This window comes from Leuciscus leuciscus (assembly GCF_965113295.1).
Source record: "Leuciscus leuciscus genome assembly, chromosome: 7".
Classification (NCBI taxonomy): Eukaryota; Metazoa; Chordata; class Actinopteri; order Cypriniformes; family Leuciscidae; genus Leuciscus; species Leuciscus leuciscus.
In genome coordinates, this window is record NC_138731.1 from 3,371,277 (window position 1) to 3,515,455 (window position 144,179).

General features: G+C 40.8%; 2 protein-coding genes and 2 long non-coding RNA genes across 10 annotated transcripts in view; 1 reads left to right on the forward strand and 3 right to left on the reverse strand.

Moving 5' to 3' along the window:
- LOC309503419 (uncharacterized protein) overlaps positions 1-30,206 on the reverse strand; it is an 82,953-nt gene extending 52,747 nt beyond the window's left edge. The window contains exons 1-3 of one of the 6 annotated variants that reach the window (XM_082176240.1): positions 30,134-30,206; positions 29,079-29,234; positions 26,792-26,976 (exon numbers count right to left, since the gene is read on the reverse strand). In XM_082176240.1, the coding sequence (XP_082032366.1) occupies positions 26,792-26,930 (139 nt within the window). In that variant the 5' untranslated portion in view covers positions 26,931-26,976; positions 29,079-29,234; positions 30,134-30,206. Of the gene's footprint in view, positions 1-5,667; positions 6,990-26,195; positions 26,641-26,791; positions 26,977-29,078; positions 29,692-30,133 lie in introns of those variants that run through there. The other 5 variants (XR_014207636.1, XR_014207637.1, XR_014207638.1 and 2 more) reach the window with 5 other exon arrangements.
- A 1,585-nt stretch (positions 30,207-31,791) lies between these two features.
- Positions 31,792-46,418, forward strand: LOC309503532. The gene is made up of 3 exons (XR_014207699.1): positions 31,792-31,844; positions 32,738-32,863; positions 44,741-46,418. It is a non-coding gene; the product is annotated as an uncharacterized lncRNA (long non-coding RNA).
- Positions 46,419-54,348: 7,930 nt separating this feature from the next.
- LOC309503305 (NACHT, LRR and PYD domains-containing protein 3-like) lies at positions 54,349-103,593 on the reverse strand. 2 transcript variants are annotated; one of them, XM_082176054.1, is made up of 8 exons: positions 103,496-103,593; positions 82,586-82,781; positions 81,112-81,306; positions 68,378-70,456; positions 67,948-68,121; positions 65,514-65,687; positions 58,400-58,446; positions 54,349-57,285 (listed from the first exon to the last, which is right to left on the reverse strand). In XM_082176054.1, the coding sequence occupies exons 2-8, from the start codon at positions 82,741-82,743 to the stop codon at positions 56,723-56,725; spliced, it is 3,390 nt and encodes a 1,129-aa protein (XP_082032180.1). In that variant the 5' UTR covers positions 82,744-82,781; positions 103,496-103,593; the 3' UTR covers positions 54,349-56,722. The 2 variants fall into 2 exon arrangements, with proteins under 2 accessions (XP_082032180.1, XP_082032181.1); XM_082176055.1 differs by lacking the exon at positions 103,496-103,593 and adding an exon at positions 87,677-88,063.
- A 4,726-nt stretch (positions 103,594-108,319) lies between these two features.
- LOC309503522 lies at positions 108,320-114,566 on the reverse strand. Its single transcript, XR_014207688.1, has 3 exons — positions 114,452-114,566; positions 113,791-113,923; positions 108,320-109,621 (listed from the first exon to the last, which is right to left on the reverse strand). It is a non-coding gene; the product is annotated as an uncharacterized lncRNA (long non-coding RNA).
- Between the last annotated feature and the right edge of the window lie 29,613 nt (positions 114,567-144,179).

The window sequence follows — 144,179 nt, forward strand, 5'->3', positions numbered from 1 at the left end:
CATCCTGTTAAGCATTTACAATGATTTCATAAAGTCAGCAATAAAATGTTCAATGTCAATGAAAATGTATTGAAGTGTCAATACTTTTTAAAAAAAGAAAGAAGTGTTTCTTTAAAAACAGTAAGTAGAATTCATACATTTTGAGTGGTCTTTTTCCTGAATAAAGGTTTACCGGTAATTTGATTGATAAACATTGTTTATTGTATAATAATAAAATGTTAGTTTATGATAAAGTTTATTATACTTCGTTTTGTCTTTTGTTTAGACATAATCTCACATATTAGTTGTGCTACATACTCTTTTGCTTATTTTTTATTACGTCATCATCAACTGTTAAAGTTCAACTCCAATACTCAAGAACACATATATATTTATTTCGGCGGGGTGATATGATAAGTTGTCAACTATGACAACTTTTGTAACTATATTTGTAATGTATATTTTATTTATAAAGTGCAGTGGTATTTTATATTTGATTATACTTTTTGTACCTGAGTACCTGAAAATCATAAAACACTTATTTCAATCTTATCTTTGTTCAATTGTATCTATTTGCAATTGCTTATTTTTTATTTGTTCTTTTTTAATTACTGAGGGATCAGCTTCTTAGCAAAACCAGCTTTACTGACCCTCGTTTGTAAAGCAGTCTGTGAAATGATTTGCGCAAACATGAAAGCATTGACGTTGATCGTGGGGGAATCCCCGCGTCAATGCTTTGGGCATATTCCCTTCAAAAACAAACTCAGCCACTGCATCTTCAGCGGTTCGGATTTAGGAACATCAAAATGACTGCTGTGTTCCTTATTACACCCAAGAACAGAACACCACAATCGCTTCGACGCCATTCTGCTCCAGCATATCAACAATGCACTATGATGACAGACAGCTGGCTCACGAGCGAGGGCGGGTCTGTGTTGAAACGCTGCTGTCAATCAACAGTCGTGGGAGGGGCGTCGATTTTGTGACGTCACAAAATCGAACGGCTTGATTTGAGACAGGGGAAAAACATATAAGGAGATAAAAAAAAAAAAACACTGGATGGATTTTTATCATTTTATGATGGTTGTGTACAGGCACTGCCAACACACATTTCAGTACAATCAACTTGTAAAAGTGCATGTACCATTATATGACCCCTGTAAAAGCTGTGATTTAGTCGTTTAAAATGCATCCTCAATTATCTTGTATCTATATTTCACATACAGTGTCTGTGAGAAAGAGGATTTTGTATAAGGAGGTATATGGTATAAACACAAGCCTTGACTAGAATGGCCACAATCAGCTCCGGTGGCCGTAATGCGCTGCAGAAAGCCCTCCTTGATTCCCCTGTCTCTCCCTCTGGTCTGTTCGGTTCTGCAGTGAACAGCTTCGCTGAGCTTTTCACAGCGGCCCAGAAGTCGTCACAGGTGAAGCGCCACTTCCTGCCAAAGTGGGCCAGTTCTTCTGCTGCTTCTAGTCCCCCTGTGTCGTCGTCGACTCAGAAGAGCACCAACTTCCACTCTTGCCCTGCGCCAGCCCAAGGCAGAACACAAGGTGAAGCAGTGCTTCCATCCAGCTAAGCACTTCCTGTTTCCCTGGTGCCAGGGGCTCCTCTCTGAGTTAGTCCTGGACCCCAAGGATCCCTGATGTTTCGGGCTCAAAGAGGCGGCGGCCAAGTCCCGTATCCACTTAAAGGTTTTTGGATGACGTTAATCAAATGACTTTTGCCGAGATGGCTTTACAATTTTCTGCTGCTTAACTCAGAACATTAAAAGGATCTTTTCGCTTGGCTCCGGACACTTATAAATGGTGCGAACAACTTGGGAGTTCTATGCCGACCTCGCTACATACACCGTCCGCGGAAGAAACTTCGGATTTATCACTGCTCGTCTTCAAATAATATCCCGGTTGTCTGTACCAACACCCGTGCTTCTGGTAAAACACAGCAGGAAAATCGACTTATCAACTTTGGAAATCTAAGATCATTGCGTTTTGATCCCGATCCCGAAATCTTCAGACTTGCGATGTGCGCTTTTGATCTTTAACTGATAAAGCATCAGTGTTGAATGACATAATCATGGACACAAACCTGGACATGCTACTTTTGATGGAAACCTGGCAGGTGCCTAATGACCTTTTCAACTTGAACCTTTTAACACCACCTGGGTACATCTATTTATCTCAACCGCGTCTTCATCGTAGAGGTGGAGGGCTGGCTGTAGTTTGCCGTGAGACTATTAAAATATCCAAGATCGAGTTTCATGATGTTTCAGCATTTGAATACCTGGCGCTGAAAATGACTGGCCAAATGTCACTGGCTGTAATCTTAATTTACTGACCTCCAAAATTTCCCTCTGACTTTTTCTCTGAGATTAGTGAGTTACTCTTGTCTGTGGTAGTCATTCATCTGTTATTTTGCTTGGTGATTTTAAATGTACATGAAAACACTGCACAATGCAAAGAATTGATGTCTGTGCTGGACTGTTTCAACTTAACATGTATCTTTTGCTACTCACTCCAGGGGTCATATACTGGATCTCATATGTACATCTGGCTTATATAATATTCTTGTTAGTGGCTCTGGTTTTGCTTTCTCAGATCACAAACTCAAACTTCAGTTTTAGTTTTCCAATATCTATATCACCACTGAAGAAAATGTTCACCTATCGTAAGATCAATTCTGTGAATCCATCTTCTTTCTCTGTTTCAGTAAGGGCTTCGACCTTGTCAGAAAGCTTACTATCTAACTGTCCGTCAGAAATCTGCTGGATTTACAATAATGATTTTTCTCAAATACTTGAGAGGCATGTGTAACCCAGGTTACCAGTGGACAGAGACAAAATGCACTTCAAATTAAAAAACAGAGTTAAAGTATGAAAGCTGCTTTCAGATCAAATATAAGACTGCAAACAAATTAATTAATTATATAGAAATGGAGAAATATAAAATATTGAATAGCCAATAGCGTTATCTCCCTTTACATAAGCCTCCAATGAGATCGCATTTTGAATGACGTCATGGAAAATTCTGCTATCGCGGCACTTTTAGAGAGCAGAGCATTCTAGAACTTTCTTTTCTCCGTGAACCTCTGACGCGAGCAGATGCTTGTTTTGCTCCGGGAGATTTGAAGCTCCGAATTGAGTCGAGAACTGATGATTCAGAGAGAAGCAGTTTATGCTCGAGAAAGACATTTTGAGAACGTGTATCATCTGGAACTTCCCTGGTTCTTCCGATGTACATGTAAACGAGTTCCTGAACTTGCTCGTCTTTGAACGGTTGGATTAGAATCACACATCAATTTATTCTGTTCTATCCAGGGCAGAATAGGACGACTGATTTAAGTGCCTCACGAACTTTTGGACTGAGTTTACGAACTGATCTGTTCATTGAGAAACATCAGACTTTTGGACTTTCTGAGTATTTACGTTCAGAGTGAACGAAATTTTGTTTTGTTTTGTTTGTTTCATTTTCTATTGTTTTCCTTACGCCTGTGTGAGGTTATATGGGTACATGTTCAACTAATTGATTAATCATTACAATCTAACAACAAGGTAAAAAAAGAAAAGAAAAGAACATATTCAGTAAATTCAAACTTGTTCTTACCTCATCCTTTTGTTTGAGTATTCATTGCTGTTGCACCATCTCTCTCCCCGGACGAACCTAATCTTTTGAGCCCACTGGTCCGTTAGTAAAGTTGACACAAATTTATCACGTGTAACAGGTTACACATGCTCCTGTTAAAACTAGACTGGTTCCATCTACTCGTGCCTCACCCTGGTTTACTCCTGAACTATGAATGATGAAAACTGAGGGTCGCCGCTTAGAAAGACTATACAGGAAAACTGGACTCATTGTGCACTCTCTGGCTTTTAAAGAACATTTGCTCAACTACCGTACAGCCCTCAACGATGCAAGATCTTGAATCCAAGATCACTGAATCCATCACCAAAGACACTCCTCATACAAGTGACTCAAATGTTAATTTGATGTTATCTGATTCAGCTCACTCAACAAACTCTCTCTCTGCTTTTACTCTTTCTATTCCTGCTGCTTTAAGTGATCTAATTGTGAAGTCTAATTCCACATCCTGCCGGCTTGATCCTACACCTACTGTTTGGCTTAAGATGTGTGTCCTCGAGGTTGCACCCTTCATAACACATGATAAACTGTAGTTTGGCTTCCGCCATTGTCCCAGCAGAATTAAAAATGGCTGCGGTGACCCTGATTTTTAAGAAAACAGGCCTTTACCATCTAAACATGGACAATTACAGGCCAATATCTAATTTAACATTCTTAAGCAAAATCCTTGAAAAGGTTGTGGCTTCGAAATTGCGATCATATCTACATGTTAATGGTCTTTTTGAACCTTTTCAGGATTTTGCCCATCTCATAGCACTGAAACTGCTCTTCTTCGGGTGGTTAACAACATTCTTTTGTCCATGGATTCAGGGTTAATAAACATTGTGATGCTTCTCAATCTAAGCTCTGCATTTGACACAGTCTCCCATGAAATACTGACCTCGCGGCTTTCTGATATCGGCACCACTTGTTCAGCTCTTTCCTGGCTCATATCTTACATCAGCGACAGAAAGTACTATATCACCATACAAGGCTATAGTTCTACCACTGCTCCGCTTACACAGGGTGTTCCTCAAGGTTCAGTTCTTGGCCCACTATTGTTTATCATCTATATATATCCACTTGGTGACATCATATGCAGCATGGACTTCAATTTCATTGCTATGCTGATGACATCTTACCACCAGCTCCGATAGGCCATCCCTGCCTGACTCACTCACTGCATGCAAAAGGGACATCAAGCATTGTATGTCCCTGAATTTCCTCAAATTAAATAATAAAAAACTGAGATATTGGTGATTGGCTCTGCTGCCTCAGTCAAAAGGATGGACCTATCCTTTGATATTGATGGAGTTCATGTTAAGCCTTCGTCATCTATTCGTAACCTTGGTGTCTTAATCGACTCAACTCTATCTTTTGGCTCTCATATTTCTTCTCTTGTTAAAAACTTTTTTTTTTATCTTCGTGATAATGCACGTCTTCGATCTTCTCTCTCTAGCTGATGCTGAAACCTTAATTCATGCATTAATAACATCACGTCTGGATTATTGCAATGCTCTATTTCTTGGTCTGCCAAAAAAACTTATTGCAAGATTACAGTATGTTCAAAACTCAGCAGCAAGAGTTCTCTCCTCCACCAGGCGTTCTGCTCACATTACTCCTCCGCTATATGACCTTCACTGGCTACCTGTGGCATCACATTCACTTTAAGGTACTACTTCTAACGTTTAAGGTATTAAATGGTCTTGCACCTCCATATCTGTCTGATCTACTGAACGCTTACCGCCCTGCCGGGACCCTTAGATCAGCTGAACTTGGTTTATTGCCCATCCCTCGTTTCCGGTTGGCTACTGTAGGTGGAAGGTCATTTAGTGTTAATGTTCCTAAATTATGGAATTCACTACCCCTTACACTTCATAATATCTCATCTGTGGCTACATTCAAGACTCAGCTAAAAACGTATGTATTTCCAATATTTTGGATAATGTGACTATGTGTCCTTATGTGATTGTAATGTGTGTGTGAGTGTGTAAATGTATTGTAATGTACAAATGTAAAGCGACCTTGAGCTACGGAAAGGCGCTATATAAATAAAACTTCTTCTCAAGATTTGAGCAAACATTGCGTTTATTAACTCTTTGCTCTCTGGACGCAGTTTGCAATGGGTAAATACTCTCTGGAAGTAGTCCCCATCACGCAATTAGCGGTGAGTCAGGATCAGTGGTGAGGCACTTGCAGCTCTAACAAACTTCCAGATGTCACCAGATGAGCCCCAACAGTGGCCATATTCAAGTCCAGATTGAAAACATTAATTACCAATTCATTCTCTCACTTAAATGAAGCAAATAATGCAATGTAATGTTCTTATTTCATTCAGTTTTTGTAATTTTATGTATAATCATTCAGTTACATTGTGGCATTTCACAGCAAGACAACATTTTCAACATCCGCTTCTCTCCTGTGCAAGTACTTGTGTGAGCCTTAAGATTTCCTTTTCGTGAAAAACTCTTGCCACACAGTTTACAAATGAAAGGCTTCTCTCCAGTGTGAAGTCTCATGTGAGTGTTGAGGCTACTTTTACGACTGAAACTCTTTCCACAGAGATGACATAACTGTTCTCTCCTGAGTGAATCCTCATGTGGCAATTAAGAGTTACTTTACGTGTGAAACTCTTTCCACACTGATCACGTGAACTTTAATTTTTTTCCAATAAGCGGTTTCTCTCCAGTGTGAATGATAATATGATTTCTAAGATTTACAACTGTTGTACAGCTTTTCTCCAGTGTGAACTCTCATGTGGGAATTAAGGGTGTTTTTATATGTAAAACTCTGTCCACAATGAGAGCAAGTATAAGGCTTTTCTCCAGTGTGAATTTTCATGTGGGAATTAATGTTTTGTTTATGAGTGAAACTCTTTCCACACTGTTGGCATGTGAAAGGCCTTTCTCCAGTGTGAAGTCTCATGTGGGCTTTAAGGTTTTGTTTCTGAATGAAACTCTTTCCACACTGTTGACAGGTGAAACGGCTGTCTCCAGTGTGAATTCTGATGTGGACATTAAGGTTTTGTTTTTGAGTGAAACTCTTTCCACACTGTTGACAGGTGAAACGGCTATCTCCAGTGTGAATTGTCATGTGGACTTTAAGGCTTTGTATTTGAGTAAAACTCTTTCCACACTGTAGGCATGTGAAAGGCTTCTCTCCAGTATGAACTCTCATGTGGACTTCCAGGTTTCGTTTTTCACTGTATTTTTTTCCACATTGATGGCAAGTGAAATAACTGTTCGGTTTGGTCTTTTGAGCTCTTTTTCGTGAGCGAGTCTTTTCCATCTTTGTGGATTTCTCTCCAGTCATGAAATCACGATGTTTCTCATACTGATCTTTCTCTTCCATTCCATTCGGTTCTTGACTCTCCTCTTTCAGTGGCATCAAGTCTAAAGCGAAAAAAGACAAATACAAGTTGAAACCAGTTTAATGGCACAAAACAGCAGACATAAAAACCAACTAAAGGCATCAAAGCCTACTGAAATAAGTCTACTGAAAGAGCTGTCTGCAATCTTTCAGGACTTTCAAGCTATTTTTCAAATTTTTGGTTTTCAAGGACACCATAAAATACATATTACTATACTATACATCAAAAAGGGAAAAAAGTCGGCACACCATGGCTCCAAAAATGTGAAATTTTTTATAATAGACTCACACACAGGTGGTAACGTTTCGTGCTCAAACACTCCAGATTCAACTCATTAGTAGAGACTTCTGAAGTGGGTGTACTATATCGACGAGGACTGGAAATGTAAATGTGTTTACGATAATGCACAAACATTGTGGCAGCAAACTCTCCCGGATGGGTGCAATGGGACTCAGTAGCCAGTTTTGCGCATCCACTGCAGCTGGTGGTTAATGACAGTTTTAATGTGTTTGTTCACCGTGTTATCATTACAGCTGGGCGGCTTGTCAGGCACTTCAACCACAGTGCCTCTACATACAAGGTACTGGAGGCAAAACAAGAACAAATGAAACACCAGCTCATTCAATCGTGCAAAACAAGATGAAACTCAAGCCTCGTGCACACCGGACGATCATCACGCTTAGTCTGGCAGCGCCGCCACTAACTTAGCTTAGCATAATGAATCCTTTGTTGCCAGCTAGCATGTAAAAAAAAAAAAACGAATTACTTCTTGTGGCCTGCGTATTCACGACGAGTACAAATAGCAATGCAGATTAAGACTAGGCGATTTCCTAGGCAGACATTGACTTGGGACTATATCGGGGTGAAGCACAGGCGAAGCACAGGCGAAGCACTGCTACTTGGGCGCAGAGATATCACGCAACACCTGAAATCCCCCAACTTCCGTCAACATACCGGCATGACCTGCACAGAGTATCTTCGCTTTTGGATTGTGTTGAGTTTGAGAAGTTACAGCTACGGTTACAGTTATAGCTCTCTGCGCCCAAGTAGCAGTGCCTGCCTGTGCCTCATCCCAATATAGTCCCAAGTCAATATCTGCCTAGGAAATCGCTTGGACTTAGGCTCAATCCCAATTCTCTGTCTTACCCCTACCCCTTCCCCTTCGTCTTACCCCTAGCCCTTGTCCCTCGAAACCGAGTGGTAAGCGCTAGGGGTGAAAACATACCCCTATGAAATGAGACAACACTTGGTTACGGTTACGTCATCATACATCGTCACTAGCTGGCTGCTACGTCACCAGAGGCGACAAGTGTTGATCACAAACTTCCAAGATGCCGTCTGCAAGTGTGTGTATGTCGATTGCGTGTGTTTTAGAGATATTTTTGCGATTGTCTGCAACAAATCGCAGAAATCAAGGGAGAAGAAGAGGAATACGACACCTACGAACGCTGGTGGATCAGCTTATGGTATGGATTGGTTGCAAACAACGTTATGTTGTATTTAACGTTAACCGAACTAACCAACTAGGTTTCCTGCAGCACTTTGGAACTAAGGCGGCCGCCTAAGCAACACACGCCTGTCGCCTTAACTACGTCGTCAAAAAAATGTATGAGCGATATCCGCCGTGTTACTCTGTCCTGTTTTCTCCCTTTCAATCTTTAAATATGTGATAAGCCTTCAAATCGTGTGATGCGTCTGAACAGCGGCATCTGGTGGTTGAATGTCATCATTCTACAACATCATTTATCCAAAAAAAAAAAAAAAAAAAAACGGCATTAGGATTGCCGCCAATCAACCTGTCGCATCGAGGTAAGATAATTATTCTAAATTATCTAAATTCTATAAATACTAGAACAACCTAAATTCTATAAATACTAGAACAACCTATCAACTGTTCGCTTGAAGTATCTGAAATAATTTTGCGTAATGTATTCTTGTCAAGGCTAGTTGCGTTTACAAAGTGGTTGTCTTATAGCTATAAGTTTGACGATTGCACGTGATTTACTCCTGCATTGTACACAGCAAAATGGACCGAAAAACCCAGCTTAAAATTGTGGGCTTCTTCTTACAACAAAGCAGGCCTACCTCACTATCTGCACCGCCTCCCCCACCCCCACCCCCGCCACCGCCACCGCCACCGCCAGATCCCCCGCAATCCTCTAAACACAGAGGTAGTTGGTGGAACCCGGAGTGGGCTATGGACCCAAAATATGCAGGGTGGCTTTACCACACAGAACACGGTGAGTAGAGTATTATTTATTTTAAATTAAATGTTGAAATATAAAGACTAAGTTATATGAAATGAGTTATTGCATTATTCCTAGGGATGTTTTGCATATTGTGCAGGATGCACCGTCAAAGGGCATCACGTGGCCCCTCTCAAAGGCCTTTCATAGAGGTTTCACTGCACTAACTACAGGCGTGATGCCTTGGACTCACACTTGAGCTCAACCAATCACGTTCATTGTGTGGGCATTGCAGCCCAATCAAGCCGAAGTAAGTGTTTCTGAGTTGTTCAGGAATAACAAACTAGTGTGATTTAATTATTAAATTTAAACTAACAGTAACAGCTTATTGAATGTTTGTTTATTAGGTCTTCCCATCAGTGAGGCATTTCAGCCCATTTTGAATGTGGAGCATGAGGCCATAATTGGCGGCTTTAAATGTCTTTACTGGCTGGTAAAGCATGAAATCGCGCACCATACAAATTACCCGGCATTGCTGGATCTGGCAGACCTCCTAGGCTGCCAATATTTTGCCAAATTGAAGGTAAGAATTTTATTTCATTACAGTGTACATTTGCTGTCACGGACTTGTAATAAAATGAACTATAATTTAAGAATATATTTTCCTAGATTGATCAAAGGACCAACTACAGGTCCCACAGGATTGTGGATGAAATGCTACAGATTCTGGGAGAAGTGGTTGAGGAGCCCATTTTAGAAGCCATTAGAACATCAAAGGCTATTGGCTTGGAAATTGATGAGTCCACAGACATCTCTGTGACAAAACAATTAGATATACATGTCAGGTACAGTAGCGGTCACCTTCTTATTAATTTTTAAATGAGTCATGATGACATCCTGTAAGTGTAACAAAACCAGGATTAGACTATTTTTTTCGTAAATATTCCAGGTATACAGACAAGGAAGGACAGCTGTTCTGTCAATTCCTGGATCTTGTATCCATTCCAGATGGCACGGCCAGAACTATTGCAGAAGCTGTGAAGCAGGTCATAATAAAAAAAGAAATTCCTCAGGACCGCATCTTTGGCCTTGGCACAGATGGAGCAGCAGTGATGACCGGTAAAGTGAATGAATGAAGGAAAAGGACAGTTAAGTTAATGTCGAAACTAATGAATAGGTTGACTTAATCTACAACTTTTTTTACATTTTTATTTTAGGAAAACAGAATGGCACAGCAAAATTGTTGACCGACACCTGGCCAGGATTAGTGTCGGTGCACTGTGCTGCTCATCGCCTGGCCCTGGTATGAAAAGATGCAGCAGAGGAAGTGCCATACATGAAAACTTTCAGAAAGCACCTTCAGGACCTGCACCTTTATTTTCAGAATAGTGCAAACCGCACTAGTGCTCTAAAAGCAGCTGCCAGTGTTCTCCAAGTAGCAGACCTGAAAGTCACAGTAAGTGAAAACATTGTAGGCTACACCAAATTCCTTAAAGAAATATGGATTTGAATGAATTGCCCTACCCCACCACAGGAGGTTAAGGTTAAGGTTAAGGAGGTTAAGCCACTAGGTGGCTATCACAAGAGAAGGCCATTTCAGATCTTCAGAGAAATCTGTCTGCAGTGCTTGCTACACTTGCTGAGGAGGCAGATATAAAGAAGGACCCAGTGGCACGAGGGTTGTACACATACTGTGCAACTTACAGATTCGTTGCAGCTGTTTACCTGTAGGCAGACATCCTACCCTACCTGGCACAACACCCCAAATTGTTCCAGAAGGAAGATGTCAATTTCATTGCAATCAAAAACCATGCAAGTTGTCATGTCACATTGATTTTTATTTATAGAATTAAATGACAGTTTTCCTCTGTAAATGAAATCATGTTTAATTTGCATGTCTATTTAGGTTCTTGTTACTATTGAGACATTAAGAAAAATTAAAGCAACAGGTGAACAGCAACCCGAGGGCTCCTTTCTAGCTCAGGTCAAAGAGAAGGTGACCCATCTTAACATCGATGCCAAAGAAGAGAGGGGGAGACGTGGGGCGCCTCTTTCCAACCTCACCTTATGGGCACGTTTTCAGACACAAGTAAGCAAGCTCAAGAATGAATAAACAATAACGAGTCTCTGAAATATTATCAGCCTAAATTGAAATTCTCTCTCACATCTAATGTTACTAGGTCATGTAGGTCACCAGGCGATGGGTGGTGGGGGGTATTTACTATCTCTCTTTACATAAAAATGTTTTTCTACTTAAAAACTATAATTTCGTTATTTTACTAACCCAACTAATGACTCATCCGGGCTTTCCAATAGGTTGCACGTAAGAAAAAAAAAAGTAGCTTTCTTCCACTTAAGAAGAGCTATGCACTTTTAAGCACTTTTAAGCACTTTTAATTTTAATATATCTCTTTACATAAATATATTTTTTTCTACTTAAAAACTACAATTTCGTTATTTTACTAACCCAACTAATGACTCATCCGGACTTTCCAATAGGCTGCACGTAAGAAAAAAAAAAAAGTAGCTTCCTTTCACTGAAGAAGAGTTGATACAATGGCGTTGGTATTGGTTGCTAAAAAGGGTACTACTTCGCCTATATGGCAATTTTTTGGATTTAGACCTTATGAGAGTGGACAGCCAAGGGACCCGACTGAAGTTGTGTGCAAGATCTACTCATGTGTGATCCGCGCAAAAGATGGGCAGATGACCAATCTTCATGACCACTTGCGTGTGCGCCATCCAGCAGAATATGCCACCTTGCCTGCACGTGCTGGGCCTAGCAAAAAAGCTAGCCAGGGTCAGCAGACAATAACTGGGGCTTTTGCAAAAAGCACTAAATATAAAACAGACAGTGACAGATGGAGGCAGTTGATAGATGCGGTAACTCGCTTTTTGGCCAAAGAAATGGTGTTGTTCAATACAGTGGAGAAGCCGTCGTTCAAGGCCATGCTGCATACCTTTGATAAACAATACGAGCTGCCAGGTCGGAAATATTTCTCCAAGACGGCTATCCCAAACCTTTTCAACGAGGTCAGAAGTAACATCACGAAAGAGCTGGGTGATGTAGAATATTTGGCCCTGACAATAGTCCAGCTGCAATATGATGCCCTACATGTCAGTGACAGTGCATTATGTGAATAAGGAGTGGACACTGCAGTCCAAATGCTTACAAACCAGCTTCATGCCCGAAAGCCATACAGCAGATAATTTGGATGAAGCACTGCGTGAGGCAATTAATGACTGGAAACTACAGGAGAAACAAATTGCCTGTATAACTGCCGACAATGGGGCGAATATTGTTGCAGCCATCCGGCAGTTGAAATGGCCATGGTTAAGTTGCTTTGGGCACAACTTGAACCTGGCCATAAACAACTCGCTTCCGCAACAGAGGGCCAGCACAGACCGAGCTTTCGGGGTTTGCCGGGCAGTCAACACTGCGTTTTCGCACAGCTGGCTAAGGCGACGTGAGCTGCAGAAAGCACAAGTGGAATTGAAACTCCCTGAGCACTCATTGATCACGGTAATTTTTAAAACGGTTATCTAACAACAAACGAATTATTGTTTAAATGATTTATTATGTATTTTATTATTTACTGTGCCTTTACTGACAGGACTGTGCAACACGATGGGGCTCAAAACAGCAAATGGTGGAGAGAATGCTGGAGCAGGAGCAAGCCATCAAACGTGTGTTTGCCCAAGACAAAAGCCGCCGCCCACTCCCCCAGCTGACATGGCAAGACATAAGTGTTCTGGAATCTGTGAACAACGCGCTGAAGCCAGTAGCGGACTTCACAGACATTCTCTCTGGAGAAAATTACGTAACGGTGTCCTCACTGCAGGGCGATGTGTAGAAGGTGTGCTGGAGGAGTCAGATGATGATTCCAAACTGACAGCCGACCTGAAGCGTGTCATCCAGAGGATTATGCGTAAAGCAACACTGCTTGGTCCCAGGTACCTAGGGGACCATATGAAACCTCTCGAACTTCATTCCACAAAATCTGAAATGATGGAAGAGATTGTGAGAGACATTGCTCTGACGCTGACAAGGCCAACACCAGGTCCCTCACATGCTGGAGAAGAGAGAGAGGAACCAGATGCGCCGGTGCCACCATGCCTAAGAAAAAAAAAGTGGTCTTTGGGCAGCCTTCTTGCGAAGAGAGCAGCCACAGCAGCTGCAGCCATGCTCACTGATGAGCAAAAGGTCGAGTCAGAAACGACCATGTACCTGCAGGAAATGGCCATAGATGGGGAAGAGGACCCACTGAATTGGTGGAAAACAAACGAAAAAAGGTTTCCGTTCATGGTAAGATTAGCACGGAAATATCTGTGCATATGTGCTACCAGTACTCCATCAGAGCGGGTCTTCAGCACAGCGGATAGTGTAGTTACTCCAATCCGCAGCTTATTAAAACCAGAGAAAGTGAATATGTTGGTATTTCTGGCCAGAAACATCGAAATTTAAACATGGTCTATGGTGAAAGATATTAGACTTCTTTACGCACTTTTCGCAATCCAATACGGAGCTATTCAATTTTGATTTTGCATATTGTTTTTTAAATGTTTTTTCGTGTGGTTCATATTACCACTTTACAATATTTCAATAACATAATTTATTTTGTAGCCTATGCTATGCTTTGCACGACAAAAAGTTAATTGTGCTGCTAATTATTAAGTGAAATGTAAATCCCGAGTTTCGGTCTGAGTTCTTCTGTGTTTTAATAAATGTGTTATCAGAATCACCTTCATTCCTTGATTTGATTATTTTGACATTATGGCCAAGGCAAATTGTCTTTAAAAGTATTAACCAGACAAAAGTTATTTGACGTTCGCTGAAGTCTGGGTTTATCTTAAACTGCCGCTTCAGTGCACTAGTCACAGAAGAGCTATGTGACAATGAGCAATATTTCCTGAGACACTACAATAGGCTACTAATAATTCATTAATAAGACATAATGACTGCAATGGCATCTGGGTATGATGAGCTACATCTGCTTTACCCAAACCTGTCCCTCCTATCAACAATTGCCCTCACAATACCTGTCTCAAGTGTGAATTGTGAGAGGGATTTCTCTGCGATGAATAGGGTAAGTCCATCATCATCATCATCACTAAATCTTAAATTCTATCAAAATTGTAAATATTACATAAAAGTATAAAATAATCTAAACTTCATTCACTTTCCGTGTTTAGATCAAGACAGACTTGCGGAACAGACTGCAGGGCAACAGTCTGACAGCCTGCATGAAAATATGCATAAATGGTCCACTCCTAAAAGAGTGCAATTACCGAAGGGCCCTTGAATTGTTTTTTTCTAAACCAAGGAGGATAGCCTGTAGCGATGCTAGGTGTCAGCTCGGCCATAAGCAGTGACTGTGATAAGCTTTGCACATTTTGACAGAGGTGGGAAATTACTTGAGTAAAAGTACTTTTCTGAGTTAATCTGAGTTCACAAGTTTTGGGAAGTCCCTACTTAAGACCAAAATGATCAGGCAAACGGTTCATATCTTAACAGTTACCAAAATATCAATCATGCTAAGATATGAACTCCCTTTACCTGATCATTTTTGTCTTACGTAGGGACTTCCCAAAACTTGTGAACTCAGATTAACTCAGAAAAGTACTTCTACTCAAGTAAATTCCCACCTCTGCATTTTGACAATGTTGTTTTGCACTTTCTTTTGCACTTCAGTGTTTTATAGTTTGTATAGTGTTTGTTAAAATTCAGTTGTTGTTGTTTCAGTTGTTATGTTGTTTTGCACTTTTTAGCACAAATATTTTTAAATATTTGTATAGTTTGTTAAAATTGCACATTGCAACTGTTATTTTGAAAAGCTGGTTATTTATAAATTATAAATTGTTATTTAAATTTAATATTTAGTGTTTAATAAATAATAGTTAAATTTAGTACAGAGCCTATAGTCTATCACACAAACAAGCCCCAAAAGGCTAATTAGTTTTGGCGAATGCAAACAACGTGATTATTGAATCCAACATCCAGCCACGCAAGAAAACATGCAACCTACCCGAGGGAATAATATGCTGATTTGCTGATCAATAAACATTTCTGATTATCATCAATGTACAAAACCTTTTTTTTCTTTTTTTTTTCAGGATTCTTTGATGAATAGAAAGTTTCAGAGTTTTCTGAAATAGGAAGCTTTTGTAACATTATAAATGTCTATACTGTCACTTTTGACCAATTGAATGCGTCCTTGCTGAATAAAAGTAGGCTATTACTTTTCTTAATTTCTTTCCCCAAAAAAAAAAATTCTTACTGACCCCAAACTTTTGAAGAGTAGTGTATAATGTTACAAACACTTTCTATTTCAGATAAATGTTGTTCTTTTGAACAATGGTTTGTGTGTGACGTGACATTTTTTTCCAACTCAGCCCATTAATGGTGTGAAATGGTTTTCTTTTCCAGACTGGTGCTCCAAGAAGATACTGTGCCATAAACCCCAACATGCCTATACTGCGCATGTGGTTCGATGTTGAGACTGCGATGCACAGCTTACAGAGGCTTTTGCAAAGGGAGCAGGACCATGGCTGGGGTAATGAGCTTGAAGTACTCATATACACCTATTGGCTGGCACATGAACTCTCTTATCGGGTGGTGTCCCGTGAATTTAATGTACCAAAGGCTACAGTTCACCGTATCATCCACAGAGTGGCCCAGAACATATGGGACAATCTCAGGAGAGCAATCTGCTTCCCTCTAACAGTGGACCTGCCTGCAGTTGGTCAGGGATTCGTCAGCATTTCAGGAACCCCTGCATTCCACAATGTGGTTGGAGCAATCGATGGCAGCCACATATGGATAAAACCAACACAGCGTCACAGATTAGACTATTTGAATTATAAAGGCTTTTACTCAGTCAGCATGCAGGCAATATGTGACTCGGATCGGATGGCAGGTTTCTGGACATTTATGTGGTGTACCCGGGGTCTGTCCATGACACATGAGTAATGAAAAACAGCAGTTTTTATACCGCAAGACGGTATCCTCCAACGGGCTACATCCTTCTGGGTGATGGTGGGTATCCCTCTTTGGAAACTACGATTTGCCTCATCACCCCATTCAAGGAGCCAGTGCAAGGAAAAGTACAGCAGCAATTTATTTACTATCAGTCAAGGGGGCGCAGCATAATTGAAAGAGAATTTCAATTTTAAGGGATAGGCATGACCCCCAACCTCCCCGTGAACCCATGGCATACAATGAAACCTCTGGGAATGACACAAGAAACAGACTGGCTGGCCTAGTTTCAGGCAATGTGCAAGCCCCATGAACATGACAACAGTGTCATATGCATGTATACATTTTATAGTTCTTTTATGTTCACTTTGGTGGTGGATATGAATGCAGATGGTCTTATCTGTGTACTACTTAGGTCTGTTTGCAATAAATATTTGTATACACACTGCATCTGTTTCAGTTATCACTGTTTTGAATGTCATTGATGTTCAGAAACACTTTCTTTGTTCACACAAATCTGTCTTTATTGCCCAATAAAGTAAACATAACGGGCAAAAACATTATATAAAAATATATTTGATCACATAACCATTATCAACTATTAGAACCATAACTTAAATGTCACACACATATAAAAAAAAATTAAGTTCACCAGGCGGCGTGCTTTACACCACTGCATCCGAAGCTTTGCATTGCCTTTGTGATGTAAGGCTTGGATGTAGATGCTCGGTCATGGAAACCCATTCCCTGAAGCTCTATGCACTGTTCTTTAGCTAATCTGAAGGCCACACGAAGTTTGGAGGTCTGTAGCTCTTGACTCTGCAGAAAGTTGGCGAACCCCGCTCTGTGATTTTACGTGGCCTACCACTTCCTGGCTGAGTTGCTGTTGTTCCCAATTGCTTCCACTTTGTTATAATACCACTAACAGTTGACAGTGGAATATTTAGTAGTGAGGAAATTTCACGAGTGGACTTATTGCACAGGTGGCAACCTATCACAATACCACGCTTGGTAATAATTCCACTTTATTCATCCATGACAAACGCATTTTTATCATTAGCAAGTGGTCCAATTATTTGTTTGCATTACAGCCTCCGCACAGACAATAATGAAATGATTTTAATTAAACCATATTGTTTAGAAAAATAATTTAAAAAAAGTACTAATTATTATTAATAATGCATCAATGTTTTTTGTAAAAAAAACAACAACAAAAAAACAATCATTCCTGTTTGAGTTGCGCTGAAGCTGAATGTACACCGGGAAACTGAAGCGCTTCATTAACAGGTTAATAAAATCATTAAACACATCCTATGAGGTTAATCAGATATTTATACCACATAAACATAATATTACAACTTATATCTACACAAAATGACTCGAATGCACAAGTGAACTTGAACTAAGTTACGTGCTGCTCAGAATGTGTAACTCCTGTTGTGGATGCGCTCTTCTCGTAAAAGTGAGCTAAAACACGGGCGAACAAAGAATTCACAACATCCTTTTACAGTCGTGTTCTCATTAAGATGTTATGAAGCCTATATGACAGATTTGCGCTGCACATGTTGCACTTTACTGTACTTTTCTTTTCGAAGTGATTCCAATCATATTTCAAGCACCTCAAAACCATCATGGTGTACAGTGCACATCTGAAGTGTTTCAGCAGAAGAAAACAATTCATTATTTAACGGCTTTAATATATCGGCCTAATTTTCTTATCGGATCGATAACGATAATATTAAAAATGAACATATATCAGCTGATACTGATATAGTTGCCAATATATCGTGCATCACTAATATCAGATACACTTTTTCCAAACCTTCCACTACTCACTGCTCGCAAAACAATAAATGAGAGTGATTTTGACAGGGCTTGAAATTAACTTTCTTTGCTTGGCAGCACTGGTGCTCCCAACTTCAAAGAGTTAGAAGCACCAGCAAACATTAAGGAGCACCTCAACTACAAATTATATATTAACAGATTTATTTTATTTAAAAACACCAACAATCACTGGGGCTTTACACATCCTGTGGCCAGGATTTGATATTTGGTCTTCTGGCTCTATATCATCTCACCCTGTTGATATTGGCACTGGTCATTTGCATACGTCATGTTAATCGCAACATATGTTTAAATTTAGTGAAGGCAAGCTCTTCTTTGGAGATGGTGTATGCGGTGTTAAATTTGACGTTTAGCTCTGCCAGTAGAGCGGCATCGTCCTGGTGATTAAAAGCCTTAATAATCGAACCTGATGAACCTGATTTGTTTGCCACACACTTGTCCCTGCATTTTTTGTGCTCGGCACTCTGTGTTTAACCAAGCTCTCGCGCTTAAAATGTATTGATTCAGTTGTGAATACTGTTACCTGCAAACTCTGTCCCACAGGCTTTACAGTAAACGCAATGCACTGAACCATCAGCATAGCGGAGCCACTCAAAATCTTTTAGCCACGCTCTCCGAAAGCTGTGCGATTACTTTTCAGCTGGTGGATCCACATTAACCACATCACCAACTCCAGGATTATTTGTGACTTTAGGTGACGGCTTACAAAAGAAATCTGTCAGCGTTCGTCTCATCTTCTCTCTTATTCAGCCTTTTAAATTCTGTGCTGTAGTCGGCTCCCTGTCACGTGACACGGAGGCGGAGCGCAGTGAAAAGGAGTGGGAGTGATTGACAGCTAATATTAATCAATCTAAAATCTGCTTTAAAGTTAAGAACGTAAGGATGACGTTTGATTGGTTATGTAACGCTGGAGAGAATGATGGTCCGGCCACCGCGTATCAGTGCACATAAGGTACACACTGTGCAGTCAGGGCTCCAGACTAACTTTTTTTACTAGGAGCGCTGGAGCCCCTGACTGAAAATGTTAGGAGCGCAAGCAGAACATTTAGGGGCACACCTTAAATCCGCTTGCAATGCAATTATTCACATTTTCCCCAAAATAACTAATACTGACAAATTATTTAATAATAAATAGACTTAACGTACAGATATTACAATGTGCAGTTTTATTTTAAGTTCACAGGCTCCAGACTAACATCTGAGGGCAGCAGCACCGAGTTCTACAAAAACATATCTGGTAGCACTGGGGCTGACAATAAAGCACTAAGCTTAATTTAGGGTGTAGATGATTATTTATTTATCATAATGTCTTAATATTAATTAAAAAGCAAACCGAGTGAAAATTTTTTTTATATTAGGGAGTGAAAATAGCCAATAAGCATCCTACTGTTTACAATGGTAATTTATTTATTTTATTATTTTTAAATAAGTGTTTAAATAAGAGTTTAAATAAGACAATTTTTGAAGGATGAACAAAAAATGTGTTGGTCATCACATAAAAAATTACATTTATATATGATAGTTTTGAAGTGCTGGAAAAAGATGAGTAGTACTTGTAAGCGTTTGACTATTTCTGTCACATTATGGTTACAGCTACTACATTAAATCCATGGTGAATGTTGCTGATTCAACAGAAGTGTTTCTCCTGGTTTCCACGTCAGCGCTGTTTGATCTGATATCTATGGTTTAGAACAGAGAACTCTGCACCGAATCGGAATGTTTCTCATTGGATCTCGCAGCGATGATGTTATTAATTCTCAGGCGAATTCAATGGATTTCTTCACTGGATCTCCAGAGTCTGGATCTCCTAGTAACAGTGTCGCGTGATCGAGATCGGCCCGCGACTGGCAAGTTCGGTGCGCTGCGCTGTCCATTATTGGTCCGAACTAATAAACAGTCCGTGAAGCATAAAGGAGTAGCGCATTTTCGTTCCGCTTTCATTTTGTTTGGATTCGCTGCTCGGCAACGTTGTGGTCGCGCCAGCGCGACCTAAATAAATATTTGGTCGCACCGGCAGGAAAAATGGTCGCAAAATGCGACCAATTGGTCGCAGTCTGGAGCCCTGTGTGCAGTAATGGCTCGTTTCCACTGAGCAGTACGGTACAGTACGGTACGCAAATATTTCCATTTCCACTTTCAAAAGTTGTGAATGGTACCAAAATGCAGAACCGTACCGTACCACTTTTTCGGTACCCTTCCACTGGGGTACCTAGCACAGTAATACGGTACTAAAGGGTGGAGCTAGACTCACTGCAGGACGTTGGTTGACAGAGTATCGTCACTTGTGCGTGACACAAGGGGAATGACAACATAAGCGCCATTTTTTAATATACAGTTGAAATATAATACTACTGTTATTGTGTCACGAAATGTAGTTTTAAAGGTTTTTCAGGCGAGAATGTAGTTGTTTAATATGGAAGCTTGTTTCCGCCACAGAATAAAACATTTTAAAAGATAATTGCGACTTTTTATCTCACAATTGCAAGTTTATATCTCGCAATTCTGACTTTATTTCTCAGAATTGCGAGATATAAAGTCAGAATTGCGTGAAATAAAGTCGCAATTGCGTGCTATAAAGTCAGAATTGCGAGATATAAAGTCAGAATTGCCTGAAATAAAGTCGCAATTGCGTGTTATAAAGCCAGAATTGCGTGTTATAAAGTCAGAATTGCGAGATATAAAGTCAGAATTCTGACTTTTTTTCTCGCAATTGCGACTTTATATCACGCAATTCTGACGGTCTTTAACCGACATAATTGCGAGTTTATATCTCGCAATTCTGACATCTTTTCTCAGAATTGTGAGATATAAACTCACAATTGTGAGATATAAAGTCCAATTCTAAGGGGGAAAAAGACGGACTTTTTTTTTTACCTCAGAATAGTTTATATCTCACAATTCTGACTTTATAACACGCAATTGCGACTTTATATCATACAATTCTGACTTTATATCTCCCAATTGCGTGTTATAAAGTCAGAATTGCGAGATATAAAGTCAGAATTGCGTGATATAAAGTCGCAATTGCGAGAAAAAAAGTCAGAATTCTGACTTTATAAGACGCAATTCTGACTTTATATCTCGCAATTCTGACTTTATATCTCGCAATTCTGAGAAATAAAGTCAGAATTGTGAGATGTAAACTCGCAATTGTGAGATAAAAAGTCGCAATTATCTTTTAAAATGTTTTATTCTGTGGCGGAAACAAGCTTCTAGGGCTGTCCCCGACTATGGATTTTCATAGTCGAATCAGAATCGTCATGTCTTGCCTATAGTCGACTAATAGTCGAATCATGTGTATGGGGGTGGAGCTGGGGGCGGGGCTTTAACGTTTCAAAGCCGCGATGTACAGAAAATCACACAAAGATATAGAAGAAAATGTATAAAAACATTTTTGATCAATAAAACTAAGAAATAACATAAATAACTCCAGAAAGGCCACACTGCAGATTTGCATTTCACATGCAAATCAAATTAAATCGGCTAAATTACCTGTGCGAGCAGGCCAGCCTACAGCACAACATCGAGGCACCGAAAAAATAAACAATTAATTTACTAAATTAAATTAGAACAGAATATACCTTTCTAATAAATAAAAATACAAAACGAAATAAATCAGAATCAAGTCACAGGATGAGGAGCAAATGTGTGCAAAATGCCTAAAGTGCAGGGGAACATATATTCAAAACACAAGCCACAAATAGTTAAATTAGATAACCCTGACAGATTAATAAATAAAATAAAAATGAAGAAATTATTAAAATAACGATAGTAGCCAGAATTTTCAACTTTGTCTTAACTGCAGAAACAACAATAAATGCTAAACTGGAGTCGCGTCTTTTTAGCTAAAAATGTTCACAGCATCCAAAAATAAAATTAGAACCGGCTGAAAAGTTTTGAAATCACTTGTACCTGATCGAGAGAACAAATCCTGAAAGTCTTTCACTCTGTCTTTTCAAATTGTGCGCGCGGATAAAATACATTCTAACGTGAAACCCAGTCTATGCGTGAAACATGTTAACGTTGGCCGGCAGAAGTGCGATCACTTTCAGATTTTCCTAATGCTAAATCCAGCCTTGGAAAATATCCTTTCTGATGGTGTACATCCACACTTTAGATTTTCTTATCCCAGACATTGTTAAAGATTTAAATCCTTGCCGCGAAGACGCTCCTCTGTCGGTCACGGATTGAAAGTGAAACTTAAATCTGTCACGGAGTGTTTGGATTTATTCACGCACGTTAAAAAATATTTATTAAAAGCTTCTTTCTTTGCACATTTTTATATAGGCCTACAGCATTATCATAATAGGCTGAATATTGACGTATTGACATAAAAGCTAGTTCTATGTGAAATCAGACATTGAGCGCCCTCATATAGCCAAAGAGGCATGATCCTCGTTTCATAACACGAGATTCGACCGTGAGATCGGTAGTCGAATCAGGCTCCTCCTATCGAAGCATCGAATCTTCGACTATTCGGGGTCACCCCTACAAGCTTCCATAGTTTAAAGCTCAAATCTGTGGTTTATTTATAAAGATTTATGAAAATTTGATCCAGGTTGTGAGATCCAGGCGATCACCAGGTGCTCGGCGCTCATGTACCCCGCCTGGAACAGCCTTTCCTCGGCTAGTCCTTCTAACGTTTGCCGCTGACTCTGACGTCTCTGTAGTGGTCAAATGAGATATAATTCGTCTTGTGTATATCTAACGGGCGATATTTGGTCTCGTGAATCTATAATTTGTTCCCTGACCAATCGTTTTGGCTGAGGGCTAAGTGAAGTTTCATAACTTTATATTTAGGCTATTTAAAGCTGCAGTCCGTAGCTTTTCCTCTTTGTCGCCATCTCTGTTCGAAATCTGCAATTGCAGTTATTTGCGGAATTATCAACTTCACGTGGGTTGTACATCGGCATGAAACAGCGCGGATGAATCCAATGTTTTGAGGAGAATGTGCGGCTGTCAATCACCGCGCCGGTGTGGATACTGATCATTCAGAATCAAAGAATATACTTTTTGGAAGTTTGACCAATATTATAATTTTCAATGGAAAATTACGTCTGAACAAGTAAGTAATACCCACTTTTGTTCTGATCAACTAAGGGGAAAGAAGCATTGCAGTAAATCGCGCTGATTAAATCTAACGATCGCTTATCATATCATGTCAAACCGTGCAAATCATAGAAGAGCAGTTATTTTGTACAAACAAATAACAATCATAGTGCAATGAAATAAACAGTGTATGAACGGAATCCCTGTTATGCATAAACTTGTTATAATATAGCATAATATAAACATCTTACGACAGGAACATTTTCACTTTACCGATCTGATTCAGATCCAATACTTGACAACGGAGGAGGCGGGTTTGATTTTCTTGGAGGTGAATTGCTCCCTCTCATAGCTAGCACAAAATAATTCATATTTACCATAATAGTAAAACGAGAAAGGCACAACAAAGGAAACTCTGTAACTGTGTAAATTAAGCGAACAAGTGCGCTACTGTTACGTAATTAAACTATTGAAATGTCTTACCTGTCTAGCAAAAAAAAAAGCCGTCTCTGCGTCCGTTTTGAACCCCTTTAAAACACGGAGTTCACGCCATCTTTCAAAAGCCCTGCCGATGTTTATGTTTGTTTTCGCATGGGCCGGTTGCAGTCTCTTTTTTTCTGTAGCCACTCAGTCTTTTGGGTTTTACAACTGGTGAATCTCCAGTTGTCACTGGTGGTTGTCGTTTGAAACATTCTGGATCCGCTATAAGTTTAATTATTTCAAGTGCTGTGAGAAAAGGTTATAAATCTTCATCTCCAACATCCTCACACGCAATATAGCCTACTAGCCGGCACTCCTTCTTTATGTGTACAGATGTGACGTAATGACGCAAAGACATGCTCGAATTTCCCGCGGAAATCTACCAGTACCACTGGAATTAAAATCATTATTAAAAGCTAACCGATTTGAATCGAGCTAAGGCAAACAGATAGTTTTGAACACTGGCTGGTTATGTTTTTTTTCATTATTATTATTTTGGATAATTTTTAACACAAAAGAGTTACGGACTGCAGCTTTAACTTTACCGTTGTAACGTTAGACTAGAGCGCTGACTTTGTATGTTTTACTGACTGTGCCACTGACCAACTGAAACCTGGTCTAAAGTCAATGGCGCAATATTTTTTGTTATTTAATGAGCGCGTTAGTAATGTGCGCCTGTAGGCAGGTCCACAACACACATATACTCTGCTTATTACACACACACTCGTTTATTACACACACAGGGACGCGCAGAAGCACACAAACATGCCAAACATGCTCTCTAGAGGCATGTTCAGTTTTTCCGTTCGCAAATTCCGCCATGTAAATAGCGAATCTGCCATAGCGTGAGCGCAACTGGCTTTTAAAGGGAATGGAAAATGACACTCTTTTGCACGTAACGCCCAAAACACACCAAATACACATTAAGAGAATAGGGACAGCCCTTTTAGACCATGCGCCGGGTGCGCCCATCATTAAACTAGCAAAAGTGGATTTGGACGCGCCCTGAGTGCACTTGCGCCCTGCGCTTTAGACCATGTCGTTAAAATAGTGCCCTTTATTTCCACTTGTCTGGTCATGTGATCTCAAAAAAACATGTCTGTCCACATGAGAAGATTCGCTCCGTGTCAAATAACACCACTTTAAAGCTGCAGTAGGGAGTTTTAAGAAAACGTTGATTTGGCCTGAAAATTTGAACAAGCACAACTTACAGGCCACTCCCCCACCGCTCCTCCCTCCACAGCTCCTCCCCCACAGCTCCTCCCTCCACATCTCCTCCCTCCACAGCTCCTCCCCCACATCTCCTCCCCCACATCTCCTCCCTCCACAGCTCCTCCCCCGCATCTCCTCCCTCCACATCTCATCCCTCCACATCTCATCCCTCCACATCTCCTCCCTCCACAGCTCATCCCTCCACATCTCCTACCTCCACAGCTCCTCCCCCGCATCTCCTCCCTCCACATCTCCTCCCTCCACATCTCCTCCCTCCACATCTCCTCCCTCCACAGCTCCTCCCCCGCATCTCCTCCCTCCACATCTCCTCCCTCCACATCTCATCCCTCCACATCTCCTCCCTCCACATCTCCTCCCTCCACAGCTCCTCCCCCGCATCTCCTCCCTCCACATCTCATCCCTCCACATCTCCTCCCTCCACAGCTCATCCCTCCACAGCTCCTCCCCCGCATCTCCTCCCTCCACATCTCCTCCCTCCACAGCTCCTCCCCCGCAGCTCCTCCCTCCACAGCTCCTCCCTCCACAGCTCCTCCCTCCACAGCTCCTCCCTCCACAGCTCCTCCCCCGCATCTCCTCCCTCCACAGCTCCTCCCTCCACATCTCCTCCCTCCACAGCTCCTCCCTCCACATCTCCTCCCTCCACAGCTCCTCCCCCGCATCTCCTCCCTCCACATCGCCTCCCTCCACAGCTCCTCCCTCCACATCTCCTCCCTCCACAGCTCCTCCCCCGCATCTCCTCCCTCCACATCTCCTCCCTCCACATCTCCTCCCTCCACATCGCCTCCCTCCACATCTCATCCCTCCACATCTCCTCCCTCCACAGCTCATCCCTCCGCATCTCCTCCCCCGCATCTCCTCCCTCCACAGCTCCTCCCCCGCATCTCCTCCCTCCACAGCTCCTCCCCCGCATCTCCTCCCTCCACAGCTCCTCCCTCCACAGCTCCTCCCTCCACAGCTCCTCCCTCCACAGCTCCTCCCTCCACAGCTCCTCCCTCCACATCGCCTCCCTCCACAGCTCCTCCCTCCACAGCTCCTCCCTCCACATCTCCTCCCTCCACATCTCCTCCCTCCACATCGCCTCCCTCCACATCGCCTCCCTCCACAGCTCCTCCCTCCACAGCTCCTCCCTCCACAGCTCCTCCCTCCACAGCTCCTCCCCCACAGCGGAGCCTGCCGTGAACGCGCAGGCTAGTAAGCAGGGCCACCGATGACGGCGTATAAACAGTTATGGCACATTCACTGGTAGGAACGAAACATCAACAATATGCTTTACATTGACTACGGCCTGCCCATACTTTGACTACAAACTTGGTCCTCAAATCATTATGTATGTTATATGCAAAGCACCACCCTGACTTCTACAAGAAACCATGCCATACATAATTTGTCAGGCCCGTTTTGAAATTATCTTAGTTGTGTAGTTCTTATAAAATGAAACAAATCAAGCAGGGATACTTACATGTCAAGCAGAAATGTGGCTAACTCAGCATCGGTTTTAAATCCCTTCAGGACACGTCGCTCCCTCCACCTCTGATAAGCCGCTCCGATGTTTACCCTCGTTTTATTTCGGGCTCTGTCTAATTCTTTCTTTTTCGCTTGTATATCGTCATCGGTCTTTTTCCGTTTACCCGTCTTTCTTCTATGAGCAGGTGCCAGTCGAGAAATTGGCAGTTTTGGTTGTTTGTCCGCCATTGGCACAGCTGCGGCACACCGGCCATCTTGATTTTGAACGACAGTACGCGCTGTGCAAGAGAGGGGTGTGATCAGCGCGTACACGAGCTTGATTGACACTGCTAAGACACTCCTCCTGGCTCTGATTGGTTGTTTCTGACCGGGAGCGGTGTATTTCTTGGAGGAGCCAGAGGAGCTTGATTTCTTTCACAGATTATCTGTCTCATATTCTACTGTCAGGACATAATGACAGTTTTAACAAATATGTAAAAAATACATTTTTAAAAAAGTTACCTACTGCAGCTTTAATTAGGACACTCATATGACATTCTTCATAAATATCCGAAGAGGCCGACATTGTATTAATGACCGAATGAAACTAACCTGTTTGTTCCTCAGTTTCTTCATGTTTCACGCTGAACACTTCTTCAATCTTGATGTCTTCACTCTCCTGTTTAATCTTTATGTCTTCACTCTCCTGTTTAATCTTTATGTCTTCACTCTCCTGTTTAATCAACGCCATCTTTATAATAGTGTCGTGGATCTCAGATGTTTCTCCAGTAGTTTTCCTGTGTGTTTGGACAAAGTCATGTTTAAGATGAGAATAATTAACAGAAAGAAAAGTAGATTCACAGTAAATCTCTGAGTGCGTCTCAATCAGATCCCTAGTTCAGAAGTCAGTAGTTACCCAGCAAACACAGAACGTTGGCACAACGTACCCAACCTTCTAACAACGTTTTAACAACATGGCCAAAAGGTTGCTATAACTACGTTGTGTGGTGAAGTTTGTTACAGCGTTGTCACAATGTTGACATTGAACCACCGTTCACGGACATTGCTTATTTTCAACCGCCCGTTGGGCTCACTGTGTTGACTCATTCTTCATCGAGCAAGGATACGTGAGTATTGCTTTAATTTAACCTACCTCGGCTAAATAAGATACGTAATTATTCAAACACAACCTACAACTTAATTTTCTAATGTGACTAATGTAGCCTCACTCGCACTGTTTGGTTTTTCATTTGATTTGTCTGCTATTTAGTCTCATTCGTTTCTTTGCTCCTCTAGATTTGTGAATGTTTCCTGGACTGATTCTGGTTAACAACCTTTATCGCCCGGCTTTCGACTACTGTCAAACCCGGTTTTGTTCATTAAATGTTCTGGGCCCGGTTCCCCAAAACGTTCTTATCACTAAGTAGTTCTTAACCTATTCCTTAACCTCTCTCTTAACGTTATGGCACGATTCCCGACACGTTCGTACGCTAAGTATATCTTATGTAAGTCACACTTTCGTAAGGTTGGTCTGGACCACTCTTAGCTTTACCTTTATCACTGTTGCAGGTCTATATGAAAATTATTCTGAAGTTTTAATACACACAGACAGTTCATTTAGGCTAATTCAAGTGTTTTCATGCAAAGAATAAAATTGTCAATCACACTGATTGTTGTTAGAATCTTAATTATATTATTATTATATTTAATAAAAGAGCGCTTTTAAAGGCCAGTGAAAGCAGACTGTCAGTTAAGTCCTATTCGGACGCTAATATTGTTTCTCATGGGCTCGTCCGGTATTTTAAACATTTACAGGGGTAAGTCGGTGCTTTTAGTGCCGTACGAATCCATAATATCAGTGTTTTTTCTCACCCAACCCGCATAAAAATCCCTGGCCAAATTAGTACCTACTGTTTTTTGACAAACAGGTCGTGTGGTGATTTAATTGCCGTCTGAATCCACATCTCTGAGTTTACAAGAAGAGATTCAAAATCCACTGTTTAAATCCTTTTTGATCACTGCCGAGCACCGTACATAAGATGTAAACTTTTATTACTGAAATGCTGGAAAGTATTTACAAGAACACTATTTCATCGCAGCTCCACCTCAGCGAACAAAAATTTTTGAAAAGGTTATTGTGGCAGCAATATATGTTACAATTTTTAAATATGTAGGCTATGCTATTATAGGCTATTATAGTTTGGATTATTTTTTATAATATCCAATAGTCCTAATAAATGTAATTTCAACTATTTCTGAAGTGCTTCTTTTATAAAGAACACCACTTTCTAGCAGATAACAGTGAAACAGCCCCTGGACAAGAGAATAATTGATTCTCGAGTCATCGATATCAGCAGATTCAGCAGCATCGCCACGGACAGCGCCGGGTAACGTCGCACGTAAGAAGGTTTATCTTAAGCAGCTTTATAAGGTATAGTTCGGGGAACACGCCTAGTAATGGTATACCTTAGTCAAGTTATACCTTACGAGTCTTCGTAGAGCGCTAAGAGACAACGTTATCGGGAAACCGGGCCCAGATCTTTGCTTTTTATGTTTTATTTATTATACTTAAAAAGAAATGTGTATGTTCGTTTATTTATTTATTTTTTAATTTTTTTCACAAATGTATGACTTTTGGAAGTGCAATTTGATTACCATATATCCAGTTTTAATAAAGTTGAATTAACGTAACCTTTTGTCATTTTTACTCTTGCAGGTGTTGATTATAATTAGGCTAATTTACTGATAGCCCCATTAAATAATAAGGATGAACAATATTTAAAAAGTATATAATTATCTAACATCTGACTAATTAAAAATTAACCTCAAAACATAAAATGTTAAATGGGGAATATCTATAGGCCTATCTAGCATTAAAAATAAAGAAAAATTGTCATACGTCGTCTCTCAGTTGCTGAATGTCTCACAACAGTGTTGCTCCACCGTTGCTTCTACGTTGTTACAATGTTGCGAGCACGTAGACAGGACGTTGCCATACATATGGTTGGTCTGGGAACGGCCCCGGGAACGCCCCGTCACGTGATGTGAATTTAGCCTGTGGGAGAAAACATTGCCTTGGCGCTCATTGAAATACACGGGGCAATCATGCCGAAGAGTTGCTGTGTCGTTTTCTGTACCGCCAATAAACAAACAAATTATGAATTTCTACATCCTTCCTAATAAACACACAGAACCGGAAAGAAGGACAGGGACTTGTAATTTTTTAGATTACTGTGTGAGTAGATCCCTGTGTGATATAGTGGGTGTTAAACTCGTATTAGGCAGTGGGCCAGATTTGTCTACATCCCTTACAAAAAAGAACTATAGTAATCCTATAAGATTTCTATAGTAGTGTATAATACTTCTGTAATGTTCCTTTAATACCTCTATAGTACTTCTATAGTATGTCCCAAAATACTATAGTATTCCTATAAGATTTTTGTCCCAAAATACTACAAGATTCCTATAGTTGTTTTTCATAAGGGATGTCTCATTCACATTAGCGTTATCAGCTGAAGGCTTGCTTGATAGGCCGAACCTAGTTGATTGAGTTATAGGCTAATATTACCGCTACAGCTGCCGCGATGTCTTAGAGATTCAACCAGATCACAAAATATGTCTGGAAACGACACCTCCGGCCATTTGGTTGCGTCATTGACCCAGTTTTTAATTAAATAAGGGCAATCATGACCTATTGCAGTTAATTTAGCAATGCACCGCTGCCGGTCGGCAGGCGTCAATGACTCGCAAACTATAGCGCCTTAATTCGAGTTCAGTCTGACTCTATTTACGATAAACGGATTCACTATATAGGGCACGAAATGAGAAGCACTTTTGTTACACATGAGTGGATACGCTTTTCTCACAAAAACACCGCACTTAAGTTTCATGAAGCATATTATAATTACAAAGATATGTTAGATTTAAACACGATAAATGTGTAAAACCACAAACCTTTCTTCAGTCTAATCATAACAGTTGCAGGAGCTCGGCGCAGCTTTATGATGTCATATCACCAGACCAAAATAAAAGTCCTGTTCATTCTGCATGTGTCTAATATCACAAAAGTCTATAGAATATATAATATTTCAATAGATGTTGTCCAACTATGTGATGAAAAGATTAAGAACTTATTACAAGGCATTGGTATAAGCTGGATATCCCCTTACTTGGAGAATGGATAGAAATTGTTAAAGAAATATATAATATGGAAGAATTCCGTAATGTAAACAATCAATGACTGGATGTGAATCTATACTTGCCCCAAAACAGAATGTATACCCCCTGTTCTATTGTTTGCAAAATGTGTGAAAAAAATTCACAGATTTTTAATTGAATCAATATTAAGTCTCAGATGTCAAGGGTCATCTTGTGTAAGTTGCTACTTATGTACTGTAGACTGAATCAAACCGCTCACTTATGAGTGAACACAGGCACAGTTTAGTGTTTCTAAAAAAAATAACAACAACAACAAATCAATCAAAACACATTTTTATTGATCTGAATTATTTTGTAGGACATCAGGAGCTGTAGACCCACATAAAGAGTGTGAGACGAGGAAGACTGAGACAGAAGACGTCCAGAAGGGCTTCCATCAACACACCTGACTGAGAAGCAGCAGAAGAACATCTCATTTTAACCCAGTTCAAATTTGAGTTAAGATCATAAAATGTTTTGCCTTGTGTTTAAAATAATGAATGACACACATCTTCACATTGCATGATTTTGAGATGACACAAGGGCGAGTAAATAATACAGAAAATTATTTTCAGGTGAACCATATTCTTAAACGCAACACATTTTGAAAGCATGTTTTTCAAAAATGCAGACTTCTTGTCTTTCTGTGAATAACGCTGGCATCTAGACTGAATATCACTCAAAATAGCACATTATCAATGTGTTCCTCTTTCTATTTGTGAGCCGAGTTGAATGTTTATACGTATGCTTTTTCACACTCAATCCCCATGTATGCGGATGAGTGTGACACCGTTTCATTCATTTTATTAAATCCGGGGAAAATATGCAGCTCTCGTCTCTCGTGAATCTTTTCCTCCGACTACATGTTATTTTTCTCTCTGGCCAACTGAACATTTCAACCTTGTGTTTCATAAAGTCAGCAAAAAATTTTTATTAAATAAATATATGATAATAATAATTCAGTGTCAAAGAAAATGTATTGAAGTGTCAGTAACGTAGTACTTTAAAATAAAGTTTTCCTTAAAAGAAAAATAAAATTCATAAATATTTAAGTAGTTTAGTACAATAAACCTTAATTATTGTATAATAATAAAATATCAGTTTATGATACAGCTTCATCAAACAAAAATAAAAGAACTCTGGTATAAATGGTTTCTGCACTCAAACATGACTATTATGTCTTTTAGACAGAATCTCACATATTAGATGTGCTACACTTTATTAGACTTTAATATTATGTGCTATATTAGATGTGCATTTTCAGCACATCATGGACAGGAAATGTTTAAACGTGTATTTATGCATTCCACCTATAATTCAAATAGTAATTTAAATATATCTTATTACTTGTATGTGTTTTTGTATGTAGCCTAAATTTCCTAGCGGAATAGGACTTTTATTTTGGTGAGGTGATATGACGTCATACGTTTGCGTCGCTCTTCTGCGTCTGTGATTCGTCTGAAGAAAGGTTTGTGCTTTTTAAAGTGTTTAAATCGATACAAACTGTTAAATATATTTTCTACAGTCTATTAAAATTATTTAATTATTGAATGTAACGTAGTAATGTTTTATCTAACATTAACATTGTTAGTTTCAGCACATAATGGAAAAAGTGCGTCTTATTTCTCTCCCTAAATCATAAATAAGTTTATCATAAATAAGAATTCCGTCAAGTAACGTTAGGGATGGAGAAACGGAGATAAAAAAACAAAACAAAAAAACAACTCGAGTCTGTTTTACCAAATGAGTAAATGTGTTATTAATTTTCAATAGTTGGTTACTTTTTTTATTTTAAATAATATATTCTCATAACCTTAAACAACTGTTAGTAATACGATCCTGAAATATTTAATCTATTAAAACTTTATCGATATATGAGCGCATAATTGTTATTTTAAATTCCGTTTTTCTTGGGTAGAAAGATATTTTCTTGAACTCAGAAGTAAAGTTATTGTGTATGTGCGAGAAAACGGTTTGTGCTAAAAAGTGTATACAGTTATAATAATAATTTTAATAATAATAATAAAAACACGTAACAGTTACAACATCAAGGAACGTAATGCACTCTTTATGCACAGCTAGAAAAACTGGAAGTGGCTTACTATTTAATGTAGTTTATAAATAATTAAACACCAAATATAAATCACGGAAGTGTCAGTATTTAGTTATTATTTTGTCAATTTGTAGTTTTCTGGCTAATCAGGACAAACAGTGAGCATTAGCTATATCATTGATTGACTCCCTCACCAGTGCGCTGACTACTGAACTAGGGAGCTGATTGAGATCTAGTTTGTTTTTATTTTACTTTCTGTAAATTTTTCTATGTTAATATTAAACATGACAAATCGTCCAAACACACAGAAGATCCCCTGGTTCAGCTGAGATTCACATGACACACTATTATAAAGATGGCGTTTATTAAAGAGGAGAGTGAAGACATACAGATTGAAGACAGCGTGAAACATGAAGATACTGAGGAACAAACAGGTTAGTTTCATTCTCTTTATTTGATTCTTATTGAAATGTCGGCCTCTACAGAAATGACAACAACATTTAGAGCATATTTAATGTATTCAAAATAGATTGATCCAAAGTGCTATACAGTGTACAAAGCAGGTCTACACAGTAAGAACAACAAGTACAGGTTTCCAAAAGCTAAAGGATAAAAATATGACTTGCAGTCGTGATAATTAAGATGTCATTAATGAATAACTACTCAGGAACAAGTGAGTAACACCATATTAACAATCTAGTTACTACTATTAACTAACAAGAAACTCTGATTAATGAATTGTGACCCTGGACCGCAAAACCTGTCACATGGGTCAATTTTATGAAATTGAGATTTATACATCACCTGCTGAATAAGAGATGAATTAAATAAAAATATAATATAATACATATAATATAAGCTGAATAAATAAACTTTCCAATGATGTATGGTTTGTTAGGATAGGACAACAACTATTTGAAAATCTGGAATCTGAGGGTGCGAAACATTGAGAAAATCTGCTTTAAAGTTCTCCATTTATGTTGGCAATTGTGCAGCACTCACTCACACAAATAAATGTTTTGTATATTTAGGGTAGGAAATTTACAAAATATCTACATGATCTTTACTAAATATCCTAATGATTTTTGGCATAAAAGAAAAAGCAATAATTTTGATCCATAGAATGTATTTTTGCCTTTTGCTACAAATATACCCGTGCGACATGTGACTGGTTATGTGATCCAGGGTCACAATTAGTAAGTAATAGCGCTCAGTTGAATGTGGTAGTTCACTATTAGCTAATCAATGCTACTATTTGTTTTATGCCTCCCAGAGGACTAATAAGAACTACTATATCCAGAGTAATATCTAATGTGAAAAATGCATAATGTATAATATAAGGTAATGGTAACCCACTAGTAATGACTCAAGTATAACCAAATCCTCCAGAAGGAATTACAAATTATTTGGATCAGCATTCTAAGGTGAAAAGCATGATAATGTCTCGGGATACCCATGGTTCCCTGAGAGTAGGTAACTAGACATTTCGTCGAAGCTGACGCGATGGGGAAACTCCCTTTCTCCGAAATACTGAAGCCTGATTGATGCTTTTTTGCACCTGCAATAGCCAATGGCGTTCAAGCGCAAGAAGTGCTGACCGCGCTGAGTGCCATTGCTTTGGATCTTTAGACTGAACGACCACAAAAGCAAGGTTCAAAAGTTTTTTTTACACACTGTCTCGTTCCCCACTCTCAGGGAACCATGGTTACATTAGTAATCTGAGATGTTCCCTTTCAAGATAGGTCTCTCGACATTGCGTCGAAGCTGATGCGATGGGGAACATATAAAACCCCTGCTGTGTAAAAAAACAACAGCAATAAAACTAGCCGAATCTAACAGAAGAGTAGAATGGGATTGAATACACAGCCCAAGACTCAAGAGGGTGTGGGCAGTGAACCATGCCTCCCCGTATTGGTCACCTGACCTGGTTGAAATACTCAACCAGTCAGTTGGTAGCCAGCCAAGACGGTGCCGGCACCTTCAGCAATGCTGAACATAGTATAGTGAAGGGAGGTGATTGAAGCAACAATAATGTGATTGGTGCATTTATAACAAGACAGCTTGATATGTGGGTAACAATAAGCAATCAACTTAGCAAGGGGATTTATTAAAAACCAGTGAAATGCACACAAAACAGGGCAGGCAGACTCAGCTGGAGCCCTGTCATTATAAGCCAAGCGAGCTGCTTGACAAATGCTGTTCGCAGTTAGCACATAAGAGCAGCAAAGAGCCCGCTTAAGCCCTATTTGAAGCGCCAGTGATGGCACTAAACACAATATTCGACTATACAACCTTTTCTAAACCACTCACCATGGAGAGGCGTGGTGACGAGTCTCTCAGTCATCCAATGGTAGCTCATGAAACTCCCGTTGCACAGACAGAACATGAGGTGCAAAAGAGGAATTTCAAGATTATAAAACTTAGCGAAAGTATTCAGTGAAGACCATCCTGCTGCTAAGCAAATGTCCTGAATGGACATACAGTACCTCTTGTCCAAGCCCGAGATGAAGCCAAAGTCCTAGTGGAGTGGGCGCGCACACCAATAAGGCATTCAGTCTCCTGAGAAATATAAGCTAAGTGAATGGCTTCCACTATCCAGTGTGAAAGCCTCTGCTTTGACACTGAATATCCTTTCTTAACACCCCTATAAAAGACGAATAGCTGTTCCGCCACCCGAAATAAGCTAGTTGTGTCCACATAAGTGTGCAGCTCTTTTGCATGTTCACTGAAAGACCAAGATGAGCTAGGTGCGTGAGAATTATGCGCTTGTGTTTCTCCAGCATCTGCTGTGATTGGGTGATAATGAGCTAATCGTCCAGGTAGTTCAACATGCAACATGCAAAAGTCTCAAGGGGGAAAGCGCTGCATTTATGCATTTTGTGAATGTGTGGGATGCCAAAGCCTGCCCAAATAGCAGAGCTTTGAACTGATGAGCAACCCCCTCGAACGCGAACATCAGAAAACCCCTGTGATGAGGAGCTATGTGAATGTAAAAGTACGCATCTTTCAAATCCATTTCTTTAAACTAGTCCCCATGTTGAATATGTGCAAGGATCTGTTTTACAGTGATCATTTTGGATGAGCGTTTCGCCAAAGCTCGGATTAACGGTCTTAGATCCAAAATGGGACGCAAGCCGCCGTTGTTTTTGGGAATGAGGAAATCGTGACTGTATAGACCACAGTCTCGTTGGTCTGGGGATATCAATTCTACTGCCTATTTGGTCAGGAGAGTCTGGTTTGATATGGTTTATCTGCACTTATGCTGCGTTCACACCGGACGCGAATAGCGCGTCAAATTCGCGTCTACCGCGTCTAGTTTGACGCTTGACCACATGTGTACATTCGCGTGTGAAGAGCGAGATTGACGCGCGACAAAACAAAAGTTTGAAGCGACATTTACGCGCGTCAGAGGCGAAAGTTTCGAAACCCGTTGGCGGCCATCTTTTTTAGATGTTTATCGAGCATTAGCATTAATCGAGAGAGTCACCGCTCGTATATGCTCTGGAGAGCAGAAACAGCTGCGTAGGGGACATCGTCGCTGTACTCGGGTCCACCAGACTCTCCGGAGGGTTTCAGGAGTTTCACAATTTGGTCCAGGACCTAGGTTTGGTGGACCTAACGGTGAGGACGCTGACGAGGACAGCGTAGGCCGTATAAGGCCTCGGCCTCGAGTGGTCGCTGCCTGACGAGCCCGCGCTGTACAGCCCGGCGCGAGGTTCACCCTCGCCCGCACCCACCTAATCTGTCATTTATTTTTGTTTTGATAATAAATGGAGCCAGCCTCCAAAAGTGAAACCTGTGATTTTTGTTTTAGTTTGTATACACTAAATTGTATTTGTTGTCTTCACATTAGATTAATAATGTTTCATATAGATATGGAATAAATTGCATTCAATACAAAATGAGTATCTCTCATGTATTGAAATCGAGTTTTTATGTGAAAGATTTGCTTTGTTGTGCATTTTAGTCATATTACAAAATAATGTATTGACATAAACATAAAATAACATTATAAACTGTCACTTCACCACGTGACAGCAGCAAGCAGCTGAAGCAGGCTTCTGATTGGTTAACGCGGCGCGAATTGACGCAGAAGTTCAGATTTTTCAACTCGGGCGGCAGACGCGAATTCGCGTCAAACACGAGAATGCACAAAAAGCACTACATAAAACATTCCGCGTAACGCGCTTAACGCACCAGACGCTCAATTCGCGCCATTCGCGCGAACTTGACGCGCGAATGAGGCGTATTCGCGTCTACCGCGCCGCGCTCTACGCCTCATTCGCGCCGCAGGAATTTTTTACGCGCGTAACGCGTCTTTGCATTGACTTAACATTGAAATCACTCGCGCCTGACGCGCAATTCGCGTCCGGTGTGAACGCACCATCAGGCTAACAACTCATTAACAACAAATTTATATTTAAGTATTTCATGCATAACAAAGAAATGCATCTATTCAACCTTTAGTACATGAGGATGAGGAAGGTATATAGACTTTAAGTCACATAATTTTCAAATGCATAATAAATCAAATGCGGTGACATTTGTCAACCTCGAAAAAATGAAAAACAAAAAGTGCATCCTCAAAAGTGCATAGGGAATAGTTGAGATTTCTCTGAAATAATATAGTTTAACATAAAATAAATAATAATAATAAACTTAAAATGATTTCCAATTTGCACTACATTTACAATTTACACATCTTACCCTCCTCCAAAGTACATATCTTTTCACTTGCCTCTGTCGAAAACCGGATCCTCTACCACGGAAAAATGTTGGTCATCAAGGACTATAAAGTCCATTACTTTATTGTTTATAGCTTTAGCCTTTTCGCTCTTTACAATTTTCAAATGCCTGCTGAATGGGGACATCGATGCTCCGTGCGCTCGTAGCTGCTGCCGCATCTGCTTCATATTCTTTTAATACAGCTTCGCCGCGATGATGACCTTTCAAGTGAGATATAAGATTTGTTGTGTTAAAACTTGATGCCTTTTTTCCTCCTCTCGGAATCCTTGCTAAACATGTTCACAGATGATGACGTAATGAGTGTGAGCCGTGACACAGTTTTAAAGGTGCAGTTACATGCACTCGGAAAGCAAATAAATCTTGGATAAATCAGACTGATGATTGATTTACCAGCAAGCGTACTTTATCGGATCTAGTTATCGGATTTCATTCATTTATCGGAGCAATAAACATTACGTCATTTTCACCCATATCGCCCGATAATTTATTTGTCCGATAAATATTGTGCATCCCTAGTGTATATTGTTATATTCTACTTTGTTGTGCTGTAGCCTACAGACACAGTTAATACACTTAAAAGTCCAGTTATGAACGACAAGGATAAAAGGATGGCCGTGTTGGAGCCGTAATGCGCTGTAGACGTGTGCAGTGTAAATAAGGGGTAAGCCGTTAGGGGTATCGAAATTAATCATTTCTACGATGCATCGCAATGCAGACGAGGACGATTCGGTATCGGTTCAGTAATAGATCATAACTGATTATAATTTGTTGCAAATGTTTCTGATGTCATTTGTCGCGTACGTGCTTTGTCGCGGTAGCATACAATGGCAGAGGTGAGGTGAGACGCGAGTGCGAGAAAATAAAAAATGCTCCAACTACTTTAAAAGCCTACATCTGGCCACATTTCGGCTTTATGAATAACCTGGTAAGCTCGACCTGCAGAAGACACGCGCTGTGTGCGCTCATGTCACACACAAATAGAATTTGCAGGAGGTAATACCACTAACTTGATAAATCACGTTAGCCGTTTTCACCCCGAGCTGTTAACGCCTGGCAGTCTGACTGCTTTAGAGATGTGCGGATGAGCTCCAACGTCACCCGAATCCGCAGCCAAAAACAAATAATCCACCCGCCCCAATAATTTTCTCTGATTTAAGTATCCGCACCCGATGGTCAAATTACAGTTATTCTGTGTTGTTACGCATGATTATAAATGGATAATCGTCACCTTCAACTAGTGATGTATGTCTCGAGACCGGTCTTGGTCTCGAGACCGGTCTCGAACGACGACACAACGTTCGATAATGCAACATTATTATCTGCAATGGAACGGATTGAAGCGCGCGTCCGAGTGAAGACAGTGCGGCGTGTGCGCGAGCCACACCAGAAAACACTTTATCCGCGCCACTGATCGCCGCGGCAACGAGCACTTTGATCACTTGATTGAAAAAACACATATCAGTGACATGATGGGTTTTAACTTCATTCAGGAGATTTTGGGTAACTGCACAACTGACAGATGACTTTGAGCGCACCGCCAACGGTGTGTGTGTGTGTGTGTGTGTGTAACCATAGCGACAAAACGACCAACTTTCGGATCCTGCACTTAAGCCTATAATTTCGTTTTTAAAAATTGAATTATGTATTTAAAAGTTGCAGAATGGATTCATTTGGAGACTCCGAAATCGGCAGAGATAGGCAGGCATTTGCTTAGATGAATTTGTGACTTTGATATCTGTGTGTGTGTGTGTTGTTTGATTACAGTATTGTATTTAAGATGGTGTTAGACTAAATAAATGGTCTTTTAAATATCATATGCATATCTCCGTTGAGTTGACTAAACATTAGGCCTAATCCAAGTTTATAATTGTGTATCTTTAATTTGATGTTACGATTTCATCTACACATTAAGTATAATTTCAATTGGTTACATATTTCTCATTCTTTGAACAGTTGTTGGAGGAGCAAGATGGTGTTGGAGGTGTTTGATGTTTTGTCAGATGAACCAGTCAGTACCAGTCATGTCAGTCCTCAACAGTACACAAAAGTTAAGGGAGTCTCAATCCTCTAATAGTGCAGTAACAGCCGTCATGCAATTGCTACACATAGTTGATCTCACCCAGTCTGCAAAAACATTTACAGTGAGCTCACAGTCACACACATGACATGGTCTGTCTCTGTATTGTTCTGCCTGTGTAGTTGAAGTAATACAGTCTAATATTGAATGTAAACTGCGGCTGAACCCTAGTATGCTGCTGTTCTTGAATTCATACTTAGCTGAGTTGCTTAGCTTCAACGCTAGTCTGTTTTTTTTCCCCCTCCGGTCTCGACTTGGTCTCGGTCTTGGTCTCGACTTGGTCTTGGTCTTGACTTGGTTTGTCTTGGTCTTGGTCTTGGTCTTGGTCTTGTCTTGGTCTCGATACCCTCTGGTCTTGGTGTCTTGGTCTCGGTTTAGGCGGTCTTGACTGCAAGTCTACCTTCAACAGCGGACTCGGCGACAGTTGATGCGCGCATCTGTAATGATAACATAATACTGTGATTAATGAGCGCTGCTTTTAAATGAACATTTCTTTAAAACAAAATTTATTTGACAGATTTTCATTTTCTTAATGGCATAAACAAGCTTTACTCCCTTGAAACTTAAACTGGAATGTCATTGTTTCTGTCATTGCGACTTCCCGAACAGGCGATCACACACATGCGTGCACACATCACTTTTGAAGTAAAATTGAAAATTGAGGATGCAGTGCATCGTGATATCGAATTGAACTGAATCGATGACATGATAATTGTAATCGAACCGAACCGTGAGACCAGTGTCGGTTCACACCCCTATAAGCCGTGCAGAATTACATCTGCCCTCACGGCCAGAGCGTATGCCGCGAATGGTCAAGCTGGATCCGCCCTTCATACAATGGCCCTTTAAGTCTACCAGGCCAAGATCCCGCACCATGGTTAAAACTGGTCCTGACTCTGTGGCCTTCCAACGAGCTGCACAGCATGACTGACCTTGCCCTGTGTGCCACTAATAGCGTCTGGCAGCAGAGTTGCACGCTCAGTCATCTGAGCTTCCACTGCCTGCAACGTCACTTGCAATCAACATAATTAAACCGGAAATACAGTAGTTTCCACACAGACACATTATGTACTTCCTTCTGCCTCAGTTTGACAGAATACTTTAAGATTCCTGACATCAACTACATGTCCAAGGAAGGAACATACGTCATTCATTTCAGTAAAGACGAAGTTAAAGGGGTTCCAGAACATCGATTCTGTCCTCTGAAAACTCAGCCTTCTCTAATCTGTCTATGGCTTCAGCAACGTCTTAGTCCTCCATACACACGCTAGAAATGTTTAAACAGTACTCATACAAGCACTGAAATCATTTCCCCAAGTTTTATGTCAAAAACTAACAAACAAATACTACATTTTCATATAAAGTTTTGACAATAAAAATAATTATATGTATTTTCTCTGCTCCATAGACAGATAAGGAACTCCTGTACACTATCGTTACTTGCAATTAAAATGAATATTTATTAACAACATTTCGGTCACACGACCTTCATCAGGAATATACAAATGTTCAAATTCATCTCTTTTAAGATAAACACATGACCAATCAACAGAGCTCCATCTGTAAACAATTAAGCTCATTGAGAGTACATAATTAACACCACATCATAAACAGTTACAAAATGTGATAGTTACAACAATCAGCAAAGATCCCCCTGTAGGTTAAAAGATTGAGCACACATAATCAACACGTCGTCATCAAATAGTATCAAATTGTAATTCTAAACAGTTACAACAATCAGCAAGGCTCCATAGCCACTAAAACTCATTGCGAATACATAGTAGAACAAACATGTCATTCAAAACAGTTACAAAATATCACTATAACATTTCATTAAATAATGCTTCGTCGTTCATACCCCTAGGTGATAAAGTTTCAAGGGTGTAAATCCCAAAAAGTTTGCGTCTCTGTAGGAGCAATTCAATGTCACCCCCTCTAGGTGGCAAACTTACTTTTTCAATCCCACAAAAGCGTAAAGAGGTAACATCGTGATTCAAAGTTAAAAAATGTGCCGCAACTGGATAATTCATATCTTTTCTTCTGATGGAACGCTTATGTTCACTAATTCTTTGTTTCAATTGACGTGACGTTTTTCCCACATATCCTAAACCACAAGGACAACGGATCAAATACACAACATGAGTAGAAACACAAGTAATCACAGATTTGATGTTATATTTTTTACCAGTTCTAGGATGACAAAAAAATGATGTTTTAAATGTATTATTACACTGAGCACAATTCCCACAGCGATAATTGCCCTTCTGTATAGGACTAAGTAAACTCGGAGATGCACGAGGACTAACGCTCTGAAAACGAGCATGTACCAAGCTACAGTATCTTTCAAATTCCTAGCGCGTTTATATACAATCAAAGGAGGATGCCGAAAAGGTTCTCTCAACTCCGGATCAGAAGACAACAAATGCCAATGTTTTTTAAAAATCGATTTTATCATGTAGGACTTAAGTGAATGCGTTGTAATACAAGTAAAAGAATACTTTCTTGCTTTTTTTTTACTTCTTTTTTAGCAATTCAGACCGTGTCTTTTTAAAAGCTGTATTAAAAGCTTCATCAACCCAATCTGAAGGGTAACCTCTATTCAAAAATGTATTTTTCATAATATTCGATTTCTCAATAAAGTCATAATCAGAATAACAAATCCTCCTCAATCTATAGAACTGACTCTTAGGCAATCCTTTTTTTTTTTTAAATCGGATGAAAGCTGGTAGCGAGTAAAAGTGTGTTACGATCAGTCTCTTTTGTAAACAAAGTTGTAATCAAACTGCCTTCGTTCTTCTGTACCCACATATCGAGGAAGTGTACTCTAGACGAATTAATTTCAGAGGTAAATTCCAATTCGTCCACAAAGTTATTAAAAAATGTCACAAATTCTTGAGCCTCATCATGATCACCCAAAAAAATACAAAATATATCATCAATGTATCTATACCATTTGATGATCCGTGAATAGAAAGGATTATTTTCTGTATTCAATACATAACTCTCCTAAAAAAAAAACATGAATAGATTGGCATAGTTGGGGGCAAAATTTGAGCCCATTGCTGTACCACTTATCTGAAGAAAAAAATCTTTATCGAATCTGAAATAATTATATTTCAAAAGGTACGAAGCCATCTCGATGATAAAGTCTGAAGGTGGACTAGAGTCCTCACGTAACGAAAGATAATGTCTGAGGGCAATAAGTCCTTTATCATGTGAAATGTTGGTATATAAACTTATGTCCAAAGTTAATCATAAAGAAATGTCCGGTAAATCATGTAATTCAGAAATCTTATTGATGAAATCAGTAGAATCCCGAATGTAAGATGGTAACGAATAAACAAAAGGTTTTATTAAAAAAATCAACATACTGAGATAAAGGAGATAAGAGAGAATTAGTCTGTGCCACAATCGGACGATTGGTGTCCTAGATGAACCCGACTCTGATTTGGAGAAAAAGTACCGTAATTTCATCTGTCTAAAACATTTGAACAGATCCACTTTAAGACCAAAACAATTAACACCACTAGTAGGCACAAAAGATAGTCCTTTAGATAAAAAAGCAGTTTGATCATCAGATAGTTCCTTTTCAGAAATATTGATTACTGTCTCTTTGAGAAGCTGCGAGTTCACGGTCGTAAACTTCTTAGAGGCTCTTGAACCTCTTCGACATTTCTTCTTTGTAGTCTCCGTGGAGGGGCTCGTCTGTCCAAAAAAGAAGTCGAAGCGTGTGCTCTCGAATCACTGTCGATGGTAAACTCACTCTCAGTGGAATCACTCTGTCCGTTAAAAAAGGGCGATCCATTTCTTCTCGTCCGATTGCGAAATCGAGACGTAGCTCCAGATGGTGCGTTGGCCTCTCGGGTAACACCGTCTCTTATGTCAGGCATAGTGGCTGGTCTACTGTCCCATGGGTAAACCTCATTCCGAAGGTAATCCTCTGTATCTCGTTTGTATTTCTTCAACTTAATTTCTTTCAAATAATCTCGGTATTTCTCAGTAGATGACTTGATCGAGGAAAGAAGGGAGTCGAAGTCAATTTGGGAAGTAGATTTGATCTTTTCTTCGAGTAGGACGATTTTTTTCGTGGGTCTCTTGAACATCAGCAGATACTTGTTCCACAATCAGAAGCATCAAATCCATAGAACACTTGTTAAGAATCTCGCTCCATCTCTTTAAAAACAGTTTGTTCTGTTCGCACAATGTTGGAGGTTTGGGAATTCTCAGACCGCGTGGGATTCTCTTGTTCCTCCAATATTCGCTCAATGTAGAACCATGCATTTTTAGATGCATTTCATTATGGTATAGTCTTTCAAGTTGCACCCGGTGTTCCTCTGCTCCATAGACAGCATAGTGTCAGGGTTCTGTCACTCCTGTCTAGTTAAATTCCTGATTTTGTGACAGAGCTCTGACACTCCCGGTTTTTGTCTCGTCTTTGTCTGAGTGTGCGGTTTCGAGCGTGCTCGAGCCGTGCACTCACTTGTCTAACTGCCTTGTTACATGTGCGGGGCGTGGTGTTTGGATCCCGGCACATTGGTCTAGTTTGGTTTCGGTTCTGTGTCGGGATTCAGACATCCATGCTCCGCGTGTTTGTCGTCTGTTGTGAGCGCACAGGATGAGTCTTGTTTTGAGTAGCACACAGCTTGTGTTTTACACTAGCTGTGTGCTTTCATGTTGTCATGTTCTGTGTGAACATGTGGCTTGTGAGTCCTCATATGCTGCATGTTCATGTCTCGTTCTGTGTAAGCACATGGCTTGTGATTAATTTTACTGGCCATGTGCTTGTGTTTTGTGTGAGCACATGGCTTATCGTGTGTTTCCTTGTGCAATGTGCTCTCCTGTCGATTGTCTAACCCTGTCCACCTTGTTACCTGATTATTGATTCATTTACCCCACCTGTCCTCCCTCGTTACCAGCTTTGTTTGCTCTCCCTATTTATTCTCCCTGTGTTTGCAGTCCTGTGCTGGTTCGTCGTCGTATGTACACTGTGTGTTTCCCTGCTGTGTGCTTCAAGTCAAGTTTAGCCAAGCCAAGCCAAGCCAAGTCAAGTCAAGTCATGTTTTCCCCTTTGGGGTAGTTTTTGTTTGTGTTTTATTATTAAATTAAAAGCCCATCGACTCTGCACTTGAGTCCTCGCTTCATCCCTCACCCACAACCCTGACACATAGGGTACCTTATTATCCTAAGTTTTGAGATTTTGATCAGTTGTTGAGATCTATCGGTTAAAATTTACAATCAAAATTTGGTCCGATTTTAGCATTGATCTGAACAAAAATGGCAGACAGGCTGAATGAAAAAGTAAATCCACTCTCTAACGGTAGGTGGCGCTTATGGAACAGCAGAAAAAGAGCTGTTTTAATCTCTCTAAGCTGCGCTTATAAACACTATTTTAGTAGGCAGTACACTGAGGGAAGACTTTCAGTTTGGTGTGTGTTACTCTGTACCATTAAATACGGGTTAATTTATATTTGCTTTTGTTTTGCTTTAGACCTGATGCAGCTGAAAGAGGAGAGTGAAGAACTGATGGAAATGGAAGAGAAAAATCTGCATATGAAAGATTGCGATTACATAACTGGAGAAAAATCTTTTGGTTGCTCAGTAACAAAAAAGGTTTCCTCACGAAAAGGAGCTCTGAAGACAGAAAGTGATTTCACCTGCCAACAGTGTGGAAAATGTTACACTCATAAAACAAGCCTCAATGTCCACATGAGAGTTCACACTGGAAAGAGACGTTTCACCTGCCAACAGTGTGGAAATAGTTTTACACATAAAGGACACTTTAATGTCCACATGAGAATTCATACTGGAGAGAAATCTTTCACCTGCAATCTGTGTGGGAAAAGCTTCTCACGAAAAGAAAATCTTAAGACTCACATGATAATTCACACCGGAGAGAAGCCGTTCACATGTGATCAGTGTGGAAATAGTTTTACACATAAAGGACATGCGAATGCCCACATGAGAATTCACATTGGAGTGAAGACGTTCACTTGTGATCAGTGTGGAAATAGTTTTACACATAAAGGACATGCGAATGCCCACATGAGAATTCACATTGGAGTGAAGACGTTCACATTAGGGCTGGGACAACGCGTCGAGGTCATCGATGACGTCGACGCAAAAAATACGTCGACGCAAAATATGCGTATCGATTCGTCGACCTGTTTTTATTTCTCCAAAAAACGTTTGCAAAACGTTTACCTTATGTGCGCTGAATATACGCGATGGCCGGATCAACATTCTGTCCAACGTTATATAACCAATCCAGGGGTTTTTCTGCATTGATCTTTTTTTTGGCGGCTGTCAAATCCTTATTTGATCGGTGAGTGATGTAGAATAGAATGACTGCTGGGGCGCGTACGAGAGAGAGCCCCGGCCGCGCGCGCGCACTCTTTAAACAACACGAGCGCTGCTTGCTCTCTCTCTCCCTCGTGCATATTAATCAAAATCATTAAACACGATAGAAAAAGGGCGAAACACCAAAGTTTCACGCGCGCTCGCGCACTCACAGTCTTCAAACTACACGAGCGCTGTCTTGCTCTCTCTCTCCCTCGTGCATATTAACCAAAATCATTAGACACGATTTTTTTTTTCTCCATGACAGGCTGCTGGCTCCCACTATTAATTTTTATTTATTTTTTTTGTTGGAAAAGCACTCTCTGTATTAGCTTAAAGCCCTCAAGTTTACATTGGTTACTGTATTCTTTCAGTTGCTCTAAACAAGTATTTTGGGTGACCTTTTAATTTTTTTATTGAATGCTAGTCATCAAGTTGTTGTTATTTTCATCTGAAAGAACTTTTTTTCAGTAAGCTAGGCCCTATGTGTTCAGTAAGCTTGTTTCAGTAAGCTATGTGTTTTCAAGGCTTTAAGGTTTTATTGAATGCTATCTCTGACTAAGAATGCATTACTTTGCACTTGTATAGTCTTTTATTTTGTCATTTTAAGAGCAATAAACATATTGCAATGTTAAGGAATTCATGTTTTTTCATTCAGATATGTAAATCAACATGTATAAATTGTTAGTAGTCAATTAATGAGGAGATAATCGACAATCGAAATCGAATCGGTCCGAAAAAATTAATCGTTAGATTAATCGATGCATCGAAAAAATAATCGCTAGATTAATCGTTTAAAAAATAATCGTTTATCCCAGCCCTAGTTCACATGTGATCAGTGTGGAAATAGTTTTACACATAAAGGACATGCGAATGCCCACATAAGAATTCACACCGGAGAGAAGCCTTACAGGTGTCCTCAGTGTGACATGAGTTTCACATATCTTAGAGACTTGAAACATCATTTGCAAATTCATTCTGGAAAGAAACTTTAGCGTTCCGAGTGTGACAAGAGGTTTAGGAAAAGGAGCAATTTTGAAAACCACCTGCTTATTCATTCTGAGGGAAAATTATTTAATTTTGATCAGCATTAGAAAAAACTTTTGCCATCACACAGATACACCTGAAAAGTCATGCCAATGTGAGAAGAGTTTTAAATGTGTGGAAAGATTTTCAAATGACTCAGCATATTCAAAGGTGAACTACGTAAGATTTATGTTATAATTCATTCTCTTAACCCAGTTTATTGTTCATTGACAACAGTGGTGTTCTGAAATGAGGAGGCAAAGTCCTCATAGTTTTATTAATGTTTTTGGTAACACTTGAAGGGGTGTGCATAAGACTGACATTAACACCTTCATAATCATGACATGACACATGTCATCATGGATATGAAGGAGGTTTTATGCATGTTAATGACAACTGTCGTTAAGTGTCATCCGCTCAATTATGTCATTTTTAATGAAAATATAACATTGTTTGAGATGTCTTTGTTATGACAACTTGACATAAACCAATACATCATAACCTGTCAGTGTCTTTGTCATGACAACTTGACATTACCAAGACAACATAACCTATCATAAATGTGTCATAAACATGACATAGCAGATTAATCATCAAACTTTAGCTTTTGGGTTAACATTACATTATATTTCTGACCACTTTTTTCCCCCCAGTGGTACAAATTGAATTTGTCATTAAAGTATCATTAAGTGTTAATACTCTGTCAAATAATTTTATAACTAATTCTGGAATACTGGGAAAAAAAGTGGTCAGAAATATATTCATGACTGTTACATCCTGTGGACGTATTTGTGAATTGTGCGCTCTTGGGAGAGTGATGTCACCTATTGGGCAAGTTATGCATTGCATGTTTTCTTCTCTTGCTCTCGCTCTTTCTGTCTCTCCCTGTTATAGATCGCTAATTGGATTCCAGCTGATGTTCATCATTCATCAGTAATGAGTGAACGCTACAGAGATCCAACGTGTATAAGGGCGCTTTCACACTGGCAGTTTAGTGCGGACCGGGGCACGGTTCGCATGAAAAATCGCTAATGTGAACGCTGTCATCGGACCCGGGTGCGCACTAGAGTACCGAACCCGAGACTACCTGGAGGAGGTGGTCTGAGCTCGGTTGCTCCCGAACCGTGGCGCGGTTCGCGTTAATGTGCAAGCAACACGGACTCGGGTGCGCGCTTGTTCAGGAAGTATAGTATCCCGCGCATGCGTATCACTGTTGATATCATTGTTTCCTCACACACGACAACCATGAGTGGCAGGGGAACGTTGTGAAACACGGCGTCCCCTGGATATGTGCTGAATTACACCATGTAATGAACATAAACGTAGTTGTCTCTCACTATGTTGCGCATAATAGCACCAAAAAAACAGACAAATTACAGCTATGCTCAGTCGAGTTGTATTCTCCATGCGTTTTCCGTGTGCGTTTGCGATGACGTAAGATCACTGCAAACGCACCTGGGTTCGATACAACTAATTGAGTGTGAAACCAGACCAACGCTGCGGCGGGCGCCGGGAACTAGCGCACTCGAGTTCGGACCGCAGCAAACGAACCCAGTGGAAAAACGCCCTAAGACTGCAAAGAAACAATGCTGGAGTGCTGACGGCTACGCGCTCACTCTTTGTCCTGATCCAGACTGGTTTTCTTTTGTATATTTCAGTGTGACCGAGTGCGGTCTTTATTACCTCTTAACTTTGTGAATGAATTTCTCAATTACAAACTATGAGAGAGCGTGTGAACGCTATGGTGGGTGTGTTTATGATTCTTTTGTGTTATTTTCTAATTTATGTAAATACCTTTGTTTGCCTTTCTTTGGAAGCGTTAGGGAGAGGGTGCCATTTTCTTTGAACTTAAGATTTTGCTTATGTTTATGGTAGACAGGGAGATAGGGAAGACTCTGTCATTTCTTTTTCTTTTTTTTTTTTCTTAGTTAAGGTTATTTTTTGGATTAGAAAAAGTTAGAGGACTTTTTGTTTGTTATGTTGGCCTGGCCCTCTCCTGAAGATTTCCTTCTTTTGTTATTAATAAAATAAGTTACTTGTTTAATTTTGTGTTTGTGCTTTTCTGGATCAGGGGATTGATGTGACCGTCAGACTTTTTTTTATCTTTTGTTCCGACTTCATTTAACATCTAGACTAACAGTGAGGTTCATAACAATGACAGTTATAATGGCCTCATGACAGCCAATGTCAAAACCAACCACATGACAGTTTAATGTAATGTTAACCCATAAAGCTAAGTGGTTTCTTAAGTTTGATAATTAATCTGCTATGTCATGTTTATGACACATTTATGACAGGTTATGATGTATTGGTTTATGTCAAGTTGTAATAATAACAAAGACATCTCAAACAATGTCATATTTGCATAAAAATTGTCATAATTGAGCAAATGACACTTAATGACAGTTGTCATAAACATGCATAAACCTCCTTCATGTTCATTACATGTGTCATGTCATGATTATGAAGGTGTCAAGTCAGTCTTATGCACACCCCTTCAAGTAATGTGTTACCATGTTTTTTTATATACATCAAATGTAAATTTATGTCCCAATTACACTTAATGTTGTCACATTTTCCTGGTTAAAAAACATTACTTTACATGACATACAAAAATATATATATATATATATTGTATTTTACGTTAACAATGTAAGTAAAGCTTTTCTAACTTTAGTTAGTGTGTAATGTTGCTGTTTGATCATAAACAACATCTGCAAAGTTACGACGCTCAAAGTTCAATGCAAAGGGAGATATTTTCTTTTACAGAAAAATCGCATTTTAAGGACTACAACAAATGGCTAGTAGAGACTACAACAAGATTCTTCCTGGGTTGGTGACATCACAAACCCTAAAATTAACATAAACCCTGCCCCCGGAACACGCAATAAAGGGGATGAGGCCATGTTGGGCTGCTTTAGAGAAGGGGAAGAGTTCTTGTCGCTGTTTTTTACACCCCGGAAAAACTTTGTTTAAAGCCTGACGAACTTAGAGAGGTTAAAATTAATTTTTAACACTGTTCCTGATCATTATAACCTTAACATTTGTCTGTGCGCTGCACATTTTATGGAGAACAGCTTCCAGAAGAGAGTGCAATGCAGGCTATACGCACAAAAGCTTCTCCTAAAAGATGGAGCTATTCCCATTTTGTCAGGACAATCTGTTGTTTATGGATACAAATTTGTAAGTATTTCTTATTATTTGTAGTTGTGTTTTCTATTAACAGTCCCAATTATAAGCTTTATGTAGTTGCTATAATAATGTAAAGCTTTGCCTCCGCTTCCCTGCTAGCTAACATTACAGTTTTGATGTAGTGTTTACTGTAGCTTTTGTAAGCACTTGCTTTTGTAAGACTGTTCACCGCCCCTTAGGAAAATGATCCATGATTTTGTGGTCGATTACTGTTTTTATTACCATAGTTTTCCAACAAATTTGATAAAATAGTGGATAACATTGTGTCTATAAGAACATTACCAAAAAAAACATAGCACTCTGAAACGTCCTGTGAAATAAGTGCTTGCAAAGTCCGTTCTTGAAATCCGTTCAGGGCGATCCTCTTGTTCTTTAACATTGTCAGAGTCTGAATCAGGCTCAAAATGGTTTGAAATTGACGCCATTGTTAATATTTACATCTGAGTAGAGCTTGTGGTTATGAAGGGGTGTGACATTTCCTGAACACGTTGTACCAATCACAACACTTTTCGTATTTCGGAAAGGAGGGGCTTCATCGAAAACGACGCATTCAACCAGACTGTGGAGAGAAGATCTGTAATAATGTAAAATATGTGAAAATAATGTGGATTTTGAACAATCAAGCATGAAAACATATTCTAGTACTACCCAAAAACAAAATCAAGACTTTAAAACCAACAAGTATACCTAAATCTCAACAAGTTTGTGTTTTTACACATTTTTACATTTACACAAAGATAATAAATAAAGACAGTAATAATTTATTGATATATAACAATAATTTGAACTGATGTTCAGCTATTCTTTTTAATAGTCAAAATATTTTCGGATCATCGGTCAACCTGTTATGAATGATTCCACTGGAGGCAAGATGTAGAGAACCCAAATGCAACTTTAATTATCAAACACAAGATTAAACATAAATCAAAAACATGACGACGCATGGAAACTAGAAGCAAGAACATAGACTAGAGAGTAGAGACACAATCCAACAATGCTCAACAAAGACACAGGGCAAACATGAGGGCTTAAATACATAGACTAATTACAAGACAAGGAACACCTGTGAACAATGATCAGACGATTAACCAATGACAAGACACATGGCGGGATCACATGACAAACAGGGAATCACATGGCAAGACATAGAAACATGACAATGACAAGAAACAAAACCCAAACCGTGACACAACCAGCTCAGTAAACTCTGTCACAAACACTATGTACCTTCAATTTCACCAAGCTGGTTGCTCACTGAAAACCCCTCACAGTCATGTTTTCAGTTGATTTTGATTACATAAAGCGGTGATATCTAAGTGGTTGAGGTGTTTGCTTTTTAATAACTAACATTACATTTGCAAGTTTGACTCTCACTCGGGTTGTGAATTAGCATAACTTGCATGCAGCCACTTCAAAGCTGTTCACAAGCTTCAATGGATTTGATTTTGGTTGTCATTTGTTGAAATAAGTAAACACAGTGTGTCGGTGTCCGCTGAACGTGAACCTCTCTGATTCTACTCTGTGGTCATATGGGAAAGAGAAAGCATTTACAAAGACAACAATAAAACATTTCACCTTTCCAACAAAGAAATGGATCGACTTCTGTCAGCTTGTTGAACACGTTTGTTTTATTTGGACATTTCTACCATATGATACTCAAATGCTATTGAAGTTAAAAACATGTATGTCAATGTCGTATGTAACTTTAGAGACGGCCTCTAATGAACTTCCAATGTCAAGCCAACTTTATGCCAGTATTTCACTACAGGAAACATTTAGCGTGAAACTTTGAGCGTTACGTTCATATTCTGAGTCCCTCTGACGATGGGAAGCCCCATCAAACACACAAACGCAAGTAGCCTCCAGACTCTAGCTGAACTGGTGCGTTAATATGAATATTAATAACCTGCCTAAGAAACGATAGAAGGGTTCAATTAATGATTAATGGTTCGTTCAGGTAATGTCTTATAATGTGCATGTTGTCACAAACCGCTCTGAGACACGAGGGTAGATGATCCAAATGCAGCTTTATTAAAGGGCAATCCAGACACGTAATCCAATAAACAGGCAATGGGTCAAAACACAGGTAGACAGTCCAAACAAACAAAACAAAACCAAAACAAGACAAGACAGGCAGGGGTCAGAGGCAAGAGAGTAATCCAAGGAACAGGCAAGAAAACCAGGAAAACCAGGAAAACCAGGAAAACCAGGAAAACCAGGAAAACCAGGAAAACACTCAGAGTTGCAGTGTGACACTAAACAAAACTTCGCAATGATTGAATGAATGAACAAGGAATAAATAGGCTGAAACTAACAAGGTGATGAGATACAGGTGAATACAATCAGTGATGATGAGTCCGGGCAGTGAGTTATGGGAAATGTAGTCTGAGTGAACAAGATAGTCTGGTGTGGAGTGCCCTCTGGCGGCTCTCATGGGCACTCCAGCTTGTGACCGTTACACATGTAATGATAGAAACTTGGGACTTCATAATTTCACTCTCTTAAAACTCATTCTTTTCTCACTTTCTTTCCGCAAGTTGTATGAATGTGTGTGTGTGTGTGTTTGTGTTAGAATAATCAATAAAGTCTTAATGAATAAATAGTACTTTCACTATAGTTTTGATATTAATATCCGCTACAGAGCTGATGTTACGAACCGTTCAACTGAGCACTAGACGAGTCATTTGTTAAGCCGCAAAATAAGTGATTCTTTCAAAATTCCCTAGAAATGAATTAATAATTTATTTTGGCTAAATTTACCTGTTTCCCTTACAATGAATTCAGCACAGATTTAAGTTCATGTAGTTCTTCTACTTTCTGTTGACCATAGGTCCCGTTTCACCACCTGAACTTGTATCTCCAACTCGTCTTTGAGGCTATCCCTAGATTTCTGACGAAAATAAGAGAAAGCAATACATTTCCCTTTTAATTAAACATTTTGTTACCTTCCATGAAGACTGTGGATTATTTGCAGATCCGTTATTAATTTTATGAATTCTGCTAGGGGTAAGCTGTGTTTTAGGGTGTCCTTAGGGTTGAGTAAGCTGGGCTGAAATATGGTGAGCAATTTCTATCACCTGCTTAGTTTTCTCCCTCTTACGGTCTTTGCTTCTCTTTGGTTGGGTACCGCATTGTCTCTCTAGTATGATCCATGTTCAAAGAACTTGACAAGTAGAGATAATTTGCTTGAATAGCATCCCCTCCTTGTAATTTTACAAACACTAATTTCTCCAAGTCCAAAACCTGCAGTGGGTCGCGACTTCCATGCCGAGGAAGGTTCACCGCTCTCAGGCATGGTCAGATCGCCCCCGTGGTCCTGGAAGTCCCGTTGGAGAGGTGGGTGTCCGCCACAAGCACTGAATGAATGGCAATGCTCACTCACACAGTTTCACTATTGACCACATTTGATGCATTTTTATTTGCAATCCAATAATGATATTTTGATAAATCTGAATGTATTGAGTCATTACAAGCATCATGATGTGCAGATCCTTGGAGCCATGTTCAGTACAGTTAAGGCATCAATGAAATCATTATATGACAAGACAGGCAATAAAATGTAACAGTTCAGGAAAGAAATACTTCACTTACTTTACACCTTTTACAAGGCTCTAATATCCTTTTTGGCCAGTGTAAGAGAGAGTGAGTTTTTCTTCTGACATTTGATGCTGTGTTACAGTCTAGGCTCCAGGCAAAGAAATAATTGACACACGTGTACAACAAAATCTTTCATATTTATTTATTTTTCTTCTTTATGTAAGGCAAGGCAAGGCAAGGCAAGGCAAGGCAAGTTTATTTATATAGCACATTTCATACACAATGGCAATTCAAAGTGCTTTACATAGAAGAAATTAAAATAATGAAAAGAAATAAGAATAATTAAAACAGTTTAGAAAAAAAAAAAAAAATACAGTACTTAAAAAAATAAATAAAAAAAAAAGATAAAAAAAATAAATAAAATAAAATAAAAAAGCCGAAAAGCCGAAAAGGCTTCAGGGATGGGCATATAACAAAATAACAAACAAAACCCAGGTCTAATGCTTTGTTTAGAAACGGAAATAATTCTTAACACAATTAAAGACGAAATGCAATAAACTCCCCTCCCTCCCTCAAACACAGGAGAGATGAAATTGTAATCCAAAAAGAAATGGCTCCCAATCCTCTACAAACTCAACACATCTTTATTTCTAAAATCACTTTTAAAAGCACAATGTGGACCAGAGTGCAGAGAGAGAGAGAGAGAGAGAGAGAGAGAGAGAGAGAGAGAGAGAGCGCAACAACCACCACAATACATACAGGGATATAGTATGCGGTAAACATTAATGTTTTAGATCAAGAATTAAGCAGTGTAATATATATTTAGTGTTCAATTTTTTAAAGCAATTCATTAAGTTTACTCTACACTTTTAAAGGATTTGTCAGCTTTTCCCAGCACATTAACAGTTAATCAGAAGATAAATGTTCACACAGAGAAGTTTACCAATAATTTTTTTTTATTATGAAAACTAATGATTTATCAAAAAGTTGTTTTCAAAAGTTGTGTCCTCACAGGGTGTCAATTATCGTTTAATTACATTTACATTTAATCTACATTTACATTACATTTAATCAACATTTTAAACAGTCAAAGAAATCCTTTTTTTTTCTTTTTTTTGAGTGGTAACAACAGATCTAATATGATGTGAATGTGATAATATAATTGTTTGTGATCTATTTCAATATATTGTATCTTGACTAGTGCTGTCAATCGATTAAAAAAATAAGTTATTAAATTGCAAATTTTTCTGTAATTAATCACAATTAATCAGTTTTTAATATATTTTTATATTGTAATAATTTCAAATAAACGAAGGGTGCTTTCACACTGGCAGTTTAGTTCGGACTGGCACGGTTTGCATGAAAAATCATTAATGTGAACGCTGTCATGTGGACCCGGGAGCGCACTGGGGTACCGAACCCGAGACTACCTGGAGGAAGTGCAGTTACTCCCGAACCGTGCCGTGGTACGCGTGAATGTGAAAGCAACACGGACTCGCGGGTGCGCACTTGTTCAGGTAGTGAAGTATCCTGCGCATGCGTTTTGATGCGCATGATTTACTTTGGATACGAGCGAGAGTGAGCCTGCAGTGTATTCGCTCCTAGCTCATGGAATCAGGGCAACAAATTAATGGAAATCCACTGTCTCCTAAAAAGAGTCTGTTTACAAGCAGCAGAAAGCCATCTTATGCGTCACACACACACACAGTAAACCTGTGTTGTTCTCTCAGCTGTGCATAATAGCACAGAATGAATAAAAAACGCAATATATTGTCCCGCGTTCTGTTTTCTATCATGCGCCGTGCACGTTTGCGATGACGTAAGATGCACGCAAACGCACCAGGGTTCGATAGAATCCAGTGTGAAACCAGACCAAAGCTGCGGGGGCACCGGGAACAATCGCACCCGGGCTCGGACCGCAGCAAACGAGCCCAGTGTGAAAGCAGCCTAAATAATGTAGAAACAACATAAAGACAGTACATTTAAAATAACTGATCTAACAGGAAATATACAGAAATTGAAAGTTATCAAGCACGTCACAGTCTTCACTGCATAAATGATAAATTTAATATAAATGAATCCTTATTAAAGTTACAAAAGTTATTCAGTCGAGCAGTGAGTGATCTGTCTTTTGTTCTTTGATTAGAGGGGCTATATGTAGTTTTCAGCGGACTCTAGCGGTGATGTTTCAGATTGCAACCAATACGTTTACAAGCGAGGAAACTCAGGTAAACTCCCACTGCAACGTTACAATAATAGGCTACTTTTATCAATAGGATGAAAGCCAACTCCGGGTCTGTTTTTATACCCAAAACAAAGCGGAGGTTTCTCCATGATTCAAAAGCCCTGCCGATGTTGATCAGTGTTTTCGTCCGAAGTTGATCCGATTCACGTTTGGCCTGACGAGCTTCAGCAGATAAAACTTTTTTTTGTTTTTTATCATTATGTGGAGTTTGTGTTGGAGTCTGTGCTGTGCTGTGGGAGCAGGTCGTTTCTTAGTGTTAGCAGACTCCATGTCATAAGTTGCAGTGTCGTCGCTGTTGAGTGCAAAGTCAGTAGACGAGGCGAGAGGCTCGGGAGCGCGCATGCAGGTCTCAGTCACGTCACTGGATTTTGCGGTAAATCCGACCCGGATTCAGAGGTAATACCTCTGCTTTCAGAGGTAATAGCAAAACCCGCCAAGTGGATCATTTTAATGTGCGATTACAAACCCTTCACACACAGGCAATAAAAAAAGGATTCATTTTAGTAGAAAAACTACACATAGCCCCTTTAACATTGACAAACAGCAGCAGGTTTATTAGGCTGCTGTCACTTTAAGAGCTGAAGCACACGATGCAGATCTGACACGCATCCTATTTTCTCACAACTCTTTATGTACATTTAAGACTTCATTTAACTCATTTAAGACTGTGCTTAAGATAATACTCCACAAAGCAGGCATTTTGACATACTTTTGTGTTTTTGTCCGTTAAAGCGCGAAAGAGAACTCAATGCGCGCCAGTACAGATTTAAGGTCTTTTTTTAAATCTTTTTTTTTTTTACGCTTAAATGGTTTAATAGCACTTAAATGAATTATAGTGAGATCATAAACTGTGACAACGGATGACAGAAAAAAAAAGGATACTGCATTAATTGCGTGAAATATTTTTAACGCATTAAACTGAAAAAAATAATCGCATGCGTTAACATGTTAATTTTGACAGCCCTAATTGTGACATATTTAACATGATATGTGTCATATTGGAAGGAAGTAAATGATACTGTACTCAAAGTCAATTTGGATAAAACTGCCTTAGGAAGGAATTTTAAGGCAGATCGGGTCATGGCGGGAATTGAAATGGAGCAGGACTATATGCACTTGCTACTCGGGATTATTTCAGTCTGGTGTGGGGCTTTTGTCTGAAACAGAAATCTGACACAGAGACACTGAGGTAAGGAAATAAAGCCCAAATCCAGCATAGAGATGTTCCGTGAATGTGGTGTTGAATGTGTGTATGTGTGTGAGTGTGTGTGTGTCAGAGACGCTGTAGAAGGACAGCGTGCCGGCCGGCATGTCTACATACACCCCCACTCTCTTAGAGGAGCCTGAAGGGACACGTTTTTTAGTGCTCTTATTATTGTGACGGACAGTAAATTTGTTATCAGAGCAGATCAGACTCCAGGAGATTTCACTGGATCCAAACGCACAGTCATCACTTCCTCCTTTCCTGCCGATTCCTTTATATGTCACTGATATTTCAGCATCTCCACTCCATTCAGCCTCCCAGTAACAGCGTCCAGACAGACTCTCTCTACACAGAACCTGAGGAACCTTCTCAAATCTCTCTGGATGATACGGATACGGCTGCTCCTCTCTCATGTATGTTACCTTTCTGTTCTGCTCAGACAGAGCGAGATACGCGTGTGCTGTGTTTGGATCCAGTGTGAGATCACAGGCATCTGAACACAAGAAGAGACGACATTTTTAACAACAACCATCTCAACATTGAGTGTTTAGACCACAAGCAAACACTATGATGTATGCAGTTTACACATCTTTCCAGAAGTATCACTAAAGAAATGCAAGAAATAGACAACAGATATGGTAGAAAAAGTGTGTGCTTTCCCTAACAACTAAACTCAAGTAAAATAAATAAAAAATAAATGATATATGTATGTGTATGTATTTGTGTGTGTTTGGTCATTGTATAATACATCTTGGGTGATTTTGATACTTATAGCTCGTGTTTATTTGTCTAATATGCACTCTCATAAACACCATGAGCAAAGCAAATCCCTTTTAAATGTTATGTACAGTCTAGCATGATAAATGTTGAGCGTTACATGTAGTCCTGTGAACATAGTCAGATAAAATCAAAAGTTACAAGCATATTGTTTTTTTTTTATTGTTTTTTTTTTAACAAAGATAACATGCCTAATAACCTGCCAATGTAGATGGTGCTGTGTTGAAACTGTCATATACATTGTCAAAATATTGTGAAGATACAGCCTCAAGTCCTACTTGGCATGCTCACTATCAGATTTGTTTTTCATAAAGTTTTGATTTGAACTCCATTGTCTAATGGTCACTTGTGTCAAATTCAGTGAATATGAGTTAAAAGATCTAGAATGAGTTTGAATTGAGATTTAAATTTAGCTAATGGTATATGTGCAGACTGTTCTCTATCTGTGTGCCATATTTCAATAACTTTTCCTTTGTATGGTTTTATAGGCTACCATAGAGTTCAACAGAACAGAACACTAACAGATATAAAAATGGTGTCAATGCACATTTGATGGATGGTCCCTTAAAACAGAGTAGTTGGACATGGACACATACAATTATCATGTGTATAATACTACTAATAATTAGTATACAATTATTTTGTGTGCTATGACCAATACGTTTGAAAAACACCACTTAACTGTGCCTCCAAATGTGCCTTTTTTTTAGTTCATCCATGTTTTTAAATTGCTTGAACACGTAAGTGGTTTAAAGCAGTCCTGTACAGATGTATAATGCCATTCTACCCAGCCATTGTGTGTGTGTGTGTGTGTGTGTGTGTAGACCTACATTTTTTTGGTCCTGATGTAATCCTGATCTCTCCTCCATGATCTACGCTGAAAAAAACAAAAAAAACATGCGCAGGCATGTCACATTCGGTTCATATACAACATTAATGTATTTGTAAACAAATTATTTGCATACATAAGAGAGAAAAAAGTTTTCCTGGTTTAACTGGTACTACATGTTGGTCCCCCGACTCTTTGCACACCCAGTTTTCTCTGCTCATTGAGACATAGCCCTGCTCACACCAGTCGAACACCCTGCATGGAAGCACAAGATCCTCTCCTCCTCTCTTTCTAATTTACTCTTTTAAAATAAAAGGTCCCACTTAATATAAGGGTCAAGTCAAGTCATCTTCATTTATACAGCGCTTTTAACAATATAGATTGTTTCAAAGCAGCTTTACAGTGATAATAGGAAATTAAAGTAACAGAGATTGTTTTGGCTTTATAGCAGCTCTAGAATAAAGTTATTGTCCAGCTAAAGTTAGTTTTGATTGATTCATTTCCGTCGCAATGATCATAAGTTATTAACATATTAACTGTTTAGTTTAACTTATTAACAGTAACACGACACCGTTTTAACAGAAAACGCTTAAGTTCTCTCTACGCAAACTTTAAAAATGCGAACCTGTGAGAACGCTGATGGTGTGCACATGCGTATTATGAGTTCAGTCTATAGGGAAGCGCGTATGAATATATTGGTGCGTTCAAGTCATCTCGTATAGATCGTATTTACGAGTTGAATGCACATGAACGCCACCACAATGTCGTAAATACCAGTGGGGAGCTCGGGATTTTCTTTAAGCCCCGATCTGTACGAGTTGGGGGCGTGTCAGTGAGAAGCATGGCGGAATCAATGAATGCAACGTCTGTAGTTGAGCAAAGTGATAGTAAAATATAGCCTATCACTTACAGGTTTAGCAGTGACATTGTAAGGCTTTTTCATTTATAACAAAGTAAGCTCTCTGCACAAAATATGATATAGCCTACTTGTAATATAACAATTAACTAATTATATAATGATACAGTTAATTTACATTGGCCTCATAAGTTAATTAAAAACATAAAAAGAAAAACACACCCGATGCGCATTCTTTGTTCTTCATTTTCTATAAGCAGAGTTAACAAAACTTGCTATATTTTCGTGTTATTCATTAAAAGAAGGTACACCACCATCTTGCTCCGACGAAACTGACTTGAACGCACCTCACGTCGTCAACACGACTTCCCACCTCGTACGTACGAAATTCCCAGGAGGACTTGAACGCACCACAAGTGTACAGGCGTGTAGCTTAAACTACGATATGCTACAATTTAAATTAATAATTTGATACAATGCACATATTGTGTACATACAGGTTTTTACATTGTAAAATTATCGACAGCTATAATTAATTTCTGTAATAACATCTATAAATGTTGATCCACTTTTTACCCCCAAAAGTGTTTTGCAATACAACATCAACACAATAATGTAGCATTCGGATAATGTAGCATTCCCATTTCACTTTACAACTAAATCACAGGCCTGGAACCAAGAGGTCCCTAGCCAACATTTGCTCGAAGATCTTTATCTATTACCATGCTTGCTAGCATCATGTGACAGAAGAAACTGGGATTTATTTTTACACAATTAACCTGTCCCAAAATGTATATAGTATATTCCTGCTAGGCTAGGTCTCCTAAACATTAGATCGCTCGCACCTAAGGCAGTTATTGTAAATTAAATGATCACAGATAATACTTTTGATGTACTCTTCCTCACCGAAACCTGGCTTAAATCAAATGATTACTTCGGTCTCAATGACCCACCAATCGTTTTAATCATAAATTAGATTTACTTATATCGCATGGAACCAATCCTACTGATAGTGATGATATCACTGATCACTACCTTGTAACTTGAATACTGTGTACGGCTGAAATTTGTCATGTTGCGCCGCGTTATCAGCAAGGTAGAACAATTCTCCCAAATATTATCGATAGATTCACAAATAACCTGTTAATAGCTAGATAAACTTATCTCTGCATCTAAACCAACAACATGTTTGTTAGATCCAATACCCACTAAATTACTGAAAGAGTTGTTACCTGTAGCAAAAGAGCCTCTTCTCAATATTATCAACTCGTCTTTATCTCTAGGTTATGTTCCAGATCGTTCAAGCTGGCAGTTATTAAGCCTCTCATAAAGAAATCACAATTAGATCCAAATGAATTCACAAATTACAGACCCATTTCAAATATTCCATTTATGTCTAAAATACTAGAAAAAGTCGTGTCCGCTCAATTAGGCTCTTTTTTGCAAAATAATGATATATATGAAAAATTTCAGTCTGGATTTAGGTCCCATCATAGCATCGCAACTGTACTTGTTAAAATTACAAATGACTTACTTCTAGCTTCTGACCAAGGCTACATGTATATCTCTATACAAGTTTTACTTGATCTTAGTGCTGCGTTCGACACTATAGATCATAAAATACTATTAGATCGATTACAAAATTACACTGGTATTCAGGGTCAGGCATTAAGGTGGTTTAGATCGTATCTATCAGACCGTTACCATTTTTTGTACTTAAATGAGGAAGAACGAAGATAATGTCAAGAAATTATGCAGTGCCACAAGGATCTGTGTTAGGCCCTCTGCTATTTTCAATATATATGCTGTCACTTGGAAATATTATAAGAAAACATGGAATTAATTTCCACTGTTATGCCGATAATAATAGTTATATATTTCATCACGACCAGATTAATTCTCTAAATTGTCTAAGTTGACAGAATGTGTTAAATATAAAGTATCGGATGAGCTTTAATTTTCTTCTATTAAATTCAGCTAAGACTGAGGCATTACTTATTGGACCAAAAACCTGTACACAGAATCTCTTAGAATACAATTTGCATTTGGAAGGATGTACTGTAACTCCAACCTCTACAGTTAAAGACCTGGGCGTTATATTAGACAGCAACTTATCTTTTGAAAATCATATTTCAAATGTTACAAAAACAGCCTTTTTCCACCTCAGAATTGCTAATCTCTGGAATATGCTATCTGTTTCTGATGCAGAAAAGTTAGTTCATGCTTTCATGACCTCTAGACTAGATTACTGTAATGCATTACTAGCTGGTTATCCTGCATCTTCAATAAACAAGCTACAGTTAGTCCAAAAATGCAGCTGCTAGAGTTCTTACTAGGTCAAGAAAATATGATCATACAACACCAATTGTATTATCTCTACACTGGTTACCTATTCAGTTCCGTATCAATTACAAAGTATTGCTACTGACCTATAAGGCCCTAAATGGTTTAGCTCCTGTGTATTTAACTAATCTTGAGAGTATGTCAGCTCCAGTTTGGATCCAGCCTATTATGAAGACTTCAGCTAACTCAGCTAACCTCTTCAGATAACTGTTACTTTACATTTCGTAAATACTTAACTTAAGCCCTATTCGCACTGGATTAGTATTACCTGGTGACCTCTAGTAATAATTGCGGAGGTTGTCTGTGATCTTAATTCCGTGCGAACCGGCCATGTCTGTAACTTGTAAAGTAAAAATTCCCCCACAAATGACCTACCATATTTCGCCAAACACTGAGGTCCTGTGATAATATTAGTCCCGTGTGAATCGGCATCTCTGTGATTTGGTGGGGTAATTTATAATTTTTTCAAGGTTTTTGTTTCCTGTGCACTTTTTTATCCATGTTTCGCGAAGAATGGAGGCTGCGTTGGAGTGTTTTGATAGTATTTTGGGTGCTAGGTCATATCGCTATACACCATGATACGATACAACTATACAATTTGCAGAAAAAGAAAGCTGAAAACTTCATTAAATGCACTCGTGGTGCTGTGGAGCGTGTTTAATAATTGGATTTGATCACATAATGTCGTCGTCTGCCTGTGATTTTGAGACACATGCTTCCTTTAAGTTTTTATTGATGGAGACCGGTTTAAGAACAGAAAACGCAAAGTGCTGTTAGTAACTTCACTTTGCACACTGTTTCTCTGCAACGTCTGTCAGCGCAGTGCGTTTTCTCAATCAAGCATGTGGATATTATTGTTTTTCTCAAACAATAAACACGATAACCATATGCTGACTCGAGTGCACGTAACTTACGTTCTGTACGATAACTGCGCAGTCTGCTTTATTAGCGTTTTTTTTCCTTTGCGCTGCTTGAGCTTAAATGCTATTGTTCTTTATATTTTTTGTTTAAACATAGTTTAATGTTTTCAACTAAAAGAAAACCTTAAAATATATAGTAAGCTTGTTGTGTATATTGCCTAATGTAAACTTTGTTCAGAAATGGTGACAAAAACTTTAAAAAAATAACTTAAACTTAAAAAAAAGTATTTCTCGTTAAATGACATTTAAATAAATGAATATTCGAATATTTGATTTTTATGAACCCGAATATTCGAATACAATATTTTTGAAAAATGCCCATCCCTACTCTATACAAATAAACGTGAATTGAATTGAATTGAATTAAAGAGAGTACAAATGGACTTGGGTAGAGTAACTGCCAAAGTCTGTCATGGGTCAAGATTATACACTCATTGGCCACTTTATTAGGTACACCTGTTAAACTGCTCATTAACAAAAAAATCATAATTTATCTCAGAAAAGATTCAGAATGCTTTTATTCCAGTCTAGGAGTCGACCGATTATATTTGAACATAATCGGCATCGTCCAATATCCAGTATATCAAGCCGATTATTAGGCGGGTGCATCTGTGGGCAGCCTAGTGTTGTTGTTGTTGTTGTGGAACACGTGTTCGACGCACGCTGCGCCTAGAGTCATTCTCCAGCAGAGTGAGCAGACCTCATCCAGTGCCTAAGGAAGGAGCTAAGTTCCTTGGAGAAAACTCCTTTATATTTAATTAAAACCTTTTGATATGTTACTGCCAACTTCGAGAAAAAATATGAATAGGCGACATGACGTTCGGCTACTTTGGATATTGATAGCGTAGTTGAGGTTGCATTAGCACAGCAGAAGGGTTGCTATCATGTCACAATAAGTAAGCAAGAATTTTGCAATTACAGACAGAAAATCTGATACTTTTATTTGTTCTGTTTTGTGTGTCTTATATTTGTGAGGGTTGTCACTCAATGCAGAGAAATAAGTAATAAAAAAGTGACCAACGCACTATAGGTTAGTGAAGGACTGGCTTTGCTTTGCTAGTGTCGTCGCTAGGGTTGGGTAGCTACAGACAGACCCGGTGCTAATACGGCACTGGTGCCTTAACGACCGTTATTTACCGGACCGAATATCAATGCGGATTTCTGTGCTTCATTTCGGTGCTACTGTTATGCCTGTGCTTCTCTTGGATGCTCTGAAAACGGACGTTAGAAACGTGACGCTAGTCAACAGTTAACTTTAGCATACTGTTAGCTAGTAGCTGGATTAAACACGGTTCAAATGCTGGCCAAACAGTGTAATGTGTGACTGTATTTCACTGTAGACTAGGGGTGGAACGGTACATGTATTCGTGTTGAACCGAAACGGTACGGGCGTCACGGTTCGGTGTATAAATTTACACGGAGAATACATGGTATAAAAATAAATAAAACTTGCGTGCAAATTAATTAATGTAATGCGGAACTACTGTTAGATACGCGGGTTCTTTGGGGACACCTAATCTGTAGCTCCGACTTAGCTCTGAAGCAGGGGGGCAGGGTTTCATATTATTTTGAAGTTTCCCCGGGCGCGATATGTCACTTTGACAGCGAATAACTTTACATCTGAGGCCTTTAAAGACTCCATTTGTCCATTATTTATTTCTAAAGAAACACGAAAATGTATAAAAGGCTTCATTACCTTGTATCTTACGTTATGGCCCCGTAGAAAAAGTTTTTATAAAAATAGGCTAACGATTGCGTCATAACCACGCGACTCTCTGTCGCACAGTAGAGAATTACCGTATGGATAGGAGGAGAAGCTCGCGGACAATAGGGGGGACGTGGAGGCAAAGTGACAAAGTAATTAATCAGAATACTTAGTAAAAGTTTCTCCTGCTCCTAGCTCATGGACAGCTCCTACTCACACTCTTCGTCTCTGCAAGTTTCGGAAGGGAATGATTTAGATTTCTCTTGGCACAGCTACTAGAAGACAGATGGGTTGCTCACGTCACATCTACGTCGTCAAGCTCAATTTGAGTCTGCGCAGTACGCTCGACCCCCAGGAAGTAAGAGCTACTAATTGACTTCACTTGTCTCTGTTGAATCCAATGGGGTTGCTGTGTCTAGTTTATATACTGTCTATGCTCTGAAGCAAGCTGTGATGTAAAGATTGCAATGCTGGAATATGGTGTGTGTGAGAGAGAGAGAGAGGGAGAGGGAGAGGGAGAGGGAGAGGGGCGCGAGCACCATTGAAAAGTCGCTTGTGTTTAAAGTTGCAAAGTGTTTAGTTATATGTGTGTGTGTGTGTGAGGCGCGGATGCAATCGAACAGTGGAAACATAAAAACATACTCCGTCATTTTGTTTAAACAAGACATCATTCAAACTGCAAAGTGTTTAAGTTACTGTTAATTAAAATTTTAAGGAAAACAAATATATTAATCTGAAATGTAGCAAATTCATTTTCAATTCATTCAGGTACAATTACCAAACATATCTCAAGGTCACAACAAGTGCAGATTGGTCAAGTGTTCAATAAATGTTTTTGTTGAGAAATCTTGTCTATCTTAAGTAATTACTTGTGTTACATTTTATCTTTCAAATAGAGGTTAAAAACAAGCACATAATCGGCCAAATATCGGCCAAAATAAATCGGCAGCATTAATCGGCTATCGGCCGACCCGGATTTCAAAAGATCGGCATCGGCCTGAAAAAACCCATATCGGTCGACCTCTACTCCAGTCTGCAAGACACAATCCATCAACCGATTCACTATCCTCCACCTGAAAGCTGTCTCATGTGTGAATTGTTCGAACTCAGAGCAGAAGTTGGATAGCAATAGCTTTACTCTGGCAACAAGACAATTTACACAGATAAAACACTTAGCCTGCCCAGAAGCACATGTGTTTCACCCCAATATATTTCAAGATTATAACAGGCACACACACAGTATAGTATAATTATTAGTGATTATTATTATCGGTATTAGTGCCATACATACTTAAGAATCTCCAATGCGCAGTTAGGATTGTTCAATGTATCAGAGAGCTTCTTTACTCCTGATTGTCCAAGGTGATTGTAGCTCAGATCCAGCTCTCTCAAGTGTGAGGGGTTTGGACTCAGTGCTGAAGCCAGATAACAGCAGCTTTCCTCTGTCAACATACAGCCAGACAATCTACAAAAAAAAAAAAAAACAGTCAGATAATCTGCAGACATCAGCAGTCATTTAATCTACAAACACATCAATAGTCAGATAATCTACAAACATGCATAAAGTCATATAATCTACATAATCAAGGTGTTCAAAATTACTTGAACATAACAGCAAGATGTGTTGGAGCACACTTAAGTCTACAGGAAGGTAGCCCTTCAGGAGCAGGTTTGGCTACCCCTATTTTTACAAACACAAATCAAGACATAATCTATAGACTGAAACACACATCTACAGTAAAATAATCTACAAACACACCCAATCGTCAGATAATCTACAGCAGAGATCTTCAGTTCCAACCCTTTTAGGGCCAGTGTCCTGCAGAGAGTAATTAACCCTCTGGAGTCTGAGCGTTTTTTTGGGCCCTGGGGGTGTTCTGACATGCTCTGACATTTGTGCTTTTTTCAGTTGCTTATAAACATATTAATGGCAAAGGTGTAAATTCACTCTATATAGCACAAACAGGACTACAATAATATGTGAGCCACATGTATGTACATGTTTTCATTTTTGAGAGAATAATGTTTATGCGTGGTTATCGAAAAAACTAAAAATTAAAAATTTTGAAATAAGACCACAAAACACATACTAAATATGTGGCAATAAGACTTTTGACTTATGGATGTCGTCGCCTATAGTTTTTTCTTCAAAATTATGTGAAAATAGTCTTGCTTTATCGTTCACATAAAACCATACATTGATTTAAATTGATGTAAAACAGGTTTTGCTTGGAAAGCCAATATGCGAGGGGGCGTGAACGAGGAGTGGTTTACACCTTAGAATACACCCACTCTGCATAATTAGCCATTCACTCAGGTGTGACACTGACTGAGCCACAATGCAAAGACAAAAGATATATTTAGAAGAAGACTTATATTGACCATTTAAGATTTTGCTTACATCTATCTTGTAAATATGTTTTGCTATTTTATTAAAATGGTTACAATTACAACAATAATTACAATTTCAACAATATTTCAAGTGTACTCTTTCTTTGTAAAAAAAAAAATGATTATAGGCCCTACATTTTATCTATGTATTCATTAGTTTGAATATAACCAACATTGGAACAGCTAACATCTTAGTTGATGACTTTATTTTTGACAAAAATAGTATTTTATATATAGAAATGGCTAAACAAAAGCTTATTTGATGTGGCAGTATATTCTACAGTAAAAACTGTACCCAAATCTGGTCAACAAAATGTTGTCTTTCATATTTCGTCTGACTGTAACGTTGTTTTCATGAAATATTAGGGCATATTGTTAATTTGCAGTTTAATACGTTGCTTATACAAATAGCCTACATTTTATTTCAACATTCAGTCGATGTTTACTTATCTCAGTATAGCAATACAGTTTGCTAAAACATCATCATTCATTCACACACGCGATTTAAATTTAAACTGTCTTTGCCAGCTGTGGTAAACAGCGCGCATCTCTGCCGTTTATTCATTCATAAACAGAAACCCACGTGAAGAAATTCACGTGAGAAGGAAAAAACTTACTTGTATTCCTCAGCTCGCTCCTCGATATACCCGCACTTCTGAGGGACATTTTCCATTAGTATTATTCCTCACAGCGCTGCAAGACGGTGTAAACAAGTAATGATCTAAATAAACTTGTGTGTTTTCTCGAGCTGATGTGGGCGTTCACAGGATTGCCTCAGCCATTTGCGTTTGAATAGCGCGCGCTCTCCGTGGGCGGGGCCGATTATAACGTAATGAGATGAGATGAGCTCGACTGGAATCGCTCTCTTTTAATACAGATTTCACAAGATGAGAATAATTGTTTTTTTATATAAATGACTTCATTTAAAAGAAGAGAATTCAAGCTTCATGCCTGTCTGTCTGTATGTCTGTTTGACTGAGTATTCGCTGAGTTATTGTTAATTTTCGGACGCGTTTCAGAATGGACTTCACTGGCAGAGAGAAGGCAGAACTCGCTTCGTGTTTATTTTTCTTTATTTGGCAAAAAGCACAACACTTTGTTTTTATTGTGAGTATACACAAAAATAATACACATTTAACAGAATCGATTGATGTATGAAACTCCTATGGAAAATCAAAGTCAACAGAGTATTTATGAGTTTCTTTTACACTAATAAAAAAAAAGCGAGCTGGTATCGCCGGCGATACCGTAGACCTCAGGGGGTTAACCCTGTAGCTGCTATATCATGATATTTAAGACAGCCTAGTTAAATACCACTTACTAGTTAAATATACCTCAGTATCTCCAGTTTACAGTTTGGACTTTTCAGTCCAGCACAGAGCAGCTTCACTCCTGAATCACATAGGTCATTGTTACTTAGGTCAAGCTCTCTCAGACAGGAGTTTGATGATTGTAGAGCTGATGCCACAATATCACAACACTGATCAGTAAGGTTACAGCTTGCCAATCTGAACAATATAACAAAAAACAAAGTGTTAGTTTTCAACCACAGTTTTTCTCAACACCTAATTTAATATTAAGTTTAACATTACTGAACATTTAGTTTACTCTGAATTTAATAGCATAGTGAAAAAGAAAATGAAACCACAACAAAACAAAAGAAATCCGTGAAGGTATCAGCTCCCATGACTTCATGCTTGTGCTCACTTGTATCACATTTGTTTACAGTATTTAAACATATATTTTTTAGATAATTACACTCACAGAGCTTTCCGGCAGTTCCTAACAGCAGGTACCAGCCTCAGCTGACCATCTCTTGATTTTATGTTGTACTTTCCAAGATCTAACACATCCAGCAACTCCGCTGACATCAAAATCATATTTGCCAAAGTTGAACATTGTGCAAGAGAAAGTTTTTTACTTGTTTCAGACCTTAAAAAAGTCTTCATTTCTTCAAAAAGAGAATTGTCCTTCATTTCAATCAAGCAGTGTGAGAGATTCATCCATCGTTCAGGACTGACTTTCTTTTTTTGAACTCGCTTGATGTGTTGGATCACTTTCTCAATGCTTTCTGAACTGTTCTCTTTATGTGTCAGTAGATCTTGTAAGAGTCTCTGATTGGACTCCAGAGAGATTCCCAGCAGAAACCGTAGAAAAAGATCGAGGTGTCCATTTTTACTGTCGAGGGCTTTATTTATTACTCCTTTCAGAAGTACATCCAGATGAAGATTCTCATGCTGAGTTTTGGACTTTCCTCTCAGAAACAATCTCAGAACCTCACTGTTATTGTTTAAATATGAAACAAACATGAAAAATGCTGCCAAAAACTCTTGAAAGCTCAAATGTAAGAAGCTGTAGACTTTCCTCTGATGAATCACAGATTCCTCCTTAAAGATCTCAGTACAAATCCCAGAATACACTGAGGTATCAGTGACGTCTATGCCGCTCTCAATCAGGTCCTCCTCATCGAACATCATATTGCCGTTCATCAGCTGTTTGAAAGCCAGTTCTGCAAGTTTTACAATCCCTTCTCTGCTGGACTGCAGAAGTTTCTCTGGATCTCTCTCTTCATACTTCTGATTCCTCATGTTGATCTGAATCAGCAGGAAGTGGATGTACATTTCAGTCAGAGTTTGAGGGATTTCTGCACTCAGATCTTCTTTCAGGTGCTTTTGAAGCACAGTGGATGAGATCCAGCAGAAGACAGGTATGTGGCACATGATGTGGAGGCTTCTTGCACTTCTGATGTGTGAAATGATTTTGCTGGCTTGATGCTCATCACTGATTCTCTTCCTGAAATATTCCTCCTTCTGTGGGTCATTGAATCCTTGAATATCTGTCACACGGTTGATGTATTTGGAGGGGATCTGATTGGCTGCTGCTGGTCTGGAGGTGATCCAGATGAGAGCCGAGGGAAGCAGATCTCCTTTCATGAGGTTAGACATCAACACACCCACTGATGAAGTCTCAGTCACGTCAGAAACTTTCTGAGCATCTGAAAACCTCAGTTTAATTCTGCTTTCATCCAGACCATCAAAGATGAACAAAACTTTACACTCCTTATAAATCATTGAGTCCAGATCTTGAAGTTCAGGATGAAAGTCCAGCAGAAGTTTGTGAAGACTGTACTGATCATCTTGAATCAAATTCAGTTCTCGAAATGGAAGCACAAACATGAAATCTACATCCTGATTGGCGTTTCCCTCGGCCCAGTCCAGAATGAACTTCTGCACAGAGACGGTTTTTCCAATTCCAGCAATGCCTTTGGTAAGAACAGCCTTTATTTTGTCTTTCTCCTCGTATCCTGGTTCAGGTGAAGCTTTAAAGATGTCATTGCAGTTGATTGGAGTGTCTTGTGTACTGGTTATTTCCATCTGTAAAACCTCATGTTCTTCATTCACCCCTTCACTCTCTCCCTTTATGATGTAGAGCTGTGTGTAGATCCTGTTCAGGAGGGTTTCATTCCCTTGTTGTTTTATTCCCTCAAATAACCTCACATAACTGTTCTTCATTTTAGTTTTGTGTTGTGTTTTGACTCTCTGCATTTCATCATCTATTGGTTGTTGAGAATCCTGCTGTAGGTCGCTAGTCTCCTCCAACAGTTCTGCTTCTGTGTAACAAGAAGAACCAGCAGAAGTGGATCCTCCTGTGACATTTTTTAAAGAAGGACGATTTCTAGATCTCTTTCTGCATCGAGGACAGTCAAAGTATTCAGATGGACTGAACAAATCCCAGTAGCGGTTGATGCAGTTTCTGCAAAAACTGTGCCCACAGCTCATAGAGACTGGATCTTTCAGAACCTGCTTACAAACTCCACATTTTGAGTCCATATCCTTCTCCACACTGGAAATATAGGAGAGAGAGAGAGAGAGAGAGAGAGAGAGAGAGAGAGAGAGAGAGAGAGAGAGAGAGAGAGAGAGAGAAAAAACAAAGTTCCCTTTCGTTCGGGAACTCCTACGTCTCGTCGGAGGAGTTTCCAACGAATTGGGATCACGCTAGGGAGACCAACTGTCTTCGAGTGAAATAAAACGAGCCAATAAACATTGGCATGCAAGATCCCGCGGCCCGCCTACCAGCGCGGGTATAAAGCGGAAGCAAGCGCATACACAAACGCTTTTAGCTTCGGAGCCGACCGGTTGTGTCCTCTCTGAGTGAATGAGCATTAAGATTGTATCTATCTTACGCTCTACGAGTCTGCTGTTTCGGGAAGGGATCTCTCTGTGTTGGTGAGACGGCGTTTCAGCGACCGCGCGATTTCCTGTCTGCCGGCTGCGTCTACACACTATTAACCCTCTGGGGACCAAAAACGCGCCCGCGCGTTTTGCTCATTTTTTTTTTTTAGCAATGAAAAATAAACACAAAATGCTCTGTTAATTTTGATCTTTCATTTTCGTGTAATACATCAATCGATCCTGTTCAGTTTCTATTTTTTTTCTGTATACTCACAATACAAATAAAGTGTTTTGCTTTTTGACAAATAAAGAAAAACTAACATGATGCTATTTCTGCCTTCTCTCTGTCAGTAAACTCCCATTTGAAACGCGTTCGAAAATTATCTATAACTCCGCGAAAATTCAGTCAAACAGGCAAACAGACCCACGGGCATAAAGCTTGAGATCGCAGCTTTTAAATGAAGTAATTTATATAAAAAACAAATATTATCAGCTTCTGTAATCTGTATAAAAAGAGAGCGACTCCAGTCGAGCTCATTAGGAGCCATTCAAAAGTAATTTGACCACGCCCCGGAGAGCGCGTGCTATTCAAACGCAAATTCTGAGAACCATTTCAGTCTGTGAAACGCCCCCACATCAGCTGTAAACAAAGAGGCATAATATAGCCTACCTTATGGAGAAAATTTTCCGTGCTGATATGAGGAGCAGATCCCGCTGAGGAGTGAGGTAGGCTAAGTTATCCTTTCTCAAGTGTTAATGTGGAATAACGTTATGGAATAACGTTGTAGGCTTATGTAAACAAAAAGATGAATCGCGTTTCTATAATATGAATCGCGTTTCTGTGAGATGATTGAAGGGTACATATTTGTAAAGAGTGTTTAGCCTAAATATGAATCGCGCGTCTGTGTGTGAAAGAATAAACTGCTTTTACAGTTACAGTTACTGCGTTAAGTCAGGCGAAGTATGAAAGACAACATTTTGTTGACTAGATTTGGGTACAGTTTTTACTGTAGAATATACTGTCACATCAAATAAGCTTTTCTGCTCATATATATAAAATACTATTTTGTCAAAAATAAAGTCATAGACTAAGATGTTCCAATGTTGGCTATATTCAAACTAATGAATACATATGATAAAATGTAGGCCTATAATCTTTTTTTTTTTTTTTTTTTTTTTTTTTTTTTACAAAGAAAGAGTACTTTTTTGCAGAAATATTGCTGAAATTGTAATTATTGTTGTAATTGTAACCTTTTTAATAAAATAGCAAAACATATTTACAAGATAGATGTAAGCAAAATCTTAAATGGTCAATATAAGTCTTCTTCAAAATATATATTTTGTCTTTGCATTGTGGCTCAGTCAGTGTCACACCTGAATGAATGGCTAATTATGCAGAGTCATTATGCAGAGTGGGTGGGACTAAGGTGTAAACTACTCCTCCCCCTCGCATATTGGCTTTCCAAGCAAAACCTGTTTTACACCATTTAAATCAATGTATTTTTTTTTGTGAACGATAAAGCAAGACTATTTTCACATAATTTTGAAGCTAGAACTGAAAGGGACAACATCCATTAGTCAAAAGTCTTGTGGGCACATATTTTGTATGAGTTTTGTGGTCTTATTTCAGCAACTTTCATTTTTATTTTTTTAAATAACCACGCATAAACATTATTCTCTTAAAAATACAAACATCTACATACATGTTGCTCGCATATTATGGTAGGCCTGTTTGTGCTATATAGAGTGAATTTACACCTTTGCCATTAACATGTTTATAAATAACTGAAAAAAGCACAAATGTCAGAGCATGTCAGAACATCTCAAGGGCCCCAAAAACAGCTTGGTCCCCAGAGGGTTAATTCCAAAGCTGTTTTCACAGCTGGTAAACGGTTGAGTGCGCACAGCGGGCTTGCAGTTTCCCCGCTGTGTTGCCGCGTTGGATCCCTGTGTGCTTCAGCACAATTGAGAGAGTACTTTCTTCCTGAAAGAGCAACACGAGTGAAGATCGCGTCCTTTTCAGGATGACGTTTCACTCGTGTGTTTCTGGATGCGATCGTTTCCTGTCCTCATTTGACGGCCACGTTCATTGTTTCACATGCCTAATCAGTGTGCGAGACTACGTTCGTGGGTGGTTTATGTTCTCTCAGAAGTGCATGACCACGTCGGCACGTTGTTTGTCTCCCCTTTTTAAAGGCTCGAGCCGCTCAGCGTGCCGTGTGCCGTCGGGCGCCGGCTGACAGCGCGGGTTGTCACGGCAACCCAGCGCGCGTCATTCGGCGCTCTAGATGCGTGATCGAGACTCGTGTACCTCTACGAGGTTGAGTCCCTTTGCTTATTCCCCATTCTAGTTCCTTTTCTAAAAAGGGGAGGACTACTTTGGCTAATGAGCATTTGGTGATCTGGGAGTTACAGTGCGGAATGTCTCGCCAGGTGAAAGACCCTTACGAGCTTCCCACTCCTCTAGCGCATCGCAAATATGCGGAGACTGTGTTCGTGGGTGATTTATGCTTTCTTATGAGAGCATGACCACGTCGGCACGTTGTTCGCCTTGCCTGAAGGCTTGAGCGCCCAGCGTGCCGTGTGTCATCGAGGCGATGGCCACGTTCACTGTCTTGCATACCTGGTTGACGGCCACGATCACTGTTTCACATGCCTAATCAGTGTGTTGAGACTGCGTTCGTGGGTGGTTCATGCTCTCTCATGAGTGCATGACCACGTCGGCACGTTGTTCGTCTCCCCTTTCTCGTAAGGGCTTGAGCCGCTCAGCGTGCCGTGTGCCGTCGATGCTTTCGGATGGGATTCTGGTCCTCCTCGTGAGGGACCAAGCATTTCATTCGGAGCTCCAGGGGAGGACAGATGTCGATCGCTACATCGGAGAGAGGGCTGTTATACTCTGAAAAGGATGCTGAGTTCCTACTGTAATGGTGTGTTCTCGTGCTGAAGATTCAGACTTGACAGCCACACTTCCTGGGTCTAAAGTGCCTGGATGCGTGTGAAAAATTTTGGCAGTATGGAAGCATTTTGGTGCCAATATGGCAAGCCAAACATGCCTAAATCTGCAGAAGTTTTTCCTCTCTCACTACCTCTGCACATTCAGTGCACGTGGGTAGTTCTGATTCGGGGTGGAGCTGCGCTTAGTGACTTACCGTGATTAGTCACAGTGCTGGCCCTCGGTCAGACGATGTCCACACTGGTGGTCCAGAAGCACCTCAAAACCAGCCCGCTCGGAGTTGTTTCCCCCCAGCAAAGGGAAGGGGAAACGACCCTGAGAGGAGCGACCCTGAGTATATGATGTCTGCTCTTCGGGAGTGCGTGTCATCACCACTCCTTCCCCTGGAGGAGGGCCGGGTGGAGAATTTAATTTATGTTCCGCCGCTGGTCATTCAGTCAGCGGTACCCAAAGTTTGAGCAGTCCACTTCCTCTGAGTCACTCACGGGCCCCAGCGCTCAGATGACAGTGAGGGCCACGGCCTTGTCACTCTCGTCTCTCGCTGGGCAAGGAGGCGGAAACCAGGACTCATTGCCCCCGGGCCTCGCTCCTCGTTTCCCCTCACGGTCGAACGGTCGAGACTGGTAGTTCAGGACGACGCTCAGTTGCCTCGCCGCTCCCAGTCTCCTCCGTCCAAGAGGGCCAGGATGACAGTGCGCGCCGCAGTATTGCCTCGCCGCTCTCATTCCCCTCATTCCAGTGCTCAGATGACAGTGATGCCGCCTCTGCCTCATCACTCTCATCTCCCACTGGGCAGAGAGGTGCGGATACTTGGACTCGATCCCCTCGGGCGTCGTTCCTTGTTTCCTTTCCCTCCTTCGCCTTGGGGCAATGACTAGCCGAACGCCTCCGTGCCTTCCCTGTCGATTGCCCCCGTGTGGAAGCAGGTTGGTGCTGCATGTCACACCCAGACTCCACTTCCGGCCGCCTCAGGGCCTCCGGAGTCGAGTCCCTGCCTTCCACCTCGCTGCCCCACCCCGGGTACGCTGGTGGTCCGGGTCGGCTCACTGGTACGGTTCTTCGAAGCCTGGATAGCGCTCCCAGGCCGTCCCGGTGGCTCACCCGTACCATCCGGCTCGGCTACGCAATTCAGTTTGCTCGCCGGCCTCCCAGGTTCAGGGGCGTCCGCTTCACCCAGGTGCGGTCAGTGGATGCCCCTGTCTTGCGGAAAGAGATCGACGTCCTGCTGGCGAAGGACGCGATCGAGCCGGTCCCTCCAGCCGAGATGAGGTCTGGGTTCTACAGCCCTTACTTCATTGTACCCAAGAAAGGCGGTGGGTTACGGCCAATCCTGGACCTGCGGGTTTTGAGTCGGGCCCTGCACAAGCTCCCGTCCAAAATGCTCACGCAGAAACGCATCTACGAATGCATCCGTCCCCAGGATTGGTTTGCAGCGATCGACCTGAAGGACGCGTACTTTCACGTCTCGATTCTTCCTCAACACAGACCGTTCTTCGGTTTGCTTTCGAGGGTCGGGCGTATCAGTACAAAGTCCTACCCTTCGGGCTGGCCCTGTCGCCCCGTGTCTTCACGAAGGTCGCGGAGGTGGCCTTTGTTCCCATGAGAGAACATGGCATTCGCATTCTCAACTATCTCGACGACTGGCTTATAATAGCTCACTCGCGAGACCTGTTGTGCGAACACAGGGACATGGTGCTTCGGCATCTCAGCCGGTTGGGGCTTCAGGTCAACTGGGACAAGAGCAAACTCTGCCCCACGCAGAGGATCTCTCATCTCGGTATGGAGCTGGACTCGGTCAGCCGGACTGCGCGCCTCACGGAGGAGCGCGTCCAGTCAGTGTTCAACTGCCTCAAGTCCTTTCAAGGCAGGTCAGCGGTCCCACTGAAACAGTTTCAGAGGCTCCTGGGGCATATGGCAGCCGCATCGGCTTGCTGCATATGAGACCGCTTCAGCGCTGGCTTCACGACCGAGTCCCGAGATGGGCGTGGCAGAGCGGCACGTTCCGGGTGAACATCACCCCGCACTGTCGCCAAACCTTCAGTCCTTGGTCGGACCCTGCGTTTCTACGGGCCGAAGTGCCCTTAGTCCAGGTGTCCAGGCATGCTGTAGTGTTCACAGATGCCTCCGCCAACGGCTGGGGGGCCACGTACAACGGGCATGCAGTTTCGGGTCTGTGGACGGGGCCCCAACTGCATTGGCACATCAACTGCCTAGAGTTGCAAGCAGTACGCTTAGCCTTGTGCCGCCTCAGAGGCTTACTTCGTCACAGGCATGTACTGGTCCGTACGGACAGCACTGCGACCGTTGCGTACATCAACCGCCAAGGTGGTCTACGCTTCCGTCGTATGTCGCGACTCGCCCGCCATCTCCTCCTTTGGAGTCAGAAGCATCTGAGGTCGCTTCGAGCCATTCATGTCCCAGGTGTGCTCAACCGTGCGGCCGACGAGCTCTCACGGCAGCCCCCTCTTCCGGGAGAATGGCGACTCCATCCCCAGGTGGTCCAGCTGATATGGGGAATCTTCGGAGCCGCTCAGATAGATCTGTTTGCCTCTCCGGACACGACCCATTGCCAGTTGTTTTATTCCCTGACCGAAGGAACTCTCGGCACGGACGCACTGGCACACAGCTGGCCCCAGGGCCTTCGCAAATATGCGTTTCCCCCAGTGAGCCTTGTCGCACAGACTTTGTGCAAGATCAGGGAGGACGAGGAGCAAGTCCTGCTTGTTGCGCCGTATTGGCCCAACCGGACTTGGTTTGCAGAACTTATGCTCCTCGCGACAGCCCCTCCTTGGCCGATTCCTCTGAGGAAGGACCTTCTTTCTCAGAGACGGGGCACTCTATGGCACCCGCGTCCAGACCTCTGGAGACTCCATGTCTGGTCCCTGGACGGGACGCGGAGGTTCTAGGTAGCCTACCACAGGCTGTGGTAGACACCATCTCTTCCGCTAGAGCCCCCTCTACGAGGCGCCTCTATGCGTTGAAGTGGAACCTATTCGTCGGTTGGTGCTCTTCCCGCCGGGAAGACCCCCGAACTTGCCCGATCAGTGTCGTGCTTTCCTTCCTGCAAGATGGGTTGGAGCGAAGGCTGTCTCCCTCCACCCTCAAAGTGTATGTTGCCGCAATAGCTGCACATCACGATGCAGTAGAAGGTAAGTCCTTGGGAAAGCACGACCTGATCCTCAGGTTCCTCAGGGGTGCTAGGAGACTGAATCCTCCTCGTAATCAGCACCCCGTACCCTCTTGGGATCTGACTTTAGTTGGCGTCCATCAGGAGGGTAGGGGACCTGCAGGCATTTTCGGTCGTCGAATCGTGCCTAGAGTTCGCGCCGGACTTCTCTCACGTTGTTCTGAGACCCCGGCCCGGATATGTGCCCAAGGTTCCTACCACTCCTTTTAGAGATCAGGTAGTGAACCTGCAAGCGCTGCCCCCGGAGGAGGCAGACCCAGCCCTGGCTTTGCTCTGTCCTGTTCGCGCTCTGCGCTGCTACATTGACAGGACCCAAAGCCTTAGGACCTCAGACCAGCTCTTTGTCTGTTACGGAGGCCAGCAGAAGGGGAAGGCTGTCTCCAAGCAGAGGTTAGCCCACTGGTTAGTGGATGCTATCGTCCGGGCTTATGAGTCCCAGGACGTGCCTTGTCCACCTAGGTTGAGGGCACACTCTACTTGGAGTGTTGCCTCCTCCTGGGCTTTGGCTCAAGGCGCCTCGCTGACAGATATCTGTAGAGCTGCGGGCCGGGCGACACCCAACACGTTCGCTAGGTTTTATAGCCTTCGTGTTGAACCTGTTTCCTCCCGTGTACTCGCTTCGGCCAGTAGCGCGAAGGATTAGGTTAGTGTCGGCTTGCTACGCCATTCTCGCCCTAGGGGCCAGATACGTGCGTTATTCTGCTCCGTGGGTTACCCAACAAACGGTTAACCTCGTGAGTTCCTCCGTCATCCCCCCCCGGCGACAGGCGAGGCGGATCGCCAGTCGCCAAGCTTGTTACCTCTCTTGAGCTGAGTACAGGCTGGGGTCCTATGTAGTGGTCCCTACGGCGACCCCATAGGTGTTTTTCCACGTTCGGTTACCCTCCGGGTTAGCCAGTGTCTTCCCCTTGACAGACTCTGTCTGTCGTCTCTGCTGAGTACGCTCCCACCCTCCGGGCTGGGACTACCTCAGAGACTGCCGTGTGTTCACTACCCTACGGGCTAGTACACATGTTTTTTCCTAGTGCCTCCCCTCGGGCAGGTTATGGGCTCCGCAGCGTTCCCTTCTACATCTTGGGCACGCTTTCCCAGTGTTATCCAATGTCCACTGAGCGGGTCTTGCGGAACAGCAGTGTGACTCTTCCCAGCTAAGCTTCCGCACATAAGAGATAAGTTTCAAGAAACTGCGGCTGAAGCTTAGGCAGGGCGCTGGAAGGGGCCAGCAGCATGGCGTTTTATTAGGGATCCCAATTCGTTGGAAACTCCTCCGACGAGACGTAGGAGTTCCCGAACGAAAGGGAACGTCTCGGTTACGTATGGTAACCCTCGTTCCCTGAGTAGGGAACGGAGATGTCTCGTCCCGTCGCCATGCTGCTGTACCTTCGCGGAGGACTGGACACTGTTCGGCTCCTCAGCGAAAAGCGTTTGTGTATGCGCTTGCTTCCGCTTTATACCCGCGCTGGTAGGCGGGCCGCGGGATGCAAATCTTGCATGCCAATGTTTATTGGCTCGTTTTATTTCACTCGAAGACAGTTGGTCTCCCTAGCGTGATCCCAATTCGTTGGAAACTCCTCCGACGAGACGTCTCCGTTCCCTACTCAGGGAACGAGGGTTACCATACGTAACCGAGACGTTTTTTTGTGCTCCTGATTCGATCTGAATCATTTAATTTTGAATATCTGCCGATACAGAGTCCTAATCCAATACTTGTATTTTCCTATTGCTTGGTGTACATTAAAGTTATTAACCCTCAGGGGTCGACGGATGCGCCAATGCGTTCTGGTGGATTTTTTTCACATTGCAGAAAAATTTACTCAAAATACTCATATATGGTCATACAGACATGCAGCATATTCAAGAGTTTTTAACTGGAAATGTTTTTTAAAGGGGCACTTTTAATTGTCCACTTACAATCAAAACAAAATATTGTGCTTTTTTAAAATAAAATAAAAACAGACAGGATGTGCCAAGCTGTGCTTTCTGCCATCTTGGTGGGTTTTTTTTTGCTTTTTTTCTGGAGCACATCACAAAAATAAAACAAAACATCTAATACTTGTCACACAGACATGAGCTATATAAATATAGAGACAGTATATCTAGAAACATTTAAGTGTCTACTTTTAAATGATCTAATTCAAAATGTAAAAAAAAAAAAAAATTCTCTGTTTATGTAATCTGTATGAAAAGAAAGGAATGTACAGACCTTCCTGTGTGAGGTCTTTACCGCAAATGTGAACACGTCTATTGACAGTGTGTGCTATTCAATACAGTTATAATCTGATGTGATCCATGCAAACAGAGTCATCACCCACATCAACTCGATTAAATGCATCAAGTTTCATTAGATTCATTTCATTTACATGGTTTGGGGACGCAGTGAGGAATAATTCTGAAAGAATTTACCTCAGAAGTTATTTATTCTTTATTTATAAGAGTTATTTATTCGAAATGTTTTCTATTTGAGTATATTTTAATGTATATATATATATATATATATATATATATATATATATATATATATAAATGTAATTTATTCCTGTGATCAAAGATGTATTTTCATTACAATCCTCATTATTCTAGTCTTCAGTGTCACATGATCCTTCAAAAATCATTCTAATATGCTGATTTGCTGCTCAAGAAACATGTATTATTATTATCAATGTTAAAAACAGTTGTGTAATTTTTTTTTCAGGATTCTTTGATGAATAGAAAGTTAAAAATAACAGCATTTATCTGAAATAGAAAGCTTTTGTAACATTATAAATGTCTTTACTGTCACTTTTGAACATTTTAATGCATCCTTGCTAAATATATGTATTAAATTATTTTAAAACAAACAAAAAAATCTTACTGAAACTTACTGACCCCAAACTTTTGAACGGTATTCTATAATGTTACAAAGGCTTTCTATTTCAGATAAATGCTGTTCTTTGAAAATTCTAATTCATCAATGCCAGGGGTCCTCAAATCCTGCCCTAATGGGCCCACTGCCTTGCAGAGTTTAGCTCAAGCCCTGAACAAACTCGCCTACCTGTAATTGTCTAGTAACTCCAAAGACTTTCATTAGCTTGCTCAGGGGTTTTTGATTAAGGATGGAGCTAAAGCTGAAGCTTTGCAGAGCCCTGTGCCAACACATTTTTTGGTCAAATCCAAATCCAGTCAAATACCATCTATGAATTGATTTCATAGATTTGGGCACCAAGTTGTCTGAAGAAAAATGGGAACATATTCTGATCTTTTTCATTCGTCATCAATATGTGCAAGACACAGCTTGTTACAATGCAGGATTTTACATCTATTACACTAATGGCAAACATACTAGTGGCGAGTCTCATACATATGTTATGGGAATGTCCAAAACTATTATTATTGGACTAAAATATTTAAAACATTGCAGGACGCCTTTAATATAATCCTTGATCCAAATACACTGTCAGCTATCTTTGGAGTATGATTTGAAATGAATTTTCAAGCATCACTGAGACTTTATTAGCTACACATCTCATTATTTTAAAGTGGAAGCATGTATCACCCCCTACGTTTAATATGCGGATTATAGAGGTACTTGAAGCTTGGAAAAGTTTAATTTACACTCACAGGCTTCATTAAAAGGTTAATGAAAAAACACTGACATTATGGATTCGGACAGCAATAAAATCACAGACTTAACCCTGTAAATGTTTAAAATACCGTACGAGCCCATGAGAAACAATAAGCGTCCGAATAGGACTTAACTGACAGTATGCTTTCACTGGCCTTTGAAATTGCAACCTAGGCTATTTTTGTTAATCTACCCGAGTCAAACATTCGTGTACAAGCATAATTAGAATGGAAATGCCACTTTTAAGATTGACCGTATTTTCGTTTTCGGTCAAAATGCCTTTTGAATGTGAGTGCTAGGGGCACTACAGTGATAGCATCAAAATCGCTATTTTTAAAACACTAAGGAGGCTCGAAACAACATAAAACTGTGCTGGAAGTATCACCAGGGGCTCTACACATGAACTCCAGCATTGACAACATTGTTTGTGTACACAGATTTTACTGAAAAGAAAGGTTTTGTACGACTCACTTTATCAGTTAGTGTTTCCGGTGGCTGGAATTTTGTCAGTCAAAAGTAGTCGATCTCCGAATGCAACGTATAATTTTAATCAATAAAGTGTCTTTCTGCAGAAACATGTCTCACCTGGGGCCAGTGGTCACTGGTCCATCACTGAGAAAAGGTGGTAGTTTGATGGATGCGTCACTCTTCATAGACACACAGCTGGGCTCTGGAGAAGCTGCTCCTTGGTTCAGGGATTGAGCGAAAGGATCCTCCTCCTTTCTCTCCGCATAGAGACTCATTTTAGAAGCAATATTCTTCTGTATCCCTACATTCATTCTACATTCAGAAACGGAACATAAATTACAAAAAAACTATTATAATAAACAATATCATTCTGTACTGTGTATTGTGGGCAGCCCTTTTCTTTGAACTTCTTTTTTTTGGGGTCATATTTGTGTCATGAAAGAGATTTCGCAATGAGAAATTTGCAGTTGACCTGAATTAACTGAAATCTGCCTTCTGATTTAGTTAAATCATGCAAAGTTCTTGCATGATTTGAGCTTGAATGATGATAAACATGATTTCATTCAAAATCAAAAATTATCTCATAATTTAAAGTCCCTGTAAAGGCAATTCTAAAAAAAAAACCACATTATAAAAATGTTAGAAATGTATTGCTAAAACCCATTACAAAGACTGTGAATTGTGAAGTACTAAATTGTGGAGTTAGACCGTTAAACAGTTTTTCACCATTGCTGTGTTCAGGATTTTTTGGGCGGGGCTAAAATGGTGGCTCGATGACGCACTGGAGCCGCTGGGGCTGGCCCCGCCCCTACTGTCGATGACGCACTGGAGCCGCTGGGGCTGGCCCCGCCTCTACTGTTGATGACGCACTGGAGCCGCTGAGCTCCTGACCCCGCCCCTACTGTCGATGACGCACTGGAGCCGCTGACTTCCTGGCCCCGCCCCTACTGTTGATGACGCACTGGAGCCGCTGAGCTCCTGGCCCCGCCCCTACTGTCGATGACGCAATGGAGCCGCTGAGCTCCTGGCCCCGCCCCTACTGTTGATGACGCACTGGAGCCGCTGAGCTCCTGGCCCCGCCCCTACTGTCGATGATGCACTGGAGCCGCTGAGCTCCTGGACACGCCCCTACTGTCGATGACGCAGTGGAGCCACTGAGCTCCTGGCCCCGCCCCTACTGTCGATGATGCACTGGAGCCGCTGAGCTCCTGGACACGCCCCTACTGTCGATGACGCAGTGGAGCCACTGAGGCTGGCCCCGCCCCTAACAATACAACTAGAGCACATTCGCATCAGTTTGCCGCTCAATTGCGAGTTACTGTTAGTACTATTACTTACTACAGCCTACAGTTTGCTTGCTAGCTAGCTATGCCTTCATCACGGAAACGCGTATTACCTGGATGTGATCACTTACCAAACAGATCAGTGTCCTTATTTAAATTTCCGAAAATTGATCATATCAAGAAGAGGTGGATTAATTTTGTGAAAAGCCACCTTGATAGAGAGCTGAGGATCACCACCAACACCCTGTAGTGACCAAAAGGAGACAATTTTAATCAATAAAGTGTCTTTCTGCAGAAACATGTCTCACCTGGGGCCAGTGGTCACTGGTCCATCACTGAGAAAAGGTGGTAGTTTGATGGATGCGCCACTCTTCATAGACACACAGCTGGGCTCTGGAGAAGCTGCTCCTTGGTTCAGGGATTGAGCGAAAGGATCCTCCTCCTTTCTCTCCCCATAGAGACTCATTTTAGAAAGCAATATTCTTCTGTATCCCTACATTCATTCTACATTCAGAAACAGAACATAAATTACCAAAAAAAAACAATTATAATAAACAATATCATTCTGTACTGTGTATTGTGGGCAGCCCTTTTCTTTGAACTTCTTTTTTTTGGGGTCATATTTGTGTCATGAAAGAGATTTCTCAATGAGAAATTTGCAGTTGACCTGAATTAACTGAAATTTGCCTTCTGATTTAGTTAAATCATGCAAAGTTCTTGCATGATTTGAGCTTGAATGATGATAAACATGATTTCATTCAAAATCAAAAATTAACTCATCATTTAAAGTCCCTGTAAAGGCAATACAAATAAAAAATCTAAACAGATTATAAATGTTAGAAATGTATTGCTAAAACCCATTGCAAAGACTGTGAACTGTGAAGTACTGAATTGTGGAGTTAGACCGTTAAACAGTTTTTCACCGTTGCTGTGTTCAGGATTTTTTGGGCGGGGCTAAAACGGTGGCAACTGACAACTGGTGCCATCATCGGCAGTGTGTGCCCGCGAGTCAACTTTCCCGCGAGTGGGCGTGGTTTCAGCGCAGCCAGCGGACACGCCCCCAGCGTTTGAGAGCAGAGACCAGTGCTCATTTTTTCAAGATTTTGACAGCTTATTTTATTTACTTGGCGGCTTTTTTTTATCATTCAAATTGGGCTGGGTGGCTAATAACACATTTTTCTGTGGTGTGACAAACTCAGAACACATACTTAATTTTGACTTTACAGGGACTTTAATCACCCTCAAATCTATATGATTTTCTTCTATGAATGTTGGGAAGCTAACAACATTGGTGCCCATCAGAGATGGCAGAATTACACACATCCTTCACTCAAGTAGAAGTATAGATACTCATGTTTAAAAAGACTCTAGTAAAAGTTGATATACGGACTACACTTTTTTACTCAAGTTAGAGTAAAAAAGTATGAGCTCTGACATAAAAGTAAAAAGTAGCCATTACTATTACCTGTTGTAGTGTCACACTGGTAACTGGACCTCACATCATATTAATGCATTAATACAAAATACATTTCAAATTTTGTTAGCTAATGAATGTATCCAGGCTGAGCAACTACCATGTAGGATAGGGCTGGACTGGGACAAAATATCAGGCCAGGAAATCTCACACTCATCCAGGTCATCCCATAAACCCACAACAAATTCTGAAACCACGACCAACACTATTTGTTGTATGACCATCACATAAAAAAGTTTTAAATCCTTAGGCTGGAGCCGTTTTCTTGTACCTGTCACTTCTTCATCAGCATGTCTACAGTTATAAACAGAACTGTCTCCACCTTGTTGCATAACAACCACCTCAATGTAATTTGTTTGCACTTAATATACATTTATTTTTGTTAAATTTAAATTATTACATTACGACCATGTGTTTTTGTTTTATCTTAAAATGACTTAAATACTCTAGATTTAACAAAACTATATATTTTCTAAATTACTTAAGTCATAAACTACATCATGACTATATCTTCATAGAAAAATCCTAATACTGAACATGTTATTGCATTATCATAAGTCATATTTTTCCCTTACGAAAATTAACCATGGTTTAATATAGTAAAAGTATAGTAACCATGTTTTTATGTTTTTTTTTGGCTAATTGCTTTCCATTTGTATAACCAGTTTTACCACAAATACCATGGTTAAACTATGGTTAGAGTAGCAAAATGGTTAATTTGTGATTACCATGGTTTAACTATAGTAACCATGGTGATTTTTCATGAGGGTTGGGTCGCGACCCACCAGTTGAGAAACACTGTCATAGACTAACCCCTCATTTACACTGCACACATCTGCGGCGCATTACGGCTGCGACACGGCTACCGGAGCTGATCGCGCCCATTCTAGTTAATGCTTGTGTTTACACCGGCTGCGACGCGGCGCGTTTCAGAAGCTTCCCAGAAGCGGCTCTCCGCGCCGCTTCGCTAAATATAGGCGCCAGGTCTATTTTTGACGGACGCGCGTCCAAGTCGCACCGGAAATACAAAATAAAAGTAAAAGAACCATTGTCAAATTCAAAATAAACACCATGTGCAAACTCCCAAACGTATTACACACCAATATCCTTGGTAGAAACCATAGACTGTATGGTAGAAACTCAAAAATCAAGAAAAACCACGTCGGACAGGCAAATCACGTGGTCTCGCGCATAGAGACAGAGCGCATTTAGGCCACGCCCACACCCGGGGGGGAAACAGTGCAACCGTCTCCATTGACTTTGCATTGCGAGAGGCTGCCTCCTTGTCATTTCTTGCTTCTAACAAAAGACAGAAAAATGCCTAAAAGCTGCTGTGTGACAAGGTGTACAGCAAACAAGCTAAAAAAAAACAGAAATACGTTTTTATTAGCTCTCGACCCCAAAAAACGAGTGTTTAGGACATAAAAGTGGATACAGGCAGTTGAGACAGAGCGTCACGTGTCTCATTACTCTGAGAACTAACGTACGCCACTGGAGGAGACCGTGATCCACAACACATGATAGTTTATCTTACAGAAATATAATATATAAAACTGACATTTGGATATTTGACTCACCAGTGACCAAATGTTTAAAGGAACACTCCACCGTTTTTTGAAATAGGGCTTATTCACCTTCTTTCCCACATTTAGATAGGTGGGCAAATGCATTTTTGTCTCAGTGCATGCATTGTTTTAGTTTGACAGGGTCGGCGTGAGCTTAGCTTAGCATAATGAATGGAATCCTTTGTTGCCAGCTAGCATGTCCTGAATAAAAGTGATATAAAAAAAAAAAAAAAAACCCTACCTAATTACTTCTTGTGGCCTGCGTATTCACAACAAGTACAAATAGCGATGCAGATTAACACTAGGCGATTTCCTAGGCAGATATTGACTTATATATTAAGGACTATATTAGGGGGAAGCACAGGCGAAGCACTGCTACTTGGGCGTGATATCTCTGCGCCCAAGTAGCAGTGCTTCGCCTGTGCTTCCCCCTAATACAGTCCCAAGTCAAAATCTGCATAGGAAATCGTCTAGTGTTAATCTGCATCGCTATTTGTACTCGTTGTGAATACGCAGGCCACAAGAAGTAATTAGGTGGGTTTTTTTTTTTTTATATATCACTTTTACTCAGGACATGCTAGCTGGCAACAAAGGATTCCATTCATTATGCTAAGCTAAGCTAGCGCCAACCCTGTCAAACTAAAACAATGCATGCACTGAGACAAAAATGCATTTGCCCACCTATCTAAATGTAGGAAAGAAGGTGAATAAGCCCTATTTCAAAAAACGGTGGAGTGTTCCTTTAACTTACTGCACACGTGGTGTATTTTTAGTGCATACTGAGTGTCAGGATCCCACAATTTACCCATTCGTTCCAGCCTGTATCCACTTTTATGTCCTCAAACGCTCGTTTTTTGGGGTCGACAGCTTATGAAAACTTATTTCTGGGTTTCTTAGCTTGTTTGCTGTACACCTTGTCACATAGCAGCTTTTAGGCATTATTCTGTCTTTTGTTAGAAGCAAGAAATGACAAGGAGGCAGCCTCTCACAATGTAAAGTCAATGGAGACGGTTGCACTGTTTTCCCCCAGGGTGGGCGTGGTCTTCAGATTATGACGCGTTGCGCTCTGTCTCTATCCAGTCGCTCCGCTTCTGAAATGCTCCTGGTGTGAGTTGTCACGGCGTGGAGGACGGAATAAAACCTTGTCGCAGACGTAATGCACCGCAGAGGTGTGCAGTGTAAATGAGGGGTAACCTTCATGTCCTAGGCGCGGCGCGGCACTGAGCTGCGCGTCCGGTGTGCGGCCGCCTTAAGTCAGGATTAGGCCTTATTTTAATTAGGATATTAAGTAGCTCGAGCAGTGTTGCCATGTTCACTTATTATAGGCTTCTTTGGGCTTGTTATTTTTCCATATTAATAGGTGAAGTGAGAACTTAGTTCAGCTGGGGTGTGTATGTGGCCTTTGTGCCAGTGTCATGGTTCTTTGGATGGCGAAAATCAGCTGTTGATCATGTTTCCATGAAATAAGCCTGATCCCGAGCAGGTTTGCTTTTATGGACCTGTTGCTATGACAAAAACTCCAGGATGAGCTTCAAAGAATCTAACCATAATGTTAATGTTTTTTTGTTTTGTTTTTTTATGTTGTAGATTCAAGTAGCAAATGAGAATAGATACAATTATTGACTATATTTTGAGCCAAAGGTCTTGTTAATGATTTTCAGTTTTGTTCAAGGTGATTAAATCAAATGTTTTTTCAATAACAGACGAATATGTAAAAGTAAGATATTTGGGTAAAAGACAATAATTAACATAATAATAAATACCTGTCTGACTTTTCCATTTGTTGACATGACATAGTTAGATTCAGATGGCAAGTATCATATTTTAAAGGTGAACTAAGTAACTTTTTTTACCTTAACTGAACAGCTTCGGAGTCATTGGAATGGTTATATTACTTATTTCGGGTTGAATGGTGGTCGTTTCGCACCCCCCTGGTGCCCGTGAGCGGAAAATCCGCACTTGCAACTTTGAGCCGGCGGGCCGCCGGCCGCTGCGTCAGGAAGTCTCGCGTGATATCAGATCTCGCGATGTAAACAATTGCTTTACGGCCAAAAGAAATCTGCTAAAATGCTGTCATTATTGCGCTCCCTCACGCTGTTCGAACCCGAATGAAGAAGACGTTTTAAAGAACGTCCCATCTGCTTTGATGTCGTTGATCTATAGCCTCTGGTGTCTGAGAATCACCAACGAGTTTTTACGACAGTGTTGTCAAATATCTATTCCGAAGCTGTGGGGGGAGCTCTAGAGAGAAACCTGCGAGCAAAAAGCGAGAATACAGCGAAGAAGTCCCGAAGCTACTGAGTGCTGCTTTAAAGGGGTACTTCACCCAAAAAATTAAAATTAGCCCATGATTTACTCACCTATGACATTCTTCTTTCAGACAAATACAATCAGAGTTATATAAAAAAATGTCTAGTATAATAGTAAAATAATTAGCTTCAGGCAAAACGAACATACGGATTCCACTTGTCAGAATTAGCGAAGTGCGTTATGGCGTAGTGTAAATACTTAGTGTAAATATAAGTACGTCGCATTACTCGCATAAGTTGCGCTTTACACTTAAGTGGAATCCGTATGTTTGTTTGGCCTGGAAGCTAGTTGTTTTACTTTCATAAAGTTTTAAATATGGATATTTTTCTTACATGAACGCATCGCTTTACTTCAGAAGGCCTTTATTAACCCACAGGAGCCGTGTGGAGTTCGTTTATGATGGATAGATGCACTATTATGATGGATAGATGCAATTGTAAGGAATATGACTTAGCTCAAATGATTATAGGGAATCAAAATTATGAATCGGGTTGATTCATCTATATTCTTACAATATTAATAAATTATTGAAGCTGAAATTTAGACTTATTCGTATACATCAATGTTCAATTACAATGAATTATAATTCAATCATTAATATACCAAAATGTCCCTCTTTCAGATCAATTAATCAGAATAATTTTAAGGGAAATTAATGTATTAATTAAACAGTTGTTTGTCCCGCAAACTGGTCGTAAAATTAATTCCATCAACTTCTCAACAAAATTATCTCTTTCTTATAATTCGAAGAAAGCTATATTTTCTGGCCAAGAAAATTACTTTCTTGTTCTTATAAAATGTAGGTTACTTAACAGTAGCGCATTTGTAAAGCGTAGCTTGATCGTCATTTCATTGACTTGTAAAATGAACACTTATACAGAGACAATCTAGGATATAATGGGTCTTTAATAATTTGACTAATACTACATCGAACTAAGGAATACAAGTTCTACAATTTACATGAGTATGCATATAACAATACAAACAGTAAAGACAAATACGAGACTAAACGGAATAACAGATGAGAGAGGGAGAGGATGAAAGGGAGAAAGTGAAACTAAAGTTCAGGATGAGAGATCACCGAGATGATCTCAGCATGGAAAAATCACAGGCACTGTAACCTTGAGAGACAACAAGAAATCAAATTACATTAAAAGTTCCATAACTTATCTTGCAAAATGGTTCTCTTTGTTGCTGAAGAACGCCGAGTCGTGTTCGGGCGTGTGTCCTAAGAGCAGCGTGCGTGTTTCTTTAAGAAAGCAGGGCTGGCTTCTGTGAGCGCGGCCGCGGGATGTTCAAGTCTCTTTAAAGTTGAGGTTACCGGCTACGTTCATTTCACTGAACGTAGGTAGAGTCCGAAGACGAAAATAAAGAAAAGACTTAAAGAAAAGAAAAGAGAAAACGGAGAATGCTCCCTAAAAGGGAGCCATGTGGATCTTCTCGCTGACGAAGATGGTTCGTAAAAGTGCTCCTTGAAGATTTCCTGGGTCGGTCTTTTATGGAAAAGATAGGTTGACGCCTCGGTTCGCGCGAACAACCAATCACCTTCAGAGATTTCAGAGCGGGAAGAAGTTCTTTGTCTCGTCAGACAACGCCCACTCGAATGATTCATGAGGAGATGAGAGTAAGCTGTTCAGCTCCAGAAATATGAAAAGTGTAAACCAATGTACATTATTGCATTCTGCTATCGAAATCCGACTCTGTTAGATTGCGAGGTTTACAGAGATATGAAACTTGTCATATGAAGATTGTAGGAACACCTAGTTACAATCACATGCATGAATAGAAGCATTTACCAGTTCGTTCCTTCAAATAAATGTCATACACGAAGTGAATATAACCTAGGAAAACACTCAGGAGTATATGAAAAGTTACATGCTTATATTCTAAGTTTAATGTCCAAAGTTTGTGTATGTGTGTGCGTTAATGTGTGTGTTGGAATGTCTGTCACGTTGCGCTTCCCGTTATCTCTTGCAGAGAAGCTTTGGCTGCAGCTTCGTGCAGGGTCATAACGTGTTATCCTCTAGAAAGAGGAGTCGGGTTACGGAATGCGATTCCACTGGAAAGACATTCTTCAACAATACATTTCAGAGCTAGACACTAGAAAATCATATTATATGATCAAACAAACTAATAAAACATGCATACAGGAAGGCCAAATACAAATCTGCGTTACATACATTAAAATGATATTTCTATCCTGACCAAGGATGTTTGTGTGTGTGTGGGGGTGTGATGTCACGTAGCAGGAGGAAGTTTCGTTATCTTCTTGGTACAGAGAGGAATGTTAGTTTCAGGTTCTGGAGTGTCTCTGAGGTGCAATTTAGTGTCGTAAAAGTCTATTTGCTCCAGTATCTCTGGAGCCGACGTATGATATACATTTGGGAGTCAGGAGGTTACAAGCTTTAGTAAGCTTAGCAAAGAACGTTTTGGGAAGGAATGTGCTTAGAAAACACAGAGAGTCTGAATTTGTTAATTCAGGACAAACGAACGAATGATTCAAATAGCCCAGTCGCTACAGTCCCCCTTTCCGTAGGATGAAGTCCCTGCGTGGACATCATCGGACGGCAATCATCACGATGGGCAGATGACAGGTGAATCATGAAGGTCGTGTAGCAGGTGGATCATGATGGTCGTGTAGCGGGTGGATCATGATGGGGGAAGGCAGGTGGTTCTTGGAGCTGAGGATTCAGCTCGATGAGGTTCGGCGTGGTCTCTGACTTGGCACCCCCTTTCCGGGGATTCCGTCTGAAACCTCCAGGCACGGCTTTCGTGAGCTTGGCTGGATTGCATCCCGTTGAGTCTTCTGTACAGGATTGAGGCCAACCTAGTGTCAGGGTGTGGCTGATTACCTGCAGAGATGCACAGCACAATGTCGGCAGCGGTCCAGGCTTGGACCGCAGATGAAGTGTTCAGAACGGGCAGTCGAGACAGTGCTCGGAGGGCTGTGTTGACAGGAGCAGGGTCGATGAGTTGGGACCCCCTTTTCTCAATCCAGAGTTCCAGTTCTGGATCTAAGGTGAAGTTGTAGTTCTTGAAGGATGGGAGTTCCAGTGCTGTTTGGTACTCTTTGCTAGGAAGATGGTACAATGCTTGGCCATCGAGGTGTAGGATGGCACCTTTCGGTACTTGAAGTCCCATATTCTGGTTGAGCAGGTTGACACGGCTGGTTGTACCATGCTGGTCGTGAGTGACGGTGGCTGTGCGCACAGGTGTGTTAGCGAGCCACCTTTCACCTACAATCTCTGCTTGCGTGACTTGTGTGCGAGGCTTAGCTTCGGCAGGGCAGAGATAATGAATGTCTTTAGTCAAAGTACACATGTGCGGGTTTGAAGCCGAGTACAGTTGTGTGTCGCTGTCGTGGTAGGCCACCACGTCTGGAGTGCGTATCTTGATGTGGGTGTCGTTTTTCCAAAACCTGACCTTGACAATGTCTGTAAGTCTGTAGACTTGGCTTGACTCGCTGATGGGTAGGTTTAGGAGAAAGCCCACTTCTCTCTGCTCGGGATCGACGTAGAGTGGGATGGCGCTACCCGGAGAGTAGGCCAGGTGTATTTGTAGAGGGTCAGCCGGCATGGTGATGGCGGAAGCCAGCACAGTTAGCACGAAGCTTAAGGGTATCATGAACGGTGGGCTTCTACCCGTGGCTAGGCTGTCATTGGAGGAGCTAACTTCCCACAGCATGTCTGTCGTTGTGACCAGCTGAGTCGGGGCAAGGTCATTCCGTAAGACAGTAAACAGTGGTTTCATGGAGTTCACAGTCTGGTTCGCTGCATTGACACTGGACATACCAATGGCTCCGAGCAACGCTCCCAGGAACCATCTGGAGTGGTGGTTGGTGCTTCGGAGTCCCGATTGTGCAACAGTCACTTTCTCAAGTTGGTTGAGCATGTGTTTGACCTTGGCCTCGGCATGAGAGAGGGAGTCCTCTGTCCATTGGGCACTTGTCCAGATGTATTGGGTTACGGAGCTGGGGTAGTGTGCTCTGTAGACCGGGCAGGGCTGGATGAGTCGAACGTGCACTTGCTGGGGGTAGGTCCTGCAGTCGGTGATCATGAGTCTCAGTTGTTCTCTCGGTGGCAGCTGTTCTCTGGTTGGCTGACAGTACAGCATGGCGAACCACAGCAGCAACCTGGTACAGACAACAGGGAGAGAGAGAGAGAGAGAGGAGGAAGAAACCAGCGAGGGTTGTCTTTGGTTTGACAGGGCAGTCTTTTTACTTCGTGGGCGGCGACTAGGTTTAGTTCGCCTTGGCCCATGTTTTGCCACATCTTGCTGCCGGCTTGTCGCTTGCTTCAGTGTCTCGTCAGTGGCTCTGGTGCTGCGTTGTGCAGCGCATGATGCGTCGTGGGCATATATTACCCCCCCTTTGCTCCGTTGCCTCACAAGCTTTGGCGCTGTGATGTCAGACGGTGCACAACCCAGAATTGTTTTCCGCGCTCGCAGCATGTGCTTGGTGTCATGCAGTGTTCTGAGGCATTGGTTGTCAGTGAGGTCAGACGGCGTGTGAGGGTGGATAAGGAAAGTCTTTGTGTAGGTGATAGAAGCCCGCATGTCCATTATGTTTTTCTTTGTAAACAGCGGAGCCAGCGTAAGCGGCTCTGAGGTAGGCAGTGTAGCTTGTAAAGTTCTTATGCTGTGTGTAATCACTTCACGCTTGAGGGTGGGTGGGTGGGTTTGAAGTGACCACAGCTTGTTGTTTAGTGCGCCAGGTTTGGCGATGGCATGAGTGAGGTCATGTCGCTGCAGGTCAGTCATGACCTTGAGGCAGCAGGTGTCAAAGTCTTTGGTGGGCTGTAAGGTGCAGGGTAGCGGATTCGAACCTTCAGTTGGTGCTGAGTCTGTGTCTTCATGGCTGGCTGTGGGAGTTCCCATGAACTCTGTGGCCTGAAAGTCTGGCTCTGCGGAAGTTCTCGTGACCTCTGTGACCTGACAGTCTGGTTCAGACGACCTGTGTGGCTGAAGAGGAAGAGGTTCTCGCACTTGAGCCCAGACTTTGAGCCGTTTCAAGTCCAGTAACGGTTCAAAATGGTCTAGAAGGTCTCTGCCGATGAGGAACGGAAAAGTGTCCATTTTTGAGACGAACACGGGATGGACTAGACTCAGAGGACCAATTGTCAGGTGAATGTGAGCTACCTGTTCGAGCCGGATGTCATGTTGACAGTATGACTGTACGTTCAGTTCACAAGTTTGAGGTGTAAGAGTTCGGTCTTGTCTCTTAGCTTCAAATTGGAGTCTTTGGAACAGTTGAACTGAAATTATCGTAATGTCTGATCCTGTGTCGATCAAGGCTTCCATGCTCACTTCCTTTTCCAACGTGATGTTCAGGTAGAGTTTTCGGCCTGTGCCCTTTTCAATGAGGTTGCTCAGGAACATTGGCATCGGGACAGGTGTAACGGTCGTTGGGTGGTTAGGACCGGTCTCGTGTAGCTTGCTGCGGAGGCAGTTAGCCAAAACAGCATTTCCTGGTACCTTGGGATTGTGGTACCTGGTTTGAGGAAGTGTGCTGTTTCGTTCATGGTGTGCAGCTGTCAGCTGTGGAGCTTGGGTGATGCTGTCACCTTGTGATGTGACAGTTAGCTCTGTGGTCTGTGGATGATGAGCAGTGTTCGAGGTGCTTGGCTCAGTCAAATGGCGGTCAGACGGTTTGGTTTCAGTTCTTATGCTTAGGCATAAGATGTCTGGCTCGTCCTTCTTGTCTTTCTTGCAACGTTCCTGGTGAAGAAGCTCTTTCAGCACCCTTAGGATCTCTGCTGTTTCAGACGTGGCTGCACTGTGGTTATCTGATGTGAGCTCAGGCTTGAGCTTACCAGTGTCGTGTCGAGAGTGGTTCCACTCTCTGTCGGGGCTTGTTGTCCTGGACGGTGGAGATCGGCTCTTCTTGGGTCGCCGGCCGGCTTCCCAGAATCTTTCAGAGCGCTCGCTCTGGTGCTTTGGACGAGCACCACCGCGATTGTGTTGCCCTCTGCTGGTTTGGAACGGTCGTGACTCTCTGTAAAAATGTCTGTGACTGTGGTGTTGTGGGGCACCCTCTAAAGTCAGTTCTGAACAGTGCTCAGAGACAGAATAGATTGTGGGGTTTTTCACAGTCTTTTCAGAAATAGTCTTTTGCTTGGTGTAAGCTTTATGGGCTAATTCTCGCAGCTGTTGGGTAGACATGGTCCGTGCATCGGCCAAAACCCCAATATGATGGGATAAGGTTGGATGGAGATTCCGCAGGAAAAGAGTTTTAAAGGTAACATCCTGTTCCATCCCGGGCTCATTCCGTGCTCCGAAGAAGGCTTGTCGGAGTCGGTTGTAGTAGATCTGGGGGTGTTCACGCCGACCTTGCTTGAGGTCTACAGCAACGATGAAACCTTGATCGGAGTCTGGATCAGAGAGCGTCACTTTGTTGGAGTTTTTCGTTGAGTTCTTTTCTGGTTTCTCTCTCCAACTGTTCTCTTTGGTCTGTGTCAAGGCGCAGATCTTGCAGGGCATTTCGAAGTCTTTCTACTTCTTTCTGTAGCTCTGGATCTGTGGCGTCCTCTTTCTCGCGCCGGTACTGGGTCTCGAGGAGGAGCTGATCTAGACGACTCTGGGTTCGGGCCTGGTCCCTCCGGGCCTCCTCCGCTTGAAGCTTAAGCGTTGCGGCTTGCTGCTCCAGGTCGATGTTGCTCCGTTCGCTGAGCCTCGCCTGGGCGACGACATTGTGGGCGACGCTGCTGACGATCCTGGCCCCGTCTTTGTAGTTGTAGCTTTGGGTAGGATCGTGTGTTATCAGTTCGTTTAACTCTGTGTCCAGTTGCGTTTGGCTCAGATGCTGCAGGTCACTGGCGTCCTTGGCTAAGTGCTCCCGACGGACCGCGGGACTGGATGCACGGGACATATTGGCTTCACTGTAGGCGAGAGAAGCACAGCACACACACAAAGAGACCAATGCAAGTTCGTTCTAAGGTTGATGAGCTATACTCATACGGGCTATGCCGTTTATGAGAATTTTGGGCTAACTGATGCACAGTTAGACAGTTAGCGGAGCCAATTGACTTGGGTCGAAGGACCCGAACTAGAGATTTGACAGGCAGTAGCCTCGCGGGTCACGTGATGACACCGGCTGCTTGGTCTGTCGCCCTATTATTTAGCTTCCTTGGTGGCTCTCACAGGTTACTTGTCTCTAGGTGAAATGAAAGAAACAAATCACAACAGAACAAAGGATAGAAAAGACTGAGGTAAAACAAAACACTAGTGATGACTAGGTCTGAAATTAAATAAACAGAATAGTAACACAGTACGTGTTCAAGAGGATGAAGAGACCTAAGCTATTACCACTGCTAGGGTTTAGGATAGGCCAACAGGTGAGTGGGGGCTATCGGGGGGGGGGTAGGAAACCTAGGAAGATGGTATGGCTTAGAGAAGAGATGGGCCAAACACCTAGACTGTACCCGGGGGAATATCTAATATTCTGTGGCTTATAGTAAGTGGAATGGGTTTTACTCAATTTAGATTAACCTGTGGTGAATTGAAGCCGCTCTGGTGGGATCCGTGGCTCAGTCAACCGCTCCGACGGTTCCCAACACTTGATCGCAGTGTTCTCGGGCAACTTCGTTTTCTCCCTGTACCTTGCTGCGCCCTCTCAGACAACTTGCGACTTTAAAACACAACCTGGCAACACCAAGGTTTCCCCGGCCAGACAACACGTCAAAATTGGGTTTTAGCCCGGAACTCTCTCGAAGAGTGGCCCACTTTTAGGCCTCAGTTCGGGTTTATTGTCCCAAAATTGCTTTGTGTGTGTTGGCTGGCGCGGTTGACCTTTGGAGTGCCAAATTGCTAATGTCGAAGTTGCGTGCCGCAACGATGGTACGGGATTTGAAAGTGTCCAAAACTCACGGAACGGCAAGTGTCAGTAACGCCGGTTGGGCAACCTCGCTCGCGGAAACCAACCCGAGATGACTGCAACTCCCCACAGTGCTCTAGTGAATGCCACCTATAAATACACAAAGGATAAACAAGTGAAACTTAAAGTGAATTAAGGTTAGTTTGTTTAAACCAAATTGATTAATTATTTATGTGGCAATAAGAGTCAAAGGTTTTACTAAACAAAGGGAGATTATGATAATGTTACTTATCAAAATGACCTAACCCAAAAGAGAGATAGGGAAAGAATAACAGTAGATATAAAATAATAGAATAATAATTAAAATTTAAAAATAAAATCAAAATGAAATGACAGGATGAACCCAGGAGAAGAGGCAGGCCGCAGTAGTGGGTTTTCACCACAAGGGGGCGTGCTCCCTCTCTGTGCTTAACCTGGCAAACAGAGAACTTAATTCCAATCAAAAATTCAAAACTTGTTTAAATTAAAATTTAAAATAAGCATGTAAGGAAATGTAAAAATAAGAATGATATCTTATAATAATCCAGATACAATAAAGTATCAGTCCTATTTATAAAAATAATCAGGAGAGAAAGACGATATAAAAGAGTGAAAGGAGGAAAATAGTGATGCCGACTTAGTATCCACAAGGCCACACGATGGTGCTGTTTCCTTCAAGTGGATGTAAGTGGCTGAATACACAACTCAATTTAAATTTAAAATTCAAACTAGTTTAAATCAAATTTGAATGAGCATGTAAATAACATTTAAAAGGAAAACTCAGAATAATATCCCATAATAATTAATGGTAACAGTGAAGTCTCATCAATAATTATTAAGATAATCAAAAGAGAAACGTGGAAGTAAACAATTCCCGACAGGATTTGTAAAGAGAGAAAAGAGAGCTGAGTGGACCGACCTAGCGGGAGGCGGCCACTAGGTGCCGTTGTTTCCTCTAAGGGAATGGCTGAGATTTAATCTAAGTTTTAATTCAAATCTTGTTTGAACCAAACTCAGAGTAAATGTATCAGTTAAAAGCAGGAAAATTGTCTAACACAAAATAATATTCGCACGAGCAAAGCTGTAAATGCGAATAGTTATTTAGAGTTTAAACATTAATTCACAGGGAAATGAATTCAGCCATAAAGAGAGCGTTATCTGATAACTGGCCACGAGATGGCGTTGTTGCGCTCATGCAGGCGGACATCAGAGGGGCAAAGGGTTAATTTGGGGCTGCTAAACACTTACGCCCTCTGGCGTTTAGTCAATGGAATTACACCACTTCAATGTGATTCAAACGCTAAGAGCTTTCAGCTCGCGTCACGCGCTGATTTTCTGCAACAGTCACAAATTAGACAGAGGTCTCGGCGGACCTTTTGGTGCTATTAATTCTGCACAGGAGAGTATGGCGGGGTTTCTTCGCCGCAAATACTCAAATGTGGACAACAGGAATTTTCCGTCTGTTGCTAGACTCCCATACACTTATCACAATAGCACTTATGATTTTAAATGTATTTGGTTTGCGATTGATTAGCTAGGTCAATGTTAACCAGGAGTTTACCGTTTTGTTGAATATCACTGGACTAACCACGAATTCAATAACGATATCATGCATGCAAGGCCTAAATGTTTAAAAAGGAATCTCGCTTTAGAAACATATTTATTAATACCGGTAGTACGCACGTGAGAATTCTTCGTTCACAGCGATTTAAAACAAATATTAGAAATGTATCAACTGCAGAGATATTTCTTCATCTCTTAACAGGACATTTGTAATATCAAATAGGCTACTGCAGTGTACGTAGCGTTTAACAGTGCTAAAATTGTTTAGGCATATTTTAGCAACTTGTTAAAATGTAACGTTAGGCCTACTGACTTCGGTTTTTTACCTTGGACAGTTAGGAGTGAGTTCGCGATGCGACTTCATTTCATAATTTCATAAAATATGTGCACAAAAATGATTAATAACCATATAAACAGATTGAAATTGAATATTGTTCATAAAACAAAGTTTGAAACGTGCCTAAAATATCTCCACCATCTGTAAGGAATATGACTTAGCTCAAATGTTTATAGGGAATCAAAATTATGAATCGGGTTGATTCATCTATATTCTTACAATACGAATAAGTCTAAATTTCAGCTTCAATAATTTATTAATATTGTAAGAATATAGATGAATCAACCCGATTCATAATTTTGATTCCCTATAATCATTTGAGCTAAGTCATATTCCTTACACAATTTTATGGACTTCAAAACAGAAACGGCAATTCACTGCCATTATAAAGCTTAGAAGAGCCAGGACATTTTTAAATATAACTCTGATTGTATTCGTCATGGGCTAATTTTCATTTCTGGGTGAACTATCCCTTTAAGTTGGGAGTCCACCTTAGAGGAGTCCACCTTAGAGATAATCTCCATATTTATAATGAAACCATAATTTCTTTTTAAATATGATATTAATCATATCACACAATAAAATATAATTTGTCCACATCTATAAAAAATTATTATGGGACCTCCTTCAATGCTTTCAGAATCTTTACTTTTTAAAATAATTTTATTTCTGTAATTTGAATATATATATTTTAGTTAACATTTTAATGACAGTATATTATTGAACAAAAATGTATTATTTTATTTATCAAAATAAACAGAAAATAGTGCAAACATTTTATTTTAGCTTTAGTATTTGGATCAATACTGTCTTTTGCCCCGTGCTGGTTTTACCCTGTGTGTCTATGGGGTAAAAGGCTCTCTTCCCCACCTCATACATAAGATAAAAAAAAATAAAAAAAAAATAAAAAAGTTTTTCACAGAATATTACACAACACATGTATTCATGCACGAGCGCCAGGTACGCGCGCTCGCGCACGCACACACGCACACACACTCTGGGTCATTTCAGTTAAAACAGATAGGCCATCTCAGTTTCTTCTAATCTGAATAATCACAGCATTGCCATGGTCTTTATTTTATGTGTATGGTGATTTTTTCCTGACGACGTCTTGATTATAAATTAGTGTTTTAGTGCAGATTACCAGTTTGGAAGGGAGAGCTGGTTATTACATAACATGTCTTAATGGGCCGATAGTTTCATATTCATCCCGTTGGTCTTTTACGCACAAATCTAATAAATGATTATAATGTTTGTAATATCCAGATTTTTCCACCCTGTCCGTATAAAATTATAAAGAAGCCTCAAATTCCAACAATCTTTTGGAAACGGGGAAACTTCAGCTTATTTTCACTTGATTTGAATAGTGCGCCAAAGATGCAACACTGTGAAAATGAGGTAAAAGAAAACGAAAGAGCCATCGGCGAAATGTGTTAGTAAACAGTAAACTCATCTCTCTCTCTCTCTCTCTCTCTCTCTCTCTCTCTCTCTCTCTCTCTCTCTCTCTCTCTCTCTCTCTCTCTCGCGCGCGTAAGAGACAAATCTGTAACTTTGAATCAAATTCCTTATTATAAGGAATCCGATTCAAAGCTACCAATATCTCAGAAATGTATATTAAATACATTATTTGAAAAACGTTAGAGCTCTATTAATTAATTGTGCCTGAATCCTCAGCAAAATATTGATCGACTTTGATAGAAAATAGACTATAACCTATAGGCAGAGGTGGGTAGTAACGAAGTACATTTACTTCGTTACATTTACTTGAGTACTTTTTTTAGAAAAATTGTACTTTTAAGAGTAGATTTGAATGTGGGTACTTTTTACTTTAACTCGAGTACATTTCTAATGAAAAAACTGTACTTTTACTTCGTTACATTGGGCGACGTTCCTCTCGTTACTTTATTTTAATGCAATGTTAAATGCGTAGTTTATTCCAAGCGCGCTGTATCTTTTTTTTCTGGACTTGAGCGATGCTCAATTCACAAATGAATCACACTTTTGAGTCGATTCTGTTCAAACACTTCATCAAACAAGTTGGCAGATCTGTCGAAGTCGGTTCGCGAATCAGTTTGAATGATTCAGTTCCTGATTCTGTTCAGTTCCTGCACGCACTGAATCATCTGAAGCGATTTCAATTCACACTGGACTCGGAGTAGTTAACAGGAAGATTTAAGCACATCAAGAGCGTTAGATGAAGTGGCAGTGGACCTACAGTACAGTCAAGTGAGAGCAAATCTTCAAATGCATCATATTTTTGCCAGCGATGAAGATCTTTATTAGTTGAACTTGAACATCTTCGTAAGCTGTCTGTGAATGAATGATTCCACAGGAGTCAGGACGATATATTCGATTTCATTTCACTCAGGTAACAGTTAATACATTTTACAACCAAACAGATTATTACGCCACGATACTAGAAAGTATGACAATACCTTCATATACATTAATTTACATTAAATAAAGCTACCATTGTTCACAGTTTATGTACCCGCCATCCTGCGGTATTGCGTGTATTGTTGCGCAGTGGCGTCCGAACTCGACTTGAAAACGAATGCCTTTGCCTGCCGTAGACACAGTTAAAGGAGAAGTTCACTTTTAAAAAAACTTTTGCTGATAATTTACTCACCCCCATGTCATCCAAGATGTCCATGTCTTTCTTTCTTCAGTCGAAAAGAAATTAAGGTTTTTGATGAAAACATTCCAGGATTTTTTCACATATTATGGATTCCATTGGGACCCAAACGGTTCAAGGTCCAAATGACAGTTTCATTGCCGCTTCAAAGGGCTTTAAACGATACCAGACGATGAATAAGGGTCTTATCTAGCGAAACGATCGGTCCTTTCAAAAATAAAATAAAAAGTTGACGTTTTATAAGCACAAATGTTCGGCTTGCTCTGTTCTGTGATGCGCGTTCGTGACGTCACGTAATACGCAATTACGTTGAAAAGGTCACGCTTGAAAAATTGAAGAAAATGTTCTTTTTGGCTTTTTAATATTAAAACACTCAGGATGCGCACACGAAATGGGCATTTTAAACGATAAACTGACACAAATACATTTGAAAATGTTTATATGGTCCTCCTTCCGCACATTTGTAAACACATCAAACTTGACCTTTTCAACGTAATTGCGTATTACGTGACGTCACGAACGCGCATCACAGAACAGAGCAAGGCGAACATTTGTGCTTATAAAACGTCAACTTTTTATTTTATTTTTGTAATGACCGATCGTTTTGCTAGATAAGACCCTTATTCATCGTCTGGTATCGTTTAAAGCCCTTTGAAGCGGCAATGAAACTGTCATTTGGACCTTGAACCGTTTGGGTCCCAATGGAATCCATAATATGTGGAAAAATCCTGGAATGTTTTCATCAAAAACCTTAATTTCTTTTCGACTGAAGAAAGAAAGACATGGACATCTTGGATGACATGGGGGTGAGTAAATTATCAGCAAAAGTTTTTTCAAAAGTGAACTTCTCCTTTAACCAGTTTAAGAAGATCCGTCGATGTACTTTTTGTGTGTGTGTGTGTGTGTGTGTGTTCAGGTGTTCAGTAGCAGTCATGACTCATGAGCGCGAGCACATGTGAAGAGTTTTTAACTCTTCTCTGTCAATACATGCCTTTGAATGCAACACTCTGCAGATTCACTTTATTTCGACATTGTCTAATAACCCAAATGTAGTTGTATAAGTTTCTATTATACAAACCGGACAGGCAATGATTTTCGAGCTATACAGATGTCAGAAATAATGCTTACCTCTCTCTTCTGTTTTTGTTGCAAAGATATCTGATAATAATAGTCATTTAAATAAACAAAATCTAAATAATATCATTTTATGTATAGCCTATGACGACTTCAGAGGCAAAAGCCTCTAAGTACCATATGAAATTTTCTTCTAAAAGAGCATTTTTATCAAGCTTGTATGTTTATGTTCACACTTAAATGGCAATGAAAAGTAGCCTACCTGTCATTAAAGTGAAATTACTGAATTTAAATATACGAGCTTGATACAAATGATTGTTTTAGAAGAACATTTCAGATGGCACTCAGAGGCTTTTGCATCATTAAGTCTTTATATATATATATATATATATACAGGGTTGGGGAGTAACGGAATACATGTAACGGCGTTATGTAATCAGGATACAAAAATCCAGTAACTGTAATCCGTTACAGTTACGTCAAAAAACGTAGTAATCAGATTATAGTTACATTTTGAAAAAAGGGGGAATACTTTCAGAATTACAATGGTTTCATTTAAAACTAAATAAATAAGTATTTTGGCATAATAACACTATATTAAGCACTGCTTGATTATACAGTAGTTCCACGTGTGCCACGCGCTGGTGCATGCGCAAATAACAGCCTACGATCTCCTCAGACGCAGAGTGAATCACTGCTGCTAGTAGAAACGATGCTGCCTACGGGTAAAATCACTCTTAATTCATGGAAATTCCACTGCTATTTTGTAGAAATTAGGAGAGTAGTGTTACGTTCCCACTTTAGTCTAGGGGGTTTAAAGAGGGAGTAACAAATGATGTAACAAAAAGTAAATAAATAAACGTGAGAAATCTCCTCTCCATCTATCCCAGCTCTAATTCCTGTTCACCTTTTTATCCAAAAAGCTACACAACACCCATTGATTCGCACCTTGCAACAAAAAGGAAACTGAAAAAGTATACTCAATGAATTTCTTTTATTAAAAAGGTTTAACCAATATATTTATAAAGCAAACAAATCAACAAACAGACAAACAAACTTAAATAATAACCAGATCGTCAGGAGAGGGCCAGGCCAAAATAACAAACAAAACAAGGACTTCCTAAAGTTTAAACCCAAATAAATTGCCTAACAAAAGAAACGAAAAATTAAAGACAATTATCTTACCTCTCTCCCTGACTAGAAATAAACAAGAGAAAAGTTTAGGGATGGATCATCCAAATAAATTGGCGCCCATCTCCCTACACGGTTTTAACCATTTAAACTCACACAGTCCAAATGGTCAATGAACTCAGACAACAGGTTTCACAAAGGAATATAAGATCTCTTTACGACAGCAAATCACACAATAATGTCTGGGATAGCTAGAGAGGGATTCTGACGATCACAGTCTCTTTGCGGTTTTATACAGGCTGCAAACAGAAAAGCCACGCTCCTGCTAATTAACATCAGCTGCGGATGATTTGGAGTGCTGCATGAGAGAAAGAGAGAGAGATAGAGAAAAAAAAAGAGAAAACAATCACCAACACAATATAAAAACAAGACTACGTCACAGGACGTAACAGTAGCTTTTTTAGTACGTTACCCAAAATGTCCTTTCTTAATCTTTTCTCGCGTAACGCGATGTTCGCTGTCTCTAGGTAACATAGGGGAACTCCCACTGCCAACGCCCCACGTCCAGTCAGGCAAATTAAGAAAGATCACGGCTTTAGTCAACATGTAGGCCTATTTTAAAATAAAGTAATATGTAGATTGTGTAAAAATTTTAAATGTTGTGTTTTTATTTTTTAGTTAAAAATTTGTTAAAAATAAAACAAAATAATCTGTAATACTATACGTTAGCCACTAGATGTCTGTATAGCCCTTTACATAAATATATATTCAGGCATGTGTGTATATTTTGCAAATATTGTACACTGGACCAAATTTTTTAATAATATTTCTTCTTGCTTGACTTTATTTATATACATGACCTTGAAGTAATCCAAAAGTAATCAGTTACATTACTTTCATATTATAGTACTTGGATTACGTTACTGAATACTTTTTTTATGAAGTAATTTGTAACTGTAACGGAATACATTTTTAAAGTAACCCTCCCAAGCCTGTATATATATATATATATATGCCTATATGATCCGAAGTAACTAGTTACTCGCTACTTGAGTAGTTTTTTCATTTGATACTTTTTTACTCTTACTCAAGTAACTATTAAGATTATTACTTTTACTTTTACTTTGAGTAAATATTTCTATAAGTACTTGTACTTTTACTTGAGTACAGTTTTTGGATACTCTACCCACCTCTGCCTATAGGCTACACATAAAACGTCAATAATGATGTCATATGTGTCGGTTTTAGATGTGTGTATGAGAAGGACATGCTGGACTTACCAATGAGAATGACAGAACTTGTCAGCTTTGGTTTACAATAGCATCCAGTGAATGAAATGGCGCCTGAAACTTATTCAAACCTTTAGGTTTCGATTTCTGTCTTCTTCTGTTTTTGTTTCGGCGCATTTCATTCAGTGCACATCGCCACCTACTGTGCTGTTGTGTAATCAAGATCATTTTCTTTTCTTTGTTCCCCCTTTTCTAAAATAAATAAAATAGACTACTACTAAATTGACACTGTAAAAGAACAATGTATCCTACTTGATCTCTATTGAACTCATGTCTCAATAAATATTTAAAATTCTTCCCCCTCTTGCCATTTTTGTTTACATGTAGGCCTACTATTTATTATTTCTCATAACACCATACAAATGTGCTCTACTGTTTCTTTCTCCCCACATAAATCAAATTTCATGTACTTTAGGTAAAAACCTAGTTCTGTCTTAAAGAGTCATTGATGTAATTTCTTAACCAGTAAGAATTACCTCAGATTACATATATATGAGTTTCTTCTGTGCCTAAAGCAAATCCACTTTTAGTTTTCTGTCTTGAATGCATCCACATAAGAGACAACATCTAAGAAAACTAATCTAATTTCCAAACATTGAATAGCAGAAGTGTGTCAGGAAAGGAGCGTCCTGGAAAATAAAAATCCGCAAAGCCTCCCCTGACTGCAAGTTTTGATAGGTCATCTTTTATGCATGTTTTCCTGTACATAACCATACCATTAAAACCAGTTTAACATTGTCTGACAGTTTTAATGTTCTTAAAAAATATTTTACGTTCAGATATTCATATTCATCCATTTATGCTCCCTTAATCATATATTAGTCAATAAAATGTTTAGAACATACTTAAACACCATGTATATTTTATGGAAGCTCGTTTCCGCCACAGAATAAAACATTTGTAAAAGATAATTGCGACTTTTTTTATCTCACAATTCTGAGTTTATAACACACAATTACAAGTTTATATCTCGCGATTCTGACATCTTTTCTCAGAATTTTGATATAAAGTCACAATTGCGATTTATAAAGTCCAATTCTAAGGAAAAAAGGCTTTTAACGCGCAATTCTGACTTTATATCTCTCAGTTGCGTGATATAAACATGCAATTCTGAGAAAGTTTAATTCTCGCAATTCCGAGTTTCTATCTCACAATTCTGACTTTATAACACGCAGAGAGAGAGAGAGAGAGAGAGAGAGAGAGAGAGAGAGACAGAGAAGAGGGAGAAACTAGTTGGGTTTTACACATCCCACATATACAGGAAACTGTAAAAAAAAAAAAATTGAGGAAAGATGAAAATATGTAATGTATCTGTTTAGCACTGTTCTTTATTGTTCAACATAAAGAAAAAATATGGGGTAAAAAACCAAACATTCATCTGCTTCATGAGGCTCAAGCAGAATGTGATCACATGATGGATCTCCACTTGTTACATGCTGAAAAGAGTTTGGCTGCAGAAGCAATCATTGCTACACTTGCATTGGTCAACCCTAACCGTCCAACCCTGACACTTGATGAATGGGACATAATTAAAGATGTGTGAGAGATTTTCTCAGGGATGATTTCGCACATGTCCCACTTTTCGAGGATGAGTCACTGCAGTAAACGTTCGATTTTGATGGCATCGTAGTGTTGTCAGATGTGTCGTGCTTAAACACTGGGCTGCACTATCTTTTATTCGGGAAGGTCCATCCATCTAAGATCAGTAACCACTGGCACATCCTCAAAAAACATCTGGATCTTACATGTTACACTGCAGCGGGGGTTAGTGCGTTAAACAAAACGGTATGTACCGTGTTGGCCTTTGTGGATGGTGGTTATTTCCTTAACATAAGTTGCTTAATGTAAGTTGTGTCCCTGCCAATCCCAACAATGCACAACAATGTTTCGAAGTGAGCTTGTGTTTAAAGCCCAAGCCATCAGCCTCATCAATGCAGTGTTTCAGAATTTTTCTGAAAGGTTGAAGACTCTTCCTCCTCAGGAATTAGAAAGGCCTACCATAATGACAAATGACTTGAGTAACTTGGGGAGGATGAATTTCCTTGCTGCCGACCAGAAGGTCTTTCTTAACTTGTTTATGCAGTCCGTGTTGGCTGTTAATACTGATCTTGACATGGCAAATGACATGAACCAAGTTTGGTCAGAAGAATGAACAGTGGTTTGACCTGGTGGACTGCGAAGGTATTACGAAGGTGTCCTACCACGTCGCTTGTAACATCCATTCGCGAGATCCACCCGTCGATCTCTTATGGTCTCGGTGTGGACTGCAGGAGGTGGTTGGTTTGCGTGGGAGCTTGTTTTCCCTCTACTCCATGTGCAAAACCGCCAACTTCCCGAGCAACCATGACCACCTGCCCATAGATGGGGACGTAAGGCTTACCCAGGCTGTACGCCATGACAGCTGCAAAGTTAACTTCATGCTAAGAAATGCTGTCACCCCACATTGCCATGTGAAACATCCAGTCAGCAGGATCATTACAATGTGTGACCTCTATATCGAGAAGCACCAGAATGATGCTTGTCCTGATGGCAAAGAGGTACGTGGAGCATGCCGACGATCTAGCTCGCAAGTCATACACAAGGACCTACGCGAGGTTGGAGGGTGTCTTTTTGGTGCGTCCTAGCGATATTTCTCGTACAGCCCATAATGGACCATCTACTGGAAACGGTTTCAATGCTCGTGCCATTTCGGGACAACGGAAATGGATAAGGTGTGCTACATGTGGTTCAGCCAGTAGCCAGGCTGCACAATATCAGTATCAGCCGATATATATTCATTTGTAATGTTATCGTTATCAAACTGATAAGAAAATTTGGCCAATATATTAAAGCCGATAAATAATGGATTATTTCCTTCAGCTGAGACACTTCAGATGGGCACGGGTTGCCAGGATATGATGAAACGTGATTAGAATCACTTCAAAAAAGGAAAATACAGTAAAGTACAACATGTGCAGCACAAATCTGTCATATAGGTGTCACATTCACCGCCTTCTTCCTCGTCTGTGTCTGCACTACACTTCCCAGAACCCTCCGTCATCACCTTCACCTGCACATCGTCATCATCATCCTCATCACCTGTGTTCACTCATCATCATCTCCTTCACCTGTTGTCTTGTCATTATCTTCTGTGTATTTAAGTTTCCCTGTTCACTCGGCTGTTGTTGGTTATTGTTTGTGCACTAGCACACTGTTTCGAGTTTGTTTGGATTTTGCCTATGGAAATAAATATTGAGTATTTTGTATCTTCGCTTGACCTTCTTCAACCCGCTGTCGTTACAATAGGCTTCATAACATTATAATGAGAACACGACTGTAAAAGGATGTTGTGAATTCTTTGTTCGCCCATGTTTCAGTTTCAGCATGTTGTTACAGGAAGAGCAGAGTTACACCTTCATAATATATATGATTGGGACTGTCATATACATGACATTATAATGAGAACACAATAAAACATTGTGAATCCTCTAGGTTTAGTTGCAGTGTTTCAGCGTGTTATGGGAAGAGCACATCCACAAAAGGAGTTACACATTCTGACTAGACCGTAACTCACTTCAAGTTCACTTAAACATTCAACGTCATTTTGTGCAGATATAATTTGTAATATTATGTTTATGTTGTATAAACATCTGTTTAATCTCACGTTTCATTGAGTTAATAAATCAGTTTCCCGGTGTTCATTCAGCTCTTCAGATTCAGCGCAGATCAAACAGCAATGATGTTATTTGCAACAGTAATATTCATTTAAGTTGTTTCTTTTTCAAAAACATTAATGTATTATGAATAATAACATTTTCACCAACAACATGGTTTGATTACAATCATTTCATTATATTCTGTGCGGATGCTACTCCATTTTATTTATCCATGGCACATGCATTTTGTTTCTTTATATGCAAGTAATGTCCAATGACTTTGCATTATTTAGGCATTATTTTATTTATTTGAAAGGCAATAGGTTTTTTTTTTAAAGGAAAGTTGGCCATAGGAGTCTAAAATTAATTTTAAATCTCACACTTCTTCACTATAGGCTACTGAACTGTATATGTTTGATTTATGTTGAAGTGTTTGGGACATGGCTTTTAATTGTGAGACTTTTCTTTTTGTAATGAGGCTCTTAAAAATTATATAAGTTTAGATTTATCAGCCAGTATATCGGTAACCCGCTTTCACATATAAATAATCTATCGGTTATGGTATGCTAGAGGGGCGTCCCTAAAGGGGTTTGCAGAACTTCCCACACTGGATGAGAAGCGCCACGTCTTTAAAATAAAAAATATTTCAGAATCCTGCATTAAAATGGTCCCAAATCTTTGCTTAATGTACATAAAGACTTCATCCTGGTCTGTACAAGTGTACATTTTACATCCTAGTCTGTCAGATTATTCATTTTAATATTAGAAACAGTGCTTATAGTATAAGTTAGATTCCAGATATATAATATATTCTTTTAAGATTCATTTTTGATTTAGGATAATCTGGATCATGATTCTCCCACGATTCTGAAAACAAAACTTAATAAGTAATTTACTTGAGATTCTTACAAAATGTTTATTTATTTATTTGTCTAAAATGTTGTAAATGAGTATTATTATTTTTTTTACATTTACATTAATTCATTATGTAAAATTCATTTGAAATTAATGAATGAAGATTAGTGGCAGCGCGAAAGCAGGTTAAGGTGTTCCGGTGTGATCGTAATGTCAAAGGCTGAATAGACAGCAGAATCATTGTCATTTAGGAATAAGATCGCGTGTGTGTTTGAATCGAGATCGCCATATTTTAATGATTAATCGCGCATACACATGGGCCTATAACCTTTGTATTTTTGTATGTCACATTTGTAACAGACTTCAAAAGTAACCCAGGCACGGGCGTCCCCAGAATTCTTTTTAAAAAAAAATTTTTTATTGGGGGGCATTTTTTTAAGTAAATAAATAAAAAGGTGCTGTTTTAAAAATGTTCTACTTTCAAAATAAATGAAAAAACAACAATAAATGACACATGGATTATGTCTGAATCGAGATTGTAATGTTCATTGCAGTCTATGTCGTTTCATTAATAATCTTTCATTTACATTATGTCATTTCACAGAAAGACTGAAGTTTAAATAGTATATCACAGCAATCACTCAATAGCAGAGGAGGTGGTCATGCGTGGCCACATCAGTCCATATGTACAAAAGAAAAGAAGAAGCCTCAAGACAAAGTATACAGAGGTTAAGAAAGAAACCGTTATGATGGTAGACAGTCAGATTTGGACAACATTCAAGTAGTTTTGTGTACATAGTCTTAATTTTACACAGACACATATTTGCTGGTGCAATTTTAAATTGCAAAGAAATTTAAAACTCTTTCCACACAATAAACACTAATAGGGTCTCACATCAGCATGACTTTTTAGGTGTATCTGTAAGTGAAATGATGGCAAAAGCATTATTTTTATCACACTGATCATCACAATTAAATTGTCTTTCCCCAGAGTGAAGTCGCAGGTGATTTTTAAAATGTCTCCTCGTCGTAAACATCTTGCCACATTCAGAACAATGCAATGTCTTTCCAGAGTGAGTCTGCAAATGGCGTTTCAGGTCTCTTTGATATTTGAAACTCTTCTCACACCGAGGACACTTGAAAGGCTTCTCTCCAGTGTGAATTCTCATGTGAACCTCGAGGTTTCCATTTTGAGTGAAACACTTCCCACAGTAATTGCAGGTGTAAGGCTTCTCTCCAGTGTGAAGTCTCATGTGGGCATTAAGGTTTCCTTTATATGCATAACTGTTTCCACACTGTTGGCAGGTGAAAGGCTTCTCTCCATTGTGAATTCTCATGTGGACTTTAAGGTTTTGTTTTTGAGTGAAACTTTTTCCACACTGTTGGCATGTGAAAGGCTTTTCTCCAGTGTGAATTCTCACGTGGACTTCAAAGTTTCGTTTATGATTGAAACTCCTTCCACAGTGACTGCAGGTGAAATGGCTGTTAGATCTGGTCTTCTGGGCTCCTTTTTTTGAGCAAGTCATTTCAGTTGGTGTAGATTTTTCTCCGATCATGAAATCATGTTTCTCATCTTTCACTTCCATATTATTCAGTTCTTGACTCTCCTCTTTCAGCGCTATCAGGTCTAAAGCAAAAACAGATGAATACAAGTTAACACGGCACGAAGGAAGAGACATGAAAAACAACATAAAGCATAAAAACAGCGTGTATAACATATGCACTAAGCTACTGAAAGAGGTGTTACCTGACATCTCAGAACCTCTTCTCAATATTGTAACCTCTTCACATTATTTAGGACAAAAACCTGCCAGTTATCAAACCCTTTATCAAACACAGCTTGACCCAGGAAAATTGGTTTATTAAAGACTGATGGCAAATCACCTATTCATGTATAAAATATTAGAAAAATAATGTCCTCTCAACTATGTCCAGTTTTGCACTGAAATATTATTTCAGTCAGAATCCGAACCCCATTGTAGCACGGAAACTGTGCGCATTAAAGTTATATCTCACTTGCTGTTAGATCTTTCAACAACATGACATTCTCTTGGATAGTTTTGAGAATAATGTTGGCATTTGTGGACAAGCACTAGCATGGATTAGGTCCCATCTATCCAACAGCTACCGTTTTCTTTGTGTAAATGAACAGACGTCTCATCAGACACAAGTATGGAGTGCCACAGGGCTCGGTATTAGGACCTCTGATTTTCTCCTATTTCTCCTATTACTCCTATTTCTTCACAACTTACTGCACAACTGGATAGGTTAACAGAGGGTATTGTTGATATTAGGGCTGCATCAGCTAAACAATAAAATACTGGGGGGATAAAACAATAATCAATAATAAAACTGATGATTGAACGGCTTCAGACATCCTGCCCTAAAAGCCACCAGAGAGGCATAGTATTCACGTATGATCAATGAAGGTGCAGCTAATCCGAGGATGTTGTTTAAAACAATCAACAAACTTCTTATACCTCAAAATAAAAACATCTGCCCTTCTGTTGAGATGTGCAACAAATTTCACAAATACTTTAGTGAGAAAGTCCAGAATATCTACAGCTCCATTGCTTCTGGCTCGTCTTGGTTGTCTACCGAGTCTCATTTTAAAAATGCGCTTTCCACTTCCTTCTCTAATTTTTGTTGGCCAGTTACAGCAATATCTGTCCACAAACAATTTACTGGAACCGTTCCAGTCTGGTTTTAGATCAGGACACAGCACTGAGACTGCTCTTGTCCGGGTCGACAATGACCTTCTTACTTTTGCTGACTGTGGTGCTTGCAGCATTTTAGTCCTGTTAGACATATGTGCTACTTTCTACACAGTTTGTCATACCATCCTTTTGTAAAGGTTGCGTGATTGGTTGGGCAACTCTAGTCTTGTGATTGAATGGTTTAAATCATATCTCACTGATCGTTTTTAGCACGTAAGTCTGGGGAATAACAAATCAGAGGCAACACTAGTTCAGAAGGGTGTACAGCAAGGGGCTGTATTGGGGCCAATACTGTTTAGCACATATATGTCACCTCTTGGTGACATCATAAGAAAGTATGATTTGGGGTTTCATTACTATGCTGACGATACACAGATCTATGTCAGTATACCCTGATCCTAATCTTGCAATCACTGCTCTTACTACTTGTCTGGAAGAAATAAAAGAGTGGATGCAACTGAATTACCTTAAACCTAACGAGTCAAAAACTAAACTTTTACTTCTTGGTACGCCAACAGCTCTGCGTAAATCTAATCATCTAAATCTGTTTATTGACTCTGATTAAGTGTCTCCATCATCTTTAGTGCATAATCTCTGTGTTATTTTTAATTCACAGCTGACATTTGATGGCCATATTAAAATAGTCTCGAAAGCTGCGTTTTAGGCTTATCCATGGCTTTATTATGTCAAGGCTTGATTACTGCAATTCCCTTTATTCTGGTCTTCCTGATAAGTCTAATAAGAAACTTCAGTATATTCAAAATTCAGCCGCACACTTACTGACTTACACAACTGCTCGTCAGCATATTTCTCTGGTTCTATATAGACTGCATGGCTTCCAATACAGGCACATATTGATTTTAAAACAATGATTTTAACATGCAGTATAAAGCTCTTCATGGGTCAGCTCCGGCATACCTTATTAACTTAGTCAACCCTTACATTCCAACTCGTTCTCTATGTTCTTCCGGTTCTTTTACTCTTCAGCAGCCTACATTCAAACTGAAGTCTATGGGTGGTTGAGTGTTTTCCATTTCACCTCAAGGGTTATGAAATGCTCTCCCATCCACAATTAGAAACTCGCCAACACTGGACTGCTTCAAGAAGTCCCTAAGACTCATCTTTTTAAAGCTGTTTATTATGCTTGAGTACTTGATTACTTCTGTACTTTATTTTATTCCTGTTTTTTTCCCCCTTTTATAATTGTTTGATGTCTTTGTTATCATTATCCTGTGTAGCGCTTTGGGTTTGAGAAAAGCACAATATACCCTAAATACAATGTATTATTTATTAAAGGTGGGATCAGTAGTTTTTGAAATAAGCTGTTGGCCAATGTTGATATTTAAAATCAACCCAAACAAACACACCCCTTCTTCATTACTCCGTCTCCAAAACTCACCCTCCAATCCTAACAGCCCTGCTCCGAGTCGGTCTCGAACACCGATCCCCAAGCAAGCGAGTCGAGTGCACTAACAATGACGCTAAACACCGCATTCACCGCAGTCGTCAGCGTGACTCACACTAGCTGGCCTCCGTTACACACGCAATCCAAGAGAGAATGTCTGTTTATCATAGCAGAAGCGCAACAGAATAATGCTTCACGAAAAATAAAGCGCAGATGATGAACAAATGACAAGGAAGCACAAAAATGAATGTAGAGTAGACAATAGTAATTACAAACAAGAGTTGGTTGTTAGTTGCCAACAGCACAGCAGCTCCAGACACACAATGACACTCAAACCCAGTGTTACTCACCTGTGGACCCAAATCAAAGCAACCTCCGGCTCTGTTTTCAGGCCTTCCCGCTTCATAACCCTGGTCATAACCCAAGTCATAACCCTGTATTTTCCAGTAACTTCTTCTGAACTTTTCTCTTTTGTATTGTCTCTCATCTCTAATTCTGCAGTCTTTCTTCAGTTCAAATCTCCCTCTTGCTCGTTCTCTCTCCTCCACCGTCCCAAAAACAAAATTATGCATTATGCATACACATAAAGTATAGCAATAACTTGTTAAACAAATGTATCGTAAGGCATACATTTATTCCTTTTGTTAAGATTTTAGTAAAATTTTGATAATGTGCATTATCTAAAACTATTTACTGTTTCTGCTTGCCTCTTATGTGTTTTTCTGTTCTTGTTGTTCCTCTTTTTTTCAGTGATTCTGCTTAAAAACATAGGCTATTAGTGTTCATATGGTCCCAATATAGAATTTGAACGTAACACTGAAGTAGTGTGGCAGTTAGGCTAATTAGATAATTGATAAATTAAGTGATGATTGAGCATTAGTGATAAACACCTGCTGTTAACGTTTCATCTGTCCACATTTTTGCGTTTTTGTCAGCAAAGATTTAGCTTTTTGAAAACGCTCTCCTGAGTGGATAAATGTGAAAGCGCTGTAGTGTGGACTGTGAAAACGATGAGCCATGTTTAGTCATTTGATGCATATTGTACCCATATATAGCTATGGTTATACCGGCATTGTTGTGCCTGCTTTATACTTTCATAGTGTTGTTAAAGAGAAGTGTTCCTTCATATAGTCTCCATATCGCATTCCTGCAAAGATGAGTGAACATTTACTCGCAATTGCGGTAAATGCGGCAAAACATGATGACAACTGTGTTTAAGTCATGTGATTTTGAGTGTGACCTGTGAATGAGTGAATGGTGAGATATTTTGCTAATAAAATGATAGTGCCAGAAGAATAGCGTGATAACTTTATAATGTCTGCTATCTCGGTATCATCTTCTGAACTGTTAGAATGTTTATGCATGGGAAGTAAGCCGACTTTAGATGTTTCGCTTGAAAACGCTAGTGTGGACGGAGAGCGTTTTGAAATGAAAATGCCGTTTTCAAAAGTATCCGTAGCCTAAGCAGTGTTCATTTAACTTTAAGGATTTTCCTCTCTATGGTCTGTGAATCTTTGCATCCAATCCTTTTCCTTTTTTAAACCAGAAATCTTGCATCTTCTTTAATGGTTCTATCACTTACGAGTAGAATAAGCAAACAAACTCATTTTCCTTAGGCCTATCAAGCTTCTTTTTTCACTGAAAATCATAGAAATTACAGAGAATGAAACTAACCTGTTTGTTCCTCAGTTTCTTCATGTTTCACTAGGAAAGCTTCTTCAATATTTATGTCTTCACTCTCCTCTTTAATAAACGCCATCTTTATAATAGTGTCACGTGGATCTCAGATGTTTCTCCAGGAGTTTTCCTGTGTGTTTGGACAAAGTCATGTTTAAGATGAGAATAATTAACAGAAAGAAAAATTAACCCACAGTAAATCTCGGAGTGCGTCTCAATCAGCTCTAGTTCAGTAGTTCAGCGCACTGGTGAGGGAGTCAGTCAGACTGAGAGTTAATGGACTTAAATAAACTGACTATATAAAAAACAAAACACTCAAACCATAAATTCTTCATCTTATTTAGGTATGATTTATATTAGATATTTAAAGATGTTATTTTTAACAAAATACACTTTCATGAAACATTTGCTAGTGGTTTATAAAAGTTGTCATTACTCATTACACGTTTGTATTCTCGTTATAGTTGCGCTGTTTTGAATCAGCTGGTTTCGTCAGCGGTGATTCGACCAAAGGAATCGTTTTGCGAAGCTATAGATTCAAATGACTCGTAGTTTCGAAAAGCTCCGTTTCTCCATCACTTCTTGTGATGTATTAGTGTACGATAAACTGATTCACGATTTAGGGAGCGAAATGAGAAGTACCCTTTCTGTTACTCACGTGTGGATGCGTATTACTCACAAAATAGCCTTCATTAATACAGTGTTACGCTCAATAATCATTCATTCATTTCACATTGCTTCATTCAGCTGCATCACAAACGCAGGAGCGTGGCGCACCCGTATGATGTCACAGCGTCACACCAAAATAAAAGTCCCGTTCGCTCGCAAACAAAGCATTCTTGGTGAAATACACATTTACCGGTATATGTATTTTGTCCAATGATGTGTTAATAAAATATGTAAAATCTACCAATTGAAACAGATTTAGAACTATATTTTTAACAAGCCATCTTTTCCTGAAAACAAAACATATGAATATAGGCCTATAGTTCCAAACATTAAGATGTTATATAAACTATGGTAACACATTAGTTTAGGGTTAAATTCTCACTATTAACTAGTTGTTTGTTAGCATTGATATTACTAGGATATTGGTTTATTAGTAGGGGAGCGGGGCTCAACCTAGCGCTTTTAGACTTTCTCAGTTTGTGTAAACCTACTTAAGGTTTTAAGTGCATTTTTTTTTCACATAAATTTTCCACATGTCTAGTAAAATTCTGTGTAAAACATCTCATGCCTTCCTGCGCTTCAATGGACAAATTCACTCAAAATTAAAAAGGCCCGTCTCAACGAGTATCCTAGTAAACATTCGGTTATGCCTTAAGCCCTATTCGCACGGGATTAGTATTACCTAGGGACCTCCGGTAATTTGTAATAATCGCAGAGGTCGTCTGTGATTTTTATCCCGTGCGAATCTGCCATGTCTGTAAAAATGTCTGTAAAAATTCCCCCGAAAATTACCTACCGTATTTCGGCCAACACAGGGGTCCTCTGATAATACCAGTCCCGTGCGAATCCCCATGTCTGTGATTTGGGCTGTTTTTCTGTGAGCCTATCGTTTCCTAAAGAACGTAATAACCATTATGGGCCGTTTAACAGTCCATTTTACGTCTGTATTAAAACTATATTAACAATAAAATCTCTCGATATGCTCTACTCCAATCCGATTATAGTTTTTCTCCAATAAAAACTATGAAGTGCTGCAAAAGAAAAAAACAAACAACAGTAAAGAAGTGATCTAGAAGCTCAACTCGGACCGTTGTCATGGAAACATCAAATGAAGTATTTTGGCGCAACATGGAAGCTCTTTTGGAAAGTTTGGACGCTTTTTGTGGTAGTGTAATTTAGTAGTCTGTATCGTGGAGCATTTCTTTGTCTCACACGGCCTCTAAAGACGTCCATCCTGTAAGTATCTCAAGAAATCAAAGTGTGAAAGAGTAAAAATGATATAAAATGAAATGAACCAAATAAAATGAATAGAAAAACAAGCCTATCGCGACGTTTCGGTATTTATAATATCTTCTTCAGGCAGGCTTGTTGTAAATATGGACAAAGAATAAAAGAAAAAGAAGATATATTATATATTTATACAATAATATATTCTATAATATATATCATATATTTCTCTAATAAATTGGTTTTAAATAAGTTCTTTTTTTTTATTGCAATACTGCAGCGCGATCTTCGTTTCAGCACTTTCAGCTAGTGAAGTGTGAATGGGTGGGCGCACGCTGTAAAGTCCGTAAACTCGAGGGAATTACGAACATTTATTTGCCCGTGTGAATGAGCCACCAAAAACACAGACGTCAGGGGGTAATTTCTTAATTACAGAGGTCCAGGGGTAATACTACTCCCGTGCGAATAGGGCTATAGGCGAACTTAGGTACTTAAATGTCTTAGGTATTGTGGCTGTTATGTGCTATTCACTTTCATACTGTTGCTAAAATATGTTACTTTGAAAACTCTTCATATCACAGTCCTGCAAACATGACAAAAAATTTACACATTTGCTCATTTACATTTTGCTGTATGTGAGCAGTCTTGTTTTAGACCAAAAATATAATGGTGAGTGAGTGCGACCTGGACTCATCAGTGAATGGTGAGATATTTTGCTAAATAAAATAATCCTATCAGAAGAATTGCGCGATAACTTTATTTATTTTTCTCACATGTTTCCTGTGGTGTTACCGCGGGGACGGTGGCGTGATTGCTAATGAGCGACCCCTGCGCGACGCACCGGTCTCGTATCTCTCACAGAGGAGCGGAAGCATAAAGGAGGAGTGACGACAGTGGAGATCGAGAGAGGCCAGTGTCACGGTGTGACAAAAACAATTAGAAAAGAGATTAAAAAACCCTCGTGAATAGTGTTATTTGGAGACCTCCTGTGGATACCCGTCTCATTACACCGCAAATCTGTTGCTATGGCAGCGAGGCCAATTGCCCGATTGACAGCAGGTGTGGAGAAATTAACAGAGAGCATTGGGAGAGGAACACAGATTCAGATGGGGCTTTAAAAAGAGAGAGGAAACAGACTGTCGTGTGGTTCTCCTCCCGTGAGATACTGTGTTTGTCGGCGGGTTGCTTGTATTTGAGGCTGGGCTGTGAAGCGGGCGAAGATTGAAGTTGAGAAGTGGAAAGAAGAAAGTGAAGTATTTGTCAACGGAAACCCAAGGGATTATCGTCAGCAGTGGGAAAGACACAAAGTGATGAGTATTGGATTCGTTGTTATTGCACTAACACTGAAGTGGTGTGGAGAGAGTTTGGAAAGCGTGTGGCACGAGTGAACTAGTACACCGAGTAAATGGTAAATGGACTGCATTTATATAGCGCTTTCACAGACCCAATGGCCACCAAAGCGCTTTACAATATTGCCTCACATTCACCCATTCACTCACTCATTCATACACCGACGGCGGTGTCAGCCATGCAAGGCGATCCAGCTCGTCGGAAGCAGCTGGGGTTAGGTGTCTTGCTCAAGGACACCTCGACACTTGGTCAGGTGGAACCGGGGATTGAACCACCAACCTTCCGGTTTGTAGACAATCTACATGAACCACTGAGCCACTGCCGCCCCTTGCACTGCCACTGCCGAGTGAATTATTGATCTGTCTCCAACTTTTGTCCTTCCTTCGCTGAATGTGACGATCGCTGCAACCGTCTTCTGCTGTCTCTGGAGAGAAGTTGAGCCCTTGTGAGAGACGAGAGTTGATCTGGTGGGAGGAAGACCGGTGGGTGAGTGCTGGCCCGAATGCACGGTGTGCGAGTGGAATGCTGTGCCTGAAGTGACGATTCACACGGTTTGTGTTATGGAGTGAAGTTCATCGGGTGGAAAGGTAATAGTAGTCTGCTGTGCACTCTCTCCTTACAGTCTTTCACCCGCTGTCTCCAAGGAAGGTTTTGATATATTGAACGCCCAACTTACCACTTTGAGACAGCCTGGCTCCATTAATGCTGAATGTTTTATATGCTGTTGAACTGCTAGATCCTGCTACATTGTTACAGTGTGCAACCGAAGTGGAGTGTCTCGCTTAAAGCATCCTCCCCGCCTGGTGGTCTCCACACGCCCCTCACGAAAGCCGCTGCCCTGTTTAGAACGAGAGAAGGTATTGCAGCTGAATGTTTCATCTATTGTCGAATGGTTAAATCCTGCTACATTGTTATAGTGTACAACTGAAGTGGAGTGTCTCGCTCAAGTGTCCTTTCCGCCTGGTGGTCTCCACACGTCCCATTGAAGGCCTCCGCCCTGTTCAGAAGAGAGAAGGTATTACTGTTGAGCGCTTGTATACCGCTGAAACCATTGAACTCTGTTGTGTTGTTGTAGTACACAGCCGAAAGGGAGCGTCTCGCTCAAAGTGTTCTCCGGCCTGGTGGCCCTCCATGCCTATGTTGTAAGCCGCTGTCCCTGTTGAGAAGGAAGAGGATCAGCCGCGGCGCGTGCTCTGATTGAAGTGTCTTCCTGTGGTCTAAGGATCCCCTACGTCTTGGCTGGAGGCCCCGTTCTAACTGGTTTGGCACCAAGGACACTTACTGGGATACTCACCTGTTTCCCCTCCTGGCCCGGCCCGCTCGCCACCTGCGTCCCTGTGCTCCGTCCGAGTCTGAGGCCACCGCTCCCTGGATACTTACCTGTGGACAGCATCCGAGACTTGCTCCATCCCCGCCCGCGAGTACTTACCTGGTTCCAGTTTGAATGGGGTCCGGGTAGCCAAGATTTCCTTGTGAGCCCTGTAAAGAGTACTTACCCAGTGACCTACCTGGATGGTGGGTGTCCTCCTTGATTTCTCTCCGACGAGCCGCAGGGTGTTCACGAACGTCCATCTCGCTCCGGTCCAGGGGGCCCATCGAATTGCTTCTGGCGACAAGAAGGAAGATTTTAATTAGGACTTTTGAATTATCCGCTTTTAACTCAATAAAGAAATTGTTATTCCTTTATCCTCTGTCTGCTGTTTGGTTCCTTGACACGCTCCTCGAGGTGGTACCCGGTCTCCAGGGGTGGGTGCAGTCTGGCTTGGCCCACCCCGACCTGTGACACCAGGCCTGGATTTTATTTGATGTGACTGCAGTCGTCCGTGAGGGGCTGCTGTCTTTTACTTTTGTTTTGTATTTGTTTTATTTTTGACATTAAAATCTGTTGAATGTTCGCCGGTTCCCGCCTCCTTCTTCCCACAATAACGAACTTCTTTACAGTATCGAAAAATATATATTTTTGGCAACACTAGATTGCACTTAGGTTATTATTTCAGATAATAAAAATACTTATTGTATTTTAGTTATTTGTAGCAGTGAAGAAATAGCACACAAAACAGCCAGATGATTGGTCCGACAGGAGGATATGAGATGATGCACAGGCCTGAGCTTGAAGAGAACCTTTATTAAAGACAGAACAGTAGCTGTTATGATCAGCAGCTCGGTGGATCTCAGTAGAGACTGTGTGATTACAGCATACGGCTGCTGATCTGGAAACACACACTTTCCTGTTCATTGAAGGAGACTGAAGGGAAAGTGTGGATGGTGAGACCTGCCAATGGCTGGTGACTTAAGAAAATTTACTGGCCAAAAATATTATTTTATCAGCCATGATACAAAATCACGCAGTTATGACACCAAAGTTTAAACCATAGTTTATATATAACTCAATGTCTGGAACTATAGGCCTATTCATATGTTTTGTCATTCTTTCTGGAAAAGATGGCTAGTTAAAAAATATAGTACTAATTCTGTTTCAATTTGTAGATTTTATATATTTTATTAACACATCATAGAACAAAATACATATACTGGTAAATGTGTATTTAAGAATGTTTTCATGTTTTTGTATGCATTTAAATTTCTCTGCACTTTTGTGATATTATATTACTTATTTTTTTCCCATTTTTTCCCATTCTTGCTAAACATACAGAGATGGCATGTTTATGATACACAACTTTGTATACAATGTACAAAATGTATTAATATGTTCAATCAATGTCATCAGAAACTTTGGTAATATTAGACAAAGCAGCGAGCGAACAGGACTTTTATTTTGGTGTGACGGTTTTTCAAATGCGTGTTGCAACTACGGTAGCCATTATGTACCAAGAAGCTATGACAACATGTCTTCCAATAGCACTTCATTGAGTTTAACTATATACATGTTCTACTGTTATGCTGCCTATATAATGATTTACACAACCAAGCAATGAAAAAAAACTTGTAATTTAGACCGTACATTGACTCAACTGTCGAGAAGAAAGCAGGCAACTTCAGCATCCCTTTCAAAGTCTTTCTCCTTCATTAGCTCGGGATAAGCAATCCCGATATTTACCCTCGTTTTTTGAATTCGCCGGTCACGTTTCCTTTTAAATAAAATGTTTTGCTTTTTTGGCGACATAATTTGGCGACAAATTATGAAACACTATATTTTAAAATTATATTAATATTAATACATTATTAAGTAATGAGTGGTCACTATAACAATAACTGTTAATGACAACAATGGTTCCCTTGCAGTTATTTTGCCCAGTCTCGCATACAGGACATGTTTTGAAGGCCACATTTATAATGTATTTTTTTGTGCTCTTGGGCATTCCTGAAAAAAAACCAAAGAAAAAAAACGTGTTACATCATCAGCTTGAGATGCAGATCACAACAGATCAAGGCATCATGGCTAAGCAGTGCATGTACTGACAATGGGTTTGCAAAGTACGTGGCTTGGCATTCGTTGCATTCATGTACGGTCAAATTGAACAGTGATTTTTAAAGACTTGCCTCTCAGAAAGAAGTAGGTGCCAAGTGATTGACCAGACAGCCACTGCATCACTCATGGGACAGAGAGTGCCTCCTCATCCTCAGTGTCTCTATCTAGCGCAGTAAATATACAATATGTATTTAAAACATCTAATGAACGTCTGCATTTTCAGAATGATTATTGGAGATGTTTAAAACTTTCAGTGGCCATCCTGATATTACTAAGAATGATGTCAGTTTCAAGTCTGCCTTGATTAACACATGTGACCCACTCACCCAGTCTGCTGTGACAATGCTAGTGACATTACTCTCTGAATGACATTATTGCTAAAATTACACAGTTTTACAACAATAATGCTAATGCAAATAGTCAAATGCAAGCTGCCAAATCTAGACATCCAGTTGCTGCCATTGGTGGGAGAGAATGTTCTACATTGTCTAATGGTTTCCATCATTCCATCATACTAACTCTGATAGAAAGTCAGCAAATTCTTTGATAAAGTCTGTGTGGTGCCCTGATGGCCTGTATACAGTAGCCAGCACAAATCTCAAATGTGATTTGTCATTTACACTAGATAGTGTTACATTTAGCAACAACACTTCAAAAGAAGTATATTTAAAACTAGATTTCTTAGTGATTTTGAAAATATTACTATAAATTACAGCAACACCTCCCCCTTTGCCTTTCAGATGAGGTTCATGTTTATAACAGTAATCTTGCGGGGCGGTCTCATTTAAAGTAAAGTAATCGTTTGGTTTTAGCCAGGTTTCTGTCAAACACAGCACATCTAGGTTATAGTCAGTAATCATATCATTAACCTGAGTGCGGTTCTAATAGGCTACTGATGCACCATATTTTCTCCCAACTATTTCCTAACTATGTCCATTTAAGACATAAACTGTGTTTAAGTGAATCTCCAAGCCGGTCACTTTGACACATTTTTGTGTACATTTGATCGTTTACGTGCACATGAAGCCCAAAGTATAGTTTTCTTGTCTCGTTGCGGTTCGTTTCGGAGTGCGCGCCGCCTTGTGAACAGCATCTCTTGCTCAGATTTTTGTGCTTTTAATAGCTCTTTTATAATCAAATGCGTCCCGCAATTTAGCAACAGTAGAGACTGCATTTTACAACAATCACCGATCGTGCTGATTCTGTCGTTAAGTTTGGGTTTTAGGGACAATTGAGTGCACCGCTGTGAAGGGAAGGAAGTTGCGGTAGACAGAATGCGGCTATAGTTTTTAACGGTTTTACCTCAAATATATTATTTTTATAATCTTTGGAAGCCAAAATCTAAAATAAAATTAGACTAATGTCGCAGATCTAAAGTGTAACCATATAGGCTACATTTGAATGTTTAGTTCTGTCCTCCATCATCACTCAATAAGCAGGGCTTGTGTTGTGCACGCTGTGACACCGCGTGAGAGATCTCTCTCTCTTCTGGACTGCGAATAGCAAAAATGCATCACAGATAAATGGCTTAATATTATTATATATAGAAATGGCTAGTGAGGTAAAAAAAATAAAATAATTAAGATTACGTCTTTATAGCAATAATAGGCCTAAATAGTATATTTTTTCAATTTCTCCAGTACCGACAGCAGAACCGATAATGTCCGAGCTTATCGATTCAGCGGTCTTTCAAAATTCAGCCCCGGGGCCTGTTTAATACCGGGTTTCGGTACTCTGACTTAGGCGTTTGCCCAAGTTCTGCAGCTTTAACACACTTGGCTAGTGTTGGGTCTTCTCTTTGTACGGTTGTCAAATGTTCTCGGCTCACTTTTAAGGGTTTTTTGACTCTGAACTGGGATCAGGCGTAAGTTCAGGCTCTACGGTCAGCAAGATCCACCACTTCCTTGAATTTTTGTGCTTTTGCACGGGTCACTGCGCATGCAGGGAATGCTTAAGGATATAAAGTGGCAAGGTCAGATTGGGGTATACGTCACAATTGGAATTGGAAAAACTTTGCCACCTGCTAAATCATTCCCTATGATTAAGTCTATACCTTCCACAGGTAACTGTCTGTGGACACCCAGCTTGACAACTCCACTGACTAGACCTGACTTCAAGAGAACCATGTGGAGGTACATTAGCACAGCGCATCTCAATACCTCGGACCAACACATCATGTCCTATGTAAGTTAGCAGAAAATAGTTGGATATCGTTTCCCCTTTATCTGTCACGGTTCATGGGTTCACTGTCTCGCCCTCGCTGTCTGTCAGTGTTGTGTGTATTAGTGTTGTGGGCGTGTCTCGTTATCCCGGCTGATCAGCGCCAGCTGATCCTCATTGAGCACCCTATTTATTGTCTGTGATTTGGTCCTGTCTTTGTCAGATCGTTGTGAGGCTTCACTGGACCATTGAGCAACCGTCACTTCTGTTTCTGCTGGTTTCCTTCGAGTGGTTCGCCTTCCCGGATCTCTCGCTTCCTGTCTGGATTCTGCCTGGATTATTCTGCCCATTGCGTCCCTGCGTTGCCAGTGCCTCATCAACTCTGTTTCCAATGACACTGACCAGCTTCACTGCTTTTCTTGTTTATAATAATTATTGCTGTTTTCTCGCAATTGGATTCTACTCTCGTTCTTTCTATACAGAGTGTGACATTATCTCTCTACAGCAACTGATCCAGAGTTGTTTTTAGTAAGAACAGATATTCGGTATATTTTAACTGGTCCATATAACAACTTGTCTGGTTCATTTACCAATTGCTTTTGAGTCTGTGGAGTTAAAGCTGCAGTCGGCAAGTCTGGCAGATTGGGTCGATTAGCCAAAATTTTGAATGTTTACAACTCTCATGCCCCTCCCCACTACCAGCGAGCACCCTCCCATCGAGGTCGTGCTCGTCAGTGCGTCACTGTGCGTGTGTACCTGATTTTCTGTGAACGCGTCCGTCTCTTCAGCATCTATCAACACCATGGACTCGGAGGTAGGCTGCCCTGGCTAATCTAGCAATAACCGAGGAATTGGAAGCTTGTTAGTAGATTTTCTCTCCGCCATCACGCTTCATGCAATCTCCAGGCGAACTTCAGGCGTGGCGTGTGCATGTGATATTAACGTGCGCGAGTGAGGGGGGATCTGTGGCGTGTGCACGACCTGTGATTGACAGTCAGATCTCACCCCCCCCCCGCGCTGATTGGACCCGATGATCCGGGAGCGGTGGATTTTTGCAAAACAAATAACACGCTCCAGGTGGAGTTAGAAGCTCGGTTTTTTTCTAAAACCACCTTATTTATGTTGTTCTGTCGGATTATAGTGTCAATTTCACTGAATATGATCAAATAAATGTTGCCGACGGCAGCTTTAAATGTTAAAAATGCATCTAGCTTTGAGGAGTTAGATATGCAAAAACCCCACAGTTCTGGCCCTCCGTGTCACCAAGACGCGAATGCTATCGGCCGTCCCCCTAAGCTGACATGGATGCCACAAAGTGGCACGGCGAACTCATTGGCGAAATCGTTCTCTCTCTCTCTCTCTCTCTCTCTCTCTCTCTCTCTCTCTCTCTCTCTCTCTCTCTCTCTCTCTCTCTCTCTCTCTCTCTCTCTCTCTCTCACACAAACACACACACACACACTCTTTCTTTCTCTCTCTCTCACATACTCACAAACACACACACTTTCTTTCTTTCTCACTCTCTCTCTCACATACTCACAAACACACACACTTTCTTTCTTTCTCACTCACTCACTCACTCACTCACTCACTCACTCACTCACTCACTCACTCACTCACTCACTCACACACACTCACACACTCACACACTCACACACACACTCTCTCTTTCTTTCTCTCTCTCTCTCACACACACACACGACACCTGGAGCTACAACACGCCAGTGTAGTGCTTGCTACAAAGATATCGGCAGTGCCTCCAAACCTGCAAACACTGTGGAATAAAGGTTATAGAAAAGAAAAACCTGAAAGCCCAGAAAGTTACATTTGATGATCAGTGGGCAGCCAAAAAAAAAAAAAAGATGGCAATTCTTTCAAAATGTTTAATTGTGTGGACTTGCTTGTTAGTTTCATTTCATTTCAGTATATGAAATAAACAATTATTTTAAATGATTATTATTATGACTAAAAGTTAGCAAACAAAAAGAAACAAATCTTTATTTGAGTAGATGTGAAATATAGTTGTGGATAAGAGCATAGTTCTTAATTTGACTGTGTACTCTTGCTTAAAACATTTTGTTCTCTCTTCTCAGCTTCATAAGTTGGAATTACTGGGCTTCTCACTGATGCTTTTTATTACAACACAGAGAGGCCAGCACCGCTCTACAAAAGTCAAAAACATCAACATTCAGAGCCATCCATCAGGACCAGTCATGCAGAGTCACTATCTTTCACACACTCTCTTTCTCTCTCCCTCTCCCACATTCTAAATATGTCTTTTCTTTATTTTCTTTGCCTATTTCTCTTTGTACGCTTTCTCTTCTTTTCTTCAATATGGCATCTTGTCAAAATTCATCAGCTTTCGACCATTTATGTCAAGAAGCTGCAATTATTTCAAGGGAACTTGAATCCCCAACAACTTTAGATATTTAAGGTCAACCAATTCCAATTTGAAGAAAAAAGTATGAAGTTCAGAATTATAAAACCTTGGAATCTATCATGTGAATTTCCATGTAGTCATAATAATAATGAAACAATGTTATTTATATTAACTTTAATTTTTTATTTTCTACATTGCCTCTTGCCTCTTGAGGCACCTGAGCAAATTTGCCAATGTGCCACTGATTCCATTGAGGTGTCAGAAGGTAAAAGGGCCATTCTCATAGGAATTTATGGTGAGTCCAGTGTAAAATCAAACAAACAAAAATTATTTTAATGATTGTTGCTTTTTTATATTACAAATACATTATAAATGCATTGTTATTATTTCAATAGGTCGCTACAATGTCAGCTTGCCACACTTCGCATGTCCAAAATGTCATATGAGCAGAACGCCCAGCATCCCGCTATTGATCAAGTCTGGTTACTGGCCTGCCACAGCAAGCTGTGAAACATGATATAAAATAGATGTGTTTGTGTCCTATGACCACATGAAGCTGACTGCTCCTGGATTGTCACTAGATGGTCCTTCATCAGTTTACTGGAACAGCGGACAGAGTTCTTTGGCCGAATATTACTTTAATGAATTACCAAATTATTTCTTTTCCATCTTTTCTTTTTTGGTAGTGAGCTATTTCTTATATGGTTTTTGATTATTTTTTTATTTTGTAATTTTTTTTATAGAATGGAAAGATATTTGCAGATGCTTTTCAAATAAGTTTTTTCAAATGGAGATACTGACAGTGTGGACTGAAAGTATTTGACTATCCAGTCGGTTCTCCATTTATGCTCGCTGTGTCAGTAGATGGTAACAGGAAAATGTATCACTTCAAAAGAGGGTAGGGGAAGTTTGAGTGTGTATGCCCTATTCAAACGCCTCATTGACTAAGCCACCTGAATGAGATGGAGAATTAGTAGGGCAAGCGAGTCATGCCCCAGTGGCCTGTCGAAGTAGTCGTTCATCCGGATTACTTTGTGTGCTGGCCTTGTTTAAATGCCGATGCTGTTGTTGTCACTGAAGCCAAAGTAATGGGGGCACATGAGCACAGGTTTTTATCAGCCCCAGTGGCCTAATGGATAAGGCACTGGCCTCCTAAGCCAGGGATTGTGGGTTCGAGTCCCATCTGGGGTGGTTTACAGCAGAGTGGCGCAGCGGAAGCGTGCTGGGCCCATAACCCAGAGGTCGATGGATCGAAACCATCCTCTGCTAAGACTGCTCTACTTAGGGACTGTTCGTTTTTTATTTAAGGGGCCACCGGAGGAGTTTTGAGATCTGTTGTCAAAAAAGACATGACCCTCCCTTCGCCAGCAATACATTTTTCTATGACCCTCCAAAATGATTGTGAAAAAAGGCATGACCCTCCCCGATAATTTATTGATTAGCCTACTTCTGTACTGCGCTTGGCAAAGATGTTCAGATAGCCATTGTTTGTTTGTTTTTTAAAACCATAAACTCTTGCTTTCTCATCTTACTATGGCTGTAACGATAGACCAAACCTACGATTCGGTTCGTATCACGATTTTTGATTTTAGATTTGAAAAAAATCATGTTTTTGGTGCTGATGCGGTGTGACTCGTTCAACATGTGGGTGGCGCTGCCAACAAAGCATCTAAAAGCTGTCACAAAGAACCGGCAAAAGTAATTATTATGAATATGTCAAATATAGCAAGGAGACATTTTAATTGTTTATTAATAAACACGTGTTTTCTGTGTCGACTGCAAAGATGAAGTTGACGATGCGTCGCGATCTTCTCAGAACGCGCCAGAGAAATGCACATTTCATGAGCAGAAAGCAGTCTGTTTTCCTTCATTTTGAATTGTTCTGTTTAAAAGTAGACATTTCAAGCTTTCTATATATTTCTCAGGTCTGTGAGGCAAGTAGCCTTACGCTGAGTTTCGGTTCATTTATGAGACAAGAGGCCAGTTCTCGCCCGCGCCTCCGTGTCATGATTATCTATTTTCTACTATATTTACTTCTTATGTTGCGTTCACACCGGACGCGAATAGCGCGTCAAATTCGCGCCTGCCGCGTCTAGTTTGACGCTTGACCACTTTGTGTTAATTCGCGTGTCAAGAGCGAAATTGACGCGCGTAAAAACAAAAGTTTGAAGCAAAATTTACGCGCGTCAGAGGCGAAAGTTTCGAAACCCGTTGGCGGCCATCTTTTTTAGATGTTTATCGAGCATTAGCATTAGCATTAATCGAGAGAGTCACCGCTCGTATATGCTCTGGAGAGCAGAAACAGCTGCGTAGGGGACATCGTCGCTGTACTCGGGTCCACCAGACCCTCCGGAGGGTTTCAGGAGTTTCACAATTTGCTCCAGGAGCTAGGTTTGGTGGACCTAACGGTGAGGACGCTGACGAGGACAGCGTAGGCCGTAAGGCCTCAGCCTCGAGTGGCCGCTGCCTGACGAGCCCGCGCTCTACAGCCCGGCGCGAGGTTCACCCTCGCCCGCACCCACCTAATCTGTCATTTATTTTTGTTTTGATAATAAATGGAGTCAGCCTCCAAAAGTGAAACCTGTCCTGTGATTTTTGTTTTTATACACTAAATTGAATAATAATGTTTCATATAATCTAGAATAGATATGGAATAAATAGCATTCAATACAAAATAAGTATCTCTCATATATTGAAATCGAGTTTTTATGTGAAAGATTTGCTTTGTTGTGCATTTTAGTCATATTACAAAATAATTTATTGAGGCCAAACATAAAATAACATTGTAAACTGTCACTTCACCACGTGACAGCAGCAAGCAGGCTCCTGATTGGTTAACGCGGCGCGAATTGACGCAGAAGTTCAGATTTTTCAACTCGGGCGGCAGACGCGAATTCGCGTCAAACACGAGAATGTACAAAAAGCACTACATAAAACATTCGCGCTTCACGCGCCAGACGCTCAATTCGCACCATTCGCGCGAACTTGACGCGCGAATGAGGCGTATTCGCGTCTTCCGCGCCGCGCTCTACGCCTCATTCGCGCCGCAGGAATTTTTCACGCGCGTAACGCGTCTTTGCATTGACTTAACATTGAAATCACTCGCGCCTGACGCGCTATTCGCGTCCGGTGTGAACGCACCATTAGGCTATTTAAATCCAGATAAAACATTGATTAAAATTAAGATACAATTAATAAAAAAACGAAATTCACTTTAAAAAAAGGCTTTGTGCTTTCTGTTTGAGGTCTCTGTGAAATTTTTAAAGTCGCTTTCAGAGCAGTCATGTCCGTAATGGAGAACTGTCATGCCCGTAACATTGTTTTTTTTTTTGTTTTTTTTTACATAAATGCAACCACGAAAAATAAAATAAAAATAATATGTTATGTTCTGTGGAGGCAGATCTTTATTCATCCGGTGGGTATATATCTTTTGGTTTGCACAGTGTAATTTATAGAATTACTAAAAATTATTTTGCCACCTAAAAGTTAAAGATTTTTTGTGTCACGTCACATGTGTATTTCCCTCATATTAAATATAAAACGCATGTGTAGACTGATATTTTTCTAATGTCTTGACTCCTTTCAGACGTTTTAAAATATTGGTATTAAATGCATTTTCTGAGAATTTATATTTCAAGTATTGACAGCAAATGTCACGTCCATAACACTGGAATCGCCCAAGTTTAACGAATTTATCCTCAACTAGTTTTTGTGGTGTAGGTCTACGTATTTATGTTAACTTAAATAAATCTAATAGTAATTTAAAGATGTGGTAGCCCTACATCTTACACATCGTGGAAACAAAATAAGAATGGAAACTAAAATATGGTAGTATGCGCCTCAGTCCCAATACTGTAAAACTCGACATAGGCCTACGTTCACAACATGTTAATGCAGTGGTAGAGTTACACTCACAGGACACTGTGCACTTATTCGCAATCACAAAAGTTCATTATTTGCTCGTGCTTTAAAGCTTTGCCGGGTAAACATTTCATTGGCGTTCTGTTCTGACATGATGCACTTTTTCTAAGCGCGAACTGAAGTGCGCGCGCAATATCAAACAGCGGCAAACTGGATTTTTGTTGGGTCAGACCCATCTGATATCGAAGGGGGGCTGATAACGCGAGATCAACATCGACCTATATGGAAAAAAAATAGTACCAAACAAGCCACTTTGAAATGTTGCTGTTTTCATGAATATAAAAGTTGGGTGACCCTCCCCCTAGACTAAAAAAAATTGGATGACCCTCCCCTCAACAAAGAATAAAAAGACATGACCCTCCCCTATTTTCCTCCGGTGGCCCCTTCCATAAATACCGAATGGTCCCTTATGTACATGCTCTGTTCCTACTTGGAGAAAAGTTGCCTCAGCTGTGTGCTAAAACCCTCTGTAGTTTTCACATGTTCTAATAGATGACAGAAGAGCACTTCAAGTGAGCCTAAACAGAAGTCCTTTTGAAAACAGTAGGGTATGGCAATTTTGCGATCAGGAGCAGAGTGGCGCAGCGGAAGCGTGCTGGGCCCATAACCCAGAGATCGATGGATCGAAACCATCCTCTGCTAAGACTGCTTCACTTATAAACATGCTCTGTTCTTACTTGAAGAAAAGCTCACACATGTGCTCTTCATGTGTGTGTAACCCGTTACACGTGATGACAACTTTGTGTCAAACTTACTAATGGACCAGTGAGCTCAGAAAAATAGGTTCATCCGAGAAGAGAGATGATGCAGCAGCAGTGAATACTCAGACAAACCAAGATGAGGTAAGAACAAGTTTAAATTTATATTGAATCAATAAAATGAAAATAAATTATTACAGAAATGTATACTCAATGTGGTAGATTTTTACCCCTATCTTCCTTTCAAGGTTTCATGGCGGTTTCTCGTTGTTAAGGTAAGTTGATACTTCTCGCTAGATTGAATTTGGTGAGTCACTAATTAGAATAGCCAAATATGTTTAAGTATTAACCATCTAATTGACATTGTCTTTCTTTTAATACCTTTTTGTTAGATTGTAATTTTAGTTAATCAACTAATTGAACAATGACTCATATAACCTCAACACAGATTTAAATAAAAAATAAGGTCAAACAAAAACAACAAAATTTCGTTCTCTCTGAACGTAAAATAGCCCGAATTGTCCAAAGGTCAAATGTTTTCTCAGTTGAACAGATCAGTTCATAAACTCAGTCCCAAAAGTCCATGAGGTGCTTAGTTCAGATGTCCAATTCTATCCCGGACCCGCATAGGACAAAATGAATCAATGTGTGATTCTACTCCTACCGTTCAAGTTCAGTTTCTGTTTCTCTTTCACAGGGAAAATCAAAGGATTCGATAAACGGGCGGCTCGCCAGTCCAACCCCACCAATGAGCACACGGGAAGAGTTGAGACAATCCAGGAATGATTCACACGTCGTTCGATTCACATTGCAGAGTGGATCACATTCATCAGCTGAACATCACAGAACTTACATGGAAACAAAAGAAAAAAGAAAAAAACCTGGCCTTTAAGATACAAAGACAAAATAACAATTAGCATTTAATATTATACAAATCAATTCAGTTCACACACAGTTTCTAATAAAACACAGCAAATAAAGTATTTTCATACAACTCTGTGCTATAAATTGTCTTTGTGCAATAAATACATCATTGCATAGCCTACTTGTTTGTAAACCTCTTATTTAACACACAAATGCACTTCATTGCCATTAATAATTCACCAAATAAACAATAATTTGATGTAATACACTTAATATGACCTTGAATCTTATTGAACCAAAGCTGAAATGAAAATTAATGAAAACTACATTAACTCACCAAGGAACTCGTTTACATGTAGCCAACATCGGGAAAAACCAGGGAAGTTCCAGATGATACACATTCCAAAATGTCACTCAAACATGCACTGCTTCACTCTGAACCCTTCGTTAGAGATATATATACACACACGTCATATTAGCTTTAGACAATTTAAACAACTCTTACATCAGTTCTCGCTCAATTTGAAGTTTTAAATCTCCCTGAGCAGCAACAACCATCCGCTCGCATCAGAGGTTCATGGAGAAAAGAAAGATCTAGACTGCGCTGCTCTCTAAAAGTGCCGCGATAGCATGCTTGGGGTTGGCATGTTTGGGGTTTACTTGTCACCGCTGTAGGAAAAGCACCAGACTTATTCAAGGACTGATCACTGATTGATGTGGATTCTTCCAAGGAAGTGGTAAGTGCAGAACTCAAACTTTGCAGTAAGGACTGTATAACTAGTGTTAGGGGGTTTCCTAGTTTATGATACTGTAATTTGTTAGGAGGCCCACACTGCCTTTTAGAACGTCTAGGATCAATAGCTCCTAGGTCATCATCTGTAACTGGTTGGTTACTTGTAACATCTTGGGCAGGTGAGATCGTGTCATTGGACTGTGTTTCCTCAGTTACAGTGTCCGACAGACCTGAAAACTCCAGCACATTTCCTCTCATAGGTGCTAACAACTCTGGGGGCACAGTCTTTTTAGCGCATTTGCTCCTGCAGTTCTCCACTTCAAACGTGTCTCCATCTCGAACAGAGTCAACTTCAACAGGATTTATCGTAGGTATGCGATTTTCCACTTCATTGTCTGACTGATTATCTGTGGAGTCGTCCTCTAGTCTGACATCAGGTAACGTCTCTTTTACAAGGTCTACGACAGCCGGAAGGGTTTCAGTGTTATCAAGTAAGGTTTCATTCACAGGCTCTACCGCAGGAGGTGACTCAAGAGACTCCTTTTCAGGTAAGTTCTCTACGATCATAGGATGTTCTGGAGAAGGTGAAATGGTCTTTGTACCGAACTCCAATTGGCGTCCTGAATTTCCAATATAACCAGAGTCATCCTCTGATTCTGACTAACTACTCAGATGCTCTTGGTGAACCGCTTCATTTGCAGAGTGGAATCTGGTTCTAGGCTTACGACGAATCTTCAGAGTATCTGTTTCTTCAATTTCACTCACGGGTAGAAACCCACAAGGCAGTAGCAGATCGCGGTGTAATGTGCGGACTGGTCCATCTTTCCCTTCTGGGCAAACTGTATATACTGGCATGTCACCTGCTTTCCAGACTACCACATAGATCTCAGATGCCCATTTGTCTGACAACTTGTGTTTCCCTCTCAATCTGACATTTCGCACAAGGACCCGATCACCTGGTTCAAGTGTAGAGGTGACTACATTTCTGTCAAAACGCTTTTTGTTCCGATCAACTACTTTTGATGCATTGTGAGAAGCAACTCTGTAGCTTTCCTCTAATCGACTCCTTAGGGATTTCACATTGCGAATGGGACTGTAATGGGAGGTTGGTATGAAGTCCGAAAGCAAGGTCGACCGGCAGTCGAGGCTGCCTCCCAAACATTAGCTCATATGGTGAATATCCAGTTACATCGCTCCTGGTGCAGTTATATGCATGCACCAATGGTTTGACGTGATCTTTCCAATGAGCTTTGCTTTTGTTCTCCAGGGTGCCTAGCATCTGCAAGAGGGTCCGATTAAAGTGCTCCACCGGGTTCCCTCTAGGATGGTAGGGGGTTGTTCTCACTTTGCGGATGCCAGCAATTCTACACAAGTCAAGTCAAGTCAAGTCAAGTTTATTTGTATAGCGCTTTTCACAATACAAATTGTATCAAAGCAGCTTCACAGTATTAAATTAAAATAATACAACAAAGTTTGTTTCAAGAGGAATTTATTGATTGATAAAATTAAATTAAATATCCCCAAAATATCCCCAACTGAGCAAGCCAAAGGCAACAGTGGCAAGGAACCGAAAAACTCCATCAAGTGACCTAATGGTGTCCTAAAACTCTTGGGAGAACCCAGGCTCAGTCGGGGGCCAGTTCTCCTCTGGCATTTATGAGCTAGAGGCCGGATTGTAGTTTGAACTGTAGGATTATATGAATGCCTGGCTGAAGAGATGCGACTTTAATCTAGTTTTAAACTGGGAGGGCGAGTCTGAGCAACGAACAGTATCAGGAAGACTATTCCAGAGTTTTGGAGCCAAATGTGAAAATGCTCTCCCTCCTTTGATGGTTCTGGATATCCTAGGTATGACCAAAAGCCTTGAATTTAGTGATCTTAAAGAGCGCGATGGATTATAGGGTGATAGCCGTTTAGGGCTTTATAGGTCAGTAGCAATCCCTTGTAATTAATACGGAACTTTATAGGTAACCAATGCAGTGATGATAAAATCGGTGTTATATGATCATATTTTCTTGATCTAGTAAGAACTCTAGCGGCGGCATTTTGGACTAACTGTAGCTTGTTTATTGAGGATGCAGGACAACCAGCTAATAAAGCATTACAGTAATCCAGTCTCGAGGTCATGAATGCATGAACTAACTTTTCTGCATCAGAAACTGATAGCATATTACGTAGCTTAGCAATGTTTCTAAGGTGGAAAAAGGCTGTTTTTGTAACATATGAAATATGATTTTCAAAAGACAGGTTGCAATCGAGTATAACACCCAGGTCTTTTACTGTAGAGGATAAAGTAACAGGACATCCTATGATGTTAAAGTTGTATTGTGCGAGGTTTTGTGGGCGGTTTTTTGAACCGATAAGTATTACCTCTGTCTTGTCTGGATTTAATAAAAGAAAATTACGGGTCATCCAATCTTTTATATCTTTAACACACTCTGTCAATTTGGAAAATTTAGCGTTTTCATCCGGCCGTGATGAAATATATATTTGAGAGTCATCAGCATAACAATGGAAACTAATTCCATGTTTCCTTATAATATTTCCAAGTGGCATCATATATATTGAAAATAACAGAGGGCCTAATACAGATCCCTGCGGCACTCCATAGTTTACTGGAGTTATGATCGATTTTTCTCCATTTAAATAGACAAAATGGTAGCGGTCAGATAGGTATGATTTGAACCAGCTTAGTGCTTGTCCTTGAACACCAGTATAATTTTGTAGTCGATCTAAGAGTATTGTGTGATCTATAGTATCGAACGCAGCACTAAGATCAAGTAAAACTAGTATTGAGATACAGCCTTGGTCAGAAGCTAAAAGTAAATCATTTGTGATTTTAACGAGCGCAGTTTCAGTGCTATGATGCGGTCTGAATCCAGACTGAAACTTTTCATAGATCTCATTTTGTTGCAAGAAAGAGCCCAGTTGAGCGGACACCACTTTTTCTAATATTTTAGACATAAATGGAAGATTTGAAATGGGTCTATAATTTGCTAGATTATTATGATCTAATTGTGGTTTCTTAATGAGAGGTTTTATAACTGCCAGTTTAAATGTTCTTGGAACATGACCTAAAGATAAAGACGAGTTAATAATATTGAGGAGAGGATCTTCCAGTACAGGTAACACTTCTTTCAGTAGTTTAGTTGGTATAGGATCTAATAAACATGTTGTTGTTTTAGATGAAGTGATAAGTTTATTTAACTCTTTTTGTTCTATAGTTGTAAAGCACTGTAATTGTTCTTTCGGGGTGATAATTGAAGCTGAATTATAAGGCGCGATTGAAGATTGAACGTTTACAATTGTGGTTCTGATGCTTTCTATTTTCTCAGTGAAGAAGTTCATGAAATCATTACTACTGAACTGTAACGGGATATTTTGTTCGGGTGACGTCTGTTTATTTGTTAGTCTAGCCACGGTGTTAAATAAAAACCTTGGATTGTTTTGATTGTTTTCTATTAGTTTGCGGAGGTGCTCAGCCCTGGCCGCTTTTAGGGCCTTTTTATAACGTGACATACTGTCTTTCCACGCGATTCTAAAGACCTCTAAATTAGTTTGTTTCCATCTACGCTCTAAAATAGTCTAGATGGGATGTACCCAAAAAGTGAAAGTGAGGAGCATTTATGGGTACAAGTCGGGAACCGGCCTACTTTACATATTTCAAGGGTGCTGAATCCCAAAAAACTGGTTCCCAAGCGAAATTGTGAGTTTTTGACCTTCTAATTTGCATATCAAAATGGCCACCAAATTGCCTATCTTGCTCAGTCGTTGGACCATTTTCCCCTATTTTTTTTTGTAAGTAATTAATCAAGATGAGGAAATTAAGTTTCTAGATCGATAGTCAAGGGTCAGAGCAAAGATATAATGGAGGCTCACTGCCTTTTTTATGTATATATATATATGCAAAATACCAACTTTTAAGGTGAAATTAAGCATTATTTGTGTCATTTTTTAAGGCCGACATACATATTCAATCAATATCACTCTTAAATGTCCCCAGTGTATATATGATATGTGATGTATTCCATATTACATAATAACTATGAAAAACACCATTGCAAGTTGTCTGAGATTATTTTTTTTTATGCAAATTAAGCATTTGTCCTCTAAATTCTAAGACGGGGAAAAACCCAGGTGAATAGGGGAAAAAAACACCTTGTAACTTCCTCCGGGACATCGTGCGTAAAACAGCCAACCATCGCTGTCTGCGAGCCGCCGTATTCAAGCACCGAGAGTGCACACACTGCTTCCGCGCCTCCGAATCAGGTTCTCGAGCCCGCAGAATGCGGCAATCGGAGCCCGGAGGCCATTCTGCCCCTAGCCGTACATGCGAAAGTGTGGGAAGCTATTCCAGGTGCGTCAGAATGGGTGCTGAGCACAGTAAGAGAGGGCTATTCATTGCAGTTCGCTCGCTGTCCCCCGCGCTTTCGAACGCGAACCGAGACGAGAGTGAATGGGGAAGTAGCACACCTACTTTGTGCAGGAATAGCGAAACTTCTGTGCAAAGGGGCCATAGAACCGGTACACCCTTCTCTGAGTGAGTCAGGCTTTTACAGCGGTTACTTCCTCGTGCCCAAGAAGGATGGAGCTCTCAGAACGATTTTAGATCTGAGATATTTGAACAAAGCTCTTATGAAAAGACCGTTCAAAATGCTCACAACCAGACAGATTCTCGCGCAGATTCACCCGAGGGACTGGTTTATTTCCCCTCGATCTGAAAGACGCTTACTTTCAGATTCAGATAATACCCTGTCACAGGCCATTCTTGAGATTCGCCTTCAACGGTCAGGTATATCAGTACACCGTTCTGCCGTTCGGCCTGTCTTTAGCACCCTGTACATTCACGAAGTGCATGGACACGGCTTTCGCTCCCCTTAGAGGTCAGGGCATGCGGATTTTGAACTATTTGGCCGATTGGCTGATTCTAGCACAGTCAGAGGAAGAACTTATCTCTCACAGAACAGTGCTTCTCAGCCACCTGGAAAGCCTGGGTCTCACGGTCAACTGGACCAAAAGCTCATTACTGCCCAGTCAGTCAACCTCTTTTCTGGGTTTGGAACTGGACTCTGTGGCAATGACGGCCCGGCTGTCGACACTATCCGACCCCTGGCCGCGTCTTTCCAGTTGGGCAGCGCCGCACCTCTAAAAACATTTCAGAGGATGCTGGGTTGTATGGCATCAGCTCCTCAGCTGTGTCTACTGCGTATGCGCCCACTACAACGCTGGTTGAACGCTCGAGTGCCTCACCGAGCCTGGGCGTCCGGCGGCATTCGACTGCAGCGGGGAGTGACAATGGGAGCCGTCTCGCACCGAAAAGTTATCTCGACGGAAGCATCCAACTTAGGTTGGGGCGCTCTTTTCGAGGGCAAACCGGTCTTTGGTCTGTGGTCAGACCAGGAGAAATGCCTCCACATAAACTGTTTGGAGATAATAGTGATCGAGAACGCGCTCAAGCGCTTCCTCCCACATATACGGGACCACCATGTGCTAGTCCGCTCAGACAACATGTCCATGGTGTCCTACGTGAACCGACAGGGTGGTGTCAGATGCAGGAATCTGGGAGTCGTGCACGTGCCAGGCCACCTGAATGTCGGTCCAGACAGACTGTCCAGAAACAACATTCCCCCGGGAGAATGGTTCCTGCACCCCCAGACAGTCCAGCTACTGTGGCACCTGTTTGGCAGGGCGGAAGTCAACCTTTTTGGGTCAAAAGACAACGCTCACTGCCCGACGTTTTTCTCAAAGAGCGAGGACGTGCTGGCCCAAACCTGACCACAGGTAATCAAGAGGATCAGGGAAACGCGCCACTCAGTGCTCCTCATAGCCCCGTGATGGGAGAACCAAATCTGGTACCCAGAGCTAGTTAGGCTGTCGCACTCAGCCCCATGGCCGATCCCAGTGAGGAAAGATCTTCTCTATCAAGCATGCATGCCTGGATAATTAACGGATACCCGTTGATTTGCCAGAAGGGGTCGTAAACACGATCACGCAGTCTAGAGCTCCTTCCACGTGAAGGCTCTATGCGTCTAAATGGTCAGTGTTCTCCAAATGGTGCGCTACTAAGAGCCTGGATCCACACACACGTGGGGTTTCATGGGTGCTCTCCTTCCTACAAGAGCTGTTGAACAAGTGCGGGTCCCCCTCCACGCTCAAAGTGTATGTGGTGGCTATTGCAGCGTTCGCGCAATAGGAAGGAGCGAGCTTATCATTCGCTTCCTTAGAGGAGCCAGGATGGTGAACCCCCCGCGGTCCCCCTCAGTTCCTATTTGGGATCTTTCTCTGGTCCTAGAGGCCCTGAAAGCGTTTCCCTTTGAACCGCTAGAATCTGTGGATCTGAAATACCTTTCGCTCAAAACCGTTTTCTGACAGGTCTGTCGTCAGTAAAACGCGTGGGGGATCTACATGCACTGTCTGTTAGCCCCGCATGTCTCGAATTCGGACCAAATGACTCCAAAGTCATCCTCAAACCGAGACACGGGTACGTCCCCAAAGCGATTGGCACTCCCTTTAGGGCGCAGATCATCTCCCTGTCAGCACTGCCAGCATCCGATAGTGAGGACAGTGATAACCTCTTATGCCCCGTCAGGGCGCTGAGAGTTTACATCACACGCTCCGCCTCCTTTAGGCAATCTGAGCAGCTCCAGCTCTTTGTTTCGTTTGGTGGGTGCACCAGGGGTCTCGCCACCTCGAAACAGAGCCTGTCCAGATGGATAGTGGACGCTATTGCAGCAGCTTATGCGTCCAAACACCTGCAGTGCCCTTTGGGCATCAGAGCCCATTTCACTAGAGGCATAGCCTCATCGTGGGCTTGGTCCAGCGGGATTTCTATTCACAACATTTGTATGGTGGCAAGCTGGGCCTCCCCCTCTACATTCGTGAGATTTTATAACCTGGAAGTTCCCGCCTTGCAGGCTAAACTGATATCAGTTTAAGTGATATGTATGTTCTGCCCAGTCGTTCATGTGCAGACTACTTTCGTGTACTACTAGCTTTTCTGGTGAGCTGCACTAAGGAATGAGATTCTCTATATACAGACCGGTGGAGCCACTCTGTATTTTCCCCATCACGCCCTTGTGCACTGGTGCTGGCCTGTGTTGCTGGCCGCCTATTCTCCACTCAGCTGCGCTAGGGGTTATACTCTCTATACATAGACCAGGTGAAGCCGCTCTATATTCTCCCTATGATGTGCTTATGTACTGTGCCGGCCCGCGCTGCTGGCCACATTCTCCATGCTTATACATAGACCGGCAGAGCCGCTCTGTATTCCTATGAAGTGCTTATGACATGTGCTGGCCCGCGTTGCTGGCCGCCTGTTCCCGCATGTTGTGTTCCCCGGGCTCCACTGGGACTCATGCAGTGGATGCTCGGCGCGCACGGCATTGACAAGGGGTTCCCGTAGCGTAAGCAACTTACGCAATAAGAGCGAACCTCTCGTAAGAGAACGTACTCGGTTACCTAACGTGGCCTCAGTTCTCTCTAGAAGAGGGAACGAGTATTGCGTAACCTGCCGTGTTGCGCCATGAGCTTATTCGCTTCAGTCTATGAAAACCAGAATTTCAGCCTTTCAGCCTCTTTTATACACGCTAGCCACACCCATTCTGGTGGGCTGAGGCGCATGGAGGGCGCAAACCGCCCTCATTGGGCGTGACGTCACGCAGGGCTCACTAGTTGGCTGCTGCAGTTGCCATTCAGAGACATGGAAGAGTCTGAGAGCAGCCGAGCCTATAAACGTTAGTGAGTACCGGTACTCCATTACAAATATGTACAATTCTGCGAAATTCCATGTTAAAACTAGATTCCGCCTCCGCAATTCCATCCGCGATTTCGTGATCGCGGAAATCATATGGCCCTAAATTTTGACCCACTATGGTTGAAAAAGTATCATTTTGGATATATAGGGTAAGAAGTTCAATCAATAACTAAGGAATATTGACATTGTTTGTCTAAAAAAACAAAAAAAAACAGGAAATTTACCAAAGCGTGTGAAACTGTTATGATCCTCTTTGCTGTTACATTCACCTCAGGCAAAGGGTCCTCAGAGATGGGACTGACCATGCTATGTCCTGATCTAAATATTCAACTTGGGAAGTTTCATGGTGGTCTCTTTTTGAATATTTTTCCCTATTCACCTGGGTTTTTCCCGTCTTAGAATTTAGAGAATGTGATGACGGGTGCTAAGATGACGTCATCACTGCCGAAGTCTTTACAATCTGTTTATGGGCTTATGTATCTTTATTTGTTATTTATGGTTTTGTGTTTCTTTTGACTATGGTGCAGTCCCTTAGGTTCATTATTACATAACATTAATTTACAATAAGTTTAAGACATGCTGTTTGGGTTGGTTGCAGATAGGTGCACATATCAGCGGTCATCACAACATGTTATGTCTATTATAGTTTTCCTTTGTTTGTTCTCATTAACCACACAGAGACAAGTTGTAATTATGCATTTTTGTTATTTATTATTTCAAATCTGTATTTATCTCCACATTGCAAACAGTGTCCATGTTGTCTACTCACCATTTCCTGTTCCTGTGACTCCTCAAAGGAGGGGGCGGGACTACAGTTTCCCTTTTTCTTGTGTTGGGTTAAACCATTTCTATTAATAGGGAAGGGAACTTAACCTTTGTTTATGTAGGTATGGAGAAATGTCTTCTGGTGTCTACAATTAGTTTAAATATCTGAATGAGTTTATTTTAATTGTTTTTGGAAGTTAAATGGTCATATGTTTCGGCTACAAAGGTTTTTGGTATTGTTGCCCCTGCAGTTGGTACGGTCTTGAGTGTAATGAGCCTGTCCTAGGCTATATAAGACAGTCTAAACTGAACCTGAGGATGGTAAAGAGGGGGTCATATTGCTGAATGTAATCATGAAGATTTTGCTGCCTGTAGCAATTTGTTTTTCTTTGTTTGTTGATACATCAAAGTTTGCACTGAGTTAAGTGTATGTTTATTTTGGTTTAATTTTGTAATTTTTTCTTTTGCCATAACACTGTGAATATATTCACCCCTACTTCTTCACTGGCATGAAATAAAAATCGTTGGATGATATCTGAGTCCTGAGCCTATCTATCACCTCCCCTTGATCTCCACGGGACACGTTATGACAAATGGTGGCAGCGGTTTTGTCCAGTGCAGTAGAAGGCTTCAGTAGAACGTCAAGATGCCACCCAAGAGACAGACTATTCAGAGAGCGGTGGAGGAGGATGAGGATGATGGCGCTGAGTCAATGCCTGACCAGGAAGGTATAGTGTCGGGGGCCACTACTTCACAGATGGCAGACTCAACGGGGGAGAGAATGGACCAGCTCAGAAAGACTGTGGAGAGCTTCATGCAGTCACAGCATGCCAGAGAGTTGCATCTGGAAAAGGAAGCACAGCGGCAAGAGCACAGGTGGCGCACTCTTCAACATCAGTTCGGGCAGTTGCAGACGGAGGTGCAGAGAGATCGGCAAGAGCGACAAACATTGGGAGGTGTGGCAGCACAAGCCTTTTCCCCTTTGACTTCCTCAGACAATATAGCCCTTCCCACTCGAGTACTCCACAGGAGGCGGAGCAATGAAGGAGGGGGTCAAGAGACAGCACCACCTGTGTCCATGCAAGGAGTTGCTCCACCGCAATGGATGGGCTGGCAAGGGCCAAAGATGTTACCTCTTCAAGAGGATGATGACATTGAGCACTATTTGACAACCTTCGAGCGGATTGCTCAAGCCTGTAGGTGGCCAATCGAGGACTGGTCATTGCATATAGTGCCATTGCTGACAGGCAAGGCAAGAGCAGCTTATGTTGCCATGGATCTTGATGACACTTTTGAGTATGCTAGAGTGAAAGAAGCAATCTTGGATAAATTCGAGATTAATGCAGAGACCTACAGGCGGCGTTTTAGGGCAAAGGCTCTACGACAAGAGGAGACTCCTAAAGAGCTGCAGGCAAGATTGAAAGACCTGTATGACAAATGGATAACACCCAGGCAGCGGACTAAGGAGGAAATCGGAGAAATGATTGTGCTGGAACAGTTTCTGGCAGTGATTAATCCTGAAATCAGAACCTGGATTTGTGAACACAACCCCACCTCTTCGAGACAAGCAGCTGAGCTGGCTGAGACTTTTATTGCTGCTAGGCGGTCAACTTATCAGCTGGGTCACAGTCATGGCGGCACCTACAGTACGCAGGGTAAGTCTGGGAGGGGGTTCGGTGGTGGTCAACCTTATAGCGTCACTAAAGGCTTTAGTTCACAGACTCCCCAATTCAAATCTTACCCTAAAAGTTATCCACAGTCAGAAGGTCAATACAAAGAGAAGGCAGTGCTTATATGTCATGGATGTGGCCAGGCAGGGCACAAGAAGGCAGAATGTACGTTACAAAGAGTCAGTAATGCACGTCTTTGTTATGTTCCCAGACCGTCTCAAATAATGGTTGAAGCAGGTCAGAATATAGACACTGTCGTTCCTGTGAAAATAGGAGGTAAGCAGTTTATGGCTTTGGTAGACACTGGATCTAGTCAGACGCTGGTGAGAGAGGAGTGTTTAGGAGATCTACAGATGTCCAGTCAGGGTAAGTTGAGGGTACGTTGTGTTCATGGAGACGAGAGAGAGTATGCTACTGTTGATTTGAAGATGGAGATTGAGGGTCAACCCTACCTCTTGACAGTAGGCATTGTGGACCAAGCCCCTTATGCAGTTATCTTGGGTAGGGATGTGCCAATACTTGTCGACTTACTGCAAAGGCAGACTGATGTAGCAGAGGTCAGAGTAGTTACAAGAGCAAAGGCAAGACAGACAGAAGAGCATAAACAGACTCTTAATTTGTTACCTTTTGCGGAGGAGCCCAAAGCTAAAAGGTCCAGAAGGGAGAAAAGACAGGACAAAGTCAGGGGAACGGTTATTGTAGAACAACTCCCTGAACCTGACGGGAACGACTTTTATGACATCCCTCATGATATAATTGATTTGCAGAAGCAGGATGTTACACTTGAAGGTCTATTTCAGAAGGCTAGTAGTTCACATTCTGGAAATAGATTTCAAGACAAAGATTTGTTTGCGTTGAAGGATAATATGTTGTACCGACAAACAGATAGTGGTGATCAGCTGGTTGTCCCACAGTCGATGAGGGCTAAAGTGTTGCATTTGGGCCACTCCATTCCTTGGTCAGGGCACCTAGGGCAACAGAAAACGCTGGCAAGAATTTCAAGCAGATTTTATTGGCCGCGGTTGTACATGGATGTGATGGACTTTTGTAAGTCATGCCCAGAGTGTCAGTTATCAGCCCCTGTTAAGAAAGGTGACAGAGCACCTCTGGTCAGCCTACCCATAATTGATGTACCTTTCACGAGAGTAGCTATGGATATAGTTGGCCCTTTGGAGAGAAGTAGGTCAGGGAACCGTTACATTTTGGTTGTGTGTGATTATGCAACAAGGTACCCTGAAGCCTTTCCTCTTAAAAAGATTAAGACCAGACAAATTGTGAATGCCCTTGTGCAGTTGTTTTCACGGGTAGGCATACCTTCAGAAATCCTTACAGATCAAGGCACAAATTTCACTTCCAGACAGATCAGAGAAGTCTATTCACTGTTAGGCATACAGGCCATTAAGACCACTCCGTACCACCCCCAGACTGATGGCATGGTTGAACGGTTCAATCAAACTTTAAAGGCAATGCTCCGCAAGTTCGTATCTGAGACAGGCTCCGATTGGGATCGGTGGCTTCCGTATCTTCTCTTTGCCTATAGAGAGGTTCCCCAAGCCTCAACAGGTTACTCTCCATTTGAATTGCTCTATGGTCGCCAGGTACGTGGACCGCTGGACATCCTGAAGGAGGCCTGGGAGGGAGGCAAATCAAGGGAACAGGTGAATGTGGTTTCATATGTCTTGAAAATGAGAGAGAAAATGGACTCTATGGCAGAGTGGGTTCGCGCTAATATGGCCAAGGCCCAGCAACTTCAGAAGTCATGGTACGACCAGTCATCCAGGAAAAGAACTTTGACCCCTGGCCAAAAAGTGTTACTGCTCCTCCCAACGTCGGACAGTGGACTGCTCGCCAAGTGGCAGGGCCCTTATGAGATACTGAGGAAGATGGGTCCTGTCAATTACGAATTATACCTGCCTGAACGGCGGAAAAAGAAGCAAGTCTTTCACATCAACTTGCTGAAACCCTGGCAGGATAGACCAGGACTACAAGCAGACCAGCTGTTTGCACGGAAAGTCGATGAGGAGGAGGAGTCTAAAGAGCAATATTTCCCTACAGCTGTGAATTCTCCTGTCTTCCCTGAGGTGAGTCATCTGACAGCAAAGCAGCAGGAAAACCTCCAATCACTGGTTCCAGAGGGCCTATTCAGTGACAGACCAGGCAGGACAGAGGTGATGCAGCATGACATCCGCCTTCTATCACAGGGTCCAGTCCGACAGACGTGTTGCAGGGTTCCTGCAAGACTCATACCTGAGTTAAAGAATGAAGTAAGGGTAATGCTGGAGATGGGGGTGATCGAGCCTTCCCGGAGTGAGTGGTGTAGCCCAGTCGTCTTGGTGCCGAAAAAGGATGGCACATTAAGATTTTGTGTGGATTTCTCCAAGATGAACGCTATTTCTGCCTTTGACCCTTACCCCATGCCAAGGGTTGATGAACTCATAGAGCGTTTGGGTAAAGCCAAATATCTGAGCACACTGGACTTATGTAAGGGCTATTGGCAGATTCCTTTGACTGACACTTCCAAGGAGCTAACTGCTTTCAGGGTCCCAAGTGGGCTCTATCATTTTAGGGTCATGCCTTTCGGCCTTCATGGGGCCGCAGCAACTTTTCAGAGGACTATGGACTGTGTACTGAGAGGAACTGAGGACTTTGCAGCAGCCTACATTGATGATGTGGTTGTTTACAGCTCATCATGGGAAGACCATCTGGAGCACCTGTCAGCTGTATTTTCCAGAATTCATGATGCTGGGCTGGTGGTTAACGCCACTAAAT

What these genes read in the sequence shown, in the direction of transcription:
- LOC309503305 (XM_082176054.1), bottom strand. Translation starts at nt 82,743, where the DNA reads ATGAGTCTCTATGGGGAGAGAAAGGAGGAGGATCCTTTCGCTCAATCC. An exon ending in CCAGTGACCACTGGCCCCAG is followed by an intron (nt 70,457 to 81,111) that starts GTGAGACATGTT and finishes CTATATTTCCAG; the next exon opens with TGTGGAGAAGGATATGGACT. An exon ending in TGTAAACTGGAGATACTGAG is followed by an intron (nt 65,688 to 67,947) that starts GTATATTTAACT and finishes TTTTTTTTGTAG; the next exon opens with ATTGTCTGGCTGTATGTTGA.